The sequence below is a fragment of the Dreissena polymorpha genome, chromosome 2, assembly GCF_020536995.1.
Source record: "Dreissena polymorpha isolate Duluth1 chromosome 2, UMN_Dpol_1.0, whole genome shotgun sequence".
NCBI classification, from domain to species: Eukaryota; Metazoa; Mollusca; class Bivalvia; order Myida; family Dreissenidae; genus Dreissena; species Dreissena polymorpha.
The window spans coordinates 116,294,701-116,421,316 of NC_068356.1; the positions used below are offsets into that span (position 1 = coordinate 116,294,701).

The 126,616-nt window shown below is 35.9% G+C and overlaps 7 protein-coding genes across 11 annotated transcripts; 6 read left to right on the plus strand and 1 right to left on the minus strand.

Annotated features, from left to right (window-relative positions):
• The first annotated feature begins 3,614 nt into the window (after positions 1-3,614).
• Positions 3,615-4,461, plus strand: LOC127870010 (uncharacterized). Its single transcript, XM_052412673.1, has 2 exons — positions 3,615-3,984; positions 4,163-4,461. Exons 1-2 carry the CDS (start codon positions 3,789-3,791, stop codon positions 4,459-4,461), a joined length of 495 nt encoding a protein of 164 aa, XP_052268633.1. The 5' UTR covers positions 3,615-3,788.
• A 3,599-nt stretch (positions 4,462-8,060) lies between these two features.
• LOC127868626 (autocrine proliferation repressor protein A-like) lies at positions 8,061-15,947 on the plus strand. Its single transcript, XM_052410533.1, has 14 exons — positions 8,061-8,374; positions 8,886-8,997; positions 9,331-9,442; positions 9,827-9,943; positions 10,774-10,866; positions 11,253-11,342; positions 13,042-13,171; positions 13,563-13,683; positions 13,970-14,057; positions 14,269-14,307; positions 14,556-14,644; positions 14,820-14,913; positions 15,283-15,348; positions 15,556-15,947. Exons 1-14 carry the CDS (start codon positions 8,101-8,103, stop codon positions 15,673-15,675), a joined length of 1,545 nt encoding a protein of 514 aa, XP_052266493.1. The 5' UTR covers positions 8,061-8,100; the 3' UTR covers positions 15,676-15,947.
• Positions 15,948-19,503: 3,556 nt separating this feature from the next.
• Positions 19,504-26,967, plus strand: LOC127868630 (autocrine proliferation repressor protein A-like). The gene is made up of 14 exons (XM_052410536.1): positions 19,504-19,795; positions 20,285-20,396; positions 20,692-20,803; positions 21,006-21,120; positions 21,442-21,536; positions 21,716-21,805; positions 22,337-22,466; positions 23,435-23,555; positions 23,790-23,877; positions 24,285-24,323; positions 24,660-24,748; positions 26,336-26,429; positions 26,585-26,650; positions 26,751-26,967. Exons 1-14 carry the CDS (start codon positions 19,609-19,611, stop codon positions 26,868-26,870), a joined length of 1,458 nt encoding a protein of 485 aa, XP_052266496.1. The 5' UTR covers positions 19,504-19,608; the 3' UTR covers positions 26,871-26,967.
• Positions 26,968-30,635: 3,668 nt separating this feature from the next.
• On the plus strand, positions 30,636-39,371 carry LOC127868631 (autocrine proliferation repressor protein A-like). 5 transcript variants are annotated; one of them, XR_008044208.1, is made up of 14 exons: positions 30,637-31,014; positions 31,612-31,723; positions 31,949-32,060; positions 32,964-33,080; positions 33,239-33,331; positions 33,705-33,794; positions 33,944-34,073; positions 34,502-34,622; positions 34,900-34,987; positions 37,094-37,132; positions 37,300-37,388; positions 38,101-38,184; positions 38,760-38,825; positions 39,120-39,201. XR_008044208.1 is itself a non-coding variant. In XM_052410537.1 (14 exons), exons 1-14 carry the CDS (start codon positions 30,822-30,824, stop codon positions 39,237-39,239), a joined length of 1,458 nt encoding a protein of 485 aa, XP_052266497.1. In that variant the 5' UTR covers positions 30,645-30,821; the 3' UTR covers positions 39,240-39,371. The 5 variants fall into 5 exon arrangements, 3 of the variants coding, with proteins under 3 accessions (XP_052266498.1, XP_052266499.1, XP_052266497.1); XM_052410537.1 differs by having other exon boundaries at positions 30,645-31,014; positions 38,097-38,184; positions 39,120-39,371; XR_008044209.1 differs by lacking the exon at positions 38,760-38,825 and having other exon boundaries at positions 30,636-31,014; positions 39,120-39,371.
• A 2,499-nt stretch (positions 39,372-41,870) lies between these two features.
• Positions 41,871-49,017, plus strand: LOC127868628 (autocrine proliferation repressor protein A-like). Its single transcript, XM_052410534.1, has 14 exons — positions 41,871-42,170; positions 42,462-42,573; positions 43,019-43,130; positions 43,511-43,627; positions 43,957-44,049; positions 44,265-44,354; positions 44,930-45,059; positions 45,539-45,659; positions 45,946-46,033; positions 46,372-46,410; positions 47,701-47,789; positions 48,319-48,406; positions 48,586-48,651; positions 48,766-49,017. The coding sequence occupies exons 1-14, from the start codon at positions 41,924-41,926 to the stop codon at positions 48,883-48,885; spliced, it is 1,512 nt and encodes a 503-aa protein (XP_052266494.1). The 5' UTR covers positions 41,871-41,923; the 3' UTR covers positions 48,886-49,017.
• Positions 49,018-49,156: 139 nt separating this feature from the next.
• LOC127868629 (autocrine proliferation repressor protein A-like) lies at positions 49,157-69,300 on the plus strand. The gene is made up of 14 exons (XM_052410535.1): positions 49,157-49,828; positions 50,130-50,241; positions 51,009-51,120; positions 51,492-51,608; positions 53,053-53,145; positions 53,464-53,553; positions 65,563-65,692; positions 66,461-66,581; positions 66,842-66,929; positions 67,259-67,297; positions 67,677-67,765; positions 68,345-68,432; positions 68,565-68,630; positions 69,016-69,300. The coding sequence occupies exons 1-14, from the start codon at positions 49,627-49,629 to the stop codon at positions 69,133-69,135; spliced, it is 1,467 nt and encodes a 488-aa protein (XP_052266495.1). The 5' UTR covers positions 49,157-49,626; the 3' UTR covers positions 69,136-69,300.
• Positions 69,301-75,155: 5,855 nt separating this feature from the next.
• LOC127870011 (uncharacterized) lies at positions 75,156-105,356 on the minus strand. The gene is made up of 9 exons (XM_052412674.1): positions 105,338-105,356; positions 103,197-103,362; positions 91,694-91,794; positions 79,393-79,515; positions 78,695-78,871; positions 78,168-78,286; positions 77,781-77,895; positions 75,861-75,940; positions 75,156-75,655 (listed from the first exon to the last, which is right to left on the minus strand). Exons 1-9 carry the CDS (start codon positions 105,354-105,356, stop codon positions 75,572-75,574), a joined length of 984 nt encoding a protein of 327 aa, XP_052268634.1. The 3' UTR covers positions 75,156-75,571.
• Positions 105,357-126,616: the final 21,260 nt, after the last annotated feature.

A 126,616-nucleotide genomic window follows, 5' to 3' on the forward strand; every position in this document is an offset into this window, starting at 1 on the left:
TTAGACTCCATGATCACAAGTATAGGTCCCTGCTGTGGCGTATGACACCATAGTGTTATTTAGTATTGGTCGGCACAGTATCTGATCATAACGAGACAATTGGTTTGTGCTGAACACAGGGGCAATAAAACCACAGATCTATCAATAAACAAGATTATTGAGATATCTTTTATTGAACACCGCGATAAAAATGTTCAAACCACGGACTCTAGATTACACGGATAAGAAACATGGCAACATTCTCATAATCATCACTGCTATATGTGTAATCACCTAACAATTCGTCTAAAAATAATTTATATATTTGAGTTGAAGACGATGTACTGTTCTATAAGTCTGAATAAACTATCTGTCTGCCTGTCTAAATCTAAGCCGTCATCGTCCCAGTGAAAAAATCTGATTTTGAATAGTTGGACATGATGCCCTGATGTCAAAATACGAAATGACCCGCGTAACACCGACCGTGATTTTCAAGAATCTTTAATAAATTGATAATTTAAGGTAAATAACATTTCATATAATTATACATAATTCCCTCGTTGATAATTAACAGCAAACGATGAATGTTTTTGACACCCATTTTATTTCAAGTATGCATGCAAAGCCGAATAAAATCGAGAGGGTCCGCTATATACGCTGTTTCATCATAAATTTAACACCCTTTCTGTGTTATAAACAAGAGCTGAAATCGTTAATTTATTAAGATTTATTTATAATAAGCTTTATTGATATGTTTCGTGAACAAAATACTACAATATATTCCATAAAAAATATAATAATCATGGCAAAGGAAATTCAATGGCCGGTTTCTAAACAAAAGCATAATCGCCAAGACCGTAGCATCAGTTCAGTGCGTTAGGAACGCGCGCTACTTTCTTCCGCCTTCATTCCTTAATTACTTTCGTTTTTAAACAATTTTTTTTCTATCGTATACAGAATTCTATTCTTCTAAGCAAGATGTAATTTTTAAAACTGAACTCCAAATATAAACGCTACAAATTGGTATTAAGTACGAACATGTCAACCGTAAATCTAGATTCTAAAACTCCAAAACGGTATGATATTTGCAAAAGTTAAAGTTATAACTCGCCGGGCTGTCGAAATCAGAAGAACGCTACAAATTGGTATTAAGTACGAACATGTCAACCGTAAATCTAGATTCTAAAACTCCAAAACGGTATATTTGCAAAAGTTAAAGTTATAACTCGCCGGGCTGTCGAAATCAGAAGAAAAACTTAATATATATTTATATATCTGTTTACTACGTAACGTAAGCTTTCTAATGATATATAATTTGTCAAAATCGGCTGAGAAATGAAACTATAATTCAACAAAAGACGTGAGTGGGTACATCAAAATGTATAACCTCGGCGCTTCGCTGTAAGCTAATTGTACAAACATGTACAAGATCGATAGCCACAATACGGTAAAACGCGCGTTGGTAAAACATAAAATGTGTATTTCTTGAGTTTATCTCGCTATAAATCCATTAATAACAACGGGAATATACTAAAACGTATATTTTTTGAAAGAGGAATTAATAAGCAACAAGATAACGTATAAACCAATAAAATCGGATGAATAGTTTTTGCATAAGATTGAATTTACTACAGTAAGGGTCAAATACTCGATTCATCTCCTAACAATATACACTCCGTGATACAACTGGTAGTTTTAACACACACATATAGGTTCCATTTAATTAAAGAGTACAGAAAGCTAAAAAGTGATGTGGTTTGTTGTACAACAACAATTGGTTATGTGTAACCTATTCAAAAAATAATTTCGTTCAAGATAATTCAATGTAATTCTATAAACGACAAACACATTTCGTGTGTTGTGTATGTTTATTTTTAAAAATGTACATAAGTGGTTTAAAAGCACAATTTTTACACATTTAAGAGGTAATCGCACACATTTATCTCTAATTAATGATAATTTTATGCATTAGCAAAGATTTAACGAGAAAAACTGAAGTTTAAAGTGAACTCAATTTGCTATAGGAAAACGACGGTAGCCGTTTAGACGTAAGCGGGGTAGCTTACGTCTAATTATTTGGACTACGTGGTTCCTCATCACTGCACAACGTGGTCACCACAGATTAATTAAAAATATGTCGAAGCATCACTTTTTCTAACCATATGGTTAGACTTGTACATCATTTCACATACATGTTTAGTAAGTGGTCCTGTGCCAACATTTTTAAAAGGTCCCGCCTTTACACAAAATATATGCTTTGAGTGGTTTATGGACGTTTCGTGCCACTACCAGTTCGTGCCACTGATATTTGTGTTGAAAAGGGGTAGACGTTTCGTCCCACTGATAACATATACGCGGATAGGTGTGAATAATGCCGTTTAGGTGTGAATGATATTGGGATGTATATAAATGTAGAAAATTACAACTATGTTGACATTTATAATTATTAATAACAAACAAATAAAATGATTTATCGTTAGTATACTAATATTTGTAAATAGTGTATTATATGCGATGAATATAAAGCATAGAGTGTTGTTATGTTTTATGAATCATGTTTATGTGCTTGTAATAATAAAATAAAATGATTTATTGTTAGTATAAAAACATGTGTGCATAGTTCATTGTGTTTAATAATTATAAAACATGAAAATTCTGTTATTTTCTATGCTTCAATTGTATGTATTATATACATAAATTTTAATATATAACATGAATGAACAATAATACAATTTAAAATAAAGTTGGTCTTTTTCTTTAAAGAGTTAGCTTATGCTTTACCATCGACTTACAAACTTTCAATTAGCCGTATGTGTCTACGTAATTAGCAAACAAGTAATTACCGGCCTTTAATTTACCGACACGGGCCTTTAATGGCCAATTAGTTACCAATTAGTAAACAACTCACCTCTTTAATTATCATACAAACTGTGTAATTCACCGAAAGAGTAAATAAAGTCAGTTGAACACACAGTATATAATACGTAAGTTGTTCGTTGAATTCACAAAACCAGTAATGGCTTGCGAATGTCCTTGTGTGTACTGTGCACGGAATGTTGGGGAAGAAGATTAAGCCATCTCATGCGATGAATGTGAAAGATGGCAGCATCTGTCGTGTGAGACTGGTGTCAGTCTCCGACAGTATCGAAAAATGATGAAAGGGAATGTCGTCGTTACGTGGAAATGCTGCGAATGTAGCCGACTAGTGGAAGTTCCACCAGAGGTACCGGCGATAGTGGATTTCCCGATAGATGTAACGCCAGAGGTACCGGAGATAGTGGAGATCCCTATGGATGTTCCGCCAGAAGTACCAGAGGCTACAAATGGCATTTCTGTATTGTCAGACCTATCGATGGACTCCCGTTCAGATGAAGTAGAAGATAGGTACTTCAACGTAACCAATCGGGAGATCAATCAACCGAACGTCCCGCTCGACGTTTCACTAAGGGAACGTCCTCTGGATACTGTCATACCAGAGGACGGACCCGTAACGTATGAAGTTGTGACTGTTGGCACCAAAAGAGGAGCAGGTAATTTGATTAATATTATATGATAACTTTAATTATTTGAAATCACGACACTATTAAGCCCATCGATTTTAATTGATTTTAAACTTATCAAGTGATGTATGACCTATACTATTTGTATGTTTTTCAGCGGCGTGGCAGGCGTTACGGCAAGTCTATCCAAGGGCCACTCTGAAAGGGTGTGTCTTCCATTGGAATCAGCGCGTGTACCGGAAGGTGGAAGGTGGCCTCGCCACGGCATATGCGGTAAAGGGCGACAAGATCCTCTTCTTGAGGAAACTTATGTCCTTGCCGTATTTGCCGTGTGAGCACATCGTTCCCGCCTTCGAACAGCTGAAGCTGCAGGCTGAAGAGGTCGGAGGTCCTATACTGAATGTGGTGATGTACATGCAACGGACGTGGATCCGAGGTTCAATGTGGACACCAGACAATTGGAGCGTGTATCGCCAGACGGTACGAACGAACAACGACGTAGAAGGTATTTTTTTACATATATAGAATAATAAAGCAATATATTATTTTCAATTGATAGTTATAAATTAAATATGCTATTATAAAAACTAATATATCATATTTTCATTGGATAGTTATGATTTAAATATTATTATATACAAACCAATAAACATCATAGTTCACAACATATTTATTTTTTCCAGGATGGCATCGCAGAATCAACGGTCGAGCAGGGCGTCCCGACTTAGGGTTTTACGTGCTAGTCCCCCTGTTGCGCCGTGAGGCAGAAACAGCGGATCTGACAATCCGACTTGTGTCGGAGCACGCCCTGACTCGGGTACACCGGAAAATCTTCAAAGAAGTGCACGGGCGACACTTCGAGATCTGGGAGAAGTACGAAGACGATGACATGACAACAACTCAACTGCTGAGAGCGTGCAGCCATATCATCGGGCTGGGACCGAGCACAACCCAGGATGACATCCACGATGAGGACTTCTGAAATGCAATACATTGTATATATGCTTTGTGTATGTATATGATAGGATAGTTGCTGTTGTATTAGTGTTTCTATATTTGTGCACTGTATATGTGTATTAAAACCATGTTTGAATATTTATGTAATCAATCTAGATATTAAAATGTATGCATGCTTTATTTTCTGATATTGTTAATTTTTTTGTTTAAAATGTATGTATCCATTCACTTCTGATGTTGTTGATGTCAATTTATTGCAAATGTTTGAATATATTTATGTAATAAATCTAGATATTGTTAAAATGTATGTATGCATTCACATTTGATATGGTTAATGTCAATTAATTGAAAATGTTTTATTATATTTATGTAATGTATTGTTAATGTATTATATGAAGCATTTAAATTGACTCTTAAACAATCTTGAAATAAAATGTAAAAAATGTTATTTTCCCATTGAACAGATGTTACAATCAAAGGTGCGAAAGTTTCCTGTTATGATTTCACACCTATACGGTATTATTCACACCTACCCGCCTATATATTATCAGTGGGACGAAACGTCCAATGCTCGGGCAATGGTTTTTAACCGAAGTCCCGAGGGTAAATAACCCCATTAGACGTCCAATGCCCTCCTACACAAATATCAGTGGCACGAACTGGTAGTGGCACGAAACGTCCAGCACCCCTTTGAGTGGCCACTTAAATAAAATGATTTACGTTCAATAGTCATGTTCACGTTTAACAGTAATTTACTATTTAATGAACTTAAATAAAGATTATCTTCTGCCTTGCATTTATATATTTTTCGCAATAAATGGTAACACGTAAAGTGCAGAAATCTCTGTATGCACTATTAAACATGCAAATACCAGTACAATATATGCCAATGTGAATGAAGCACGATCATGTCAACAACACATGCGGATGTCTCAGCTCAAAATGTAGACACCCACTGACATGCAAGAGCGGTAAAATGATCGATTTTATTTTGAATTTTAGCCAAGAAATGCTCGATTGGTCATTGTGGGCTCGGGTACTCCGGGTACGGAAAATATACTGAAACGTACGGGGAATTCTAACGCTTGATTTGTCGTTGTCGACTTTTTCTTCAAATGAATTATACTAATACTAGTATTTATGTCAATATTCTGTAAAATGGCCTCTAAATTATCGAAACAACTACACAAAAGCATGTTGATGAATGTTTTGTTAAAAGGGAATTTTGTTTTGTATTCCTTAGCGCGTTCTACGACATCGGACTTTTGGCGGGAATAAAACTCGGGGACAGTCTTATCGGCCATGTGCGTGTTAGTATATTTTCAGTACCCGGGGTACATTTAAGTATACTTAAGAAAACAAGGAGTACATTTAAGTAGTACCCGAGCCGACCAATCGAACCTAAGCAAGCACATGCTGAAGAAAACAGTTTAATTGTAAACTTACAAGTATTGACAATAGGCACCTCCCTATGATATTCAAACAGAATGGTTGAGACGACGGGATGTACGGATATCAGTATATGGCGTATTTGTTCAAAACTTCTAAACCATGTATACAATACTTAATCTATGACGCACGTTCGTGATATTAGATTTTTTAAATACATGTAACGCATCGAAGTAATACAAATATGTTAATTTGAGTAAATAACTCGGATATACCGTAAGCTCAACAACTTATTGGCTTTATCTCCCCTGAATCAATAAGATTTTGAGATCTATAAATATACATAGCTGGTATTTCACAATAGCGAGTGTCCATATTTATCGATATATGTGAATCATTCGCATAACGGCTGGCTTAGTCGAGAGGGTACTTCGTTTATACTTACCTAGATTATAACGCACGCCGGTGGAAGGATCGATTCCCGAGTACGTATCCATGAGGCCTGGTAGCCCTTACCCTCTGACGCCATCCAGTCAATCTTTTTCTATATTAATACCTTTTTTCTATATGAATACTTTTACAATTCCACACTCGTCCGTTCTTTTAGAAAACACACGTGGTCTTATGGTAAAAAAGGTGACATTTATGCTTATGAAATATTGTGTACCTGTATTCATGTGCACACTCTTTCTAATAGAAGGTGAAATCCCAATCTTAAACACTAATGGCTAATATTGTATCAGTGCACCGGGTCTTATTTGTCAATCAATATAATATTTCAATAAGATACAATATTTCGTAATTGATAAAGGTCGCAATAGTATGGTTGATAAGGTGTCCGCCAAGCGGAGTTCGATCCTCATTGCGGGAGCGTTTTATGGATCTACACAGAAAACGGACTGGATAGCGTCTCAATAAGCCATAGCCGTTCGATGCAAAAAAGAATGGTTTAATTGATTTAAAATGTATTTGCTCTCACAATTTGAGCTGAAATGTGTTTGAACTAAATAAAAAATGATTTCCCATCAAAGGCTATGTGCATTTTTGCACCATCACTCTATGAATAGAATATAACATATACCCTTTACTATCAAAGTATAAAAAAGGGAAAACACCAACATTTAGAGTGTAACATTATTCGATGGATGACAATGCATACACAAGTCCGATGAAGTGTTCATTTAGTTTTTATTCTGCTAATTAACACGTCCTCAAAATTTTCTAATAATTAAGATACATTCACTAACTTTCGAGATCGTAAAATATTGAAGTCCAATAATTAAAAATACCGCGGGCGGCCAGACCCTTACGGACCTGCCCCGCGATTCACAATTAAAATGAATCCGATGTTTATGCTAGCCACATCTCCTTAATACAAAATTTGACTATCTTTTTATACTAAATGGTTGCTCTTAGATCGGGTATCTACGACAATCATGTTCATCATGGAAATGACCTACAATATCGTAACATTGTGTTATGAAATGGGTCGACTTTTGTTTGGTTTTTTGCTTTATTTGATTTTCTTTATTAGATCTAGTACTTTGACCGCTGTTATGTGTGATCTTTTAGAAACCGACAATGGAGTATAATTTCATTATGCGAAATTTTCTTACATTTGAAGTCTGTTATACAAAAATGTTTAAGGCTTAATTTCGTAATGCAAAACTGTCTTTACATTGAAGTATGTGATACAAAAGTGTTTTACATTCGATATATTCGTCGCAGATGTCGACCCATTTTAATGCATGTGTTACGTTACAAGAGCATACCATGTTGTAAGCGTATCTCTGTTGAATTTTTATAAGGAAATCTACTCGAGTTGTAATCCATTGACTAGCTTAGCCGTGTTGGTACTTTGCGTTACTTACCTACTTACTGTTGGAACGCGGAAGAGCATTTTGAAATGAAAATAGACGCAGTAAAGTACCAACTTACATTCATATCAGTATCAATATATTTTGTGGATACTGTTCCCATATTTATAACCTGCATCCTATATTCGCTTCCGGTTTCAGTTCTTTACCCCGAATTTATTTAATTTATATAAATAATTCTTTTTGTAATACGGCATAAACGGGCGTAAAGTATTTGTGGAGAATTGACAACACAAGTGGTTTGTATAAAACATGCGTGTGACAAATTGACATCTATAGCTATAGGCATATCAAACACGGCCAAATAAACGGATAATTTTAAGTAACGCCTATCACTTCTTTTATCTATGTCTTGTGATACATTATATCGCGGTGTTCACGTGGCGACATCGCTTGAGATGCTTCAGTCAACATTTATTAATGATACATCGGGATCAGTGCAGTTGTTGACTTGCATGACTATGTCCTGTAGACAACCAATTAGCATCATGTTCGGATACATTTTGGCATCTTTGTTCTTGTCGTGCATGGTGCCCGGGGGTTGGGCCACACCCCTGGACGACTACGTGAACCGGCCCGACCCCACGTACTCGTATGAGATCATTGAGACGCTCCAGGGGGAGGGGTACACGCTTTACAACATCAACATGACTTCACAGACTTGGAAACCAGGTATGGCGTTCTGTTAACAGACTTCTTGTTACAATAACTGAATATCCGGTATTACGATATGAAGTAAAATTCGTTATGTTAAATGATATACATTTGATGATGAACTTAAAATTATCAATTTTATTTGATCACCTTTGCTTTGATATGTCGAGGATGATTGTCCAACACAAATGTAAATGGTGTTCTTTTTTGTGTAAATAACTATATAACATTGAGGACTGCATTGATGAATGCAATTTGTGCATTTTCACATCATGTAGACTATATAACCAGTTAAAATTGTGTTACATATTCTTAAAATTCTGTACAGCTAGTCCAAGATACGAACTCAAGACGTCTCTACATTTATATATACGCACGTGTTATCCGAGTAAGCATATAACATGGTCGGGGGCTATGATCGGGGCTTTATTTCTGAAGTAAACAATTAGTGGCAGTACATAGATATACGAACATGTAGTGCGATAACGTATTCTCATGCATGTATAAAACAACACAACATTTTTCCCAGATCTTCAGAGCCAGCCGGTGTGGTGGCACTACCTGTCCGTCACTGTCCCGGATAAGATCCTCATCAAAGGGGCTGGATTCATGCTTATTGACGGAGGATCCAACCACGACGGGTAAGATAGGGGTGCTTACACATTATAACAAATAAATAAGTCTCGCTTTGGGATAACTGGGCTTATGTGCGTAAAGTGTAGTCCCATGTTAGTGCGTGCAGTCCGCACAGGCTAATCAGGGACGACACTTGCCGCGTATATTATATTTTTCGTTTAAATGAAGTCTCTTCTTGCAAAAATTCATTTTAGGACTTCACAGGTTAATCTGGTATGACACTTTACACACATGCGTTAAGCCAAGTTTTCCCAAGCGAGGCTTTAAATACTGTCATGCCATGCCAAATGTATATATAGTTGTTTAAAATCTTACATTAACAATGGCTTGTTTCATAGCCCTCCCAAGCCGACGGAAAATTTCGTTCGACTGACCTCAGTCGTCGCAGCCACAACCGGAACCATCGGGGCGTGTCTGAAGCAGGTCCCTAACGAGCCGATCACTTTCCATGTATGGTTTGTTCTGGTCGTATTGCTATGACGATTCGTGAAAAATACCAGGCATTTTGTAAATAAGTTTACTAGTGTTGTTCACAAAGCGATGTATTAAAATCACCGTTTTGCGTATTTAACATACAAACAATATGTGTAAAATATTGTGTTATCAGATGAAAGCAACTGAGCATCCGCCTACTGGAGGGCCACAATACTTCTTCTCCTGATAATTTTACTGCAGCTTCATATCCCCCATATATTCAGCTTATTATAAATACTATATTCAGCTGTAAATTAAATTCATAATAATTAAGTTGTATTGCAATACAGTAAACACTGATCAAAATGATTTTGCTGCAAATGGTCTGTATCATATTGTTAATGTATACTTCCCGGGAAGGCCGACCCCCAAAAGAAGAATCGCAACGAGGACGCCATCATCGCCTGGACTTGGAAGACATTCGTGGATCAGAATGGGTCGGATCCGGAAATACTTCTGCGAATGCCCATGACAAAGGTAACCATCTGTCATTCGATGTATATTTAAAATTGGCAATTATGTTTACAACGTTTACAACAGTTCTGTTAACAATGCGATAATATGCAGAGTATGGGGATTGTGATATCTTATAGATTCGTCGGAACGATTTATGTTTTATTTACATGCATATGAAGACTTCGATAAATTATGGACATTTACGGAACTGTAGGGACATGATGATTGGAATTAATTTTAAAAAAAAGTCAGCGTTAAAAGAAATCTTTTTAATAATAAGATTCATTAATTTGTATTACCTTGCTCATAACTATTTTGTTTTAAATGACAATATTTTCCATTTAGATTGCTAAAACTACATATCGCAGTTTTGAATGTATAAAATATATTTGCCGTATTACAGTTGCATGCCATTGAAGGAAAACAATCAAATGTAACACCTGAACCATATCATAAACGAATCAATATGCTTATTGAAAGATCTTTGACCAAACTTACCCGGCGTAGCAAACAGATATACGTCAGACGAAAACTTCTGCCACCAAGTATTTCAAAACTAACAGAAGTTTAATGCAAGCATCATCCGTCTGTAGCTCATAATTCATGGTCATCATACGAGTATCGTGTGAACACTGGGCTTAATGCATACGCGTAAAATGTCGTCCCAGATTAGCTTGTGCAGTCCAAGAGACCTCATTTAAACGGAATATTCCATAAAAGCGGAAAATGTCGTCCCTGATTAGCCTGTGCGGACTGCACAGGCACATCTGGGACTACAATTTTCGCACATGCAGTAGGCCCGGTTTTCCGCGAACGAGGTTAATAGATGTTTGTTGCGTGACGTATTTCAGGCAGGTGTCCGAGGCATGGACACTGTCAATGATATAACACAGAAAAAACTTGGTGTGACCACAGATCGCTTCCTTGTCGCCGGAGCGTCAAAAGTAAGCTTGGATACAAGAACTGGGATTTGTAAGGACAGACTTTCTTGAAAAACAAAATTCAGAACGGATGATACGCTAAGTGATTTTATCACACCTACTTAAGACGAAGATGACAAAGATAACAGTACTCTTCGTTAATAGTAAACAAGGCAAGATCGCCAAGCCATTGCTTCCTGATTTACTAAACAAACTGTTATAACTTTCGTTGAACAATTGATTATGTATCTGTGTTTCCTCTATTTGAAAGGTACATTTTGTTGAAGACGGTCTGTTCAGTCCTGTCATTTCAATATGCCTTATAGGTAGCGATGTCTTTTTTCTACAGAAGAACCACATATACAATAATTAAAACGTACCATACGTGTACATGTAATTGTGTTTCGTAGCGAGGCTGGACGACGTGGACGGTTGGAGCCGTTGACAAGAGAGTAATTGCCATAGCACCCATGGTCATGGACCTTCTTGATATGCAGAATGTAAGTAGGACGAAGTTCATATATAATATACATGTAATCTTAAACCTTTAAACTGCATGTCAACACACGGAAAGATATACTACATAATACAATTATAAGGACCAAAATAATGGAAATTACGGAAAGATAAACTACATAATACAATTATAAAGACCGAAATAATGGAAAATATATCTTTATCCATTAATATATTGTTGCTTCGCTATATCTATACATACAAAGGCATGCAACGCGATTGATAAGTGAACGAATTCAAATTTTCACTGATTATAAATCGGAAACCCTTCATACAGACAAAGGCCTTGTACGGCTTTGAGCACTAAATGATGAAATTTTGTTCATTGCGTGTTCTTGGAGTCCTTATTATATTTTTGCCGTATTGTTGGCCGCTTTTAGGCATTCCATATTTTAAGATTGATGCTTAGTTACTTTTTATTTTATTATTCGGCTTAGATATAAGACACAGTCATTGACATAAGCACACTGACATGCATGTGCAAGGAATTATTTATAATCATTAAGCAATTAAATTAAATTAAAAAACAATGCACATTCACAGACATTACATTACTATTTAATGAACTAACCATGTACAATATATATTTAGTTCCGATTCCATTTCGCCTGAATGGTATAAGCGTATCTGAGCCGGCTGCGACTGAAAGGGGAAGGGCCAGCTCTAAATTATTAAGCTTTTATTTAGATAATTGTTCAGCATTAAGAAGATCCGTTCAGTCACTGCGATTTCTCGCGTTCTTCTTTTAAAGCAATTCTCTTAATAAACTATAACTTAAACATAGAAAACTTCACAATTCTCTGCATACAGCGTGTGTACTCTTCACAATTCTCTGCATACAGCGTGTGTACTCTTCACAATTATCTGCATACAGCGTGTGTACTCTTTACAATTCTCTGCATGTGTACTCTTCACAATTCTCTGCATACAGCGTGTGTACTCTTCACAATTCTCTGCATACAGCGTGTGTACTCTTCACAATTCTCTGCATACAGCGTGTGTACTCTTCACAATTCTCTGCATACAGCGTGTGTACTCTTCACAATTCTCTGCATACAGCGTGTGTACTCTTCACAATTATCTGCATACAGCGTGTGTACTCTTCACAATTCTCTGCATACAGCGTGTGTACTCCTCACAATTCTCTGCATACAGCGTGTGTACTCTTCACAATTCTCTGCATACAGCGTGTGTACTCTTCACAATTCTCTGCATACAGCGTGTGTACTCTTCACAATTCTCTGCATACAGCGTGTGTACTCTTCACAATTCTCTGCATACAGCGTGTGTACTCTTCACAATTCTCTGCATACAGCGTGTGTACTCTTCACAATTCTCTGCATACAGCGTGTGTACTCTTCACAATTCTCTGCATACAGCGTGTGTACTCTTCACAATTCTCTGCATACAGCGTGTGTACTCTTCACAATTCTCTGCATACAGCGTGTGTACTCTTCACAATTCTCTGCATACAACGTGTGTACTCTTCACAATTCTCTGCATACAGCGTGTGTACTCTTCACAATTCTCTGCATACAGCGTGTGTACTCTTCACAATTCTCTGCATACAGCGTGTGTACTCTTCACAATTCTCTGCATACAGCGTGTGTACTCTTCACAATTCTCTGCATACAGCGTGTGTACTCTTCACAATTCTCTGCATACAGCGTGTGTACTCTTCAGAACCTGCACCACTACTATCGCTCTCTGGGCGGCTGGACGTTCGCGTTCGATGATTACTACGCACTCAACTTCACCAAGGAGCTCGACAGCCCCTACATCAAGGCCATGGCTGCCATCATCGACCCTCTTTGTACGTTTTCATATACATTGTTAGGCTATTTCAGCATGTTTTGAATGAATGTTGGTCAAAAGTTTGTCTTGATTTGTGACTGACATCAATATCGTTTATCATATCGCGTCCTTGGTGCAAAAAGGTACCATGTGACATTGAAATTAGAAGGCACATGGTACCTTTTTGCACCAATGGGGCGATATGAATCTGGTCGTGCGGAAATGGGTATTACCGGTATGCCATGTTCGGCCAGCGTAGCTCCGGGCCAGCCTCTACATAAGCGCAGTCTGTTCAGGAGCTAACCTGTCCGTTAGAAAGTCTGAAGCAACACTCAAACTGAGTTTCGCAATATAGAAACACTCAGGAATACTTAAGTATAAAAAACGATTTGCATAATAATGTGTTTCAGCGTACAACGACCGTTACGCCAACAAGCCAAAGTACATCACCAGTACGGGAGGAGACGAGTTCTTTATGGTTGATGACTCCAAGTACTATTATAATATCATCAAAGGAGACACATACCTCAGGTTTGACCTTACGGTTGATTGCATACTGTTTATCGAAAGAACTCGAATGACCAAATACAACTATAATGTTGCTAAATGCATATTTTTTTTATATCGTTTGGTGTCAGAACTTGCGATTAAATTTGTATAAAATGTAACATGGTCCATATAAAACTTGCTTCATATTTGCCTATCTTGATATTAAAGCTTCTACAGAAATTAAATACGTACGTACTGTGCAAAACGCTACTGACAATGAACATTGAAAGCTTGCATATGAAGTAATGTGTTTTATTTGCCATTTCAGGATGGTACCGAATGCAGAGCACAGTCTGGCCGGTCATGAGACAAGTGTGATGTTTGCGATTCGAGCGTTCTACCTTCAAGTTATTAATGTATGTCAAATCAAATGTTTATATGTGATTCTGTGTCCAACTTTCTTACCAAGTATCTTATTTAGCTTTAACTCGTTGAACGTTTTGTCATGTTTGCTTTTAAATGGTACTTCTATTTATAAAAACATATGTAACTCATATATCTTGAGACTAGTCAATTATATATACAAAATATATACAATCCTATAGCAACTTATGGTTGATTTTACAGAATAAGCCACTTCCGAAAATGAACTGGGTGCTGAACACGGTAAATAAAATAAATATGCAGCCTTAAGTGGAACATGATCAAAGAAGAAGCGAATGACTGATGCTTTTTAAATATAGATACGTGTGTATGTTGTTATTTATTCAATGCTTCTTTTTCATGTATAGTAAAGCTTTTTTAATTAAACATCATTCAACTCAATAATTTAACTAAACATACACATATAAGAATGTTCTGTGATTGAGTTTGATTGTGAAACGTATTATTATTATTGTATTACATGTATTCAGACATCTACCGGAGGCAAGATAAGCCTGACCACGGACGTACAGCCACTAACCGTGGACGTTTACCATGCCACCACCCTGGATGGCAAGCGGTACTAATAACGTGCAATATATATCGACATTTTCAAATATTTCCTAAAAGTGTTCTGTTTCAAACAACCAATCCATACATAATATGGTATTTCTATTGATTACGTGTGTGTATCTTAATACGAAGAATGTAAACGTTTGGAATGGTTTGTCCAGGTACACCCTTGATCATTTCAGAAAAGACTTCCGATTACTGCGTGGCACACCTGGCGATCCCAGCAAGCCACAGCCTCATCCGGTGCTATGGAAACGAACGTACGCCACACCCTCTGTGAGTGACGCCTTAAACTTGTTTCAGCGTGAATGTGCTGACTGTATTATGTCGCAAATTTAAAGTTATTCATAATAAACATACAAACGTGAGCCGTAATTGCATTAGCTAACCTTTATCAACAGTGACTTTTATTGTCTTCATTAACTCTTTATTGAGAATACCACAAAAGTACATTCAATAAAAATGATCCATAAAAACGCTTAGGTGAACTGTTGTTTATAACATAATGATGAAACATGTTCGATAATGTGCTATTTTCTTGGAGTGTAAAACTATTATTTACATTACTTATATAAGAAATACTAAAACATATGTTTCCTGAAACATTTAATTCTAGGCTCTACCAAAATAGTTCTCATGTTTCAGAGCGCCTTGAGCTGGGAGGTGGAGTTTACAAACCCACCGACCGGATGGACAGCATTCTTTATACAGGTAACGTGACAGCGATCTAGTTGAGTTATGTTTCGTTTAACTGCATTATTTATTGTTGCTGCACCTGATTTTGTTTGTTAAAAATCTTGAGGTTTTATAACATTATTAATTTTGTATTGCATACGTTTCGAGTTGAAAATGATACGCTTTGCATTGTGTTTCACCCAGTGTAGTGGACTGCGTATGGTGTGCCATCTTACTTTACAGGCCACATTTCAAGGCATCGATGGAGCAGTGCTCGAGATGACGACCCAGACGCTAGTAATTCCGGACACTTACCCGTTCCCAGACTGTCATGGTGATGATTGTCGAGGGACGCTCGTATAGAGGCGTACATTCACTTCCGCTTTCAACAACATTCCATGAATTCAATCATGTATATTCGATGACTCATGTTTATTATGAAGTTTTTACATTGTGCAATACGCTTAATGAATGTGTTAGAACATATGCGTAAAATGTTTCACTTTTTATGATATTATACCTGCGTTATTCTAGTCGCTAAATGTGTAAGTGTATGTGACATATAACTTTTACTTTTGATTGTTTGGAATGATGATATTAATATGTGTAACAGAAAAAACGACTTGAATAAATCACATGCGTTTCTTTCATTCATCCTACAATAATGCGCCTTTTCGACTTTTTGGTTGGCACTTACTAATCATCCGCTGCGGAATTGTCAACTACATAAAATAACAAAGTAACCACTTGTTGTACCAGTTATTTCATATGCGTTTTCGTAAAAGTTAAATGTTTCGTTACAAAAACCATCCCTTATTTTGAGCGGTTGCTGATTTAACTTAACCCCTTAACGACTTTTGACAATGGTATTGTTCAGACAAAATACAATGCAGTTGTGTATATTTTAGTAAAGAATTTCAATAAGCAACCCTATGGTCAAAGCGAAAGTCTTTGTGCGCGAAAAAAAATAATTCTACAAAATATGCGTATACCTACGGAATACTGTTAGTGCCATCGTGGTTACACATTAAAATCCAGAGGGCGAAAATGCGAGAACGCGATAGTACGATGACGAGAATGCGACATTACGATGACGACAGTGCGGCAATACGATGGCGACAATTCGAGACTTCGATGGCGAGAATGCGAGAACGCGATATTACGATGACGACAATGCAATCTCGCTCTCTGGATTTTAATTTGTAACCAAGATGGCCTAACGGTATTCCGTATGTACCAAGTAAAACTGAACGTAACAATGCGATTTTCAATAAGTTACAATTGTAGGGGTTGGGGTGGGTAAAACAAGAATTGTGTTTATCAACAGGTCTGTTTTATGCTTTATCATTTTATTCATTCTGAATGACTGAAGCGAATCACTGTCGTTGTCAGTATAAATGGGCTGATTATTTTATATTTTCAAACGTTTTTTCGTTTGTTGGTGTCAGTGTTTATTATGATGGCTATTCGCAAACTCTTCAACGAAGTGTTATCACACTATATGATAGCTGTCAAGCGAAGCTAAATAATGCTTTATTAATTAAGCAAAGGTGAATATTATTCGAAAATCCATGGAACTTCTCTCATTTTTTATTTTAAGCATATTTTTGACTAAACGCCTTACACAAATAACGGAACAAAATGACCGTGAACCATCAACGCTGCAATAATAATAGTGTAAATTGGCCTTAGCTGATCGATCGATTAGATCCATACTTAATTATACCGTTAAAAGACAACAGTGAGCAATGGTACCATACAGAACAGGCATGTTCTTATTATTTAAAGGAATACCGGGTTAATTGTCTAGATATATATGCACAATGCAGATACACAGACTGACAAGCTCCACTGGTAGAGCGCTTGTCTTTAAACAAGAGCAAAGATTTTCTTTGATATAATTTTCATCCTTTGATCCGGACAGGTACTAAATCGTCAAAAAGCAATGCTTTGAACTTAATTTTAGTTCTCAAGAACTGTCGCAGACGCCTTGTTCAGGAGGTCTGCAAACTAAAGCTCTTTCCCAATAACTATTGTACCTTCTCCTGTGTGAAAATTGATCATAACCCAAGGTTAGGTAAACTAAAACTTATCAGTGCCAAGGTCAGTACTTGTTCTCAAAACCTTATGACATGACATAGATTAGGGACGTGTTTGTTTGTATAGGTCCCTGCATAGATTTAATCCGTCGCATCTCGTGATACGGCGATAATTTTTACTTCACACACTGATAACATCTTATGGTACCCTCAAATAAACAAACAGGCCACAAATATATAGTATATATGCACTTGTTTTAATGTTTATATATTCACATTTATATGCACACTCTAAAAGGGTTAATTATAACGACGGAATGGTATTTAATTCGAAAATGAAATGTATTAGATCATTAGGTGTATTTTAGGTCAAATATTATAATGCCCATAACTGTAACATTATTTATAAAAAAATCGCTAAATCATATACTGAATATGTTAAATATGTATTTTATATTTTCATTTTAAATAAATACCATTGCGTGCTCTATTATAAAATCCACATATACTTAGTTTACAAGTATGCATAATTTCGAAGACTTTGCTTGTTCTTTTGTTACATATTCATTATATTAAACAGGGGCGTATGTAACATTTGAATATTGGGACAGCGAACATTTTACTCGCTGATAAGGACACACGTTGACGCGATGATTCTGCTTTTTTATTTTATTAAATTTATTGCTGGTGTTTAACCATAGTAATTAATAGAAACTGAAATAAACATTATTGCACTTGATACACCCTGTAGTCAGTAAAAAGTGAATAAAAATAAAAAGCAAAAAAAAACAACACACAATCATAGCGCTATTATTGAAAAGTTTACCGTATTTTATACAAAACCAACACAACAAACACATATCAACAGTTTACCTATTTGTTATTTTCTAAGGGTTACTAAGTTGAGGGAACGACTTAGCGTATTTATGGTAGCGACATACCTTACTCGTGGGAACGACTAGTTAACGCACGATTTGTCATTGTCGGATCGGGTACTACTTACATGTACCCCGGGTACTCTTTAGTATACGTACATGTACCCCGGATACGGTAAATATACTAAAACACCCGGTAATTTTAACGCTAAATCGGTCGTTGTCTGTTGTTTTTTTTTAATTAATTATCTTCACATTAATGTCAATTTTCTGTTAAATGGCCTCTACATTATCGAAACTTTTACTCAAAAAGCATGTTGATGCAGTTTTTTTAAAAAGAGAAGTCTGTTTAATATAAACAATATCGTTTTACGGTAATCGGTAGCGCGTTTTACGACATCGAATTTTGCGCGGGAATACAACTTGGGTACAGTCTAATATCGACCGGGTACGTTAAGATATATTTATCGTACCCGAGGTACATGTAAATATACTTAAGAGTACCCGGGGTACATGTAAGTAGTACCCGAGCCGACAATGACCAATCGAGCTTAAGTAACGCTCGATTGGTCATTGTCGGCTCGGGTACTACTTTTCTTAAAACAAAGTAACTATCTCATGGCAATCAACCAATCACAATACACACATTTTGAAAAGCATTTAAAACAGGAAATTATACGATTTATATAAATACGATTTTGTTTGCCTCATTTTTGTCAGTCGTTTTTGATCTTTCGCTTAACAATATATATTTTTTTGATTGATTATGTTGTTCTCTCGAGTTACTAACTCGTTCCTTGGAAGTATCGAACCGTTGCAAAGAGTAAGTTATCTCTCCCCAATGTCCTACTTAGTTGTGTGAATGACATAAATGAAAACCATGGACTTCTCACAACTATGTGACCGTAACTGAAAGATATGTTGCTGTTGCAGATAACGTCGCGCTGTAAAGCGTATACCCCTCATTGTAAAATAAAATTTATTGAATGTATGTGGCTTCATTACTATATTTTTGCACTACTTTATTATAACGCACATACATTACACCCCGTTTTCCCATAAATAGGCTAAAATATCACGATTCATATTAACAACAACTCCGACAATAGAAGAAACGCTGCAGGTTCAAAGCAAATGTGATTCAGCAGACGGTTATTTCAATAAAATGTTAATACGGGTACATATCAATAAAACTATCGAGTCAATACAAACAGAACAATCTTCACTTTGATATCCGACTTTTTGTCAGCTGATAACATTTATCTATACCATATGTCAATGACGATAGATGAAATCTGAATGAACTGGTTTCTTCTGACAATGGATACACTAACCCCATTTACCCAATCTAACATCTTGCTGCTTACCGTGAAAGAATCACCATGATGGTTGTATATATTCTTGCATCGTTGCTCATGTCGTGCATGCTCCACGGAGTTTGGGCCACGCCCCTAGACGATTACGTGAACAATCTCGACCCAACGTACTCGTATGAGACGCTGGAGACGTTCCAGGGGGAGGGGTACACTCTATACAACATCAACATGACGTCACAATCATGGATACCTGGTACGGTTTAAAATATTATTTGTAAATTGTGGACGCTACATGTACTCATATTGTTGTTGTGTTTCGTTCTTCTGTTCCAGCGGAAGTTTACATTTGTAAATAATCAAAGACGTCGTATACATAATATATTTTCACATGTTCAGTTGGAATACAATTATAATACCGTGTTTATTTGTGCGACTGTTATTTATGGACTTAGTTGAGTTTTACAAACTAAAAAGCGATATGAACGGTTAATCAATTCGAAAAAAATGCCGCTTATTCGAAACGAAATTCATATTCGAATTCCAAAATAATGCTTAAGTGCAAAGTAGCGTTTTTTATTTGGTGCGAACGTTTTTTGTGTATCTGTCATGGTTTGGATAAGAGCTGCCATCCAATAAAGAGTTGATAATTGGTACATAGGAGGGGTCATGTCTTCAGTGGTTATATATGTCTGTTATATGATACCATAAAAGTGTGGGGCTACAAAGCATACCTGCGTTTCAGATCTTCAGAGTCAACCGGTATGGTGGCACTACCTTTCTGTCATAGTCCCGGATAAGATCCTCATCAAAGGGGCCTGCTTTTTGTTAATCGATGGCGGAACTAACCGCGATAGGTACGGTTTAACAAGGAGGAAGGGTTATCTTGTTATCGCGGTCTTTTGCACTCACTTGTTTTCATTCTCCGCTTTTATGTTTCTATTACTGTATGTCCTTTAAAAATGATTATTCTATCCATAAATAATACAATCTATCCATTTAACTTGTCTAGTAGACCAAGCCGACAGATAATTGTGTTCGACTGACCACTGTCGTTGCGGCCACAACCGGGACCTATGTTTCTATTATGTTCTTTTTACAATCATTATTCTATACAAACAAGATAAAATTGATCCATTTAAACGTGTATAGTCCACCCAAGCCGACAGACAATTTTGTTCGACTGACCACTGTCATTGCGGCCACAACTGGAGCCATTGGGGCGTGTCTTAAACAGATCCCTAACGAGCCAATCACGTTCAAGGTTTGTATTTTAAAACAAATGATTATGATACTAGTTTTTTTTCAACGAACAGCACTCAATTATCGTTGAAAATATTTTCATAGAATCAAAGCTAAATATACCGTGTCATAGTTTTAGTTCAGTTGCAAATTTACTTGACAAACCATTTTAGAATTGATTTTAGTGTTTTGTTTACAATCATGCCATTTACTTCCGGTTCCAGGAGGACCCAGACCGGAAACAGCGTACGGAGGAAGAAATCATCGCATGGGGCTGGAAGACCTTCTTGGAAAATCAGGGGGCGGATCCAGAAATACTTGTAGAACTACCGATGACCAAGATAGGTTTTTTTCATAGCATGCTAAGTATATCGTTATGAAACATGATCGCTGTGATTGAACGAGTGAAATGTGTAGCGGTATTAACATCCATTTTACAATTCAGAGTGGCATTGGTTTGGCACCATGTTTGAGGCTTGTCTCATTTATCAATCCAATGCGGTGACACAGTTTTTTGTGTGCATTTCCGTTCGGTTTGGCCTGTTTAGTTAGAGTTAATGATTAAGCAATCGGTCGGTGATAAATAAATGCTAATGTCAGTTTCCTCCCTGGTGACGATAGTCTATCAAGCAATAAGCAGCGTTGCACTACATCGTTTGCAGGCGGGTGTTCGGGCAATGGATACTATCGATGACTTCACGAAGAAACAACACGGGTTCGTCACAGATCGGTTTCTGGTGGCCGGAGCTTCAAAAGTAATAATATCTCTTTGCGCATTCTTGTACATATTTGATTCCATTGAAGTAACCGTGTGGCATCTGATACAGTTAATTTGTGTCATACTTAAAAAAATATAAAAAGTCATAAATGGCAGTTCGTGCTTCACGTGTTTGCTTCATGTAATGGTAACACGAACTAATTTACCGCAAAATAGCGAGGCTGGACAACGTGGTTAGTTGGTGCAGTCGACAAGCGGGTTGTTGCCATAGCACCAATCGTTATGGACCTTCTGAACATGCAGGAGGTAAGTGGAAGCATATCACGTGCATATAGGCATCGCTCTTGGAAAACAGGGTTAAAACTTAAATGCACATATGTTAAGTGTCGTCCTAGATGACTAGTAGCTTGTGCATTACGCACAGGCTGATTAGCGAAGAAACTTTCTGCCTAAATTCGCTTTTATGAGACTTTCTTGAAACGAACGAAACCATTAAAGCCCAAAGTGTCGTCCCTGATTAGCCAGTGTGGACTTCACAGAATAATCTGGGACGATACTTTAAGCGCATGCATTAAACCCTGCTTCCCCAGAGCGAGGCTCATATATATGTGTATATATGTTCTGACAATTCATATATGGGGATTTCATTAAAAAATATTTCATTTAAGTATATTAATATATATATATATATATTTATTAGAGTATACCGTATCGCTTGCATATATGAGGAATCTTGCTTACGAATAGACGTTATGTGCACAATAACAACATAATAACAGTGCATTTTTAACCATAGCCACCAAATAGCTAATTGACTTTGACAAGTTTTTTTTACAGAACATGCACCACTTTTATCGATCCTTAGGTGGTTGGACCTTCGCCTTTCACGACTTTTATGATGTCAACTTTACGGCAAATGTCGACAGTCCATATGTCAAAGATCTGACCGGAATCATTGATCCACTGTGTACGTTAAGTTTGAAGTGTCTATCCGACAGTCAGTTGCATTAAAAACATTAGCCGTGTTGAAGTGAAGCTAATGTTTTAGTGCCAACCAAAACGTCCATTAAAACACATTTGAATATAAAGTTATCAAGCTTAGATATGATTCATGCTTGTCTCTTTTTGCAATTATTGTCAGCAGTCCACAAGTCTGCAGTATTCATATATACGGAATACCGTTAAGGCAATCGTGGTTATACATTAAAATCGAGAGGGCGACAATACGATAGTACGATGACGACAGTGCGACAATACGATGGCGACATTGCGATAGTACGATGGCGACAATGCGATAATACGATGACGACAGTACGATAACGCGATAGTACGATGGCGACAATGCGATAATACGGTGATGACAGTGCGACAATACGATGGCGACACTGCAATAGAACGATGGCGACAATGCAACAATGCGATAGTGCGATAATACGATGACGACAGTGCGACAATACGATGGCGACAGTGCGACAGTACGATGGCGACAATGCGATAGTACGATGGCGACCGACAATGCGATGATATGATGACGACAGTGCGACAATACGATGTCCTCAGTGCCATAGCACGATGCGACAATGCGGTAATACGATGACGACAGTAAGAATACGCGATAGTACGATGGCGACAATGCGATGATACGATGGCGACAGTACGATATGAATATCGCATTGTCGCCATCGTACTATCGCACTGTCGCCATCGCATTGTTGCATTGTCGTCATCGTACTATCGCGTTGTCGCATTGTCGCCATCGTACTATCGCATTGTCGCCATCGTACTATCGCATTGTCGTTATTGTACTATCGCATTGTCGCCATCGTACTATCGCACTATCGCATTGTCGCCCTCAACTTTTAATGTGTAACCGCGATGGATCTAACGGTATTCCGTACATAAAGCTTCAACGAAAGTGTGTCCTTATATTTCCAGCGTACAACGAGCGTTATGCGAATATGCCAAAGTACATAACAAGCACGGGAGGAGACGAGTTCTTCATGGTGGATGACTCCAAGTTTTACTTTGATGTGCTCAAGGGAGAGAAATATCTCAGGTTTAACTGCGTTGCATCACTCCTATGAGCCCATGCATGGCATTGAAGCCATCTTTAAGAGTGCTTATTTATATTTAGCTGTTTTTGACTATCGCCTTTATAATTTCCTTTAATGTTCTTCTTTTTAAATAACTGTTAATTACATTTTATTTAAATTTTGTAATTGAATTTTTATGTTGGAATCGGTCCGAAAACAGATTTATACGGTTTTGATGTTCAGTGGTATTTATGCAGAATGATACCGAATGCAGAACACGGTCTTGTGGGTCATGAAACCAGTGTGATGTTTGGGATTCGGGCCTTCTTCCTATCTGTCATGAACGTGAGTTCTGGTAATTAAACGTTAAAAACTTAAAATAAGCCTCGTTTAGGGAAAATACGCCTCATACTTGTGCGAAAAGTATCGTTCCAGATTAGCCTATGCAGTCCGCCAAAAATTATCAGGGAAGATACTTTCCACCTAAATTACATTTTCACTGTACAGATACGTTTTTTAAACGAAAGACTCCATTAAAACGGAAAGCGTCGTCCCTGATTAGCGTGTGCGAACCGCACAGTGTTATCTGGGACGATACTTTTTGCACATGCATTAAGCCATGTTTTATCAGAGCGCGCCCCAAATGGAAGTTTTACACATTAAAAAATTGTACTTCTTTCAATTGTGTTTTTGTGTTTTTTCCTCATTATCATATTTTTAATCATGTATATTAATATGTGTGCTTGTTTCAGAATAAACCATTACCAAAAGTAGACTGGATATTGAATACCGTAAGTAACCCGATCGTGTATTAAATAATTGGACACTTCTACGACTAGAAATAAAATTGCATTGATGCCAAGAACATTAAGGACATACATTCGTTCAATCAAGCGCATCAGTAAGTGAAGTTAAGAATTTTAAATATATTAAACATCCTATCCGACCAGTGGTAATAACATAGAAAACAACACATAATGTTCTTACTGCTATATCTTACCACCAGTAATAGTTAGTTCCTTCCAAGTTTCAGTCCTTGAAATACTAATTGATATCCCTAACCATCCCAAAGTGTTATACATGGACCGGTTGTATAACAGAATTGTGCGACATTCCCCTTCTTTTAGACAGCCATTGGCGGCAAGATCAGCGTGACCACGGATGTTCAGCCTCTATCTGTGGAGTGTTACCACGCGACCACCTTGGATGACACACGGTAACCATTATGTAGGCTGCGTCGTGCGAGCATGGGTATTATGCCATAGCGTAGCTCCAGACCAGCATGCGCATTCTACATTCTCGCGGCTTTTCAACGTACATGTTTGTACTTCGACGTACACATTTTCTGAACAGCCAATCAAAACACTCGTCTCTTGTGCCGCTTTTCCTTCAGATTTATTCATTATAAATGTTTAAAATCTCTTTTTTAATTGAGGACCGAATAAATAAAAAAATGAAGATTGAAAAAAAGAAGTTTGAAGAATTTAATGCATTGAAATAGATTATATACCAATTTGAAGAAGATTCAATGTTACCTTTTTTAAAATTAAAATTATAAAGCATATTGTGAGTATTTATTGACCATGCGGGGCGGAGTATCACGGTCCAGCGCATTACTGTTTAGGGAATTCCCAACGGTAACCAAACAGTTACCAAACGATCACGGGATTAAAAATGCATAATAAGCTCCCTGGTTTGGTCGTATTTTGTGATAACCATTATTTGAATAAGTCAGAAGTTAATTCCGCCACGCCAGGTCAATAAATACGTACAATATCTATGAGTTAGCGGTCGAAAGTCGCATAATTTGGTATATATAATAATAATAATGTTCAATAAATACGCACAATATCTATAAGTTAGCGGTCGATAGTCGCATAATTTGGTATAAATAATAATAATAATGTTCAATGTCAAATATCTCTAAAAGCAACAGATGTAATGCGTCTTCTTATTGGCTAACACTCAAGGGTCGGTAAAAACTGTACGTCGAAGTACAATTTTGAACGTCGAAGAACAAAAAATGTACATCGACGTACATATTGTACGTCGACGTACATTTCTCTTTTTACCTAGTAGTACTTGTTGACTTTCGACCCAAATGGTACGCCATACTTTTTTTCACTTTCTATTTAAGCACCGCTTCGTGCTTTCAATAGCAGAATAGGTCGGGCTACAAAGACCTCGTGAAGAGGCCAGTAGGACCTGTAAATAAACTCTGATACAAACACACACTTCAATAGCAGACGAGAATACGGATGCAGAGACATATGTAGCTACACTGTTCAGAAATGTCCAAATGCCCATTTTTACTCGAAGTGGCTCAACTACAACGATGTTTTGCAACGAAGAGGATTTGTTATAAGTGGCCAAAGTGTTAACTTAAAAAATGAGGGTGAATGCGTTTGTTCTTATCATAAAATACGTCATTAATAGTTCGTAAACAAATGGTGAACGCATAGATGTATTATTAGAGGAATTAAAAATATCTCGTGTGTTAATACAGGTAGTACTTCTTAATGAAAAGAAAAACAACAATAATTAAACAATAAAAATGCATTTGATTAACGTTTGTGTTTAAACAGGGACTTCTTAACTGTCGTATAACTATAAGACCTTAATTATGCTTCCGTCTGTATTAAATGAAAAAGCTTGATGTTGCAGGAATTCCACTCCTATAAAAGTATGTCCTACCTTTCCAGTTCCAAAATATGTGAAGTTTTGAAGAAAGCATAAATATACGCATGCCGGTCGTTGTGACGTATATAATACAATAGCTTATTAAAAGTGTTTTTTTTTTCAGAAAAGATTTCCGGTTACTTCGAGGGACCCCGGGTGACCCGACTAAGCCCAAGCTTCACCCTGTACTGTGGCACAAGTCATATGCAACACCCACCGTGAGTTGAACAAGGGTTTACCATGGTTTCATACGTATTTATTGTACGGTTGTATGATACTAATACAAACTGAACGACAGAACACGATTGGTAACCCGCAGCACACTTCTTAGGAGTATTCGTGTTTAAAATTAGTACAAACTTTCTTATTATAGAGCGCTCTGAGCTGGGAGGTGGAGTTTCTAAACCCCAAGGTTGGATGGACTGCATTCTTTATACAGGTAATGTCGACAGAAACACATTTTATGATTATTTGAAATACTAGAAAAACAATTGTGAATGTGTCATTCATATTGATAAACATTGTTTCCACGTGCGCAGGTGACGTTTGCTGGCCTCGCCGACTCGGTGCTCGAGTTCACCACTCAGACTCTCATCATACCGGACACGTACCCCTTCCCGGACTGTCATGGCGCCGAGTGCAGGGGGACGCTCGTGTAGACTCAAGCTTTCCGTCCAAGGATTAAAACAATAACCATGTTTGATTTGTGACATACATGTATACATATGCAATTGAAATACAATCGTTATTGTATAATTAAGTGTACGTTTATTTGAATATACACGGTACAAACTACTTTAATAATGTTGAGAGTTCGCTCAGTACCAACACATGTCAAGCCAACACAACGTACAAGTCGTGATAACCCATATCTACAATACAGAGCAGGCCCGTAGCCAGGGTTTGGAAAAGGGGGGTGCGAGTTTTCCCATCAACGATTATTAAGCAACGAAGTGGCGAAGGGGGTAGGTGTCCCACTCCTACAATTGAGGTCCTCCCACTAGAAAATTTTGAAAATGAAACGTAAAATCCTGCGTTCTGGTGATTTTTTTAAATCTGTATTTAGAGACTGAAGTTATAGAGCACTTTTATATGAAATTTCACTTTCATTGACCATACTCTGTGACTGATCGATATGAATATAATATAACATACGTGTATTCCCCACTAACGTTTTTCAATAACCACCTTTTTCGATAAGTCATGGAAATACATTATTTTATACGGTGTTTAATCCGACACTAGTATGCGCGCATACACTTTGTTTTCATATGCAACAACATATTTATAGAATTAAAATCAACAATAAGAATGGTATAAATTATCATAATCTTGATAAAATTTGTGTAATGTACCATTCCAAAATTCTACCAGTCATAAAGCAAGCAAATTAAAAGGAAATATTTGACTTTTTTTCAAAACAATTGCTTGTCTGCTACTATAGATAGTACCAGAGGCCTAGTATTGCTCTCAACGTGCTAAAAGTGTATAGTACAACAAACACTGATTAACAAAACGTGGTCTTCTCTAATGTGCATCAATACTTAACAGAAATCAAGATGGAATAACTGGTTATTTATATTTTTTTAAACTATTTTTAACAAATTAGTTATCTTTTTCTAAACGAATTTCAGAAACATGTAACAATAAAGGCTTCATAAAGACCCTACAACCACAAACTACTTGCCCTATGGTCTCAAAGTCCTTTTCCATGTATACCAGAACGTAGCAGAAAAAACTTATTTGCCCATTATGCTCAGATCCGTCACAATTAATGAACATTAAACGTTAATGTCCACCTGATCATATGCTATAACGTTTTAAATTCATTATAACAACTGTTTAAGAGTAGGACATATTTCCTAGTGTCAAGCTTGACATAATTAAAACATTGTGGAAGGTTCTGTATGTGGAGCAGAACAGATGCCATTAAGTGTTGGTAAACTACAAAAAAGCTGCATTGCTTTGTAGAAATGATTTGTTTTCTTGCCATATAACACAACAATTATCCTGCCTGGAGTATAGCTGATATATTTTGCTAGAAACCCTTTTAGGTGATCCAAAAATGGTTGTACGGGGATTTTAACAAAAAGACAACTCAGTTTGTCGAAAATGCTGTGCACAATGTGTTGTTAGAAATCGTGATATAATGCAAAATTATTAACCAGTGACTCATTAGTCTTCGGCAATAGTCGACAGGGTGCCATATGATTTCAGTCATTTTCGGAAGCTGGCATAACGGTCAGTTAATAATCATCTAAAATGTACTTTCCTTTTATAAGATTATTTATTTAAGTTAATCAAATTGGTTTTCCAGCCATTTAGATTATTGTCGAAAAAGGTTATTGTACTGGGAATTCAACCATCATTACGTCATTATATCTATTAGAGTTACAGCTTACAACGAGTATTACGATATGCTTACTCCACGCTCTAGTAAATAAAAATATTACATGCTTAATGTATTTTCGATGTGAGTACCGATGTGATGAAGCTTTGCGTTAATTGTTGTTACATGTACCTTATCCTCTTGCCTGGTGTTCGTCACATGATGGCTACGTGCATAGGGAGGATCCTGCCTACAATTAATTATTGGTTATTCACCAGGAACAAGTAGCGGGAGGTCATATCGGTTTGACGCAGCAATAACGGTCCGAGAGCTTGATCAGTTACTGATTAATAAAGACCCTTACAGCGGGTATATACGATTTTTATATGTGCTGAATTGTAAAATATTGATACAAATATGTTATAATAACACACAATATGCAAGAAAAATGATACATTTAAGACGAATTTCATAAAATACAGCAAATACAAATTAGCACCCCGAGCCGATTGTGACGAAGATAATTCGTAATTATTTTCCTACAATAACCGATGCATTCGTCTTTTTAGTAAGTGTTCGTGTGTCGTATCGATATCGCTGCAGGAATTACAAATGAACCGTTAAACTAAATTTAGATTCACATCGTACATGCATGATATACATGCTGGCGAATTCGGCTGTACAGCCTTTTTCGATTTCAGAATTAAATATCTGGCTTATTTAGCATTTTTCGACACATGTTCTTCTTAACTTTTATTTTAGTTTATATTGAAATATATGTATAATAAGTTTTTACACATTTTATATTAATAAATAAATATTTGACAAGATCGTATATACCCACATAGGTAGTTTTATTTCAAAATCTGTAGTAGATATACATATATTGAATAGTTGCACACAGTGTTAACCAGAATTAGTACAAATGGGGGGGGGGGGGGGGGTTGTATTCTAATAAATTTCAGGTCAGATTGATAAAACTTAGTCAGTAGCCTCACACAATAGCCTAAACTACATGTATGAAGTTTCAATTTAATACCTGTAGTGTACCCAGTTATATGGGAATGTTAACGTTTACCTTAACCCATTTATGCCGAGCGACTAGAAAAAGGCCTTGGCAAACAGCGTATACCCAAATGAGACGCCCCATGATGCGGCGTCTCATCAGGGTCTGCGCTGTTTGCCTAAAGAAATTTCTGTAAGAAATATTCTAAATATAGAAATAAATATACTAGACATCCCTAATTTTGGAAATTAATTGATCCAATTTACAAGGATGGGAGAGTCTACTAGGCATAAATGGGTTAACCAAATCGTTACGCAGACGCCGATAAATTATCACGCCATTATTCCACATAAGGCAATGTCACGCTGCTCAAACCGTTAAAAGAAACTCGATAATCACTTCATTTTCTAAATGTATGATGAACAAAATGTGGGCATGCAAAATAGTCAAAAGGAAACTGAAACTAATGCAGCCGAACATAAAACACTGTCACTGAAATCTTTTCATTTTATTAAATTAGCAACAAAGGGCAGAATAAATGCACTGAATAAGAACATAAAGTGCATGAATCACATTTTGAAGGTTTCCGGTTTCACTTGTGTGTGACTTATCACTTTTAGGACGGTTAACCTTGTGGCTGGTTTGACTAGATATCAATTATTGGGATTTCCGAACCTACAGTTGTAGTCGCGTTCTGAATAAACTGGGCATAATGCTTGTGCGTCAAGTGAAGTCCAACATTAGCTTGTGCAGTCCGCACAGGCTAATCAGGGAAGAAACACTTTCCGCACATGCATTTTGCCCAGTTTTCTCAGAACGCGGCTCATTTATTCATAGCAACATCTACAGAAAAGATAAAATCCGGCTAACAAAAAGTTTCGTATATGAGTTTGATATTTACAATATAATATTGTAATAAATTCCACGCAATTTTAGCAACATCTGTTTGTTATCGGTGTGCCGGTTAGATAACTAATTTACTACCGCATTTCAACGGAAGATAGACGATTAGCTATATTTTTCCAGTAGTTTAATCAAAATGCCGTTTACACAAATACTTTACTTTCGCATTTCAACGGTAGATAATAAATTGAAAGTAGATTGTTTTTATTCATTATATTTCCTGTTTTTCATATTTTTTGCAACATATAAAATCCATCAACAAAACACGTTATTGTTAACGGCGAGCGGATGCTCGGTCTAAATGCCACTTGCTGATGTATGGGTAACACTGGAAGATTTTACTGAAATTCACTTCGCCTTTACCCGACAACAATGCTTCATGCATTGTGGAACATCTTCATTATACGTGTTGTGGCATTTCTTGCGTCTGAGATTTTGGCCACGCCCCTTGACGACTACGTGTATAGGAAAGACCCAGCTTACAAATATGACGTCATAAAAATGTACCAAATGGAGGGTTACACGCTCTACATTCTAAACTTGACGTCACAGAAATGGAAACCAGGTAGGAATCCACTGATATATCGATATAACAACAAAACAAAATATGCAAGCAATAATACCAATAATAATAATAATAATAATAATAATAATAATAATAATAATTATAATAATTATAATAATAATAATTTACCATACCTATTGTCAAACGGAAATTGTATAAACTTAGCTCTATTTAAAATTTTATTATTGTAGCAAAAACGCGAAATGAGATGATAATGTATTGTTTATTTTGATTTTTATGTTTATTTTAAGTGTTATGCAATATTTAATGTATTCGATTTTGTTAGTCATTTAAATAAAAACACAAAGGCTCAATTTCGTTGCCCCACTACTACTACTACTGCTGCTACTACTACTACTACTATTAGTACTACTACTTCTACTTCTACTAATGCTACTACTACTTAAAAATAAATAAATAAATAATAAAAATGAATAAATAAATAATAATAATAATAATAAGGAGAAGAAGAAGAAGAATGAGGCTAGCAATACTTATATTAGTAGTATTTTAATTATATTTAAAGTTCCCTGATTCTCGCATATGGCCTATAAATGATGGACGCGCTTCAAAACTGTCTGTATTCTCAAATAACAGACTTTCAGAGCCAGCCAGTGTGGTGGCACTACCTCTCTGTCACAGTCCCGGATAAGATCCTCATCAAAGGGGCAGGATTTCTCTACATCACCGGGGGATCTAATAATGATAAGTTGTAGTTTCTGTAAATTTTACATTTTTCGCATAACAGTATTATCGTTAACACATACCAGGAATAGTTTTCTTCACGCGCATAAACACATTTTTTTTGCAAACACTCTTCAATTTCGTTATTAATCACAATTATAGAAATCCCAAATTGATTTACTTTAATACTTCCTGTAAAACATATGATCCGATGAACTGAGTCAGTACATGTAGAATTCAAACCCTTCAGTCCCCCGTCGCTCACAGACCCGTGTGTCCAAGGTACAACGCACATGGCAACTGCAACTGGTTCAATCGGCGCATGTCTAACACTAGTGCCAAACACACCGATCGTCTTTAAAGTAAGGTTATTGTCGACAACATTAACATATTTGGACCATTGATGCTTAAAAGTTTCTTTAAAAATGAAAAGCATAAACCTTTAAATGTAATCATTTCATTTTTACTAAATAATAAAAGTACAATACAAATAATTGTTATACGGGTTTCCTTCACTTATTTAATACATTAAATTTACAATACAATGCATTGAAGTAATCGCTCATGTTAACATTTCCCTGTGGATACCTCTGTATCATTCGGTCACGCAGACACTTCGCAAAATTTTGGCTTGAATCTTCTAGTATGAATTCAAACTTATGAAGTATGAAGGTGAAAGTGTGAATAATCAAATTAAGTGCGAATGTTGAAGCGGATGTATGAAGAATGAATAATGAAGTATGAGGTCACCACAATCCCGATAGTTTTTATTTGTATTTTGTACCTCTTCTCTTGTATAACGGTTATAAGATCTACCCAAGTGCCATACATACACAGATTTCTAACGGATTCCATAACTGTTCAAATGATATTGGTTTTCGAAATAGATAATATTATAAGAACAATTCGTCATTATTAAAGGAGTATTGGATGTTATAATAGTCGGTATAGGTTCTAAAAACGCATGCACATCATTATCCTTATTAGATTCATGTTTAAATGTTTCACAATTAATGCATACCGGTACTTATAAACCTCTCTTACCTGCTTTTTCTGTACATGTACACTTTGTAGGATGACATATTGTGTACACATTGGCATGACACACTGTCTTTGATTGTAATGTATTTAATCTTAAAAATGACACTTCATACAGATACGTCGAGATAAATCTACGTTACAAATCGTTTCGCATGATCATTTAATGAGTGCTAAGCAATTACTTTTAGAAATGGATGACAACCGTTTCGTGAAACACTTTGTAGAATGATCCAGCACAAAAGGAGCGATGGGGAGATGCCATTGTTGCGTGGACCTGGAAGACATTCGTGGAACAGAAAGGAGTCGACCCGGAAATACTTCTGACCATGCCAATGACTAAGGTTACACGTAATAAAATACTCTACGTATACTGTTATTGTGTGATTAGACTCGCTGCCTTTTTTTGTATTTCATTACTGTTTTAAGAATACAACATGCAATATTAGACGTGCAGTATGATTGAATAATTGGTATTTTGGTTTCATTGAATCATTTGAAGGCCAGTGTTCGAGCCCTGGACACTATTAGTGATCTCACAAAATCGAAGATTGGAGAAAAAACTGATCGTTTCGTAGTGGCTGGAAAATCAAAGGTTTTACTTATAGGCATTGTCAAAAAGCTTTTGATTGATAAAACCTGATTATTTTACATCAAGCTTCCACTAAAAGTCAAATAATCCTTTTTGCTTATGTTAAATAGTTAAATTGAACCACGTATAGCATCAACAGAATTAAGAAAATACCATTTTTACGTGTGTTTAATATTTATATTTAATGTAAATGTGATGTATTGTATGGTAGTCCGAGAGTCGAATGAAAATCTCTACTAAACGCGTTAACGGAGGAAACATATTTTTAAAATGAAATGTTACCATAAAATAAGCCAAACATGGGTATATCAGTTTTTAGCAAAATCTGTGACAGTGTTACATGTTAAAATTTAAGATTGGGTCACTTATGTTTCAGCGAGGAGGGATATCGTGGATGGTTGGAGCTGTTGACAAGAGAGTTGTTGCCATAGTTCCCATTGTTATGGACCTTCTTAACATGCAAGAGGTATAAACACTTTATGTCTTTCAATGAAGTCTGGTCAGACATGCATCGTCGGCCTATTTCAGCAATTTATCAGTTACATCCTGTATATTGGAATAAACTGAAATTTGAAAGTAAATATCTGATAAATGTTTGTATCACATCCGTCGTAGAATTTGCGCCACTACTATCGCTCACTAGGCGGCTGGTCTTTTGCGTTCAACGATTATTACGAGGTCAATTTCACACAATACCTCGACAGCCCGTACCTGAAGCAAATGGCAACGATTGTGGATCCACTATGTGAGTATTGGCAGGAATTTCGTATGTGCTTTTATGCATTTTTACAAAAAAATTATGTGTTATAACATATGTTGTTTAAATACAGTATTTGTTTAAATACAGTATTTAACAACATATTGATATATATACCATCAAACTGTTTAAATTCATATATGCCGCGTTTAATGAAACTGGGCTAATGCATGTGCGTAAAGTATCGTCCCAGATAAACCGATGAAATTCGCAGAAGCTAATCAGGGACGACACTTTCCGTTCTATATAGTTTTTTCGTTAAGTCTCTTCTAAACGAATTTAGTCTATACGGAAAGTGTCGTGTCTGATTAGCCTGTGCGGACCTCACAGGCCTATCTTGGACGAAACTTTATACCAAGTTTTCCCAGAGAGCGTCTCCTATTTATGACCGTTGTGCTTTTCAATGCGTATAACAGCATATACACATCGCTATGGGGACAAGCCTAAGTACATTATATTGGCTGGGAATGATGAGTTGTTCATGCCAGATGATTCCAGATTCTACTTCGATGATCTGAAAGGGGAGATATACTTTAGGTAAAATACTTCAGTAGTTATTAAAACATGCGGTATAATAAGATATCTTACTGATAAGTAAGTATTTTATTGTTGCATCTTGTTTAACCATGGAAACTTAAATAAAATACAAAATCAGGGCGGAAAAAGAAACAATTATCGAGCGTCTTAAAGCAATACTTAAGATCGATACCTTACCAAATGCATTAGGTTATCTGTGTATATTTTGCATATATAATCCATGTGTGTTTTGTGTGGTTCAAGTGCTGAACCATATGTTCGATTTTACTGATATCAGGATGGCACCCAATATGGACCACACTCTGAACCCGTTTGAGAACAACACGGCGTTGGGAATCAGATCTTTCTACATTTCCATTATGAAGGTAGCTTTCATATTGCATGATTGATTTTGTTGTACCGAAGGAAATTCAACACTTTCGATATTACACTCTGCATTAAAACATGTCAAGAATAAGAAATCAAAACCCAGACAATTTGTGAAATCTTTACCTCTTGTTTTATGTTTACATTGTTCAGTTTAGTATCCATTTGATGAGTGTTTCATAAGTCTCTCTTCAACATGATCGTTTCGCTTGTATTACTTTGTTAGGAAATTACTGTCTCTTATTTATGAATGTTATCACTGTTCATATCAAATCATAATCATAATATGCTGAAAGTTGATAAAGAGCAATACTATATGGTGAACATTTGCATGTTTGAAAGGGCGTATTGGCCAAATAGTTTTTCAGAAAGTAAGTGCAGTTTGATAATTCATGTGCTATTTTTCTATCGTATTTCCCGTTTTCGCGCGAAATGTTTGGAACTAATGATTTTTTGTTCGTTAAGCTCCGTTGATTTTCCAGTGTGCCCTTTGAATAATAATAATAACGCAATTGATCACGAACTCGAATGATCCGTATCTTATGACACATAAAGGGCAGAATCCGAATTGGGTGGATATGCATGCAATGTCAGGTTGTTCAGTTCGAATAGATGATCATGGATAATGATAAAGCTCTTTGATTGTTAATTTGATGTTTCTGTTCTTAATCAAAGGAACCGAATTGGATGAAATTATCTAGAGTGGACTTTAGGGTTGACATGCGGATAAAGCCATTGGGACTGAGGCGTTGATATTCTTAACGTATGCTTTACCCACAGCATTTGCGCCAAGGATCGCCCTTCTTTTTCTAGGGTCATATTTTGATCCCTGTTTCTTTGGTCATTGAAGAATTTCGTAAGTCTCGCAGTCATGTGGTGTTTCTGTCCATGTTCAATTTTGAGGTATTGTCTCTCAAGCTCTGTCTTGTACTTTCCAGGTCTTGGCTGTGCATGGCCTCAGCCCCATGGCTGTGGTCAAGTTGTCGTGATCATTCTGTAGAATTCGGACTGGTCGGTGGGTTCATTGACTCATATCAGGCATTTCTCGTCTTGCCACGCTCTCGTCTTGTCAATGGTGTAATATCACCAACTCTGGGACTGGCTATTGAAGTCAGCAGCGATGAAAAAGCCACTGTCTGGGACCATGCTGGTGTGTAGTGATTGCATTTTGCCGTTAGGGCAGTAGCAGTTAACAAGCTCTAGTATGTTATCCTTGTTAGAGATTTCGAAAATTACACTACCTCCCAAATGGAGTTCTTTGTTCGGGGCCTTTCAGGTTGTTTCTTACGAGAGTCATCACTCCTCCCTTCTTACTCACTTGAAGATCGCTTCAAGACACATTTTACCCTCTGATTTTGAAGGGCTTTTCGGATGCAGCTGTTTTTTTTATATGTAAGCAGCAGACATGTTGAGGCTGTTTACATGCAATACTTGTTTTACTCGGAATTTTTTGTTCCAAGTGCATGATGTTGATAGTTTTGTTTGGTTGTGTCGAGTTTTCAGCTATAAACAACTCTCTCTTGTCCCCTGGCTCCCCAAAACGAGTTCCAAGACCACCAATAGCTGAGGGTATACTCCGTTAATTCACGTGGCCCAGATCTTCACCTGCCTGGTGGGATTTGGTAGGGCGTGAATCATTCTTGTTGTCTTCAAATCCAAGTACTTTGTTTGACAATGTATGTTGACACCATGATTTGTAAGAGTCCACTATGCAATCTGATATCTTGGTGTTTACGCTACGGCATATATTTCAGGGTTACCTAACCCTTACCTAATTGTCAAAGACCTTCTCTGTAAGCACATGTATCGTTTTGTTCCATTAATCCATACCGGGGCTTATAGATTGTAGCGTATGATGTTTCTTTCGTTGTGCGTCAGGAGTATTACACTGGAAAAGATATTACCAGCTTTTATGTCCACACATTGGGGTAGGAATAGCACCAGTTGTTCCGCAACTGTTTATTTGTCTCACCTAGCTCCTGTGTCTACAGGCCGCCAAGTAGTGCTCCGCTGGGTCGGGGAGGGTCACCCCATTACCTTATTTAGGGATGAGGATCTTATTGTTAATCTCGAAAATTCATAAACAGGTTATCGGATTATTTCAGAACATCCCGCTTCCCAAAATGAACTGGAAACTGCAGATGGTGAGTGATAAGCTTATGATTTTTGTTTCATTAATATCGACCCTGAATGTTAATGATTTTAATATTTTATCTTTGTTACAGTATAGTTCCGTTTTCCGTTATATATAATTCAACATCGATATCGTTTATGTATCATGCAACTTATGAGAAAGTCCATTGATTTTCAGACGTCCACAGGCGGAAAAATCAGCCTTATAACCGAAAAGCGGCCTGCCGCCGTGGTTTGTTACCATGCCACCACCACAGACGGAAAACGGTATAAACATGGTCCGACTTAGACATATAAACACTTCATTTTACTCTATCTTGGCCATCATATTTTCATGCACACGACGTTACGCAGACAACGGAAATCGATTATATTTCAGTATTTGCATGAAATATTTAGGTTGACAGAGACATGCATCCCTTTATTTAACAGAATAGCAACTTAAAACAGTTCATGCACACACTATCATACTATGTAATGGCTGAGTACAGAGGATTGTACCTATGAAGTTAAACACTTACTTATTTTGTTATTACACGTTTTTTTAAACAATATATTCCTTTGGGAATGATAACGTAAAATACTTCAATATGCAACCGCGTCTTCAAAACATAAATATCAATTAAACAGTAGTTTATACTATTCTTCGTAAGTGAACATCATCAAACTTTATATTGGGTTAAAAAGATTCCATGCGCTAGCACCATCCGTCTTAACCCATAAGAGTTGATATGTTTAATAAGGTATATACATTTCGAATGTAAAAGCATGTTCGTATATGACAATAGTATGTTCATTAATGTGAATGGTATATTAGTTAAAAGAAACATAACCGTGAAAACGACATAGGCAGTGTATCTATATAATTCCACACATTTATGAATTCTTAAAATGTATTTACTATAGTTTTGTTTCCTGAATAGTTTCTTCTTAGTGTGATAAATGATATCGAATGTTTACATGGCAATGTTTCAGAAAGGATTTTCGTCTATTTCGTCTAAATAACGACAATGTACCGGCTTTAAATCAAGTAATATGGCACAAAGCGGACGTCAATCAAACCGTAAGATCTGCTTTATATGATGATTAGATTGTGAAACTTGGTAGTCTTAAGTCACTTACAAATCTTCTTCTTTGTTCTCTGAGCTTAAGTGTGGTGTGGAGCGAACTTAAACATTGTGGTATTATATAATAGATGACATTTAAGTTTGCATTGGATGTTGTGTGATATACACACGTTACTAGTATTCATGCCACTAATTTTCTGTCAAGAATTATCAGTCTGATTTTTAAGAACTTATTAAATATACTTTATTGGTAATTTATAAACTATAACAGTTATTAAGTAAATATGTAGTGTAAATGCAACTTTTTGTATTTTGTTCTAAATATCAGAAGTGAATTAAGAAAGTTTATCCTGGTTTTACATATTGGGTAAGTAGATGTGTTTTGAATTGAGTGCCGTGTCATTATGCTATCCGGGGCGTATGAATACACTATTAAACTAATAACCAATGCCACTTTCTGTTGACTGCAGATTAAAAAAAATCAAGTAATTCCTTTATTATGATTTATTATTATTATTTATTATGATTTTTTTATATAAAATTATATTTATATATTTATTGCTTATCACAGAGTGCTCTGAGCTGGGAGGTGGAGCTACTCAATCCTCCTGTCGGCTGGACTGCATTCTTTATACAGGTACCGTACCTCTTCATGACCATGTTAAACCTTCATATAATAACGGGGTAATGTACATACTGTATCAAAATACAATGTTCGTAATGTTTTTTTCAAACAGTATGCTAGTTTTGTTACATGCATTTTGATTTTACATAACCTTTTATAAAATGTTTCTTTTATAATCGAACAAATTCAACTTTCATGTTTTAATGCTTGCTTTTTAATGAATGCTCAAAGTATCAAATAAATTGTGAATTATGTCATGTTTATCACTAACAAAAGTGTATGTGTACGAACTGTTTTATACTCAAGGTGACATTCGCTGGTCTCGCCGACTCGGTGCTCGAATTCACCACCCAGACTCTCATCATACCGGACACGTATCCCTTCCCGGACTGTCATGGCGCCGAGTGCAGGGGGACGCTCGTGTAGAACCGAGGCGGTGTTACTTGTATATCTCACAACACGCTTCAACATGAGTTTATAGTATCGCTCACAATAAAACTTACACTTGTATAGAATATATCTCTAAAATGTGAACGAATGCGATTGGCAACAGTTTCATTATGTGTACTTGTTTTGTCAGTAAGAACATGTTTTAGGAGAAGCCGCACTGTCCTAAAATGAAAAGAATATATATGAATGCCACACTCAATACTTATTACATAAAGTAACGCACACGCAATAACATGCGAGCATTCTACAGCATTGAAAACAAGAAATATCTTTAAAAAAGATATACGGCGTTGTTTGGGGTTGTTGTTGATGAAAAATAAAGAGTTATATCAATGAGAAAGCAAATGCCTTTTTCTGAACAGTTCTTAGCAGAATCACATGCAAATCCATTACGTTGCGCCAGATTTCGTGGTTTATTTCGCATTATTAGATATTATTAACCATATATCTATAGATATAGAACAAAAATACACAAGAAGAATGGAAATAAAATGAAAATATACGAGTCAATGCCCACAAACGCATCAACCGTACATATTTGAAATATTAATAAGCGCGCTCTTCGAACAGACATGTTGTAGTGGCTTTTCGGACATACCGGTAGTTATTTTATTTCGATTGTTTATAGTATCGTGAATAATCGCGCTCATGCTTAATAAATTGGTCGCTATGGTGGAGTAATTCTTAATAATCAAAACTAGTACTCGTCATTGAAATATTGGAAACAAGAAATATATTTTTAAAAAGATATACTGCGTTGATTGTGGTTGGAGTTGGTGAAAAGTAAAGAGTTCAATGAATGAGATCAAAGATATCGAATGTCTTTTTCTGTGCAGTTCTTAGCTGCATCACACGCAGTACGGGATGTTAAGCGGGGTTTTCGTGGCTTATTTTACATTATTACATATTGCTGGTCATAAACTTAAAGATACAAAACAGAAAACCAAAAGAAGAATGGAAGTGAAATTAAAACATTAGTCAACCTGCCACACGCGAAGTATCCGTACATATTTTTAACATTTATACGCGCGTTCTTCGAACAAACCTGTTTTAGTGGTTTGTCGGGCATTGCTATTTGATTCGATTGTTAACAGTATCGAGAATCATCGAACTCATAATGCTTAAAACATTAGTCAATATGATGGAATAATTCTTGTTAAATTAATCAAAAATAATATTTATCATGGTATTGTTGAAAATACATTAAGAATCTATTAATAACATACCATAATTATATCGCTGAATATCTCTAGCCGCAAACTGACCCTGATACCTTGCTGGTTGGAATGGAATGTATTAAAGCGAGGCCACGCTTCCACTGCTGGAACGTCGGCTTGTTTAAAACTTAATACTTTTACATGTTAAATGTTCAATTTCGAAAACAATTTAAAATTGTTTGGCCAAAACCAATATCAGGATAGGGGAAAACGATATTTTTTTAAAACTAAAATATACTAGTACACATACAGGCATATGGAAGTAATTACCAAATATGAGAACGTAGCCTTTAAGAAGAAACGCTCTGGCGCTGGCAATCCTCTGAAAATAAAAGGTGCACGCACAAACTGTATTAATGTCAAGAGTTGAGTGTAAAACTGTTTTATCTTTAAAGCCTTTTCATTATAGATAAAATTGTTTCATGCTGAAAACGCAGTATAACAGTGTTACAAAGACGCGTTCATGTTTCCAATGTTCTGGTGGTATGCTACAATCAGCCAATGGAATAAATGAAGTGTATTTATTCGTGGTTAGCCGCTGAAATGTCAGGTAAGGTCAAAAGTGACGTTAAACAGCTATGCCGAAAAAAAACCGCAAAGTCCTAAGTCTGGTAGTTTCTGGTTTGAACGTATTGCTTGACCTTGTGAACTGAGAACAATTAAATTATTTCTTCTTCTTTTATAATAATGGCTATGTTCAATACTGATACATTATGGCCATGCGTGGGGGTTAAAAAGAAATAGATTGATAGGTTTCGCGAGTTACTCGATCCACTCAGGAAAATCCTATCAACAGTGATACAAAAAAGGTGCAAAACCTAACACCTTAAGCCCTTAAGACTTAAATATATACATATACAACTGTGCATGTGGTGAGAATATTAGTCGAGTTAAATAAAATTTATTTATTTCAAAGCATTACACTTAACTAATAAAAAGACCGTTTGAAGACAGGTACTGTTAGATAAATTCGGAATTATATTAAGAAGGATACAAATGTATACACAAATGATGTACTCAGAAATTCATTTAAACAAGCTCGTGTCAAGTTCACTTAGACAACCGAGATAGCCTGCATACCAATCAGTGTATTTAGAACGAGTTGATACACTCACACAATTGCGTTGTCACGCTGGACTTACCAATTGCTATTTAACCCATTTATGCCTAGCGTCCTGAAAAAGGACATTGAAAACAGCGTAGACCCAGATGAGACGCCGCATAATGCGGCGTCTCATCTGGGTCTGCGCAGTTTGCTTAAAGGGATTTCTGTAAGAAATATTCTAAATATATGAAATAAGTATACTAGACATCCCTAATTTTAGAAATAAATTGATCCAATTTAGAAGAATAGGAGAGTCCACTAGGCATAAATGGGTTAAGTGGAGGATATCCGTCTTATCAACGCAGAATGCACCAAACAAACAGTACGCCTATCAGTATATGTTTCTTTATAATAGATGCAGTCCAATGTCTTTAAACCGAACTACGTTTTTAATCGCGTTATCCATGCGGTGTATACTTGCGTATATTTGTGTGGCTTTACTCTTGCCCGGGGGCTGGACCACGCCCCTTGATGACTACGTGTATAGGGAAGACCCGACATACAAATATGACGTCATACAAACTTACCCCGGGGAGGGTTACACGATGTACATTGTCAATTTGACGTCACAGACGTGGAAACCTGGTGAGTTCTCAATGCCTATCATTAAATAATTTTAATTAAAAATATTCAATAGGCATATTCAACACAGCTTTGAAAAGTAAGTAGAATGCTGATGCGGTTTCTGTAAAAGGTCTACACATTCACATGATATGTTTTACATATTCAAGTAGCTTGTTCTGTTGACAATTAAAAACCGCTATTTCTTATCCAGTTTGTTCATCGTTGATTCACATTTTAATTGCATTCGCAAGTCACTGTTATATGTATCTCGGCCCTTTCCTTTCCTCTCACTTTCTCTATATGTCGTTCCAGATCTTCAAAGCCAGCCGGTATGGTGGCACTACATGGTTGTAACAGTCCCGGATAAGATACTCATCAAGGGAGCTGGGTTTCTTTTCATTGGCGGAGGATCGAATGAAAATGAGTGAGGTTGATTTTAAACATTCATTGCAGAATGGGTTTCGTAATCTCATTATATAACTTCATTATATACAATATTTATATATAATATGTGTTAAGTCAACTTTAGGGTTATCGCATTGGCAATAGGCATGTGTACAAGCTGCTTAATGTTATTCGAGTAATACCTATATCATATGTAATTATATGTGTCGGTGTTCTATTGATATCCTGAAAAATATGTTTAAAGATTACCTTTCTGAAATCGTGTATACAACGTTTTTGATATTTTAAGAGTATTTTTAATGTATTATAGGTATATTTTAAAACACGTTTTGAATATCCCTAGGCTTATTTTCCACGCATTTCTTATCCTACAATATTTGTTTTTGATTATGTAAAATTGATGCTCTGGTCATTGGAATTACCGAATCACTGCACTGATACCTTGAACTTAGTCTAAATTGCAGCCCTCCGTTACCCACAGACGAGGACGTTAAGCATACCACAATCATAGCAGCCACCACTGGCACCGTAGCAGCGTGTCTGAAGATGATACCCAACCAACCCATCGTGTTTAGAGTATGAGATAATTAAATCGTGTAATGTGTTTAAAATTTCGTCAACTTATCGCTACTGTGGTCGATTTAGGATTGCGACATTTCACCACAGCGTGATCACATTGCAAAAATATACTATTCTTAGTTATTGTATTATATTAAAACTTGTAAAGGTATTTAGTTTGGTCACGTGAACACCTTGCGCGCATCATGTGTACATGTTTGTAACCTGAGATGACTACACTTTATTTGACCTTTTTACTTTTAACAGTTAAATACGACACCACACATATTTAGGTCGCCATAAATATACGTAAGAAGTAGCTCCCTATGACCATTCAAGGCCTGATAATCAATTATTGTTAGTCACGTTTGACAAATGTTATATGAAATACATTTTAGGATGACCCAGCGCAGAAGAAGCGGGCGGAAGACGCCATTATTGCTTGGACATGGAAGATATTCGTGGACCAAAAAGGAGCCGACCCGGAAATACTTCTGCGAATGCCCATGACTAAGGTTATATTTCTTTGAAATGTGATTAAACATAACAAAAACAGAATATTTTATGCACAAGATTTAATTCAGTAAAACAAAATACTAGAAACAATCTACCGATGTATGTGAATGTGTCTTTATTGGAGTCACTGAGTATGCCAATACTGCAATATAAAGACAAGTCCTCCCAATATAGTTTGAAGATCGATCGATGAGTTGATAACAGTATTGAAATAGTAACACTGTAATCCTATAGTTATTTATTAAACCGTTCTAGATAATAGTAAAATGTTGTAATATTATTTGTGTATTTAAAAATATAAAAGGATATTAACTTCCTATATTCGCAGGCCAGTATACGAGCACTTGACACTATCAATAATCTCACACAGTCCATGATCGGGGAAACGACTGATCGATTTATGGTTGCTGGGGGATCAAAGGTCAGAAACATAGCGAATGCCTTTATATGGTGATATGTGTTAACTGTATATTAAAGATGAAAAAGTAACGATAAGCCACTCACAATGAACAGTATTATAATATAAAATTTAGCTCAATTTGCGTCAAAATTGTCATCTTATGTAATGAATGCTTCTTAAAACACAAAAGGTCGCAAACTTGTATACGTGGGATAAGAAATCCTGGCCTGTTTCAGCGAGGTTGGACCACGTGGACGGTTGGGGCTGTTGACAAGAGAGTTGTTGCCATAGCTCCTATTGTTATGGACCTTTTGAATCTCCAAGAGGTAAGTATAGATATAATGTAAGGATTTACGAATTGCTATATTTATAGTATCAATTTTAACGTCATGGTTTAACTGTCAAGAAAGATGCATACGGGGAATATAAATATTTACTAGCCAGATACAAAACAAGGTTATGCCCGTATTTTAAATTAGAAAAACAAAGCAACCACAACATATAGACACGGATGTATTTTGAAGTATCATGTCATTGCATCATATAACTTAAATTAACGTGTCTCTCAATTTAACAACAACACTTTACTCAAATTTTCTATTTACCTCAGTATGCATAATTTCGCATGTCAATAACACAAGCAATATTATTGATATGCATTTCATGTAAAGCATGTTTATACATCTATGACATTTCGCCAAAAGGTTTCCTATCATTGAAACTGTCTCTACACTGAAATAAACAGTGCGCTAATTTCGGCACGTATTACACATCTGCGAATATGCGTGTAAACATGATGCATTTGAGACAAAGGTTAACATGTTAATTAAAATTTTAATGAACAAAAATGTAATCTTGGTAATCTTTAGTTCATTGTAATTGTGTATTCAATCTATCGTAGAACCTGCACCACTACTATCGCTCCCTGGGCGGCTGGACGTATGCATTCGATGATTATTATGAGAACAATTTCACTCTAAATCTAGACAGCCCTTACATCAAGGACATGGCGGCCATTGTGGATCCGATATGTTAGCTAATTTTAAAATATGTGGTATTTGTCACATATTATTGTAAAATTGTAATAATATGTATAGTATAATATCTTGTTTTTTCCGTGTTGAAGTAAACGTTTTTTAATTCGTGAAGATGTGCTGCACATGCCTAAAACGAGTAATTTCGCATTGCAAAATAAAACAAAACAATATCTATAATTAATGAAACCATTCCTTGCTAGGGACAAACATTTTGTTACAATCTTTTATTAGTTCTATCCTAATTAGTTTCCTAACAGTCGTTTTGTTTATATTGTTGTTAATTGTATTTGTAATTGTTCATTTGCCTCCAAAAAAATACTATCGTTAACAATCAGTGCTGGTTATGTTTCTGGAGATTCTTTTCTTCCTCTATATTTTGTTCATACTTGAAATCAAGGTCATCAGCAAATGCCACGGATATAACATAAACCGTCATTGTTTTAATATTCGCTTTGCCTGTGATGTGTTTTAAGCCTACACAGACCGCTACGTAGACAAGCCCAAGTACATTATCTCTGCCGGTGGTGACCAATTCTTCATGCCAGACGATTCAAGATTCTACTTTGATAAGCTAAAAGGAGAAAAGTATTTCAGGTGTGATGCAAATATAATTGTATTTCTATAAACAAGAAAAAACGCTGCGTTGGTTTTAATAATAAATATGTATAGTACAAAAGCTGTCAGCATGTGTGAGAAATTGAAGGTAGTTTAAAAAATATACTACTATTGAACTCCTTTCTCTTTTTCGAATACCTGTGCACACATGAAACAACGGTTAGTAGTTTCTTTGTATTGCCGTGTTATTCTTTTAGTAAGTTGGGTCATCAAATGTTCACATTGTATCTATGGGCTTTGTATCATGCTATTGTTCCTGCTTTAGGATGGTGCCTAATACAGGTCACGGTCTGGATCCTTTTGAACTCAGCGTCATTTTTGGAATCAGGGCATTTTACCTGTCCGTCATGAACGTATGTAAAGCATCGGGCGAGTATATGCATTTACTGGTATTACATGCATTTCTCAATAATTAATATTGCTTTCGCATTTGGTTCTTTGCCAGTTAAATAAGTCATTTGTACATACATTTGCGTAAACTATTTGCCATGAAACTTAATTCAACTGTAAATTATGTTATTACAATAATGTGTTAATATGTGTTGTACATATACACATACTTGACTAACAGATGTAATTACAAAACCTAAAATTAAAGCTTCCGCATTGCATGTTCTCATGAACTCATAAACTATACATTCTTTGTTTGTTTTGTGTGTTTTTAAAACTGGTTATTTACAATTCTTTACAGAACAACACACTTCCAAAAATGAAATGGCACCTTGAAACGGTGAGTTGCTCAAACGTTTGTAAAACCTCGGTGTGAATGGGCTTGTACTGACAAGAATATATGAAGTACCATGTTAAAGCTCATATAATTTGTAACATTCAAAAATATAACATTACGTACGTCTATAATATGTCATGTTTTGTATTGTTAACTTACTTATTATAGCTCATTATGGTCGTGATTTATTTAACGTTTATTAAAAATACAAAAACTCAAATATATACGGAATATTACGCTAGTCAATTGATTTGTTCCAAGAGTTTGTATCACTCGAGTGGCTTGTGTGATGACGTATCACACGAGAGGCGGAGCCATGAGTGTGGTGCGAAATAGCACAAGCCACGAGAGTGATACATACTCTTGGAACAATTGTCTAGCGTAATATTCCTTTTATTATATACAACAATTAACGAAAACAGTTAACCTTTTTTTTTACTTTAACAAAACTGACAAAACAAAGACTTAAAGTTAAACGGTACGCCATAGTTTATTGAAGACGCGTATGAATACAGTTTATGTAAATTACGTGTAAACATTCGAACCGGGAAAACACAGGTTTTCGACACGCTTACCTGAATGCCATCGTTAATCCAATGTTTATAACAATGTGTATAACAATTAAGTTGACAACTTTAAATTTTAATCCGATGTTTATAACAAAAACGTTGAAACGATATGCACTTCCACTTCTATCTTCCATGTCTTTATAGAAACTTAGTTTAAACCACACTAGATTTTATTGTAGTCTATTCCTATCGAAATATATATTATGCATGATAAACAAACACTCCAAAATACGTTTTGAATTCGTTCTATGTTTTAACAAATAGTTTACTGTTAAAAAAGACCACGTCCGACATGTCCTTAAATTCCAGAGAGTTTAGATAAAACCAGTGTGTTTCGTCACAGAAATGACACACGATGTACTACGTAATATATTTCGTAATATAAAATATTTCTATTTTCGGTGCGCGTAATGTGACGTCATTCAATGGGTCGAAGTAGTCCGGCTAGTATGGTAATACGGAATTGGAAACAGCGAGTAGCGTAATACGGGATTTTTTTTATTTCAACGATTGATACAACCTGTATTTTGTAAAAAGCATTAAACAGGTATAAAATAAACTTGCATACTTCGCCTCTGTGTCCTACATGTTTGGACTGCTTTAGAGTTTATTAACTGATAATGATAACGCGGGTACATGAAGTGTTCAAGCGTGTATGCGTTATTGACAAAGACTTATAATGAACGTTAAATTTTAGTCAATAGAAATCGTCCTTAACTTTCAGACGTCCGCAGGCGGAAAGATTAGCCTCGTGACCGAAATTCAACCTGCCACCGTTGTTTGTTACCATGCAACCACCTCGGACGGAAAACGGTACGAGTACAAACAAACAGCTCGTTGTGAACATCGCAATGCTGATTGTTATTTATTCATGACGTGTGTTCAAATTAATGTCCATACCTTCTTTAGTATATTGTTGGACTAACATATATAGCGACAATCAACAGGATACAATCTTTATAGAACACGTCCATCGGCGATGTTAATATGATACTCACTAAACTTACTGAAAAAAAGAGAATAGCATTACTGTTGTAAACCTTTCATTACTTAAAAGCACAAATATAACCGACTTTGAGAACCGCTAAAAAATAAAGTTTCCATAATAATTGCACACATATTTTTAAATCATAATACAATTATTATTTTGGAGTTTTTTAAAAGCAATTTTTGCAAATTAGCACGCAAATTATTTCCGTTAAAAGAATACTTATTCAATACGCTGAAAAAATAAATTACGAACACACATGGTCATATTTGAAAACATATTTAAAGATAACTTAACGCGGCACATGGTATTGAACAAGTGATTTGTTTGATATATAATATGTTTACATTTCAGCAAGGACTTTCGCATTACCCGTTTGGACAACTCGAGCCAACCAGTGGCAAACCCTGTACCATGGTACACAGCGGACGTCAAGCAAACCGTGTGTAGTTCCGTTGTATTAAGCAAATGTGCACGTGAATGAACGCGAGCGTGTGTTTATTCCGTATATAGCTAGGTTAAGTCGAAAGTGGATTTGTTAACAGTGTATCCATAAGTTGTTTTTTTAAACCGACGTGTAATTAAAAAAAAATGTTTTGATCAATATTTATTTTTCCCCAGAGTGCTCTGAGCTGGGAGGTGGAGCTACCAAATCCTCCTGTCGGCTGGACTGCATTCTTTATACAGGTACCCTAAGTTTTCCGTTTGTCAATAGGTACATGCCTAGTTTTTTAATACTATATTTTGACTAAAGAAATAAGCCTTTCGATGCAATCTTGCTTCAATTTTTTTACACTTAAGGTGACGTTCGCTGGTCTCGACGACTCGGTGCTCGAGTTTACCACCCAGACTCTCATCATTCCGAACACGTACCCCTTCCCGGACTGTCATGGCGCCGAGTGCAGGGGGACGCTCGTGTAGACCCGAGGCGTTGTTACTTGCATTTCTAATAACACACACATCAACATGAGTTTATAATATCGCTCACAATCAAACTTACACTAGCATAAGATTTTTCTATAACATGTAAATAAATGTGTTTAGAAACAGTAATATTTGTTTTGTCAATTACAACATGTATTAGAAGAACCCTCAATGTCCCATAATACAAAAAATATCTAATGCCACATTAAAAAATCCTAGCAAATTTAGTAAACCATACGCACTAACATGCAATCATTTAATAGCATTGAAAAAAATAATACAAATTTTGGTAGATTCAGTATTGAAGGAATTGTTTGACCTTGTGGACTGAGTTACTCGTTGAAATGATATATGTGTTTATTTTTAAGCACTATAAACCACCAAATTAAATACTATTCGAATACCGGTGCTGTCAGATAAAATCGAAATTAGCTGAGTACGAAGACAATCTAAACAAAAATGCTGTACCCTGAAATATTGTTTGACAAGATCGTGCCAAGTTCACTAAGACACCCGAGATAGCTGCATTCCAGACCAGTGCGTTTAGAATGAGTTATTAAACTCACAAAATTGCGTTGCCACGCTGGATTTACAAATTGCATATTTCAGTATAAAGTAGGGTAGTATTCTTATCAAACGTGTTTATTAGCTGAATGCACAATACAAACAGTCCGCGTATCAGTGGATAAATGGTCCTATATAATAGGTATATGCAGTCCAGTGTCTTTTAACCGAAAAATGTTTGCAATGGCGTACTACATTTGGTGTATATTTGTGTTTATTTGTGTGGCTTTACTCTTGCCCGGGGGCTGGACTACGCCCCTTGATGACTACGTGTATAGGGACGACCCGACATACAAATATGACGTCATACAAACTTACCCAGGGGAGGGTTACACAATGTACATTGTCAATATGACGTCACAGACGTGGAAACCAGGTGAGTACCCATTATCTGTCATTAAAAATTACGAAGAAAAATGTATGTTGGACATAATAAATGCAACTTGGAAAACAACAATGCGCCCGAGAGTAGATTGCCGTTTTATCCCTCATTTAGCTTTTATATAAGGTCAACACATTCATATGATAATATACTTTGAGTAGCGTGTTCTTTTGACATTTGAACGCCGCCTTTTCGAACACAGTTTATTTATCGTTTAATCACATATATGTTACAACCGAAAAAAAACACTATTACTTTCTCGCTTTGAATTTCTTATCTCTTAGTCTTGTTTCAGATCTTCAGAGCCAGCCGGTGTGGTGGCACTACCTTGCAGTTACAGTCCCTGATAAGATCCTTATCAAGGGAGCTGGGTTCCTTTACATAAGCCTAGGGTCAAATACAAATGAGTGAGACTTTAACACGTCTATTACAGCATGCTTTTCGTTGTCTTATTATATGCATTGATAAAATAAAATATTTGATACATTATATGTTTTTCGTCAAAGTAAGTGATATGTATTATATTGGTTGTCGCAGTAAGACTGTTTACAATGTGTACAGGCTGTTAAATGTTTTTCGAGTATTTCATATGACATGTGTAATTTAATTTTAGGCTTTCATTTCATGCCAATATCTACGAAACATCTGCGTTTTCTTCTGATTTCATTCATAAAAATGTGTACCTCACCTATCTGACTTCGCTAATATCACGCTTTTGTTAATTTAATAGTATTGTATATGTATTACGGGTACATTTTGTTGCTCGTTTTTATTTTTTCCGTCGTCTAACTTTCCACACATTTCATATCATACAATTTATGTTGCTGTTTTTGAAAAAAAAAATGATGCCCTATTAATGGGAATAACAGAGTAACTGCAGTTGAAATTAGAACTAAATGTGTCTTGTTCTGAGAAAACTGGGCATAATGCATGTGCGTAAAGTGTCGTCCCAGATTAGCCTGTGCAGTCCGCACAGGCTTATCAGGGACGACACGTTTCGCTGTTATGGTATTTTTCGTTTAAAGGAAGTCCATTCTTACCGTAAATATTGTTTAGGCGGAAAGTGTCGCCCCTTATTAGCCTGTGCGGACTGCACAGGCTAATCTGGGACGACACTTTACACACATGCATTATGCCCAGTTTTCTCAGAACAAGACACAAGTTTACATTGCAGGCCTCCGTTACCTACGGACGAGCACACTGAGTGGACCACAATCATTGCAGCAACCACGGGCACCGTAGCAGCATGTCTGAAGATGATACCCAACCAACCCATCGTCTTTAAAGTATTATATACAAGATAACCATGTAGTGTGTGTTTATTCGATTCAACGTATTGTTACTGTGGTCGATTAAGTATTGCGACAATTTACTTAAGTGTTATTAAATTGAAAAACATAATATTCCCACTTGTGGTTTAATATTTATAATGTTAAAGGCATTTAGTTTGGTCACGTGAACACGTTGAAACCAACCTTTGTTCATCTTGACATGACGCATTTTCTTTGACCTTTTTACAGTAATAGTTAAATACGACACCACACACAGACAGGTCGCCATAAATGTACGCAATAAATCGTTTCCCATAACCATACAATGCCTGATAAACAATTAATGTTCGAAATGGTTGACGACCGTTTCATGAAACACCTTGTAGGATGACCCAGCTCAGAAGAAACGGACAGAAGATGCCATCATTGCGTGGACATGGAAGACATTCGTGGACCAGAAAGGAGCCGACCCGGAAATACTTCTGCGCATGCCAATGACAAAGGTTAAATTTTGTTTAAAATGTGAATATAAATAACAAAAACAGCACTGATTATGAACAAGATTAACTGCAGTTAAAATAACAGAAAAAAACAATAAACGTGTAAGTGAATAAGTCTTTAGTGAAATTACTTAGCATGCAAATACTGCAATTAACATCTCGCCTGGACAATGATCGCTCCGTCAACGTAGTCACGTGGCTTAGCTGTTAGAAAACCTAGACAAGCTAACACCAAAGTGGCTTCTTTGACTATAGATTGCCTAGACATTACGCGGTATTGCGGTTGGTTTTTATGGGCTTTTTTCATCACCTATAACACTGGTAAAAGTGGTTTGTGTCATATACCGGTATAGTTATTATGCAACTGCAAAAACATTAGTTTATACAGAAGATTAGCTATGTATAACGGGTATTTCGGTACTTTAAACCCGCATCCAAACGCTTGCGTGCTTTCCGAAATTTAACCTGCAACTACCTTTACCTCTTCACTTAACCCATGTTATTTACGAAAATACTCACGAAACATTTTTTTCCACATGTATTTGACACGAATAGCTATATGTAACTGAGATTTCGCTTAAGTTTTACATGCTTTCTGACGCAGAGCGGGAACCGAAATCCCTGATGTTTTTACGTTTAAAAGTGCTATTAATAATATTGAACATTTGCTTATGGGACAATTATCGATCATTATAATTGAAAGTGCAGAATATCAAAACGGTGGTATTTATCGATACGTTTTTATGAATAAATAGTTACATAAAATACATTTCTTTTTGTTCTGACATAAAACGCGATTTAAAACGTTGATTTCGTTACGTTACGCAAATACCAATATTCCCTAGAAGTTTACATATACACGTGCTATAATTCATACAAAATAATATTTATATGACATTTTAAGTTTCTGAAAAAAATTAATTTTCTATAAGGGGAATTTTGGTAATGCTACACATTGAAGCTTCCACTCGCACTTGTCAAGACCACAATTCCGCTGGTATTAATTACATTCCTCTAACTTATATATCTGGATACCGAATGTCCGAGTTACATAACCATATTTACAACGTTTCACTATATTTCATTTCCTACTATTTCGAACAAAATAAACGAAACTCGTTGAATAAATGAGAACTATGCATTCAGCTTGTCTGGAAAATGGCGGATAGGTCGTCAGCAACCGGCGCCCACGATCTATCTATCGCTGATTGGTCGATCGATATATAGATATGAACCTGATTGACAGTTTGCGAGATGTCAATTAAAACACAAGTTAAGTCTACCCAATATAGTATAACGATGAATTGATGAGTTTGTAAAAGTATTGACAAAATTATATTGTATTCCTAAAGTAATTTTTATAAACCGTTCTAGATAATTGGCTGATTATGTATTATTGTTGTGATATTTTAATATATACATCGTTATAAAAATCAAATATTCGCAGGCCAGTGTTCGAGCACTTGACACCATCAGTGACCTCACACAATCCAAAATCGGGGAAAGGATTGATCGATTTATGGTGGCTGGAGAATCAAAGGTCAGAAACCTTATGCATGCCTGAATAGGCCTTCATATGCGGACTGAATAATGACGGAGACAAAGGAACGATAAGCCTTTCAAAAACAACAGTATAATCAAGCCTAAGTACATAATATACAGCTCAATTTCACAAAGATCATTCACTTAAAGTTGTCATTTTATATGATATATGCTCAGTGAAATAGCAAAGGTTTCAAACTTCTCAAAACCCAATAAGTTGCCATTCTCATTCAGCGTCTTTAACATTAAAAGATGTCATTAAAATGCTTATAATTCAAGTTGCATACATTGGATATGAAAACCTGGTATATTTCAGCGAGGTTGGACCACATGGACGGTTGGAGCTGTTGATAAGAGAGTGGTTGCCATAGCTCCCATGGTCATGGACCTTTTGAATCTCCAAGAGGTAAGAATACATACAGTTTAAAAGATAAGCGAACTGCTACGCTCGTAGTACCAACTCAAATTTTAGTGTGAAAACTGCAAAGAAAGATACATACGAGGAATAGAAATATTTACTAGCGGATAATATTTGTTCAAATCGGATAAGCAAAAATTATACGCCCCTATTGAAATCAACCACAACATCAAAAGGCTTATGCATCACATGACATAACATACATCAAAGTGACGCTCAAGTCATCTATTCCATTCAAAACACACATTCTTTTTGTCCCCCAGTATGAACATTTAACATATCCATAATAAGAGTAAAAGTATTACTGTGAATTTAAAGTTATGCATAGATATGCATATACGCTCTGTCGACAAATACGGTTACATGACATTAAGACTGGCTCTTAACTGTAAAAATGTCGTGCATATTGTAGGACGAACATACATATTTGACGTGAGACATTTATGTAAAAGATTAAAATACTGTTGTTGTATTTTTATGTTTTTTTAGCAATAGTTTATTTTCACCATATAGTAATAAATATGTGCTTGCTTTATACATAGCAGTTCATTACGGAATCCGGATAGGGCCAGGATGATTGTCGTGTGTCGACCTTGGAGGTCGACGCACGACATTCTCGCGACATTCTCTCGACGCTCAAAACGACGCGCGACAATCATGCGACAAGCAATATTTGAGTGGCGCATATCGCGCTGGGTTTTAGAAAAACAAATCGCAGAAAATCTTGACTGTCGACTGATTTGTCGCGCGTCGTATTGAGAGTCGAGAGAATGTCGCGAGAATGTCGCGAGAATGTCGTGTGTCGATCTTCGAGCGCGACACTCGACATTCTCGCGACGCTCAATACGACGCGCGAAAATCATATGATATATCGCGAGAATGTCGCCTGTCGACCTAAAAATCACACGACATTCTCTCAGCGCACGACATTCTCTCGACGCTCAATACGATATATCGAGCCAATATCGCGCAATTGTCGCTTGTCGACCTAAAAACCCCTAGGTCGACACACGACATTCTCTCGACGCTCAATACGACGCGCGACAATCATGCGAAAATCAATATTTGAGTGTCGCATATCGCGCTGGGTTTTAGAAAAAAAAATTCGCCGAAAATCTTGACTGACGACTGATTTGTTGCGCGTCGTATTGAGCGTCGAGAGAATGTCGCTTGAATGTCGCGAGAATGTCGTGTGTCGACCTTCGAGCGCGACACTCGACATTCTCTCGGCATTCTCTCGACGCATGACACATCAGTCGACAGTCAATATGATATATCGCGAGAATGTCGCCTGTCGACCTAATAGTCACACGTCATTCTCTCGACGCACGACATTCTATCGACGCTCAATACGATATATCGAGCCAATATCGCGCAATTGTCGCTTGTCGACGTAAAAACCCCTAGGTCGACACACGAAATTCTCTCGACGCTCAATACGATATATCGAGCCAATATCGCGCAATTATCGCTTGTCGACCGGTGTGGGAGTAATTTTTTCATCTGCAAGCAAGGTGTTATAGTAACTTTTTCAGCTTAAGTAACAATAGCGGCATCTAGTAGCAGCAATAACAGCAGCAGCAACAGTAGCAAAGGCAGTAGCAGTTGCAGCAGCAGCAGCAGTAGCAGCAGCAGCAGTAGCAGAGGTAGCAGCAACAGCAGTAGCAGCAGTAGCAACAGTAGTAGCAGTAGCAGCAGTAGCAGCAGTAGCAGGAGTAACAGCAGTAGAAGGAGTAGCAGAAAGTAACAGTAGTAGCAAAAGTAGCTGCAGTAGTAAAAGTAGTAGTAGCTGCAGTAGTAGTAATAGCAGTAGTAGAAGTAGTAGTAGTAGTAGAAGTAGTAGTAGTAGTAGTAGTAGTAGTTGCAGCACCACCAACAGTAGCAGTAGTTGTAGTTGTTGTAATAGTAAAAGTAGCTGCAGTAGAAGCAGTAGCAGCAGCAGTAGTAGCAGTAGCAGCAGTAGCGGCAGCAGGAGTAGCAGCAGCAGCAGCAGCAGTAGCAGCAGCAGCAGAAGCAGCAGCAGCAGTAGCAGCTGTTGCAGAAGTAGCAGCAGCAGTAGCAGCAGCAGCAGCAATAGCAGCAGTAGTAGCAGTAGTAGTAGTAGTAGTAGTAGTAGTAGTAGTAGTAGTAGTAGTAGAAGTAGTAGTAGTAGTAGTAGTAGTAGTAGTAGCAGCAGCAGCAGTAGTAGTAGTAGTAGTTGTAGTAGTAGTAGAAGTAGTAGTAGTAGTAGTAGTAGTAGTAGTAGTAGTAGTAGTAGTAGTAGAAGTAGAAGTAGTGTTAGTGATACTGGTAGTAGTGGTAGTGGTAGTGGGACTGGTGGTAGTGGTAGTAGTAGTTGTAGTAGTAGCAGAATCAGGAGTAGTAATAGTAGCAGTAGCAGTGTAGTAGCAGTTGCAGCACCACCAACAGTAGTAGCAGTAGTAGTAGTTGTTGTAGTAGTAGTAGAAGCTGCAGTAGAAACAGAAGCAGCAGTAGCAGCAGCATCAGTAGCAGCAGCAGCGGCAGCAGCAGAAGCAGTAGTAGTAGTTGTTGTAGTAGTAGTAGTAGTAGCTGCAGTACAAGCAGTAGCAGTAGCAGCAGTAGCGGCAGTAGCAGCAGCAGTAGCAGTATTAGTAGTAGTAGTAGTAGTAGTAGTAGCTGCAGTAGAAGCAGAAGCAGCAGTAGCAGCAGCATCAGTAGCAGCAGCATCAGTAGCAGCAGTAGCGGCAGCAGCAGTAGCAGTAGTAGTAGTTGTAGTAGTAGTCGTAGTAGTTGCAGTACAAACAGTAGCAGTAGCAGCAGTAGCGGCAGTAGCAGCAGCAGTAGCAGCATTAGTAGTTGTAGTAGTGGTAGTAGCAGCAGCAGCAGCAGCAGTAGTAGTAGTAGTAGTAGTAGTAGAAGTAGTAGTAGTAGTAGTAGTAGAAGTAGAAGTAGTGTTAGTGATACTGGTAGTAGTGGTAGTGGTAGTGGGACTGGTGGTAGTGGTAGTAGTAGTTGTAGTAGTAGCAGAATCAGGAGTAGTAATAGTAGCAGTAGCAGTGTAGTAGCAGTTGCAGCACCACCAACAGTAGTAGCAGTAGTAGTAGTTGTTGTAAAAGTAGTAGAAGCTGCAGTAGAAACAGAAGCAGCAGTAGCAGCAGCATCAGTAGCAGCAGCAGCGGCAGCAGCAGAAGCAGTAGTAGTAGTTGTTGTAGTAGTAGTAGTAGTAGCTGCAGTACAAGCAGTAGCAGTAGCAGCAGTAGCGGCAGTAGCAGCAGCAGTAGCAGTATTAGTAGTAGTAGTAGTAGTAGTAGTAGCTGCAGTAGAAGCAGAAGCAGCAGTAGCAGCAGCATCAGTAGCAGCAGCATCTGTAGCAGCAGTAGCGGCAGCAGCAGTAGCAGTAGTAGAAGTTGTTGTAGTAGTAGAAGTAGCTGCAGTACAAGCAGTAGCAGTATCAGCAGTAGCGGCAGTAGCAGCAGCAGTAGCAGAATTTGTAGTTGTTGTAGTAGTAGTAGTAGAAGCTGCAGTAGAAGCAGAAGCAGCTGTAGCAGCAGCATCAGTAGCAGCAGCATCAGGAGCAGCAGCAGCAGTAGCAGTAGTAGTAGTTGTAGTAGAAGTAGTAGTAGCTGCAGTAGAAGCAGTAGCAGCATTAGCAGCAGCATCAGTATCAGCAGCAGCAGCATCAGTAGAAGCAGCAGAAGTAGCAGCAGTAGCAGCAGTATCAGCAGTAGCAGTAGTAACAGTATTAGCAGTTGTAGTAGTAGTAGTAGTAGTAGTAGCTGCAGTAGAAGCAGTAACAGCAGCATCAGTAGCAGCAGTAGCAGTAGCAGTATCAGCAGTAGCGGCAGTAGCAGCAGTAGTAGCAGCAGTAGTAGTAGTAGTAGTAGTAGTAGTAGTAGTAGTAGTAGTAGTAGTAGTAGTAGTAGTAGTACTAGTAGTAGAAGTAGTAGTAGTAGTTGTAGTTGTAGTAGTAGTAGTAGTAGTAGTAGTAGTAGTAGTAGTAGTAGTAGTAGTAGTAGTAGTAGTAGTAGCAGCAGTAGCAGCAGTAGCAGCAGTAGCAACAGCAGCAGCAGTTGCAGCAGCAGCAGTAGCAGCTGTAACAGCAGCAGCAGCAGTAGCAGCTGTAGCAGCACTAGCCACAGAAGCAGCAATAAGAGCAGTAGCAGGAGCAGCAGCAGTAGCAGTAGTAGCAGTAGTAGCAGCAGTAGCAGCATTCGCAGCAGTACCAGCAGTAGCAGCAGTAACAGCAGTAGCAGTAGAAGCAGTAGTAGCAGCAGTAGTAGGAGTAGCTGCAGTAGCAGTAGTAGCAGTAGTAGCAGCAGTAGTAGTAGTAGTAGTAGTAGTAGTAGTAAGAGTTGTAGTAGTAGTAGTAGCAGCAGCAGTAGCAGCAATAGCAAATAACTGCATAAACATTTCATGCTATGCATTTTCCAGATTTTTCATCAAGAGTCAATAACATGAACTGGAATTGTTATCTCTTTTAGGTATTATCTGCCTATGGCAATGTTGAGTTCGAGCTGCACATCATAATTATGATATTGGTTGTTATTCCATGAACAATGAAATCAAAGCACAATGCTCTATAATCTGTAGATTATGTAAATTGTTTAATTGTTTATCAGTCTATTAACAGCCATTCATTGTAATAGCCTTACATATTGATGATGCAAGTGTTGTTTATTCATAGATAAATAATTTGATCTGGAACATTTTTGAAAATTGGGAACCTTGATTCTGAATTTTGTCAAACATAGTTTTGTTCCGTGAATATAGGGCCCAATAGGGTATCATGTTTTGCGTTCATTCTGTTATGGATTTTGTTGTTCTTCTGGTATAAATATATAAATAAATCACATGAAGAAAAGAGAAGCTAGTTGTTAAAATTTTATTTATTATTATATAATTATTTAACACAGCAAAACATAACTGCAAGAATGTTGAGTGGACACATTATTAAAATAAAAGTATCGTTCAACCCAGTACAATAAAATACGCATCATTTAAAATGGACAAATCATAAAATATTACATGTAACTGTGTCATGAATCAAAAGTAAAGAGCATTTAGACGGCTATAATCTAACTAATGCATGCGCCTAAATTGTTTTACCAGATTGCATGTTCAGTCCACACTAATCAGGGAAACACTTTCCGCTTTTGTCGTATTTTTCTATGAGCGAAAATCCAGTTATGGCAGAAAGTATCGCACCTGATAAACCTGTGCGGATTACACAGCCTAATCTGGGACAACACTATGTACATGCATTAAAATCTCTTTTTACAGAGCGAGCCTCAAGTATTTATTAAATGATTAATTAAGTCTTCTTACATGATTTTTTAGAGAAACACTCAGAAATCTCTCAGTAAAACATGATTTATTTGATAGCAGGCGCAGGAAAATTAATTGAACTTGAAGTAAAATTATTCAGGAAATGTACATGAAGTTCCAAGCTTAACTAAACAGCACTGTCATTTCAAGCAATATATCGAATAAATGTCTTGTTACTCGATAGTGTGCACGAAAATCGTCGATATTTTCTGGTATTCCCATGTAATTTGGTACTGTATGATGTTCTTGTTTTGAGAGAGTATACTCAAAATAGTTAGTATACTGTATAACCCATCCAAACTAAAGCGCATTCCATCACTTACCCTACCAAACATGCGTATCACAACTTCCGTTTCCAGACTAAAGTGAGCGATCGAAGTCGACCCTAGTTTACAGTAAAGATGGTATAGTTTTACGGCAAACGAAGTTAAACTCCTTGTCTCTATTATAGATAATAGCATATAAAAAATAGAAAATAACAAAAATATGGGCTTCCATCCTATGCTTAGAACCAGAAGAAAACATCCGTTTATTGCATGTAATTTCAGCCGAATAAACATCTTAATGTGACTTGAACACTAACACGTGGGTGTAAAATAGCGTGAACCCAAACGACCATACTCGCAACAATCACGCACCAATGACTGAATTTTGACTACTACTCTAGTAGTGCTATTATTACCGCTGCAGCTACTACTACTACTACTACAACAACAACTACTTCTACTGCCAATGCTGGTGGTGCTGTTGCTGCTACTGCAATGCTACTGCTACTATTACTTATACTACTTCTACTACTACAAATATTACTACCACTACTACCAGTCCCAATACCACTACCACTATAACAAGTCTCACTACCACTACCACTACCGCTACTACCATCACTACTACTACTACTACCACTGCTACTACTACTACTACTACTACTACTACTACTACTACTACTACTACTACTACTACTACTACTACTACTACTACTACTACTACTACTACTACTACTACCACTGCTACTACTACTACTACTGCTACTACTACTACTACTGCTGCTACTTCTGCAACTACTGCTACTACTGCTACTACTGCTGTTACTCCTGCGACTGCTGCTACTGCTGTTACTCCTGCTACTGTTGCTACTGCTACTACTTCTGCTGCTACTGCTGCTGCTCCTACTGCTGCTGCTGCTGCTGCTACTATTACTACTACAACTACTAATGCTGCTACTGCTGCTGCTACTGCCGCTACTGCTGCTACTGCTACTGTTTGTACTGCAACTACTACGACTACTACTACAACTACTACTACTGCTACTGCTGCTGCCGCTACTGATGCTGCTGATGCTGCTGCTACTGCTGCTTCTGCTTCTACTGAAGCTTGTACTACTACTACTACAACTACTAATACTGCTACTGCTGCTGCTACTGCCGCTACTGCTTCTACTGCTTCTGCTTGTACTGCAGCTACTACTACTACTACAACAACTACTACTACTGCTACTGCTGCTGCCGCTACTGCTGCTACTGATGCTGCTGCTACTGATGCTGCTGCTTCTGCTTCTACTGCAGCTACTACTACTACTACTACTACAACTACTAATACTGCTACTGCCGCTGCTACTGCCGCTTCTGCTGCTACTGCTACTGCTTGTACTGCAGCTACTACTACTACTACTACTACAACTACTACAACTGCTACTGCTGCTGCCGCTACTGCTGCTACTGATGCTGCTGCTACTGCTGCTTCTGCTTCTACTGCAGCTACTACTACTACTACTACTACAACTACTAATACTGCTTCTGCTGCTGCTACTGCCGCTTCTGCTGATACTGCTACTGCTGTTGCTGCTGCTGCTACTGCTTCTACTGCAGTTACTACTACTTCTACAACAACTGCTACTACCGCTTCTGCTGGTGGTGCTGGTACTGCTACTACACTGCTACTGCTTCATTACTACTCCTTATTCTGCTACTACAACAACTACTACTACCACTACCACCAGTCCCACTACCACTACCACTACTACTACTACTACTACTGCTGCTGCTACTGCTTCTACTGCAGCTACTTTTACTATTACAAAAACTACAACTACTGCTACTGTTGGTGGTGCTGCAACTACTTCTACTACTACTTCTACTACTTCTACTACTACTACTACTTCTACTACTGCTATTACTACTACTGCTACTACTACTACTTTTACTACTGCAGCTACTTCTGCTACTACTTCTACTGCTGCTACTCCTTCTACTGCTGTTACTGCTGTTACTCCTGCTACTGCTGCTACTGCTACTACTGTTGCTATTGCTGCTACTGCTGTTGCTGCTACCTTTGCTGCTGCTACTGCTGTTGCTGCTACTGATGCTGCTGCTACTGCTTCTACTGCAGCTACTACTACTATTGCAACAACTACTAATACTGTTACTACTGCTACTGCTGCTACTGCTACTACTGCTGCAGCTGCTGCTACTGCTGCTACTGCTGCTGCTGCTGCTACTGCTGCTGCGACTGTTGCTGCTGCTGCTGTTATTGCTGCTACTAGATGCTGCTATTTTTACTTAAGCTGAAAAAGTTACTATAACACCTTGCTTGCATATGAGAAAATTACTCCCACACCGGTCGACAAGCGACAATTGCGCGATATTGGTTTGATATATCGTATTGAGCGTCGAGAGAATGTCGTGTGTCGACCTAGGGGTATTTAAGTCGACAAGCGACAATTGCGCGATATTGGCTCGATATATCGTATTGAGCGTCGAGAGAATGTGCGTCGAGAGAATGTCGTGTGTCGACCTAGTGATTTTTAGGTCGACAGGCGACATTTTCGCGATATATCATATTGACTGTCGACTGATTTGTCGTGCGTCGAGAGAATGTCAATAGAATGTCGAGTGTCGCGCTCGAAGGTCGACACACGACATTCTCGCGACATTCAAGCCACATTCTCTCGACGCTCAATAAGACGCGCGACAAATCAGTCGACAGTCAAGATTTTCGGCGATTTTTTTCTTCTAAAACCCAGCGCGATATGCGACACTCAAATATTGATTGTCGCATGATTGTCGCGCGTCGTATTGAGCGTCGAGAGAATGTCGTGTGTCGACCTAGGGGTTTTTAGGTCGACAAGCGACAATTGCGCGATATTGGCTCGATATATCGTATTGAGCGTCGAGAGAATGTCGTGCGTCGAGAGAATGTCGTGTAATTTTTAGGTCGACAGGCGACATCCTCGCGATATATCATATTGAATGTCGCGCGTCGTATCGTGCGTCGAGAGAATGCCGAGAGAATGTCGAGTGTCGCGCTCGAAGGTCGACACACGACATTCTCGCGACATTCAAGCGACATTCTCTCGACGCTCAATACGACGCGCAACAATTCAGTCGACAGTAAAGATTTTCTGCGATTTTTTTTTCTAAAACCCAGCGCGATATGCGACACTCAAATATTGATTGTCGCATGATTGTCGCGCGTCGTATTGAGTGTCGAGAGAATGTCGCTTGAATGTCGTGTGTCGACCTCGAAGGTCGACACGCGACACTCAACTTGGCCCTATCCGGATTCCGTACTTATGGTCCCAATTTTTGGTGACAGCTTTTCTAAGTATCATAATGACGTTTCAAATGTGAACATGCATATCTTCTTTCTATAAATAATATGCACACAAAGTTGGATTAATTGCTGAATTCCATTAAGAATGTATAATAATTATAATGCAGACTTAACAAAATACAGATTTGACAAACAATATAAATATTAAGAGTTATGATTAATAATATAGCTGTTAGAGATGTCTGTATTTTTTGACAAGCGACCTGTGTTTCAATTATTCTTCTGTTTTGCTTGTAGTTTTGTGCATTTAAATCGTTTAATTATTGCTGTTTACAAGTAAAAAATGTAAAGGACTTCTTTTGACAATCAAAGATAAACCGTTTATTTCAAGAGATATGATTTGTATATCAGTTATTTTTTAATTTACAGATTATCATCACTTTTTATTATTGGCAGTTTTTGAATACACAATATATAGTTTTTCAAGAAATCGAACCGATTTTTTAAGTCTTAAACATATTTTCGAGGCATACAATTTACAAGTGTTAACATTGTTCACAAGTATATTATCGATTTATTAAGTTGATAACAATTTCCGTCGCCCGACACTTATATTTAAGCCATTTTAGTTTCATGTGTTTTCCACTAGACTATATTAGAACTTATAATAATTACAGTCGCTTTCAATTTGCTTGGTCCTAGCCAAATGAAGTCATAAAATAGTTGATTAATATGTTTCATGGTGTACATTCTTGGTGTTGGTAGAGCTATAAAGTGTAAGTACAGGTAAAAGCAATGGTTATCTTTACCAGTGATGTAATATTTATACGATTCCGATTGGCTTATTTAACTTTTTATACGTCCCATGCTGTCTCAAATTGTTTTATTACCATGTTTATTACCGTGTTTTAAAAGTTAATATAAAAATAATAAGATCTTTTGAAAGTACTAGCTCCCCATGTCGGTGTTTATTAAGTTTGTATTCATCTAGTACTAAACTTCATAGAACCTATCCAAATTAAATTTGTTTTGTCATAGTTAATTGTAAATACAGATTATCTTGAACATTCGTGAAGCATTTTTAACTTACAATTAAGGGATGATTCTGATCCCTCAAGGAGTTGAGATGTATAGTAGGACAATTGAGACATATGTCTTTTATTGTTATTAATTTTATTTATTTGCTGTCCCTTATTTTTATAGCAAGAATGATAAACATATAAGGGCAAATTGAGCCTCTTTGGTGACACTTTTCCTATACAGAATATGTTTGACAATAATCAATATATACTTATTGAGGTCATAGCATTATGCAAGAACATGGATAATTGGATATCCATTTAAAAAGATTGGTCCGAAGTTTGAAAAAAAAACAACAACAACAAACGATTGTTTCCATGAAATTGAAAGAAAATGTATCGAATGCTTTTTCGAAATCTAATCCAGGTAAATTATTATCTTTAGCGTATTTCAAGATTTCGTAAGCATTCTGTGTCTTTTCACCTATAATCGGCCTTAAACGAAACTGGTTTCATCTTTCAAGATTAAAATACGAAGTTCTGTTTTGTAATCTATTTGCAATTGATCTGGATATTATTTGCAAACTATATCGAATAATGTAAATGGGCTTAAAATTTAAGATGACTCCTCGATTTGTTTATTGTTGGAATGAAAGTTATAATTCTATGTTTTGTGTTATGGACAATGTAAAGGCCCAGTGTCACTATGATGCCGGCGGAGCCCCGTTGCGTGATCCGGAATCTACCGGGGCTCTACCGGGATGAACCGGGGCCCCACCGGGATGAACCGGGGACGACCGGGGACAACCGGGGCTCCACCGAGAAAGTATTAAAATGTTTAATACCTCCGGGATGAACCGGGAGTCACCGGAAAGGACCGGCAACGACCGACGTGGCACCGGGAACAACCGGGACGGCACCGGGAACAACCGGGACGGCACCGGGAACTACCGGGACGGAACCGTAGCTCCACCGGGGCCCATACAGACCCCGGGAGAGCTACGGCAACGCCCCGGTGGAGCCCCGGTGAATGCTGGCAGAGTCCCTATATAGCTACAGTACATAAGTAAACCGACGCTCTGCCGGGACGCCACCTGCATTCACCGGGGCTCCACCGGGGCAGTACCGGCGACGACCGGGGTTAAACCGGGGTGTTGCCGTAGCTCTGCAAGGGTCTGATGCCAGTATAGCCTCGGTTAGTGCCGGCGGAGTTACGGTATACCGGGGCTCTGCCGGGACGCTGCCGGCTTTCACCGGGGCTCAACCGGGGCATTACCGGCGACAACCGGGGCTCTGCCGGGGCTTCACCGGGATTAACCGTAGCCAGTCCGGGGTTGACCGGGACTCTGCCTGATTGTTGACCGGCTTCAACCTAGGCGGCACCGGGAAATAGTGTGACCGCGTTAAAAAATTTCTACGAATCATCCCGGTTCTCGCCGGTCGACCGGCGTTAGCAAACCGGGATGAACCGGGGCTCTACCGGCAATAGTGAGACTTGGGCTTTACTAAAGCATAATTTATACTTCTTACAACGAAGTGACTTAACTTCTCACAAAATACTTAAAACTTATTAATCAGTGAATCCGTAAGAGAATGGACTTTTGTCATGTTTTTATAGTTTTAGCGCTTTTAATACTTCTTTTATATAAACCATTCATCTTTTGAGTCAAATTTAACTTTATCAGTGTTGGTATTTTGACATAAGATCAAACAGTGTTTATGTCATATTCAATTGCGTTGTCGCTCATTTCGTAAATTGCTTTATAGAATAGTACAGCTTCCTTTACCCTATCATTTTGATGCGACAATTTAGCACCGTTTTCAATTCCATAAAATGTATCGATTGTTTACATAACGATTTGATTCGAGCAAGTAAAATTATGAGTCCGAACGATACCCTCTACGTTTATTTACTTTTTCTTCATCATTTTGTAGGTCAAGGAGTTGATCTGATTTACTTTCTTTTTATGATTTTTGAAGTGTATTATTTTCCTTAATTAAATTAGATTCATGGTTTTTGTTCAATTTATCTTCCAATGATGAATTCCATGAGTAATGTTAAAAGGTTAAAATGTCCATTAGGATAAAAATTAACATGTATGCTTGGTAACAATTTTTCCATATATGTTTTTTTTTATAGAACCTGCACCACTACTATCGCTCACTGGGCGGCTGGACATTTGCTTTCGATGATTATTACGCGGAAAATTTCACACAAGATCTCGACAGCCCTTACGTTAAGGGCATAGCGGCCATTGTAGACCCGATATGTAAGCGCATCTCATAATATAGATCTTAGTTCACTAAAAAATCATAAGAAAATAAAAAAAAATACCTTGTAAATCCTGTGTTGTGGTTACAGTTTTAAATATGTAGAGGTGGACTTCATCAAACGAGTCAGTTCGCATTGCAAAAAGAAAGAAAATATCAATAATTAATGAAACCTTCATTTTGTTACAAGCCTTAGCTACCTCTCTTAACTGTATTATTTTCCTAAATTGTCGGTTCTTATTGTTAAAATAAAGGGATATAACTTATCTTGTACTCATTTCATTTAATCGTGCCTCAAAAAGTTTTAACAATGTTGATCATGTGTTTCTCTATTGCAATCAAATCGATTTATTGTTTTTTTATTGCATTTTAATTTGAGTTACGATGCTAAGAGGTTGATGTTTATTTTAACTTTAGTGTTATATGACTAATTCCGGACTAAATGTGAAGTAAGGCGAGCAATCAACCGCTTTCAACCCCGCGTTTTTTTTGGGGATTGATCTTTCCAATGCAATGATCCCAGCTTTTATAATTCGTTTTTTATGTTAAGTATTGTATTGTGTGTTTTATCTTGTATGTTATATGTCATTGGTTATTTGTCTTAAACAAAAGACTAGCTGAAATGAATTCCGCCTCTGATAATGTTTCGGGAATTACATTTTCCCTGAATATTATACTATTTCATTGAGATACGATATATACAGCAAATGCCAGAGTGATGTACAATCAGTCATTGTTTAAAAGTCGATTTGCCTGCGATGTTTTAGCCTACACGGATCGCTATGAGGACAAGCCCAAGTACATTATCTCTGCTGGCGGTGACGAGTTTTTCATGCCAGACAATTCAAGATTCTACTTTGATGCGCTGAAAGGAGAGAAGTACTTCAGGTTATAGAAAATGTCACTGTATTTATGTTATTCACAAGACAACATTTAATGGTTGTAATTTTGAACGCCTTCAAACTTGTTACATATTGTAGTAAGTCTCAAACAATATACTTAATTCGTTACGTCTTTTTCGAATACATGTATAGCCACGAAACAAAGATATTTGTTGCATTGCATTTAGTGTTCTGTTAGTTAAGAGAATCACTCATGCGCACATTTGTTGTATTAAATTGTGACCCCTGATATTATTCATGCGACAGGATGATGCCTAATACAGATCACAGCCTGGAGCCTTATGGACTCAGTATCATCTTTGGAATCAGAGCTTTCTACCTGTCTGTCATGAATGTAAGTATAGCATCTGACGTTTATATGCATGCACCGGTATTACATGCATTTCCCAATCATTAATTTTGCCTTTGAATGTGGTCAAGGCGATATAAACTATTTTTACAATTGTTTCTCTTAAACATGATTAAAAAACTGAATTTTGAAAATTGTATATTGTTATATGGCAAGAAATTACTATAAAAATGTATTTGTCACAACATATTGAGCTAACTTACAAAAGTCTAAAAATAACCTTGAAATGCTAGTTCCCGATTTCTTTTTTTCATAAACTATACCATCTAGTGTGACTTTTATGATAGTTTTTTATGGTCATATTTTTTTTACAGAACAACCCTCTTCCAAAAATGAACTGGCAACTGGAAACGGTGAGTTTCTCAAACGTTTTTCACATCGGACAGCGTTGCCATAACGCTTGCCTGGCGTTTAAAAAACTGTCAGATTGTCGTAGATATTTTGTAACATTCAAAGATAAAAGACGGCATCCTTTCCATTTTTTTTATAACCTACGATAAGTCTTTATAACCGTGAATTATTTGAAGTTTATTTACCAAACAAATATAGAGAGACATTATGAAAAATCCGATATATCATTGCATACCTCGCCATGTTTTTTCTGTGTTAGATTTTATTAACTGCGTTATGATAATACGGGTACAGCACGTGTTCAAACGTATATGCTGAGAAAAACGTGTACTGTACGTTATGTATTTATCAATGCTACTAGAAGTTGTCCTTAACTTCCAGACTTCCTCAGGCGGAAAAATCAGCCTGGTGACCGAAGTTCATCCTGCCACCGTTGTTTGTTACCATGCAACCACCTCGGACGGAAAACGGTACGATCACAAACAAACAGCTCGTTGTGAACATGGTTTATAGGATAAAATAAATTGCTCATGTAAGTTTGTGTATGACTTGTAAAAAGCGAAAACAATAATGTTCATTCCTCCTTTACAACTTTAGCATATGGTTCGATTAACATATATAGCGACAAACAGGCCCGAATAAAATTATTATAGCAAACGTTCATCACCAATTTTAAAATGATTCACACCAAACCTACTGTCAACAAAGAATAGCGTTATCGTTTTAAACCTTGCATTAAGAATCGCCAAAAAACAAGTCCCGAAATTTAGGACAGCTCAAAAATATAGTTACAATTGTAATAGCAGACACATTTATCAAATCATAATGAAATTATTTATTTGGATTATCCATATTGATTTTTTTGCGACTAAGCATTGGAATTATTTCCTTGAAAAGAATGTTTTTGAACACATTGACAAAAAATTAAACTACGAATACACGTGGATATTTTTGTTAACAATCATAAAATGTTTAAAGTTGTACATTTCCGCATCTGACATTGGACTTTTTATATTTTTTATATTTGATATGATATGTTTACGTTTCAGCAAAGACTTTCGAATTTTCCGTTTGGACAACTCGAGTCAACCGGTGCCGAACCCTGTACCTTGGTTAACGGCAGACGTCAAACAAACCGTGTGTAGTTCTGTAGTTAAGTTTAGTCCGCATTGAATTTATACATTGTAACGGTAAGCTTTATTTTATACAAAAATACCGTTTTTTTTGTGTTTGCTGATTTATTAAGATCTATATTTCATTTTTTGGCAGAGTTCGCTGAGCTGGGAGGTGGAGCTACCCAATCCTCCTGTCGGTTGGACTGCATTCTTTATACAGGTACCCAAAGTTGTCAGGTTGTCAATAGGTACATGCCTTCTTTGAGAACATTTGATCAAACTGTAATATATACTTTTGCAATAACCTCTTTCTGATGACGTATTATTTAAGTTAGTGCGAGCTATGTTTGGTATATTATCGTCTTGCTTTCTGTCGATATTAATTATTGGATCTGGAACGAATAAAATCAGTAGATCTATAGACACGTCCAATTAACTCATCGATGCATGTATATTAAAGTCATGTCTATTTGAACGCATTATATATACACGTGCACTTGTAAAAGATTAAATGTACTTTATGGCATTATTAGATTTTTGATTGATCTTTATTAAAGCCATAGACTTTCTATGCAACCTTGCTTCAATATATTTATATACCCAAGGTGACGTTCGCTGGTCTCGCCGACTCGGTGCTCGAGTTTACCACCCAGACACTCATCATACCGGACACGTACCCCTTCCAGGACTGTCATGGCGCCGAGTGCAGGGGGACGCTAGTGTAGATCAGATCTGCTGTTGCCTTGACCATTCCCAGCTTATTGATTAATGTATCTGCAAGGCATTGCTGGTTTGCACGAATAAACTACGAAGTATGAAGAAACGCCTAGTCGACGTTTTATTAACAATTTTTTAAATGTAAAAGAATTAAAAGTTTGTCAGAATGTTTATTCAAAGATTCTCGAATTGTTATATTGAATGCCTTTCCTGATTAACTGACTCACTGGCAGCCTTATGTTGTTCATATTTAACGGCTATCGTTTCTGTACTAGTGCGAAAATGTTCAGATATACATGTCCTGATTAAAAATAAAATAAACACATAAGAATATTAATATTTTAATAGAATGTCACGCATAACACAAGTACTTTCAGTAACAACAGGGAAATCAAAAGTCCACACTAGCATCACTTTCATTCAACAAAAAAATTCAACATAATTTTTTAAATGCACGATCTTTTAAATAGTTATACACAATGCACATTATGTGTTATTCATTTATGATATTGCTTTAAAAAATCAATATATTTATATCATTTAATTAAGAAAATACACCAATTCCAACTATATCGAAAAGAATTTAAAGAATACCACCCTCAATTGTTTAAAGTTCACAATCCGGATTTGTACAATGGCGCTATATCTGCGAAACTCTTCGATTGCTACAATAATGTCTTAATTATCTTGAAGGGCCTTTTAACGTTCTGGTAAATTGGCAAAATAAAAAAAAAGTGTTTCAGATTCGCAAATTTTCGGTGTAGTTATGATATTTTAGAGGAAACAATAATACTCAACATTTACCATGCTCTTAAATATCCCTTTTATGCATCTTTTGACGATTTAAAAACCTGAAAATTATAAAACGTTGCAACGCAAAACGATTGAAAAATTTTGAGATTTCTGTTGGTGTCGTTTTGTTCTGTGATACTAAGAGGATTGCTTTTATAAAGTATAAAATACATCTCTCATTGCACGAGCACGGATGGCCGAATTGTCAAAACGATAGACTTTAACTCCAGAGGCCAGTGGTTCGAGCCCTGTTGAGAGTTACTTTTTTCTGTCTTTAATTGTATTATTGTTTTTTACTCGAGCTTTTTAGATCCAATGCTTACATTTCTCAATATAAAGCATTTGACAAAATTTAAAGCATGTCAAAATCTGTGAAAAGGTTCCTTAAATAAGAAAAATAAGGTCTTATTTTCTTCACAGACTTTCAAAAAGAATTCGACTCACTCGAGCATTCCGTTATTTTCTCGTGATAAGAAAATGTCAAGTTTGGAGAAAATCTAATTCAATTGGTGAAACTTTTTTATACCGACCAAAGTAGTATTGTTATAAACAATGGCATCTTTTTATTGTTTTCGTATCGAAAATGGTGTAGGACGGGATACCCAGTCTCAACGTCAGTACTTATTATCTGTATGGAATGATCATCACAATAAATGTATATACAATCGTATCCAAATATGAATGGTTACGTTATTAAACCAGGTGCAAAATCTAACAGTAATTATTCACCGATGACTCAACATTATTTAGCAATAATAATTATAGCTCCTTTAACAACTTGATAGAATCATTTATACACTGTAGAAATATTTCAGATATGAAACTTAACAAATTCAAAGGCACTGTGCTTAAAGAAGGTAATTATAGAAAAAACCAACATTCATCTTAAACAATAAATAATAAATTATATTGGACATAAAATGAATAGTCAACGTTATGCATAACATTCAAGATCAATGAAAAAATACAATCTCGAATAAAACACATTATCCAATTTACACGAATTTAAAAACTGCCTTAAAGCATGGCAAAACTAACCTTAATCGGAAAACCATTGCATTAAAACGTTTTCACTACGAAATTAATAAACGTTTCAACCGGTCTACAAAACCCAGATAATAAATCCAGTGATGACATAAAAGGCTATGTTGGACTTCTTATCGTATAACCTGACAAAGTAAAACTAATTTAATGAATACAATCATTAAAGCCTTTGCATATCCAACCGACTGACTTACATTCTTTCATAATTAAATTTAATGCAGCTGGGTAAAATTTATGTTAGATACCACAAATCACAATAAACGGTCAGTGTTTTGTCGGAAAAGACCTCACAAATATGGTTGCTCTTTTATTTTAGAATGTAACATTAATGATTTCAATGTAAATTTAGTAATTCTTTTATACTTGATATAGCAAACAAAATAAGTTTATATTTTATAAACTTTCAGCAAGGAGCCAAGTCACACATAGTTTATTAGAAAACAACAATAGTAAAACAATTATATTAAATAATAAACACATAACCACAAATATTATCTTTTTTTATAATTGTTTAATTAAGTATGTCATTCAACCGTTTGATCACCGATAAACAATGTGTACTCTTTCGATAACATATGCTTCTTGTATGAAATACAAGCAATACACCTCCTGATGCTTTACAAATTACAGGACTACATCACATATAAAATTTAAATATAAACACAAAAAACACAACAACCATTAAAACCGAACATCTCAAAAACTCACAACAAAACCAAAACCAATCACAATATTATTCAGAACAAATTAAAAATAATATATCGAATCGTCCTAATCCAAATAAAATGGAAAAAAATATTCCAAGAGCATAAGCTAAATTGGTAAGACATAGTTATCATGTCTTAAAAAAAATGAAATCGACATCACTCTTTGGAACTTCGATTGCAACTAAATACAATACAGTCAATTATTATGACCAATAACAACTTCATACAACACAATTAACTAGTGCTTTGTCACAGACGGTACGTATACCCCCACATGCTGCAGCGACACAGAATATTTTGCATGCTGTCTTCACAAAACAAGAGAAGTAAATTTATGGCAATTTTTAAGAATTATTATGCCATTATCATTTATGGCCATTTTGACATTTGAACTCTTGAATTCTTTCGCATGACACGCCGTCCAATGACTGTGAACAAAATTAATGTACAGAGTCATTTTAAAATCTCACAATGAATGACATACTTATGGCCCGGACAAGCTCATGTATGGCCATTTTTGACTTTTGAACTCCAAGTGTGACTTACACCTTGGAGATATCGACGTAATTCTTTCGCATGACACACCGTCCAATGATTGTGAACAAATGTACCGAGTAATTTTAAAATCTCACAATGAAAGACATAGTTATGGCCCGGACAAGATCATTTATGGCCAGTTGTGACCTTTGAACTCAAATTGTGACCTTGACGTTGCAGATATCAACGTAATTCTTTCGCATGGCACACCGTCCAATGATGGTGAACAAATGTGATAAATTATTTAAAAATCTCACAATGAACGACATAGCCATGGCCAGGACAAGCTCATTTATGGCCATTTTTGACCTTTGAACTCAAAGTGTGACCTTGACCTTGGAGATATCATCGTACTTCTTTCGCATGACACACCGTCCAATGATGGTGAACAAATGTGCCAAATGATTTTAAAATCTCACAATAAACGACATAGTAATGGCCCGGACAAGCTCATTTATGGCCATTTTTGACCTTTGAACTCAAATTGTGACCCTGACACTGGAGATATCGACGTAATTCTTTCGCATGACATACCGTCCACTTATGATGGTGAACAAATGCGCCAAATGATTTTAAAATCTAAAATGAACGACATTGTTATGGCCTGGACAAGCTCATTTATGGCCATTTTTGACCTTTAAACTCAAAGTGTGTCCTTGACCTTGGAGATATCAACTTAATTCTTTCGCATGACACACCGTCCAATAATGGTGAACAAATGTGCCAAATGATTTTTAAGTCTCACAATAAATGACAAAGTTATGGCCCGGACAAGCTCATTTATGGGCAACTCCAAGTGTGACCTTAACCTTAGAGATATCGACGTACTTCTTTCGCATGACACACTGTCCCGTGATGGTGAACAAATGTACCAAGTCATTTTAAAATCTAACGATAAATGACATAGTTATGGTCCGGACAAACTTTCGGTTTTAAACGCACTAAGTGACCCCGTGACATAGTTTTTGACCCGGCATGACCCATATTCTAACTTGACCTAGACATCATCTAGATACAACTTCTGACCAAGTTTGGTGAAGATCGAATGAAATTTTCGGAACAGACAGACCGACCGACCGACATATAGCTCCCATTACCAATGATAATGTGGTATAATAATAACGTGCACACGTGCAACTACATACAATACAGTTAGTTATTAAGTGTAACTACATACCATTCAGTTAATTATCACGGCCAATAACAACTACATACAAAACAGTAAATTACCATGGCCAATAACAACTACATACAATACAGTAAAGTATCACGTGCAACTGCATAGTTTATTTGATCATACAGTACGCAATAAGCCCATGAGTATACATGAAAAATCACATACAATATACATACAACAAAGTCACTGGTCATCCAAATTATAAACATTAAAAAACGGTACATTGTAAAACAACGTATTGGGTATTTTAGAGAAGGCAATATACAGCGAGGGGCTACCTACCCTTATCGTAATATGTAGTATAAGTAATTCTTATTTCCCATGCTTTATAAATAAACATAGCTAAGTTTTTAACAAAAATTAAATATATAAACTTTAACGTATTTGGTATTTTGTAATAACATGGTTTTAAATAAGCGTTTATTACATCAGTATGTTATGTACAATCCATAACAAAATGGTATTTATCTTCTAAAACATTGCATAAAGGACATTTTCTTTCTTCATAAGGAATAGCCAGTGGTTTTTGCCATCTACCCGTTTCAAATTTAAGCCTATGTGCAGAGACTCTTAATCTAGGGAGGGCCATTTTGTACTTTGGAATGTTTACATCACTTATATAGGATTTAAATTTAAAATCGGATATAAATATGTATGTTTTTGCTGAAGTTGATTCACTCAATTCGCTTTTTCAATTTAGTACATACATATATGTAGCTCTTACTCTAATAAAAATCAAAATGTGTCTACATCCCCTACCCCTTGATTCAGCCACACATCGTTTAAACCACAATTACCTAATAGACTTTTTATCATGTAGACCCAAGATCTGTTATTGGGGTATGTTTCTAATTCTCGGAACATATTCATAAACAAGTTTTACATATTTAAAATCATGTGTGTTTACTATCTTTAACCAATATCTAATTACATGCAATACAGAAAATTAACACATGCAACTACATACAATACAGTTAATTATCACGGCTAATAAAAACTACATACAATACAGTAAATTATCACGTGCAACTACATGCAATACAGTTCATTATCACGTGCAACTACATATAATACAATTAATTATCACGGCCAATAACACCTACATGCAATACAGTAAATTATCACGTGCAAGTACATACAATACAGTTAATTATCACTGCCAAAAAACGACTACATACAATACAGTTAATTATCACGACCAAAAAATATATTGTAAATGCATATGATCGTACTGAAACTGATGTAAAATCTGCGGTGAAATTTTCGAAACAATAAAAATATATTTTGGGATAGAAAACACATCCAACTTATCTTTAATTCGTTGACATCCTTTCTTGACAACAACAATTTCACATTGAACTATCACTATCCAATGTTAATTTTGGAATTAACTAATTAAAGTCATAAGACGGTATTAATGTTATGAATTGTATTATTATATTAATTAAATATTTTATCTTATACATGTACCTGAAATACAGGATACATTTTTTTAAAATCTAATTGTATTATACATAGTCTGAAACTAACAGTTCAGATTGAGAAAGAAAAAGTACGCAATAATGATTTATTGCATATTTTTTAACAAAAAAACGGAATCGCATAAATAGTTTTATACTGCTGATTCTTTTATATATTATTCGCGATTTTTCATCTTATAAAATTATTGATTCTATATAGCAAAACACATACTGTTGTCATTGATATTAATGTTACAAATAAAGTTCTACAAATATTCCAAGAAACTTTTTGTATATTTTGGTAGTTCAATTGTTTTCAAATAAAATGATTGTATAATACAATATATGCTTTCAAATGAATGCAAAAACTTAATTAACGACATCTCTAGTTGTACACACTCGTTATCCATGACTGCTTCCTTAATGAATAATAGTACAAATTCGAAAGGTTCAAACTAAAACCCTAAACTTTACTTATGATGCCAAATGTACTCCATCAACGTTCAAGTCAGGATCAAGATAATAACCTAGAAATATATTATTTGATTTATTGTTTGTTATCGATTAATAAACAACAATATGAATTTGATGTGCTGTATTCAACCATAGCATTCGTATATTTGCCTAATAAGATCTGTGAAAGGTGTGCAGAGTATACATTCGCTATTCTCGCTATGTCTAAAACTATCAACCATCCATACAATAAACACGCATTGTCTGTGCAGTCCTATTGCAGTATCCACACACAGCCTCCGAGTAGCACGGACACAAAGACATGAGCATGACCCGCCTTCAGACTGGAGGCTGTGCTCTGAAAATATATAACAGCGTTGCAAAATCGACAAGAAAGTCTCAAATCGTACTCCCAACTTGAGCAATCTATCAATTGTTGAAATGATCAACGTTCTAAAAAACTGGTTCGCTAGAAAATATCAGTACAAATGAAAGATACTTGTTTTTAGTCAGATAATAATAACATCAAATTGTTATCAACATTTCTGCGTTAATATACGCACCGGCCAAGTGGTCGTTGTAGTAGCTGCTGTTGTTGTCGTGACGGCGGCGGTGGTGGTGGTGGTGGGGACCACACAGTTCGCTGAAAAAATATTATCGAAGAACGGTGATGGTATGGCGAACCTGTATTTAATATATTTACTTTAGAATATTATTTTAAATTCACCGAATCTGCTCCCAATAAGAATGAAAAAATAATTCGATTGTATTACTATACATGTATTTAGAATTTTGGAATTCAATTTGATTTTTGCAAGTTTTTTCAATTAAGTAAACACACAAATGTTTCTCAGTTAAGCGAAATTTATTAGTCGTGTATAGTGACTCGTATTCATACGGTGGCATAGAGGTGACATTCACTCCTCTTTTTTTTAAAATTGCACTCCTCTTTTTTCTAGCTCGTGACCACGACTTAGTAACTCGTAGCCACGAGATAGAAAACGGAGGGGTGCAAAACTAAATAAAAGAGGAGTGCAATTAAAAAAAGAGCGGTGCAGTTAATAGAGGAAGGGTGCATTAGACAAAAGAGGAGAGAATTTCGGGATCTCGAGATCCCGACTTATATAACTCGTGGCCACGAGTTAGTCAGCCAATCAAATACTATTTTGTTCCTTCAAATTAATCAGCCAATGAAAACGTCCCAAAAGCAAGGCTCTGATATAACATAACATACTACTATAAGTACATCTATTACTACTATTACTACTACTGCTGCAATTGTTGTTGTTGTTGTTGCTGCTGCCGCCGCCGCGATAGCCGCCGCCACCACCAGCACCACCAGCAGCAGCACCACCACCACCACCACCACCACCACCACCACCACCACCACCACCACCACCACCACCACCACCACCACTACTACTTTTACTACTACTTTTACTACTACTACTACAACTACTACGACTACCTTTTCGACGACAACGGACGAACGACGACCGGACGATGGACGAAGACCGACGGACGACCGAGGGACGACTGATGGACGACCAACGGACGACCGATGTTTGGACGAGGGACGACCGACTGACGACCGACGGACCACGACCGGAGGACGGACGACCGTCGTAGTAGTAGGAGTAGTAGTAGTAGGAGGAGTAGTAGTTATAGTAGTAGTAGTAGTAGTAGTAGTAGTAGTTGTAGTAGTAGTCGTGGTGGTGGTGGTGGTGGTGGTGGTGGTGGTGGTAGTGGTAGTGGTGGTGTTGGTAGTAGTGGTGGTAGTAGTAGTAGTAGTAGTAGTAGCAATAGTAGTAGTAGTAGTAGTAGTAGTAGAAGTAGTAGTAGTAGTAGTAGTAGTAGTAGTAGTAGTAGTAGTAGTAGTAGTAGTAGTAGTAGTAGTAGTAGAAATAGTAGTAGTAGTAGTAGTAGTTGTAGTAGTAGTAGTAGCAATAGTAGTACTAATAGTAGTATGTTATGTTATATCAGAGCCTTGCTTTTGGGACGTTTTCATTGGCTGATTCATTTGAGGGAACAAGATAGTATTTGAGTGGCTGACAAACTCGTGGCCACGAGTTAGCTAAGTCGGGATCTCGAATTCTCGAAATTCTCTGCTCTTTTGTTTAATGCACCCTTTCTTTATTTACTGCACCGCTTTTTTTTTTTTAGTTTTGCACTCCTCTTTTTTCTATCTCGTGGTCACGAGTTAGCTAACTCGTGGCCACGAGTTACTTAGTCGTGGCCACGAGATAGAAAAAAGAGGAGTGCAATTAAAAAAAAGAGGAGTGAATGTCACCTCTATGCCACCGTATATTCATATATACAATAGATAAGTGTATTTTTGTGCTATACATGTGTATGTATTTTATGAAACTAGTGCGGAGTTAATTTCCAAGTGAAGTTCATCATTTAACAATACATTTTTCTACATAGCTACAATTGCTAAATAAAAATGAAAGAGATATCATAGACACTGAAGAGTATGCTACCGAAAGGCTGAAGAATAATTGTGGTGCCGGAAGTGGTACTGTTCGGTTTCTGGTTGGTATCGCACTTTTGTGGTGTTTGCGAAACTTGTATCCTCCCATCGGCCTCCTCCATCACCTGGGTGACAAGAATACAATTTAGGTTTAGGAGTCTAGTTTATATCTGGTGCATGGCGAAATTGTATCTTATGTTTGTGTTTGGTACGTATGAGTCATACTAAACAAAACAACACGTGTTAACCACATTCCTTCAATATGAGACACAACATCGACGTTGAATACTGTATTAAAAAATTGTGTGTAGTTCGCTTGTCATCGTTTGGAAAAAAATATGGTAACAACAATCTTAAAATTGAGCCTTACAACACATTCAGCTCAGTCGTAACTTACCATACACGTGACTCGATATGTGGTGGACTCGTCTGTGGTGGCGTCCAGGTTGACCACCAACACGTACGTGTAATTGCCCTCCTCAACGTACGTGTACACGCATTGGAACACTCCGTTGGCTAGTCCGCGATAGAAAAACGGAATGTCAGCATGCGACATGAATTACAACGAATAATAATTAAGAGTGCTTTGTTTAAACTTCCACTTTTTAAAACACAGCATTAGCATGCATTTACTGGATACATGTGCATTGACGGAATCATATTGATTATTTAATTTTATTTGAAATACTTCCTAACGTATAAACGTTGAGAATATCGTGTATTTGATTTTTATTATAAGTTAATCATACCCTTTACACATAAAAATAATTATTGTCTCGTGCCTCACAGTTTTAAGTAACCGGTATGTTTTAAGTGAAAGGTAAAGGCGTTGGTTTATAGTCTGATTATGATACTAGACTCATCCTCAACCGACTTTGACATTCCCCCCCCCCCCCCCGATCATAAGGGTATGGCGCTACTTACCCGAAAAGGCCACGTCGCCGTCACACAGGGTTGTGTTCACGGAAGGCGTGTCGCGGTCGCTGCAGCCGTCCCAGGAGGAGTTTGCGCCACAGGAGCTTACACCCCCATCCGTCACCGTGTAGTTAAACTCGCCATGCAGCATCTTAGGACAGTCCACTGCGGCAGCCGGCATTGAGTCTGTACCAGACGTTATGCTTTAAGATATCGTCTCTGTCAAACTTAATCGCTTTCATGTTCAATTCCAAGTTAAACCATGTAATCTACTTACTTTGGGACGTTAACATATGTGCTGTGCAGTGGGTCATGGCGATATTTGAGAGAAACATACTGTACATACCATTCTGCAACTACATGAACAACAGTCGAGAATAAACACCCATTCTATAAAATGATGTCATAACTGCTAACTTATGAAACTACCCAAGTTGACGGGCCTAACTCGTGGTCACCATTTATCACATAAAGGGAAGGTTTACACATTGATTGAGAAACTTTCTAACAGTTTTATTCGATCTAACTGAAGTAACAATAACATTTAGTCAGACCCTATATCAACAGACATCTCAAAGAGGCTTTCATATGTTCTCAAAGACTATATAATGAATTGAAACACACGTGTAAGACTATACGTTACGCTGATACCAAAAAACGGCTTCAAACACATGCCGTAAACACATCCATTAGTCGTGTCGCCCTACCTTTCTTCACGAGTAATTCCCAGGACGTCGTTGTTGGGGTGTCATCACAGACATCATTTTCCGTCATGATGACGCTCGTAGGAGAAAGTTTAAAGGTTTCGTTGTTGGCCAGGTCATCCTTGCCTGCGAATTAAACTTGGTTAAAATTTACGTTAAAAAAGCGTACATGTACACATTTATTTTAACCCGATCGTGTCAAAACATTGAAAGTAATTGTTTCACGTTTGAGTCTATTTTCCGAATTTCCAGTGTGCCGGTACAGAATTAGCATAAATCAACAAGGGAGGCAACTCGTAATGTCACAAATTGGCAGTGAACAAAAAAATCGTACTTTATTATCTCGCTTAACATGGGTCTAAATTACGGTTGAAAGCTATTTTGGATGAAACAGTCCGAAATCATCCAATAAATAAAGTCGAGTTATTTATCTTGCGGAACATTCAATGCCATGCCGCATGCAAGCTATTTAGAAAGTAAAAATCGTAAATCAAAAAGTTTGTGATGTTTTTTTCGCGGTCATAGACAGTGTTCCTGGCTGAAAACAATGCAATATTACTTTTAAATCATTCATGTATTAGTATTTAGCAAGAAAGAGGTAGAATATTTGTGTAAAACATAAGAATTTTGATATAAACTTGTGTCTGCTACAATTTAACGAGTGGTTACGGAAATTACCGATTGTACAGATGTATCGACAGACATATGCAAAACGACAGAATAACTTGCATATTTCAAGTTTATCAGCTTTGAAATCACCAATTAATCAAATGAGAATCGAAATCATTAAAATATAAACCAGTAATGGTCAGTAACACCAAAATTTTTCGGCACAACCATCGCATTTTTCGGAAACCGCGCCATATTGTTTTTCGGAAACCGACGATCGGTAATTTCCGTAACCATATGGAAAATTTCAGCACTGACAAGTTTCGTTTCTAATGAGTTGCTCAAATATTCTACCACAAAATTATTGTATACCATTACACACAGGAATAACAAGTTATAATTTCTTGATTTTGGGGAGGGACACTGTCTGTAAATGCTTATAAATGCGCATTTAGTCTAAACTTAAGTGCATAAAATATTGAAAAATAAATCATAATTCAATTGTTCGTTCCATCCGATAGTTTCATTAAATCCCATAGCTCAGTCACTCAATTATATTGGAAATTATTACGAATATCTGATAAAACATGTATTATTTATTTTTATCTTTGAACTTCCATTTCATAAATGTTTTTTTCTGTTTTTATGAAAGTCGTCAATTGTATATAGATTTCACTGTAGTTTGAAAAAAAAATAGGCAAATATTACGCATGTAAGATAAAATGCAAATAATTAATAAAAGATTCCCTTGTAATCAGTATGTTGGTTCATCGGTCAATAACAATATCACTTTGAACATTGATTTGTTTAAAAGTAATGACAAACATTAAATGTTTTCTGAACAAATGATTGATGACACATATAAAAGATTGATAGGAAGATATGAACAAATCAAGGTTGCTAGGTTGTCCGCATAGAATGGTCATGTTAGTATGGAAGTACTTGATATCCTTTGGGTGTTGTAAAGACATGAAATGGTAATGAAATGTCTCAAAGTGTAGAATTAATTTTCATTTAGTAAAAGAAAGGCAACATATAACCCTTAAATGGCTGAGAAGAACTTGTGGCGGAATACAAATAAAAAGAGGCCATATGCTTATTGAAAAAGTGTAAACATCATTACATATGAACTTTCTGATCAAAAGTGGTATTTTTAGTGAATAGGGAAAATACATTTTCAAGAATAAACAATATAATTATAAATGTTTTGGTGAAGTGCATCATAGTATTATCATAGTACCAGTTTTGGTCTAAAAATCCAATAACATTTTTTTAAAGTTCATAACCCCTTGTTGCAAAAACAAATTCATGAAAAATAGAATTTTCAGAGTAACCTATTAAAATAAAATAAAAAGAATGCTTAATTAGACCCTAGTTATTATCTTTGCACGCAATTACATATGTTTGCAAAAATCATTGTTTCATGCTACTGATGGTACCAGTTTTTTTGTCAGAAAATTAATTACATTATTTTAAAATGCATTACCCCTTGTTGCCAAAAAAGTAATACAAAATATAATTTTCAAAGAAATCCTTTAAAACGAAAAGAAAATGCCTTCTGAAACCGTAAGTATTATTCCTGCAAGCATTTTACATCAATTATTTATGTTTGAAAAAAAAATCATTGGTTCATGCTAACAGAATATCATTCGAAGTCACAATCTTCCAATGAAAGTAAGAAACTCGCGGCCATCTTTTGAGGTGGTTCAGGTTGTGAGGAGCGAGTGAGGAGCGAGGAGCGAGTCAAATCGATCGATAGAAGAATCTTGCGGCCATTTTGTTAGGAGCCTTTTAGGAGCGTTCCAAGTCGATCGATAGTCCAGGTGCAAGGGTGTGCGTTTTTGGTTTTCACCTGGTGCTGTTATGTGTGTTTTCGCTTAAGGGTATGGTTATAAATCGGCGTTTATTGTTTTCGGTGTAATGAGCGAGTAATCCACCTGTCGGTTGTGGGTGACTCTTGGTATTAGATTGATAAGTGGTTACACAATATCAACGCGCAATCGATTTAAACTATTGAACTGTTGGCGCTTTTTTTTCGCCGAACCCGATATATTTTTGAATGTATTTGAAAAGCGAGCGGTATTGAACCACAATTTAGGCGCGCAAACGATTTAAATGATTGGCGCTTTTTTCGCACGAACCCGATATATTTTTTAATGTATTTGAAGAGCGATCATTCCCAATGCAATTTGCATTCTATTGTAATCTTTAGTAGCCGAGTTACGATACTCTCACTTATGTTATATATCAATTGGAATGTTCGAGTAAACTGTCAATAAACTGTACTGTAGAAAGTTTTACAAATACAATCCAAAACTTTAGGGACCCGTTGTTTTCAAAAGAATCGTTCAATGTTTACAGTTAGATAAAACACGTTGATTGGTACGATAATGAGTGTATAATTGATCGAAATCAATATCTTCACTCTAAACAGTGTTTTAATTTGAGTACGGTAAGCCTGATTTCAATGACGTTTTGTCGACATGATGAGCAACAAATAAAAAGAAAGACACATTAAATTTCAACGAAAAATTACGGAACGTTGAAAAGTAAAAAGTAGACATGAATTTCGGAAATATTTTAATTTAGAAACAAAAATGGCAATAACATTGTATAATTCAATCAATGATTATTTTGAAAGCTTGAGTAACGCTACTGCTTTTTTTAACGCTGAAGCTGAAGAAATCGGTTCCTATAATAATTTTAACATCATCATCATCATCATCATCATCATCATCATCATCATCATCATCATCATCATCATCATCATCATCATCATCATCATCATCATCATCATCATCATCATCATCATTTATTGGCGAATCGGCATATTTGCCTTTGGCCATTCACAATCTATTTGAGTTTAATTATGACCAAGACATACAACAATACAACATTTAAGCGTACAATACAATACAATAATAACAATCATAGCATTGGATTAATACAGAGCAAATGAAATCAGTTGTAGAGCAGTTTTGCCAGATAAAAGGGAAAAACAGAGTAATTGTAATAGGAAGCAGCATACACAATCGAAAGAATAGGTACTTCCTAGAAGTCAATGCATATCATATTCCCTAATGGGTTATGTTTCATCTGGAATTAGCGCCTTATGCGAAAACAAAAATTAGGAGCTAACAAACGACAACGATGAAACTTTTACATCGAACTAGATCAACCGATAACGGCAGATGAAGTTATGGATGCAGTGAAAAGTTTAAAACAACGTAATAAAGCGATAGGCAGTGATTTTTCACATGAATATTTCATTGAAAGTAATCCTAATTTACTCGTTGATTTGCTGCCTGTTATAGTATTTTAGGTTTTGAGATTTAGATAAACATGTTCAAGTGTTGATTCTTTTTATATATTGATGTCCATTATGCTGCATTATTTAAATTAAAACACGCGTTTGCATGATATTTTTGTTATTGTGCTTACATGTTTTTATATAAGGCGTATATGTCGTAGAGAATTATAGCTTAGCATGAAAAATTTGGTATGCAAATTAAATTATTTAGAATAATTAAGAATATGCATAATAATTGTTAATCATGTGTTTAGTCATGTCCATCCTATTTGAATACGAAATTTATGATATTGATCTCAAAAGAGGATGGTAATGTCCTTGATTACATTTCTCGCAGTTTATACACAATTTTGAATTGTGTGTACAAGAAAGTACACTTTCTTGAATAAATAGAGATTCCATAATAATAATTTTTTGATATTTTCGAATGTCAAGGCGATGATGGTAAATTGAACTGTATAAAATAAGCTGTTTTGGCTGATTTAAACACCTCTTGATGCTTTCTTGAAAAGTTAACAGCTCATGAAAAAGGTTGGAATTTTGAAATAATTAAACTCTAAATTATTTTTAACACCAGCATCAAGACATTTTGGCATTATATTCTAAATTATTCTTATTAGTTAGATTATTTTTATTTGCCATTTTCTAAATTAGAAAGACTCTATTCTATTTTTAATAACTTTAGTAAATTTTTCTTATTTTTACATTTGATTCAGTGAAGTTTCCTAATCTCCATAAATATTGTTCTTTAGATTAAATTAGACCTATTTTGTAAACTAGATTTTTGAAGCACTTTCTAGTCTAACAGTAACTTATACTTATATCATTTTTTTGACAGTTTAAACCTATTTATTTTAGCTCGATTGCGTCGAAAGCCTTAGGCTTATATAAACGCTCTCGAGTCCGTTTCCTGGGCCTACAACCAGTACTTGGTGTCTTTGGGGGAGATCTAAAGAACGCTCCCACGGTGGGGATCGAACCCGTGACCTCCCGGTCGCAAGGCGGACACCATATCCATTACACCACGGCGACCTTTTGACAGATTTTGAACTTCTGTTTAGATTCATTAAGGTATTTGCTGTATGTTGTTCATTTTTGTAACGATACTTTAGACATGGCTTGTACCTGTTCTTAATTGTCTGTCATTGTTCTTCATTTTCCGAGTTCTTGGAATAAAAATTAGTTATGTGTGTTAAAGCTGCCTTGGTTTTCACTTATAAATAAATTCTTTGAGTGTATTTAGGCGTTCCTGACTGAACGCCTTTAGTTAATTGAATTACAATCAGTCAGTATAGTCATCCTGACCGGAAATAAGATTTCGTCAAATAAATATTTCCGCATTACATAAGTGCTCACAAAGTTACATAACTTGTAACCGTCAAGTGACCGGTTGATTTGCGAAAGCGAAGGAGACCGAACTACCACACTTGGATAGGGCAGTTGAGATCGATAATGGTTTGGATCGGTAAAAAAACAAGGCTGCCAGGGGGGTGTGGGGGGGGGTCTTTTTCCTTATATTTATATAGTAAAAAAGCTTGTGAACACTCTAGAAGTCACATGTTTTGCCTAAGCATCATGAAATTGTGTCAAAACATTAGTTATGTGGATGTCTCGGACGAGTTTGAAAATGGTCATGATCAGTGAAAAAACATGGCCGCCAGGGAGTGGGGCAGTTTTCTTTATATGTATATAAATGTAGTAACAACATGTGAACAGTCTAGAAGACACATTTTTTCCCAATCTTCATGAAATTTTGACATATCTTTGAAGAGTTAAAAAATGGTTCACGTCTGTTGAAAAAACATGGCCGCCAAGGGGCCATTTGTTGTTCATTCTTCATATTACTTGGTAAGAACATTTGTTCCATTGATATCTTGGGCTGCAAATAACAGGTCATTTCTTTTTATCACAGGTGAGCGACTTTGGGACTTTCAAGCCCCCCTTTTTTATTTATTTATTTTTAATTATTTTTTTTCTTCTCTATTATTTTCCCGTAACGTTATTTCTTCTATTGTCCTTTGTTAGCTCCTAATTTTCGTTTTCGCATTAGGCGCTTATTCCAGAGGAAACATAACTCATTAGGTAATATTGTATGCATTGACTTCTAGGAAGTACCTACTCTTTCGATTTTGTATGTGGGCACACCCATTAAAGGAGGCACACCCATTAAAATAACTTTACATGCAACACTTTTTATAGTAAATTATAATGTTTTAAAAGATTGAATCCTAGACTTTCGACAATGAACAGTTTAATTATATTCTATAATATATAACTTGTTAAAATATGTATATAAGTGATACACAAATGTGGTCACATTGTGTAGCGGATATTGTCCCGTCGACTGAGTAAAACACCTCGTAAAGTGGATGTAAGGCTGCTTCTTATTACAATTACTTTGTTTTTCCCTTTTTTCTGGCGAATATGCTCTACAACTGATTACACTTGGTATGTATAAACCCAACGCTATGATTGTGATTATTGTATTGTATTGTAAGCTTGAAAGTTGTATTGTTGTATGTCTTAGCCATAATACAATTCAAATAACATAACATAAAAATTGCAATGGGACCTGTAAACAATTAAAACTGGGGCAATCAATGGCAGAGTGGTCAGTTTTCCCTCAGAACAGTGCATTTATCAATGATCAATATCTTCCCAAAATCCAGAGCAGAACTAAAAATAGATTACTGAACCAGGTTAAACAAGGGAGATAAATACTGCATAAATACTGCAAAATCATGTACATGTTGTCGTTCTTTCAATTATCTCTTAGATGAAAGGCTTATCATAAGTGTAAATGACTAAACAGTTATGTTAACTATGCAAATTCTGTGTTATGAAAAATTATATAATACTGTTAATGTCACATACTATTGACATAATAAAACCAAACTTTACTACACAGGAAACAAATTTCATGAAGATTGAGCAAACTAGAAAGTTAATAAGATTTTACTATAGCCATATATAGCCATATAAGGAAAAATGCCCCGCCCCTTGGCAGCCATGTTTTTCAAGCCAAGATTACCATTTTTGAACTCATCCAAGATATCATTGGGACAAATCATCTGATCAAGTTTCATGAAAATCGGAAAATAAATGTGGCCTCTAGAGTGTTAACAAGGTTTTACTATAGCCATATAAGGAAAAATGCCCCGCACCCTGGCGGCCATGTTTTTCAACCAACCGACATCATTTTCGAACTCGTCCAAGATATCATTTGGATGAATCTTCTGACCAAATTTCATGAAGATTGGACAATAAATGTGGCCCCTAGAGAGTGAACAAGGCAAATGTTGACGTCCCACTACGGACAACGCACGATGGACAACGGACAACGGACGACGGACAAAAGGCGATCAAAAAAGCTCACCATGAGCACGTTGTGCTCAGGTGAGCTAAAATAATAAATGGAACGTATTCAATGTACAAAAAACAAATGAACAATTTTACGTATTGAGTAAATACAGCATAGATATAACTTCTTGGGAGCAACGAGGACAGGGTTTCTATACATCTATAGCAACTATGTTGACAAATTATTCGTAGCTAACAGTTTTGTTTTAAAGAAACAAAATAATATATAAATAAAGTAAAAAAAGAGAAAAAAACAAGGAACGCATACAATGTACACTTGATTATACACAGTTCCACACATACAATAAGTTAAGAAGATGAGGACAAAATACCACTAGGGTTCTCATTTGTTTTTTCTAAGTTTCATAGAATTGTATATGAATTTTGCTGTATTTCGTACTTTTCTTTCTCTATTTTCAGACATAATGTATTTTAATTTTGTAATATTTGGCCAGTTCGATGAAATGTTATACTCTTTTCTCAGATCTGAATAGGCAGTACATCATAATAAAAAGTGGTACTCCGATTCAACAACATTTTGCGTACAAAGTTTACATATTCTGTTTAACCTTTCTATATTGTTATATCTACCAGTTTCAATCTCAAGGGAATGCGACGAAAGTCTGAAACGGGTTAGTTCCTTACGATGTTTTTCATTTTTTATATTTACTAGATACTTTTCATACTCGAAATCTTCTTTAAATTTACATTAGTATTCCATTTTATGTTGTACTGATAGTGTTTCGTGCCATGACTGAATTTAAGTTAGTAAAAGTGTATATTCTCCAAACTTCAGCTCCATATAACAAAATAGGGACTACAAGTGCATCAAAAAGTGAAAGTTTTGTTTTAATATCTAAGGAAACTCTACTAAAAATCGACAGCAAGTGGTTGTACGCCTTCAAGGCCTGATCATTTTACAAGAGAACTGTGAGCACATTATGTATTAGCAAAACATTTAGGAATTGAAAAGCACACCATCACGATTAAACAGCAAATGGAACAAACACGCGTGAGATCATTATTTGATAAACAATTATCACATAATTAATTTCTAAACAATTAACGGCTGGTTTTGATGATTTATATCAAATGAAGATGAAACTATTTTAGATCATTGAAGAAAATAATTACACAAAATATGTACAAGAGAAAAGTGTATTTGAAAATACCTGAATGAAAAGTTGTTATTAAAATGTTCAACATTTTTTAATATAACTCATTTAAGCAAAATGATTGAATGAAAATAATTGTACTGATGAGAATAATTAAAAGACTTGGAAAAGTAAAAAAGCTGAAAGGCACATATTTTTAAGGTAAATCTTTAACGAGAAAGTTTTGGAAACTAAGTTTAAAATTTTTATTTACGAGTGAATATTTTTAGAAAAGCAATGCTTTAGGAGAAAGTTTTTGAAAATAAGTTAAAGAACTTTTTTAAGAATAAAGTTTTATGAAAATGTTATTGAACAATCTTCGTATTAGCAAAACATTTAGGAATCAATAAACACACCAGCTCGATTAAATAGCAAATTGAACAAACAAGTGTGAGATAAATATTTGATCAACAAAAGTCACATGAAGATGAAACTATTTTAGAACATTGAAAAATGATAAAAGCAAAAAGGTTTAATTAAAATGTTCAAAATTTTTAGTATAACTCATTAAAGCAAAATGGTTTTATGAAAATAATTTAACATATGAAAATAATTTTATGAATTTGAAAAGTTATATACATGTTTTTTAAATATAAGAGACTGTTTTTTGAAAATAAGTTTTAGAAATAATGTAAGAATTAAAAGTTATTCAAACAATTTTTTTTGAAAATTATATTAAGGAATAAATCTAAAATGAAAACACTATGCAAAATATTTTTGGTATGAGAAAATGTTTTTGAAAATTTATTTTTGAAAAGTAAAAAAGAAAAAAAAAAGTTGAAAGGAAAATATTTTTTAAGGTGAATGGTTTAGAAGAATGTTTTTGAAAATAAGTTTAAGAAATTTATATATGAATGATTTTTTTTACAAAAGCAATGTTTCAGAAGAAAGTTTTTGAAAATAAGTTAAAGAACTTTTTAAAGAATGAAGTTTTATAAAAATGTTATGACTAAGAAATAGTTAAAAAAAAATATTTTTGAAGCAGTAGTTTAAAAAAGAAAGTTGCAGAAAATTATTAACAAAATATTTAAACAAAGAAAAACTAAAAAGAAAATAGATCAACAATAATCACATGAAGATGAAACTATTTTAGACCATTGAAGACAATAATTACAAGACAAAAGTGTATTTGAAAAAAAAAATGAATGAAATCTGTTAAAGCAAAAAGTTTGAATTAAAATCATTTTTTGTATAACTCATTAAAGCAGAATGGTCTTTAATTTTTTTAGTATAACTCATTAAAGCAAAAAGTTTATTTTTAAAATAAAAAATGTACATATTAAAATAATTTTATGAATTTGAAAAGTTATACACATGTGTTTTTTTTTAATAAAAGAACTCTTTTTGAAAAAAAGTTTAAGAAATAATTTTAAAAATGAAAAGTTATTCAAACTAAATATTTTTGATATAAGAACATGTTTTTGAAAATTTAATTTTGAAAAGTAAAAAAGAAAAAAAGTTGAAAGGAAAATATTTTTTAAAGTGAATGTTTTAGAAGAATGTTTTTGAAACTAAGATTAAGAAATTTATCTACGAGTATTTTTTTTAGAAAAGCAATGTTTTAGGATATGTTATTGAAAATAAGTTAAAAAACTTTTTTAAGAAAATAAGCTTTATAAAAATGTTATGACTAAGAAATAGTTTGAAGAAAAAATATTTTTGAAGCAGTTGTTTAAAAAAAGAAGAAAATTATTTAGAAAATATTTACACAAACAAAAGTTTAAAAGAACATAGATCAACAATAATCACATGCAGATGAAACTATTTTAGAACATTGAAGAAAATAATTGCAAGACAAAAGTGTATTTGAAAATACCTGAATGAAAAATGTTAAAGCAAAAAGTTTTAATAAAAATCTTCAAATTTTTTAATTTTAACTCATTAAAGCAAAATGGTTTTAGGAAATAAAATGGAAATAATTTTAAGAAGTTGAAAAGTAAAAAAAAGTTGAAAGGAAAATATTTTTAAGGTGAATGTTTTTGAAAATAAGTTTAAGAAATTTATTTACGAGTGAAGTTTGTTTTTAGAAAAGCAATGTTTTGGGAGAAAGTTTTTGAAAATAAGTTAAAGAACTTTTTTAAGAATGAAGTTTTATTAAAAAAAATATGACAAAAAAATTAGTTTTAATGAAAAATATTTTTGAAGCAGTAGTTTAACCCTTTCCCCGACAGCCATTTGACTTAAAAATGCCTCTCTAGATACCAAACAAACCTAGCTGCCTGCTTACCAGTGGCTGATAGCCATCTGATCAATATCAGTAACCTACAGGCATTATTGGTAAAACGCTGTTTTACGACCCTCATTGCTTTTGAACCTGATATCGATAATTAAATAAAATTAAAAATATATCGGGTTCGTGCGAAAAAAAGCGCCAATCATTAAAATCGTTTGCGCGCCTAAAATGTGGTTCAAAACCGCTTGCTTTTCAAATACAATCAAAATATATCGGGTTCGGCGAAAAAAAAGCGCCAACAGTTCAATAGTTTAAATCGATTGCGCGTTGATATTGTGGAACCACTTATCAATCTAATACCAAGAAGTCACCCACAACCGACAGGTGAATTACTCGCTCATTACACCGAAAACAATAAACGCCGATTTATAACCGATTTAAGCGAATACACACTTAACAGCACCAGGTGAAAACCAAAAACTCACACCCTTGCACCGGGACTATCGATCGACTTGGAACGCTCGTAAAATGCTCCTAACAAAATGGCCGCCAGATTTTTCTATCGATCAAGTTGACTCGCTCCTCGCTCCTCGCTCCTCACTCGCTCCTCACAACCTCAACCACCTCAACCACCTCAAAAGATGGCCGAGAGTTTCTTACTTTCACCCTACTCACACAAAGCCCATTTAAAATATGTAAAAACAGTATATCATCATTTTAAAAGTATTGCTATAATATTTCTTACATACGATACATGTATAAAACTTTGTACAATACAATTAACAATCTATTCAAAACGACTTATGTATATGAGAGCACACTCTATGGACCATTAATTATACAATATTGAAAACGCTTGTCGTTCGGGTAATATTTTCATGCGCTGTCAACTATTGCTGAACTAATTTGGCTGAGTTACTTTGTTTGTTTGCTAGTTGTTGCTGTGTTTGTGTTTCTTTTTAAGAGTAAATACTTGTTCATGGAAGAACAAGCAATGTGTTTGTGAAACACTATGTCCCCATATATTTGACCTTTGACCTTGAAGAATGACATTGACCTTGACCTTTCACTACTCAAAATGTGCAGCTCCATGAGATACACATGCATGCCAAATATCAAGTTGCTATCTTCAATATTGCAAAAGTGTACATTAAATGATCGATTTTGACACATATATTTGACCTTTGATATTGAAGGATGACCTTGACCCTGACTTTTCACCACTCAAAATGTGCAGCTCCATGAGATACACATGCATGCCAAATATGAAGTTGCTATCTTCATATTGCAAAAGTAATGGCAAATGTTAAAGTTGGAGCAAACAAACACACAAACCAACCAACCAACAGACAGGGCAAAAACAATATGGTCCCCACTATAGTGGTGGGGGACATAAAAACAAAATCAAATTAAACCACCGAGACTGAGATACGCTCACTGATAACTCTGTAACCGCACTTTCTTTTCACAATACGTGCGTATCAAATAACCATCAGGAGAATTAACGCACATAACCACATCAATGGGCACAAATGCTGCAAACATTATCTTCGTGGAAGGATACATTTTTTACATAAAAATATAAATTTCAAATAAAATGTGTCGCCGAGCCAGAACCTTCCGAACTTTAACATTCAAAATCTTGACATAAAAAAAAGCAAATTTAAGACAATGCTAACATATAAGTTGTGTACTTACGTGTTCTATGGTAGTACAGGATCGATGCAGACGACAATGGTGTCATTTCAAGACAGAAGTAGGCAAAAAAGTTAATACCATACAATTTGAACTGCTCAGATCTGGAAAATGCCGAAAAATGTAGTGTATTTATACGCAACTAACACTCACAGGTGGTTAGCGTGTGGCTATGATATTAATTAGTGAAAACATCATTTTGAATGATAAATAATCCTATTATAAAGAAAAATTAACTTTTCTGAAGAAAAAAATTCACTATCAAATATATACATAACAAGGTATGCAACTCAAAATCACCCGAAAACGGGGTGCATCGCTTTGAACAGCCATATCTTCATCAATTGTGCAGCGATTTTCACGATCTCGGTCTTATTCAAAGCAGAAATGAATTATTTTTCTGGAAATGTATATGTCTTGCAACATTTTTACAAATACTGGGTCAATTTTTAATATGGCTGTTCAAAGCGATGCACCCCGTTTTGGGGTGATTTCGAGTTGCATACCTTTTTATATATCTATTTGATAGTGAATTTTTTTTTTAAGTTAATTTTTCTTTATAATTTTTTTTTTGTTTTTTTTTTTATAATATGATTTTCTTTATAATATGATTATTTATCATTCAAAATGATGTTTTCACTAATTAATATCATAGCCACACGCTAACCACCTTTGCTTACACTGCATATAATAATACAATTACACAATCTATTTTGGGCGATATAGTTGTGGTCATTTGAGTTTCAACTATCATCATACCACGATGTTAAATACAATGATTACTGTGTACATGTATTACGATATTATACAATATATGCTGTTTTAATGCTTCAACAAATCACAATCATATTAAATTATTGTTACACACTAGTCACCAATCGCAAATATCCAACATTTTTTAAGTAAGTCTCTTTTTCATACACCAAAGCTACCGTGTAGTTTTGTTATTTTCCAAATCGCATCTTTTAATGGTTGTGAGAAACCATGATTTTGCAGCAGAGAATCAAATTTTACTTATTTGTATAGGGAGTTATTTTATGTCGATGATTGCATACGTATTCGGAAGAAGACACAACATGAAAACGCAAGTATACGACTGTTGTTGCTCATGCACGTTTAAAGGGGATCTATGCAGAGATGTTGACATGTATTGAAGTTTGTCATTAAATGCGTTATATTGATACATGTAAACATTGGGTCTAAAAAGTCTACTAAAAAACAAGAATACAAGTAAAGAAAGTAACTCCATCTGACCCCTGGATTAAAGGTCTATCGCTTAGACCACTCGGCAATCCGTGCTTATAAAATGAGTGAATGAAATTAATCTCGGTTTGATAAATACGGTATAGTATGGTTTTATACATGTTATTTAGAGAAGAGAGATTATGGTCATGGTTTAGCACGAAAATTGCACGGGTTTTGTGTTAAAGATTTAGCGCGGAAGCGCACGAGTTTTTCGTTGTGGGATATATATTATTTGCAAATCTATTGAGTCGCAATTCGAGGGTATATTTGACAGGCAAAAGTAATGGAAAAGGAAAACGAAGGGGTGATAACCCCGCCCGCCCGCCCTTAATGGACATATGTATGTATAAAATAATTATAATAGTGTAAGTATTATATTATTTACGTTACATTATTTTTTACATTATTTTTACGTTTATAATTTTGCAATAATAAAGTCGATATTAAGTTTATTTTCAGTTCGGTTTTTTAGTCCATGTGAGATGGGATCTAAACACGAACCGATTCCTTTACCGAAAAAGTCGATGGGTGTATTTACATTTAAGTCTGAAGCAGTTTTCTTGATTATTTTGTTTCATCTTTTACTTCATATTGTGTTTTTAATGTGATTTTTTATGTTATATGTTTCATATTTGAGACTCTCACTTTCTGGAGATAGTACTTCCTGAATATTAATTGAAATCTGGGTATGTTTAAATGTCAGTGTGATTTTATGTTTTCTTACGTAATGAACGTTTACAATTAAAAGGTATTCTTATTTTTACGATTTTTTTCGTTTTGATGTGACTGGTTAGGTGATGACGTCGGTTTAGTACAGCTGTTGAAAAATTTCATCATATGCATATATATATAATTATATATTTCTCGGAATACTTATGATTTATCTACATTCTTTTTAAGTATTATTTTATGGATTTATGGTTTTCGTGATTTGTATGTTTCTTGTTGATGTCCGGGGTGTATACGGGTTGTTTTTGATGTTTGTTATGTTAATTTGCGCAATGAGATTGATATTGTTTTATTTACATGTTTTGCTAAAGAATACTTATTTTTTACAGTATAATAAAAGCTGCTTATTTGTAGATTTCTCTTAAATTAGAGGTTTCGTACGGTGGCATAGAGGTGACACGCACTTCTCTTTTTTTTTTAAATTGCTCTCCTCTTTTTTCTATCTCGTGGCCACGAGTTAGCTATGTCGTGGCCACGAGATAGAAAAAAAGAGGAGTGCAAAACTAAATAAAAGCGGCGTAAAATTAACCAGAAATATCTTTAAAAAAGATATACGGCGTTGATAGTTCAATGAATGAGATCAATGATAGCGAATGTCTTTTTCTGTGCAGTTCTTAGCTGCATCACACGCAGTACGGGATGTTACGCGGGGTTTTCGCGGCTTATTTTACATTATTACATATTTCTGGTCATAAACCTACAGATACAAAACAGAAAACCAAAAGAAGAATGGAAGTGAAATCAAAACATATGAGTCAACCGACCACACGCGAAGTATCCGTATTTATAAGCGCGTTCTTCGAACAAACATGTTTAAGTGGTTTGTCCGGCGTTGCTATTTGATTCGATTATTAACAGTATCGAGAATCATCGCGCTCATGCTTAATACATTACAATATGGTGGAATAATTATTGTTAAATTAATCAAAAATAATATTTATCATTGTATTGTTGAAAACACATTACGAATCTATTATTGACATACAATAATTATATTGCTGAATATCTTCATTTAACATATTTCTTGTCTAAAGAAAATTCCTGGTCACCTAGTTCACGGATATCGTCTTTATTATATAACGATTATTTTACTGGCCGCGAACTCCGGTGATGACCTGTATATAAACTCTGACATCCAGACACACTAACCGCGAATTGACCCGATATCTCACGGGTTGAAATGCAATTCATTAAAGTGAGGCCTCGCTGCCACTGCTCTTTATACGTTTACATGTTAACATGTTGACCGGAATATGGAAGTAAGTACTAAATATGAGAACATAGCCTTTAAGTATAAAAGCTTTTGCCATGGCAATCCTCTGAAAATAAAAGGTGCACGCACAAACTGTATTGATGTCGCGAATTGAGTGTAAAACTGTTCTATCTATTAAGCCTTTTCATTTGAGATAAAATTGTTTCATGCAGTAAAACAGTGTTACAAAGACGCGTATATGTTTCCAATGTTCTGGTGGTATACTCAATTCAGCAAATGGAATAAATGAAGTGTATTCATTCGTACCTAGCCGCGGGAAATTTCATTTGAATTTTATTGGACACTTACAAAGGTCAGGTAAGGTGAAAAGCTGGCTTAATACAGCACGCCGAAAAAAAGATCGGTGCAGTAAATAAAGGCAGAGTGCATTAAACAAAAGAGGAGAGAATTTTCGCTATCTCGAGATCCCGAGTTAGTCAGCCAATCAAATTTTGCGTAACATGTGTAAATATTCTGTACTCATATATATAGCTGGTAAAAGCAGGCAAGGCTCTGATATAACATAACATATTACTATTAGTACTACTATTACTACTACTACTACGACAACAACTACTACTACTACTTCTACTTCTATTAGTACTACTATTACTGCTACTACTACTGCTACTGTTGTTGTTGTACTACTACTACTACTACTACTACCACTACTACTACCACTACTACTACTACTACTAAAACTACTACTACTACTAATACTACTACTACGACGACGACGACAACTACTACTACTACTTCTTCTACTACTACAACTACTTCTACTACAACTACTTTTACTACTACTACTACAACTACTAAGACTACCACTTCGACGACGACGACGACGGACGACTAACGGACGACAGACCGATGGACGACGACCGACGGACGACCGCGGGACGACTGATGGACGACCAACGGACGAACGATGTTTGGACGAGGGACGACCGACAGACGACGCCGGATGGATGACCGACGAACTACCGGAGGACGGACTATGGACGACCGACGGACGACGCCGGATGGACGACTGACGGACCACGACCGGAGGATGGACGATGGACGACCGACGGACGACCGACGGACGACCGACGGACGTCGACTACGACTTCTACGACTACTATTACTACTACTACTACTACTACTACTACTACTACTACTACTACTACTACTACTACTACTACTTCTACTACTACTACTACTACTACTACTACTACTACTACTACTACTACTACTACTACTACTACTACTAGCAACAGTAGCAGTAGCAGTAGTAATAGTAGGAGGGGGAGAAGGAGGAGGAGCAGTAACAGCAGTAGCGATAGTAGTAATAGTAGTAGTAGTAGTGGTAGTAGTAGTAGTAGTAGTAGTAGTAGTAGTAGAAGAAGTAGTAGTAGTAGAAGTAGAAGTAGTTGTAGTAGTAGTAGTAGTAGTAGTAGTAGTAGTAGTAGTAGTAGTAGTAGTAGTAGTAGTAGTAGTAGTAGTAGTGGTAGTAGTAGTAGTAGTAGAAGTAGTAGTAGTAGTAGTAGTAGAAGTAGTAGTAGTAGTAGTAGTAGTAGTAGTAGTAGTAGTAGTAGTAGTAGTAGTAGTAGTAGTGACAGCAGCAACAACAACAACAACAGCAGCAGCAGCAGTTGTAGTAGTAATAGTAGTACTAATAGTAGTATGTTATGTTATATCATAGTCTTGCCTGCTTTGACCAGCTATATATATGCGTACAGAATATTTACACATGTTACGCAAAATTTGATTGGCTGACTAACTCGGGATCTCGAGATAGCGAAAATTCTCTCCTCTTTTGTTATATGCACTCTGCCTCTTTTTACTGCAGCGCTCTTTTTTTTAATTGCACTCCGCTTTTATTTAGTTTTGCACTCCTCTTTTTTGTATCTCGTGGCCACGACATAGCTAACTCGTGGCCACGAGATAGAAAAAAGAGGAGAGCAAATTAAAAAAAGAGCGCCACGAGATAGAAAAAAGAGGAGAGCAAATTAAAAAAAGAGAAGTGAATGCCACCTCTATGCCACCGTATCTATGCCACCGTACAAATTAATGCTTCACATTTGTAATTTATCATATTTAAGCAACTTAACGTGATTGATGGGCGTTGGGGGCGTCCTTTGTGCACTTTGGGCATCGGCGGGGATCAGTTTATTCAAACCGTAGCTCTTGATTTTAGGTATATACTTGCCGTCATGCCACACACGTGCATGTTAAGCATTCATAATGACATGCCCTACATAATTTAAAAAGTATCGTTTCAGTTCAACTTCAACTTCAATGGGATACTCTTCAACGCCACGGTGGACATCTACTGAAGAGGGTTAAAATCTGTACATGGTAGAGTGCGTGAATGCATCAAGCACGGATAAAATGGCTCTAAAGCCAACTTGTATAATACACTGTACAAAAAGATGTCTCATGTTCTAGGCGCTGTGTTGGATACACTGGACTGCTGACTTGAACGCGTCCAGGCTAGGGGCTGTAACGACTGAGGTAGGTAGAAGGTTCCAGGATGGTATTGTTCTTGGGAAAAAGGAGTGCTGGTAGACGTTCACTCTGCAATGTGGTTGTAGAAGCTTCAGGCTGTTGCGTTGTCTGGTAGGTCTAATAAATGCTGGGGTTGGGATGTATGTGACAGGAACAGCGATAAGACCATTAATGACTCTGAAGAGGAGGACTAAATCAAAGTACTGCCGGCGTTGTTGGAGAGACGGCCACTGGAGAGGTGAAAGAATGGATGTGACACTGTCTGACTGGTGTGGATTAAAAGGTTTATTGGCGACAAATCTTGCAGCGTTGCGTTGTATTTGTTCAATCTGTTTAATCTGTGTTTGTTGTTGTGGATTCTATATTGGTGCCGAGTATTCTAATTTAGGTCGAACAAGAGTCACATATGCCCTTTCTTTTACTGGTTGTGGACATTTATTCAAGTTGCGTTTGATGAATCCCAGAGTTTGTGAAGCTTTCTTGGTCATAATATCGATATGAGTGTTGAATTTCAGATTATCACAAAGTTCGCCTCCTAAGTAAGGGTGATGTTAAACAGTTTCGAGGGTTTCGTCATTCATAGTATAGCTATAAGGTCTTTTCTTAGTGGAGTTGGAGATATTCCTTATGGCGCATTTTTTAACATTAAACTCCGTCTGCCAAGATTTGCTCCAATGTATGAGAGTGTCGAGGTCCTGTTGTAGAAGTTGCTGATCAGAGTTAGAGTTAATCGGGCGATAAAGAACGCAATCATCCGCGAAGAGACGTATGGTTGAAGAGATGTTGTCAGAGATGTCATTGGTGTACAGAAGAAATAGGCAAGGCCCGAGGACAGTTCTTTACACATCTGACCAAGGGTGTTACACCGTTTACAGTCGTCTCGAGACTCATCAACTGAGCGATGCCCTTGAGGTCGATTTCCGTTGCACATGGAGCACATACGGGCGTCAGAAGAATAGTTTTTTGCATTTATATGTCGAAAGTCCTGTCAAATACAAGCACTCACTCCTATTTGTCTTTGGGTTATTGTTTGTATGATAATGATGTTGAAAGGATGATGATTTGGTTGATTATGATGATGAGTATTTAATAGTATTTAATAGTATTTTGAGAATAGAGAATAATAAATTTACTCATAACAATGAGTAATGTATTTTTCGCTTAATATAAGCAACTCTCGTAGAGTCACAAAATATAACAACAGAACTTTCCAAATTATACAATCGTTTCAAAATGCAACGCTTTATAATTTTAAGGTTTTTAAATCGTCAAAAGATGCCTATAATGGGATTTTTGAGCATGGTAAATGTTCAGCGATCGTAATAGAAATCTACGCGTTGTGTAGGTTCGTACCTTTATCTGACTTTTCAAAAACTAACGTACAATAACAAGTATATAAATATGACGTCAAATAAAACGTTAACGATTGCGGCGACGTAGTGTGTGCGACGACGCGCCAAAATCCTAACAGTTCAGTTTTACTATTTCCTCACAAATATCATAACTACAGCGAAAATTTGCGAATCTGAAACATTTTTGTCAGTTAACCAAAACGTAAAAAGGTCCCTGTAAAGGACTGTTTCGAGAAACTAAACTCTATAAAATATTTACCCCCGGAAACCCGATATGCTGTGAGAAGTTCGATGTGCTAGGAAAAGTTGCCGATATATTTCGATGGATTTCGGTAGGGTAAGTAAATCCAGTTCAATAATTGTTTAAAGGCCTTTTTGAATTAAAATATATTTTGGTGTATGCAAAGGAGGTAAAATAATGGGGTGATTTTAGCAGTATCGCTTTAAAACATGACTTAAAAAGGCAAAGACATTATGCTGATTAAGAAAGAATGTAATTCTTACGCGTAGTATATCTGAGTTTATGATGATGGATAAGTGTGCGTACGCATGCCGATGGCAATAATGTAGTGACGTCACGGGATGTATACTACGTTTATATGGCGAATATCAGGTTACTGCCCTATGTTTGTGTATCAGATGAGGCTTAGAATCAGAGTGGTGAGGTTTGCAAGCCGATTTTTTAGGGGGCAAGCCTGGTATGTTACACATAGGGCAGTAATCTGGTTTTCTGTTAACCATACATCTACCTCCCCATTTTTAAGAAATCATGAAAAAAAAACGCTTCTACGCTGGCTTTTTTAGCGGTGATGAACAGGGGATAGATCGTTCGCAAGTAAACTGATGGGGCGTTAGTGATACAAATATAAACTGGTGTTCAAAACGGCATGCTACGTCTGATTGTTCTATGTTTTCGTCCGAAATGTTGAAAGGTTTGACATTTACCATATATATTAGACTTTATCCTTACGCGCAGGATGATAACTGATGTATATATTGAACCTCGGTATAAATTCTGAAGATGCATTATCAATAATATAAAGGTTATTGATGACTTTATTCGCAAGTGCAAAATTGTTTACGATTAACACGGACCCGCATACACTGACCCATTCTTAGACTCAAGAATAAAGAATAGAATTAGAACCAAGAACAATACACCCAGCCTTTAAATATATACAGGCTACCACTAGTGATTATGTCATTAACAAAATGTTCTGAATGTTGAATGATGAAGATAGGGGAGGTTAATGTCAAGTTTGAATCAATCTAAAGGAATTCTTGAATTTTCCAATTTAAAGAATATCCTTTTTTCTTCGACGTAAGTCTAAGAATTGCTTGGTGAATACGGGCCACGGTTTGTTGTATGTGTATTTTAAGGTCATAAATAAAGTTCCAGTCCCATATAGATGCCGGATCAACGCGGATCAAATCCGGCACGATCCAGAACTGGAACCATGTAGCCGCCGTGTTGGTCCTTGTTGGTCCTTGAACGTCCGGGAATATCATTCAGGCTCCGGCGTCCGGGAGGCCGTTTTGGGAAGTTCAAATCTGCCGTGTTGATTCGTTACGATGGCAGCATCCGGCATGATCCGGAATGGTCCGTGCAACTGCCGTATAGAGTAGACAGTCATTTTTGTGCCATTGTTGTCCGTGTGCGTCATTTACAGTCCGAAAACAAATTTCAGTGAAACACGTTTGTAATTATATAGTATTACTTATATAGAGAATAGGTAGTTAGTGTGCTGTAAAGGAATAATGTTTACCGTGTACGGCGTTGGAATTTATCCGGTAATCCGAGTTCGATTAACAATTCCCAATAACAACACTAACCATCTATTATGTTTATATTGATACTTCCATTCCATTCCATGTGATTTTATGCTTTATTTCAAGCTTTTCATGTCAGTGATAAAACTTATAACTTATAACTTCTATTAAACTATAAAGCAAGCGTCATCAGTTAGTTCCGGCATGAGACCTTTATAATACACAACTGACGTGTCAACTAACCATATATCACTTAGTTTACACCACACCCATTTTACAAATCACATCAGTAATATAAATTTATGCTCACACTTCATACGTATGTGCCAATCCATCACGCTATGAGACCCCGAAATCACAAGGTTCTGCAGTAGGAAGTTCAGCCATGTATTTTGTTTCCAAGCCTCTCTTCTTGTCTAACAGTCCTGACACTCTCGTACCAGGTCTTCAACATAGACCCGGGCTCCAGATTAACCTGTGCTGCTTTTGTATTCCAGAGGCCCGTTTTGTTCTTGCTCTTCGTGCACAACATACGGTTTTCCTTGAGCCAAACGGTAATGTCGAACTCCTTTTAATTTGAAAAGACAAGGACATCTTCTTTTTCTTTTAGCGTCAGTTTTCGTGGGTGGTGCTGATGCTTGTAGATCTAATTGTGAAGCTGATGGTTATCTTGATCGGGACCTCGAGTTTGTTTCTTTTTGTTTCTTCAGTTCTTTATCGGTAGCGGATGATGCTCGGAACTATCGTTTTGGAACAGACCCACTTTACAGCACGTTACGTAATCTTATTGAAAATTGATGAAATCGTCGTGTTTGTCCGGGTCAACGAAAATTAACCTTTTATATTTTATTTTTTTTTGGTCCTGGGAAAATATCTTGTTTGGTCCGTATCGCTTCCGTGATTATCCGTGATTATTCGTGTCGTTTTCGTGGAGGTTTGGTTAATGTAGAAAACGTGTTGGCCTGTGTTTATCCGGAGCTATCCGTATTTCTGCCGTGTTGGTCCGGGACGGTCCGTGTTGGCGCCGTCTTGTGTGCGTGTTGCTGTCGGGACTGTCCGTGTGGGTCCGTATGGAGGTCATGTTGTCACCGGGGGGGGGGGGGGGTTCTTGGGAAGACCGTCAATCCTCAAAAAGGCTCAAAACTCCACGGACCGTCCCGGTTCATGATCCGGGCCTGCCGTGTTCATCCGGGCTTACTCAGTATATGGAACTGGAGATTAAGATTTTCTGAACAGTTTTCATGGAAAGGTGTACTAAAGAACCATCATAGTTTACCTTGCATGAACGCCCGGATGCTTCCAACAGGCAATCGCCATATAGACTTGTTAAGTGTTTTCATATGTTTAAAAAATCCTGATTTTTAGCTCGGCTGTTTTCGGAGAAAACCCGATGTATTGTCATAGCCAGCTCGTCGACCGCCGTCCGCCGTCCGCGTCGTGCTAAAACCTTAACATTTTGTTAAGGTTTTGAACATTGTAGCTCAAATCAAAGAGCTTCAACCTACAACTTTGAAACTTCATATTCGTCGCTGTCGTTCACAAACTTCGTAGCTCCAAAATGTTCAAAATATTTGTTTCGTCTTTTCCGAATATATGAAGTCTGGCGCGTGTTTTGTGCTATATCTCGTAGCTCTACGCCAATCAGAGCCCTTGAAAAAGCCACGTGACGAAATGTTGTAGAGTGATTGTTGGCTTTTTTCCCGGCGAAAAGTCGTAGCGACGCCATTTCACCTATAGGTACGTCGTTTCGTTTGGACAAATTTGACAAAAACGTTTTTATAAAAATTTTTTATTTGCAACTACGAGGTTTCCTATAAAAAAATGAGACGGTTTTTTCTTTCTCCTGAAAAGTTGGCATTTTGAAGCTACGAGGTTTGAGAACGACAGCGACGATATGTAGCTGCACCTTGATGAGTTCTACACGCCACACCCATTTTTGGGTCACTAGGTCAAAGGTCAAGGGCACTGTGACATCTAAACAAAAAACTGACAAGCTTTCGTTTATTCACAACTGCAACCGCAGCCGAGCGGTGCTCTTGTTTAACTTTGTTACATTTGCGTATCCGCACGAGCGTTTGTCGTTTCTGTTATATATAATACCTTTACGAGGGTTATTTTGTCAAACTCTGTATTTTTGTCAATATTCGTTGTTGAAAAGTCAAACCATACACAATAGGTGTACATTTAACAATCTGAAACCCCTGGGGTAAGCTCGGGGGGGGGGGTCTCGGGGGGGGGGGGGGTCTCGGGGGGGGGGGGGGTCTCGGGGGGGGGGGGGGCAAATTTATGATACTGCTGCCTGTGCCTTGAATCAAGTGAGATTTATATCGTTCAAATAAAATATGTCACCTTTAATCTGATTTAGTATGTCATGCAAACTTGCCGATGAACTAACTTTAACGAATGGAAATTCATTCGTTAGCCATTAAATTAAAGTAGCGGAACATTTTTGTTGCAAAATTCGTAAAATTGTTAATTCTGGTTTTATGAAACTAACATCTATTCCATGGAAAAGAGACTCATCCATCGTTGGTGCATATTTATCTCGTAGTTACGTCCTGTTTTTTTGGAATGTCTTTTAATTGTACGTGGTATTGGGAAATAGAAGAACGCGAAAAGAGCCAGACCAAGTATACACGTGTATATATACATGTTTAAGGCGACTTACTTGATGACGAGGACGTTGCCATTAGTGATGAAGCACTCGTACTTGACACTTTTGGTTTGGGTGGTGTAGATAGGTCCCAGGTGGGTGGAGTTGATCACCAGCTCGCCGCGTCTACTGCTGTACCACGTGCCCGTCCACGCGTCCGGAAACGAACAGATGGATATACCTGGAATGTCATGACTCACATTTTAATTTTAACCTAAAAAAGAAAGCTTTAATGTGTCGCTTGGACCCCTTCCACCAGCAGTATTGCGCTACTGAGCTAATGCAGACACAAACATAGTCTCTATAAAACATTCTTTTTGGTGGCTAATTTTAGGAAATTTAAAAATAATGTGGCGAATTATCAAATGTAGCAAAAATTAACGCAAACGTTTAAGTTATTTTATTGACTTAAGCAAAAACTGAGCGAAAACTCAACATGGAAAACGTTAAAAAACAACACACAAACAAATAAGAGTCTGCGCAATAAGTTAGGGTCGTTCGGGCTGGCTACAGGACATTAACAACTTTTCGCGCCTCATTCTGCGCTTTCCGTTCGCCTTTGATTTTATCGAAATCGGAATCAACATCGTTTTGTTTCGCTCGCACACCCAACGCTATTACCGGTTTGTCGAACAACTAATTAATTTGCTTGAATAATTATTGGTGTTCAGAGACATGTCGTGAGACATTTTAAATGATAGGTATTCAGAAGTCATTAATAAAAATAATTGACGTAAAGAGCCGGGTTTTAAATATTTATTGTTCATTATATGAGTATGCCGTAAGCCTTATCCATTTTTATTGGTGACACCTTAAAACAAGTCCAGTATTATTGGGATTTACGTATCGGTGAATCCCCGGAGGAATCGGCTTAATTAGAAAACATTTTTCAAAAAAATCCTAATTTACTATTCATAGCAAGTATATATTTAATTGCCCGTCGAAGTCGATTGCTATGTTTCAACCAGACTTGTTTAGTTGACAATTTAATCGCGATAGAAACTAATGCGCTTCGCTGCATAGAACTACGAAATAAGGATCGTTAAAGCAAATCTTTTAACGGGCAGCGTTATTGTTCATGTATTTAAAAAAATGGATTTTCTATAATATCTTAGGGAATTATCTCTCATTATGACTTTTGGTATCAAACGTTGTGGTGTGTCATATTTTGAAATAAATAAATATATATATGTTGAAAGAACAAACAATCGTACTTTTAACCTCAACATACTGACATAATGACAGAAGAACTGATTCTAAAACTGTATATTCTGTGCATATTTTGTCTTCCATATGATAGAGTAGAAACAACGCACTGGCACAAGTTAATGGTAGGTTTTCTAAGACATTATTATGCGCTTTAATATATTTGATTATTTCGAAACTGAGCAGAAATATCTTTAATGTTATCTCGCTCATGTTTGGGGCCAAAATCCGTTGAAAAACTGATCAATTTGTTGCGATCTAACATACTTATACGTCAACACGCTTAGTCAATGCACTCGAATACATTAATTGTCTAAATGAGTTGGCAATTCATTATAACTCCATAAACGCCTTGTGTAATTATGTTTACATGTCCTCGCGTGCCTTGATAATTCCTGAAAATATTATAGCTTTTGCACAAACACATGAATGTCGCCTTTCGCCATGACATGTTAAGCGTTCGCGACGTTCACTTGTGTACGCAAACTATTTTCATATATATGTATATATTTATGTATTGCATACAAAGTTATTTGTATCGCCATTGGGTAAATAAGTTAAGTGTTCAAGGAAAGCACGATTTGTCATAGTAATCTTAGAAAGTTTGTTAGGATTAATATTAGGATTAATATGTAATACTATTTTATTATTTTACACGTATTCAATATATAGTTGATGTAATTTTTTGTTGCATGTACATTTATTGTTCGCCATTAAAACAATAATGGAAATTCCATGTAACATATCAGTGTATGTAACCTATGCTTAATAATTCCTATTCGGTCCTTGAATCCTCTTCCGAAGCAACTTTATTCTGGTCATAGATGACAACCGTCTGTGAAAATTCCACTTCGCTTGAAAGCGGCACCGTGCAGTAACATGTGTTCATTTTGTTAAAGAGTATGTGCGAATTACTAGCACGTTATAAATTATCTGCACATATGCAATACCAATGCAGCGACATGTCATATTGGTTGACACAAACAGTATTGTTTAACCACGAATGCATATTTTGATTTAGGAATGGAACGCTTCGGTATTCTAAAGTATGAAGGATAGGCGAGTTGATAATTCAACAGTATATATTTTTTCATTAATTCCTATTTTTAATTCATTATACACAATAAAAAAACTATTCCTCTAATAAAATACAACAACATATGTACAATACAGCCTTCAATTTTGTTACAATATACATGACCATTGAATATGTTATCAATATATTTAAACGACCAAGTCCGTCAAATGATAATCGACCGACCTTAGATACTTCAAGACTCGAATGATAATTGACTAAACTATCCATGGTTAAATCGCGGAATAAAGAGCAACACTAGTTCAAAAGTAAAAACATACCCAGTTGTTTACCAGTATATTTTACTGCGGATTTGCAAAATGTTTTCAAAAAAAGGAGAATTATCTATAACAACGTTGATGCTTGCAGCAAGATTTTTTTAAAATAAAAATCCTAGAAAATAATAACTTGTTGTTAATTCAGCTCGATGGTGTTGACAAAATTGATGTTTAACATCAGCCCAATTACCCACACTGTTGTCGACGTGCTAAATTTGCGCTGGTATGATTTATTTTAAATATAAGCAAATTATAAAAAAGCTAAAATACCGTGTTACCTTCGCGAAATAAAATCCACTGAACAATCAAAACGGAGATTGTGTACCTAAAATAATCCATGGATAAATATTAAAAATAAAACGTCAAAATGAAATATGATTTAAAGACACATTTCTTATATACGCAATTACTCCCGTAGCTTGTGCGATCCGAATGAGAAAAGCATATCTCGCGGGAAAAGTGCTTTGTCGGTCGACATGGACACGGTGCGTCAGACTCGCGATATACAGGCTACATGAATCAGCAATTAACCGGTGGTCTGCGTCTGTCATTGTTGTGTATTGCACTTCTTTGGTAAGACTTTGGATAACACACGTATCGGAAGAAACAGTCAAACATAACGACACGCTTTAATAAACTGCACTTCGCTATAGAGATCGGTGTTGTTAACGTTCATGAATATTAGCCTATTTATGAAAATATAAGCCTTGTTTTTTAATGTGTGGGTTTTTGCAAATTATAACATATGTTTATTACATTGCAATGTCCAGTTAGTCCATATTCGTACATGCAAATCATAAAATTTAATGAGTTTAACGTAACAAGTTATATGCATCATTTTTGCAACTAACGAAAGAAGTCATCCAGAACAAAAAAATAATGACTTCATTGGCTGCTTATGAAAAATGCTTAACTGTATTAACCTATTTACAACCGGACCTTTGGCATAGCGGTGCTATAAATTTAGAACACGAGAAGAAGTGAATAATAAAAAAGTCATCGTTCGGCTGTTTAGCAGAATGCTAGATGTTGACAAACCATAGCGTACCGAAATATACCGGTTTATGTTAGACCTATATTATTGTTGCCCAGGAAATATATTCTTGACAGTGTACGTCGCAAGTATTCTGCTACGTGGTTGAATGGGGAAATATAAGTACAGTGACTTCATGCTCCATAAATCGAAATACCATATTAAAAATTATATCTATTTCTGTTCTCTGTACGTTACAGAAGAATATACTTTAAATTCATCAATTTAGAAATAAAAATAAAACCCCGAATCTAGTTCAGATACATGGATTTATCTACATCTGCCGGTACATCTACACAGTATAACGCTGCTGCAGTCAAACTTTTCTATTAAACGGCGGGTAGTGAGAGAATATGATAAAGAGTAAAAACAATATTAAAGTGAGGCGAGTTTGCTAGTAAAAATAACAACAGAAGGACAGTAGAGAAGAGTCCACAGGTACGTTTCGTCCCTCTTTCGTCCCATAACTCGGCTACGGTGATCGCAAAGAGGTTTGAACATCGACCGGTCTCGTCATGAGGGGTTCTTTGGATTTTTTGTAGCTGGCGAAGACGAATGTGAGAAACGTATCGTTGCAAGTTTCCGCTTGAAGAATACCAAGTTAGGGGATTCAGCAACGGAGTCTAGTAAAAAAATCCAGGTATTAATAATTCTTCCGAAGAAGCTGTGTCTGTGTGTACGATGTTGATGCAGATATCGGCTATATCTGGATATTGTTTTGTTGCAATGATGTTTATGAGGTCATGTGTTATCTGATAGATCATTGTCAGCTGGGCTTTGGTATCCCGAGAGGCGCCCCCGGAGAGGTGCCCCCGAATTTTAAAGGGGCGGAGAAGTGCCCTCCCATCAAATCTGAAGTGCCCCCCCCCCCTGTCAGAATTAAGTAGGCGGATATCTTCCCCCCTCACAATAATTCAAGGGGCGGATAAGTGACCCCCGTACAAAAATACATGAGCACTAACACTTTAATTATTGAGTACTTGTTACATTTGAAGAAAGCCGCAGATGGGTTTATAATATTGAACCGCCGAGATCCGTAATTGGTAAAAACAAACAAATCAGTTATTATTTTGTTTCCAGCTTGCATAAGATTGTATTTAATTGCATGCTAATTCACGGGCTTCTACGGGGAAAATATGAAATAGTTCAGCCGCGAAAACTTTTTAAATAAGCAAAAATAGGGATTTTTTCTTCGGTCATGAAAAAATGATCCCCTGAATAGACAAAGCCTGCAGGATCAATCTGCTCAGGGTGTTGTTTAAGGAGAAGACAATATTTAGGCACCTCTCCGGGGGAGGGGGGGGGGCGCTTAGGTGTCCAACCGTGAGTAGTCAGGCATGGATGACACGCTGCTAATGTTGTGATAGCGGCTCGTCACATACTAGTACCTGGCTGCTCTTCTCTGAATCATGAATCTGGTTCTTCTGACAGTGCTGCAATATTCCATATTCGGGCGAACAAGGGAGAAACATGCTGCACTTTTCATATCCCAGTTGCCTATCCTTCCTGGTTCCTGAGGAGAAATCCAAGTGTACTATTGACTTTCTTTATTACTTTCTGGTTGTACCGGGCCTTTATTACTTTCTGGTTGTACCGGGCCCTTCTCCATATTTCTCGACGTAAGGTTGGGAAAATAGTAACGGCTTCGACATCTTTGTATCATACATTGTGTAATTATATTATCTTAAAAACGTAAAGTTTATATACGGTGCATTTCATTTGACAACATTTACTAAGTCCTAACATATCACGTTTGTTTGTGATTAACGAATGCACAACTACACAAATAAGTAATTGTCGGCTTTTGACGACTAGTACCTGGCTGCTCTTCTCTGAATCATGAATCTGGTTCTTCTGACAGTGCTGCAATATTCCATATTCGGGCGAACAAGGGAGAAACATGCTGCACTTTTCATATCCCAGTTGCCTATCCTTCCTGGTTCCTGAGGAGAAATCCAAGTGTACTATTGACTTTCTTTATTACTTTCTGGTTGTACCGGGCCTTTATTACTTTCTGGTTGTACCGGGCCCTTCTCCATATTTCTCGACGTAAGGTTGGGAAAATAGTAACGGCTTCGACATCTTTGTATCATACATTGTGTAATTATATTATCTTAAAAACGTAAAGTTTATATACGGTGCATTTCATTTGACAACATTTACTAAGTCCTAACATATCACGTTTGTTTGTGATTAACGAATGCACAACTACACAAATAAGTAATTGTCGGCTTTTGACGACTTTAAAAAAATTACACTCAACGCGCAGACAACAAACGTGCGAAATTACGCTCAATAAGCAGCTGGTTTTAATTGGTGTATGCAGTTTTGACTTCGGATTAATGTTTGATAATTAGTTGCGAATTATAGTAGTATATCTTTATTTAAGTCTCATCAATATACATTCATGGTAATAATATTACAATTATTTACACATTGTCAAATGTGTATTGCCATTCCATATTGGAATTATAAGAGACTATCACAATTAAGAATTCCACTTAATATTTACAAATTACATACATTACGACTTTTATCAATTCAACATTTTGCGCAAATAAATGAAATAAAAAAAATTAAAAGTTAAAAGGTTTAAAACTGGAGAAACTTTGCTAATCAAATTAATTACGATCTGCCTTAAAACAATGGTAATATATTGAAAGATAGAAAAAAAGCACTATCGCGCATTAGTTAAACAAGGGTGTAAGAAATCATATATCACGTTGATCAGATCACCGTGAACCGGATTAGCAAAGTTGCTTCAGACGCAATAAAACGGGGGAAAACTAAAGCAATGATCACATTATATACATAAATAAAATAGATTACTTACAAATTAAAAATACCCGCCTCTGTAGCATGAGATAGCAGGATCTGGCACAGGCTCGTATGATATTAGAATTGAAAAACAGATAGTTAAATTTGTCAACATCATTTAGTGTTAAGAACAACACATTTGTTTCGGAAGCACGTTTAAACAAAGTTTCTCTGATATCACAGTACACTGGGCAGTGGAACAATACATGGTACTCATCTTCAACATTATTACAAAATGGACAATTTTTTTCCTGAATCGGTAAACCTTCATACCTGCCGGTTCCGATTCTGATGGGAGATACCCCACACCGGAACTTACAAAACGCAGATCTATGTCTAGGTGGCATAATTAATTTACAGTATTGTTCAGTGACATATTCAGATTTAACACACTTATACAGACGCAATTTATTACCTCCTCTTCTAGAAGGACCAGTGTTACTATTTATTCTGTCATACCACTGGTAGATATAATTATTTTTAACAATATCTATGACTTCATCGACAAAAAATGACGACATCGGTTGCAAAATACTGCTAGACATATTCAAGTTATTAACATCTAGAAACTGTTTTATAGCAAATACCCAATTTTTACATAAACGATAAGACTTAGATGCTACCCAGAGTGCTATTCGCTTATTTACCCTCGTTGCGTTCATATATGATAAACGTGACCAATAAAGCGTGATAGATTTCCACTGCCGTACTTGTGGTGGAATCCAACCCATGTCACCCGATATGACATCATTTGGTGAATATTTTCCGACTCCTAGAAAAAAGCGTTGCGCCCTGTTATGCGAGGCCTTAATGCATGAATAAGTCCGAGCGCCCCATAAAGGAGCGCTATAGTTAATTACAGGCCAAACGACAGAATCGTATAATTTGGAATAAACATTATATGGAACGCCACCCAAGCTTTTACATTTTGCGATTAAGAGACCCAAAGCACGACTAGCACTCTGAGCAACAGCTTTAACGGTAATATCATAATCAAGATGCTCATGTAAAATAACACCTAAGTAAGTATATCTATCTACTAGTTGTAATACATTTTCACCACATTTAAAAACTATATTCGTACGTTGAAAAGCATTTGGGCGAAAGTGAATAATATTTCTCTTGGACGGATTAACAGTCATATCATTCAGAGAACACCAATCATTTAAAGCAATTTACAATATTTGTAGCTCATCAGCAGTGTCGGTTAAAATTACAATGTCATCAGCGTATAACAAGATACATAGCTTTTCGTTATCAATATTAATACCTAAGCCAAAGGATTTAAGGTATATAGTTAAATCATTGATGAACAAATTAAAAAGCAGGGGAGATAATATATACCCTTGACGTAAACCACACTTGACGTCAAACCACTCTGTTTTAAAAGAATTAACTCTAACACATGACATAACAGATGAGTATAAAGATTTAACAGCAGATAACATCTTGCCACATACACCAACATCATACAATCTTTTCCAAAGTAAATGTCTATTAATAGAATCGTATGCTTTCTTAAAATCGATAAATGCACAGTATATTGACAATCTATTTTTCTTTCTTGTATCAATACTAGTATTAAGTGACAGAATATGATCTGTGGTACTACGACCTTTTTGAAAACCATTTTATTCATCAGACAACTTGTCATTTGATTCTGTCCATAGTGTTGGGACCGACAGAATCACCTCGAATTAACGATTTCTTCGGTTTAACGAATTGTGGTTAACCATGAAATTTTACATTAAACAAACAAGACACAAAATCGGGTCCCAAAAAATTCTTCGATTTAAAGGGATCTTTTCACGTTTTGGTAAATTGACAAAATTGAAAAAAGTTGTTTCAGATTCGCAAATTTTCGTTTTAGTTATGCTATTTGTGAGGAAACAGTATTTCTGAACATTTACCATGGTCTAATATAGCCATTTTATCCATCTTTTGACGATTTTAAAACCTAAAAATTATAAAGCGTTGCAACGCGAAACGATTGAATAATTTGGGGAGTTCTGTTGTTGTCGTTAAATTTTGTGACACTACGAAGATTGCTTTTATTAGGTAAAAAATACGTCAGCGATATATGCTCGGCAGAATAGCCGAGAGGATAAAAGCGTTTTTACTTCAGGACCTCGCCAGGACGTCAGGGTTCACTGGTTCGAAACCTGCTCCAGGCAAAGTTTTTTTCCTTTTTTTAAATTTTATTTTTTATTTTTTACTGCAGCTTTAAAGATCAAATGTTTACATTTATCAATAGAAAGCATTTAATGAATAACTTCTGAACATGCCAAAATCTGTGAAAAGGCCCCTTTAACGGTGTTTTTGGATTATCGGTGTTCGAAATAACAGAACAGAACAGAACAGAACAGGGAGTTTATTCATATAACTTGAACATTTCCAGTTCATCAAGTTTAAGTTTCTGCCAGAGGGTTTCCTTAAGGCAGACTTAACCGAGGACGGGCAAAGAAATCTCGTCTTTGGCAAGGACGAGGCCATCAACTATATGGCCGATGTTACAACATGGTACGTCGATGGAACATTTAAGGTAAGTTTTTCTCAATACCATTTTTTCTTTAAAATGCTGTTTTGATGACCATCAAACAATTGACATAAGCCTATATGTAAATTCACTCTTTGATGTTAATTGAGAAAAAGAAATGTGGCGTGTATTGAAATCAATAAATATGATATCAACAAAAAGACTGAAAGTTTACTTTATGAATCACGACACAATAAACATCTAAATGATTTTCACAATGCTATCTTTATTTTTGCCCGCATAAAAAAATCACTGGCGAAATTAAACTCTCACTGGCATTTTTTCAATTGAATATTCATTTAGAACAAATCTTTGTAATTTGGGCACAAGCAGACAATTACTAGTAGAACAAAAAAAATGCGATATAGCCTATAGCCTGACCAATTTTTGACCAAAAAAAAAGAGTAGAGAAGGTTGAGCTAAGAGATGCATTGCTTAATCATCTCTGGAGCAGACATATTTTATCATGCTTTCTTATTTAAAAAACAACCCGCCGATTTTCAATACAAAACTGATGCTGTTGCAAAAGTGATAAAATTCCGGTAGTTCCATCCGTTTTCTAACTTCTTTGTTTTCCGATGGTACAAACGAGCCACCGTACACTCCATTTTCCCGGATGTTCATACCGGAAGATGCAGACGAATTTTTTCCAAGAAACGAGGAAAGACAAAGTCAAGGTGCCTGTACCACGTGACTTTTTCGGCTATGTGTGTGACAATCGGATGTCAACAAACCATCGCTTCAGGTAACGTTTTTGATAATTTCTTCATTAATTCAAAACCATTAAAAAACAAAGACGAGAGCCCGGTCATTGTCAAAATACACAACTGTGTTAAGTTTGCGCAAAATTAATTTAGTATTTTTTTCCAAAAAGTGCAACCGCGATTTTGAAAAGACACGAATCGAAATGCTATGTGTGGTATATTGTTTATTCAATCAACAAAAACGTTCATTATAATATTGTCGAATGTTTAAAAAATAGGGCGGACATTGTAATTCTTCATAGAGAAGCTACATACATTGTATGTTTGCACAAATACTTCTGATTCGGAGTGTGTGCTTAAAAATGCAATAATGCTATGTGTGGGACACGTTTTTGAAATGCTATGTGTGGTAAACAAACTAAACTAGAGAATCGAAAGATTGACATAAACATCAATAATATTTTTTAAGTCTGTCTAAATAACAAAAGTTGGTCAATAAAAAATTGTTGGTACTGTTTTTCGTGCTTAACATATGATAATCACGACGTTCATGTTACTCAAAATTATCATGATTGTCGATAATTTATATTAATATTTTTTACTTGTAGAATGCCATTTGTTTGGGAACAGTGTGGTAGAGAGGTCAAACACAGTCGGGAATCTCCAAACACAAAACCACCCACGCACGGGAAGGAAAATATTTCTGTTGCGGCAAACCTTTTCTTGTGAGTTTCTATAAAATTGATTGTTACAAAATGTTAAATTTTCAGTGAATTGTTACTTCCAACTAAGGCACTTGTTTCATACACAAAATCGTAAGGATTGTTTGAGCAAGGTGTCATGTGAATATAATTGAAACAAAATAACAAAAATTGTTATTGAACTTATGGTTGTGTGCTTTTTATCAGGAATGTGTAAACATATTAGACCGTAACGAGAGTTATTAAATAAGCATAAAGAGATAATACAGCATTATTTAAACAAATAGATAAAAGGATCAATAACTTATTTTTCTGTAAAATCATGTATTCGTATCTAAATCCTGAGCTATCTTATATATCACGCATGACAATTTTTTTTTTAAGTTTAACAGTTTATTTTATGTGTATTTTGTTATTTTCAGGGAGATTAAAGTATTTTTGGAAGCACCATCAAGAGACGTATTGATATCTTGATCAATGAAAAGTTGTCATATATAGTGAATGTTCAAAAGTTTAACTGAGACTGTTTGCTTTGTTACCAGAGTAACATTAAATACACATTTGACAATTCAACAAATTGAACAACATGTATTGTTTATTACTTGGTGCGGTGGTAACAAGATCTTGCAACCCCTTTCATGACCGGGTCGAATGAGTATTTTCATTACCGGTCAACATCGTACACTATTTTCAGTTATTCAGATTTCATTTGAAATTGAGTTCATGAAGAATTAATACAATTAGATATGTTTGTTGGTATAATAAACCCCCAAAGCCAAGACTTTTTTTGCGATGATCATTTGTTATGTGTTAATTAGATCATGTATATGTTTGTATAGCAAGATTTGATACTTTGCGCATACTGATGTACTTCTTTATGTACTTGGTGCTTTAATTTCTATTGTAACATGTGCATGCTGGTTATAAAGCGATGTTATTATTAATGAAGTGTTTTTTTTGGGATATACTTAAGATATTCATATTGAGATGATATTGGAAACTAAATGAACTTAATAGACCACAAACAATCTTCATTGGATTTATATAGTTATTTGTTATGAAACAATTGTTTTATTAACATATATACTCAGATGTTATATTCATCTAATCAATTTCATTAATAACATATATATAAAACACATAAATATGCACAAATATCAGTACATACACTTTGTTTTGATTATGCCAAAATACATATTAAATGGTATGTTTGCATAGTTAGTTGAAATAGCTTTCCGTAAACATCACAGAATGAAGCTGGGTCCGTCTCTGTCACTGTGGTTTTGATAATTTACTTGCCGCCTAACACCTTCCGTGTGGTTTGATGGTGTTCATCTAGTTTTAACACAGCTTCGCGCCTTAAAGCGTTACAAATCATTCGACTAATCCTTGTCAAGTCTGAAAAACAACAGAAATAAAACCCATTATAAAGCAAGTGCTTTTACTTTCTTTGTCATTCATTTATAAAAAAGGGACCGAATTTAATAATCAGGCAGAAATATCAATCATGGTATTTATTTAAAGACAATAAGTAAAAAAAAAGACAATATTATAGTTCAACAAAACGTGTTTGTTAAAAAAGACCATTGGTTGGATAACAATTACGCAGTGTATTTTATTTAAAATTTATGTTCAATTAAACATAAATTGTTTAAACATTACACAATTACTTCAGAATTACATCATGTAACATTTGGTTAATTTGATATATTTTCAGTACAGACTGAAGTACATGTTTTAGATTCTTACAAAACTGTGTTCAGATTAAATGCAGAACTGACGGGAAAATTCTTGCATACTTCACATAGCATTTCAAAAATATTTCCCACACATAGCATTATTGCATTTTTATACACAGACTCCGAATCAGATGTATATGCGCAAACATACAATATATGTAGCTTCTCTATGAAGAATTAAAATGTCCGCCCTTTTTTTAAAAACTTCAACAATATTATAATGAACGTTTGTGTTGATTGAATAACAAATATACCACACATAGCATTTCACTTAGTGTGTTTTCAAACACGCGGTTGCACTTTTTGGTAAAAAAACTTAATTAATTTTGCGCAAACTTAACACAGTTGTGTATTTTGACAATGACCGGGCTCTCGTCTTTGTTTTGTTTTTTGAAAATGGTTTTTGAATTAATGAAGAAATTATCAGAAACGTACCTGAAGCGATGGTTTGTTGACATCCGATTGTCCCACACATAGCCGAAAAAGTCACGCGGTACAGGCACCTTGAAAGTGAGTACAGTGATAACCATCGCTATGTTGCAATAATAAAAATACACGAAAAATGCTATATGCCCTTCGTTCGCATATTTAGGGAAATGAATAGTCCAAGAAACCCCTACTTATAGTTGAACCTGAGACATGCAATATTGTACCGTAACTAGGACGGCAATGCTTGTGCAGATGTTGATTTCTGCCTGACGTTCAATTGAAGGTATGAGACTGATCATCGTGTATCAAACTCCTTTGACCCTGTATCTTCAAATTTAAATCAAAGTACTGACAGTACTGGTGTGACGATGCTTTTGAGAGGATGGATATAAAAGCATCAAGTTAAGTTTATCTACATCACCACAATCACCACAATTGTGTATGTTGGTACGAAAAAAAATTTGGTACAAAAATTTTGCGAAAAAAAATTGGGTATGAAAACAAATTTGGGTACGAAAAAATATTTGGGAACAAAAAAATTGGGACCGAAAAAAATTTGGGTACGAACAAAAATTGGGGATGAAAAAAAAATTGGGTACGAAAAATTTTAGGTACGGAAAAAAAATTGGGGGAACGGGAAAGTAGTACCTGTGGGAAACTTGACCCACACTCGCACATTTTCTGCCCTTTCCGTCAAACATCATTTAAGTTCCTCGAAGGCAATAGTATGAATACACATTTCGGAAGCGGTAATGCGGTCCTACCTACGCGCGTCAAAATGTAAGCAAAATATGTACACAAGTCTGTCAGGAATGATTGAATTAACAAAGAAAATCGTGTATTTATGTAAGTTTTTTTAAGAAATGTGCAGAAAATATATTGAACAAGAGCTGTGTTTGTGAAACACAATGCCCCCTGCTGCGCAGCTTTGAAGCCATATATTTTACCTTTGACCTTGAAGGATGACCTTGACCTTTCACCACTCAAAATGTGCAGCTCCATGACATACACATGCATGCCGAATATGGAGTTGCTATCTTCAATATTGCAAAATTTGACCTTGACCTTGAAGGATGACATTGACCTTTCACCAATCAATATGTGCAGCTCTATGAGATACGCATGCACGCCAATATTGAAAAAGTTATGGCCAATGTTAAAGTTTTCTGACAGACAGACAGACGCTTTATATTTGACATTTGACCTTGAAGGATGACCTTCACCTTCACCTTTCACAACTGAAACTGTGCAGCTCCATGAGATGCACATGTATGCCAAATATCAAGTTGCTATGTTCAATATTAAAAAAGTTATGGCCATTAAAGTTTTCGGACGGACGGACGGACTGACACACTGACTGACTGACTGACTGACAGTTCAACTGATATAGGCCACCCTACCGGGGGCATAAAAAGCAATGGCGATATTTTTCTCAGCCACATAATTGTTAATAGTTTGATATCACAAAATGAAAGTGAAAGTAGAACTGTCAAAAATGACAACCTGTCAACGTGTTGTTTTTGCTGGCACGAGAGGGCGATTACACTCAATGTGTTCACATTTTGACCATAGGCTTTGTCAATGACCTTTATAGTATGGGTAGCTTTGATATTATTTATTGCTATCATGTAACTGCATGATTGTGTATATGTTTACAATACACAAAGCATAAATAATGATATAAATATACTGATTGAGCTTATAATAATCTGAGAACTATAACCAGGTCAATTAAGACTTAAAATACAATTTTGTGTCCTGATTTCATGAAGAAATGACCATGCATGTCCTAGATTTCAAATTCAAGGCCCTGGTGTGACACATTGGTAGCATTACAGTTAAACTGTTACCAGGCTTATGAAATTAGTTTTTATTGAACTATCTAAGGAAATCTAAATCAGGCACTGATTTTTCTTGTTTTAATATAGTCATAGATCAGTTGTGGCCTCTGGGTAATGACCAATTTTTGCTTACTTGTCACACCCTTAAAACTTTCCACATGTCTATAATAGCAAATCTGGATTTAGGTGATCTTCAATGGTACATTTAAAGTTGAGCTCTGTTACAAGAGTACTGGTAAAGTCCAGTCACATATTTAAATCTAGGCTATGTCAAAATCAAAGTGTCAAAGACAAATGAAAGATGCGTTCATTAATTATTGTCCAGTTGTTTACTACTGCTGTAAGTTTGTATCCCTCGAGAGCAACAAAACCAAAAATTAAGTCAAATATTACCGACTCGGTTTTTTGAGTCGGTTCATGAGGGATAATGGAGCTTGATTGGTCATTGTCGGCTCTGGTACTACTTACATGTACCCCGGGTACTCTTAAGTATACTTACATGTACCCTGGGTACTCTAAGTATACTTACATGTACCCCAGGTACGGTAAATAAACGTAATTGTACTCGGTCCATATTAGACTGTACCCGAGTTGTATTCGCGCCCAAAATCCGATGTCGTAAAACGCGCAACCGATTATCTTAAACACACTTCTCTTCAAAAAACACTGCATCAACATGCTTTTTGAGTATGTGTTGCGATAATATAGAGGCCATTCTACAGAAAATTGACATAAATGTGTATATATAATTATTACAGAAAATGGTCGACAACGACTGATTTAGGGTTAAATTTCCCGGGTACATTTTAGTATATTTACCGTACCCGGGATACATGTTAGTATACTTAAGAGTACCCGGGGTACATGTACGTAGTACCCGAGCCGACAATGAACAATCGAGCGATACTGGAAGGTGCAACATCTCTCACGCCCCTAGCATTGCCTTTAGCAGTATTCAATTCTCAACAGGAAAGTGCTGGAGTCATTGATCCCGAGGGACAAGAAAAACAATTGATTAATGTTCGAAATAAATAATTTGATTAATGACAATTCTATTATTTGAGCCAGGTCACAGGAAAAGCGCAGTCAAATCAGTATCCAATTAAATTATTTGTTATTGTCAGAAAAACGCTTTTAAGCAAACAGCTTTCAAGCGACTGCAGGCTGATCTAGATCCAAACTGGCCATAATCGCCTTAATGTCTCTTTTACTGTGACACAGTTCATTTAACTTTAAAATGATAAAAAGTACTAACACTAAGAAAAAGTACCAACCAGTAAAGAGTTTGAAATCAATGTTGAATTTCAGGACAGCTTGGTGATCTGCAAATCCCCGATGAAATGTTGATATCGGGTATCATAGTCATTCAATAAGTCGCAAAAAGCTCGAATACAATTTATAAATCACAATGTGACTTATATTGATAACTAAAAATACCAGTATGCCAGTTTTGCCGTGTCAAGCTGTTACGATCCAGAAAGTCCTTCATTCACATCGAGTATATATCCTTCGAATTCCAACTATTGTTGTCATAAGCGGAGATTTAGTGAATAAATAATTCATATATCCTAAATGACAGCTTCTAAATAGCGAAACAAGCCAATTTATGCAGTAAGAAAGTTTTGAATCGAGACTCTCATGGGGGCGGCCATTGTTGAATGTTGAAACACGAACGACAACTCTGCTAGGAGAATGCTATCAATGACGAGCAATCTCCTACGCAGTGGCGAATGCAAAAGGGAAGTAATTGAAAAATCGAGTTATCTCAATCGGACTGGCTCGGTCTTTTACATAGGTCGCCATTGTGATTTTTTTTGTTGGTTATCATACTTTGGACGATGCTGTTCCAGCATCGTCAAAAAACGACAATAGGGCTATATCATGGTGTCCCTCTGCACAAAAAAAACACAACAAAACTACGGAAGCCCATTCGTGAAATACCTATCTTTTTATAAATCCAATCAGATAATTTCTACTAAGCATTAATCTTATGCTATACTGCAAATAATGAATCCCAACATTGGCAGGTATTACCACAGAAGGTGCCAACCTTAGTTGGCCAACCGATATTTGGCCTACGTTGGCCCAACGTTAGCATGCCAACGCCAACAGCATGCCCAGTTAAAGGGACATTTACACATAGAAAAATGTTAGAAATTTAAAACAAAGCAATTGAACCATAAACTTTATTAAAATAAACTTGAACACCAAACCGTACATAAAATAACAACGGGGTCACCTAGAAATATCCGATTTTCATAATATTTGGATAATCATTGACACACTGATATTTCAATGTCAGGTACGTTATATTCATTTTAACACATCAATACATTGAAATAAACTCGCACAGTTTCAATTATTATTTATCATTAAATGTGGTAATGTGGGCTAAACAGATTCCCGACTGTTATTTTATTTTTTTGATAATCATTAGAATTATTTGGCATCGTTTTTCTAAAATTACCTAACACAATCACCAATAGTTTTAAAATAGTGTGTTCGTTAAATCCTGCTGATCATTAAAAGGATTATATAAATGTACAACGTTGGTTTAAAAATCAAATTCAAACATACATTTTTACGAAAACATCATTTCTTACAATGAAAACAAATATCTCAGCCAAATTCAAGTATGTTAACAACCTTGGTATTTTTAACGTACCTGACCATCAAACTAACATACGTATAATTCAAAGAATCTGTATAAGCATGCCTAATTAGTTTCATTGATACACATGTTTTATGCAAAAATGATAAAAATCTTAAGCTGACCTTGAAAAATCTTTACAAACACGAAAAAACATAGATTTAAAGATTTTTTAACGTACTTTACAAGTCTATTTTGTTCCTATAGACAACGTGCAATTACAACTAAGTCAAATACGTTTACATTTTATGATAACAAACATTATGATGAAAACGTTCACATTTAATAAACACATCCATTTATGAGTTCTACAGTAGTTTATATACGTACTTCTTAGAACTATTTTCGAGTCCACGTACCTGACACTTTTTGTCAAAACAATAAATTAACACAAAACAAACTAAACTGGTGTCAAAAAACGTGCAATCGGCATTTTCAAGTTTAAACTGCCTTTTGCTTTTGCTGCAAGCAGTTGGCTCTTGGAATTCATTCTGACGTCGTCTCGCTCCATGAAATTGATCACCTTTCTTCATATTACATTCGCATCTTATCGCTCACAAAATGCTGTGATCATTCTGTTTTAATTTTTGAAACTCAAATTGGCTTAATATAAAAATGTTTTTTCCCTTTCAGTTCGACGACAAGTGGGTCATGTGTGTTCCACGAATCCGCATCTCTTCTTATTCGATAACAGCATGTTTTGTTGTTTGCATTTTAGCGTCTGTAGCCGAATTATTATCGTTTGATGTCCATTATACATTTAAAAATTTGGGTATAGTAAATGCAAATTAAATTTATTTTGAACGAAATGTAAGTTGAATATTTTATATAATCAGTATATTTATTTAATAGCGAAGTAACTAAGTATTGTGATCTCAAATACTGATAGTTACACGTATGTTTGTACCATAGCGCGCACAGTTTAGGCAATTACACAAATACTAAATTTAACATTTTGTATTGTTTTATTATTCTTAATTGATGTTTAATTATTTAATTAGTTAATAATTTGCTTCCTTAAATAAAACTTGCTTCGGACGGTAATGGTGGCCTCGTTGGACGTAAATTACATTAATGATTTTAATTTCTGATAAACAATTTTACGACGTTAACTCGACAAGATTTTAACTACGAATGCATTTCTTGATAAAATTGTTACTTATAAACACGGTATTTTCGCGAGCAATCAGTGTTGGATATTGGTTTAAAAAAATCAAAATAAGCCGTCCAATGTCTCAACTGATTTTTATCGCGAGTTCGATAAATGTGTCAATAGACCCTTTTCACAATAGGCCAAATTGAAGAGCGCAAAGTCACGTGACTCGTAGAACTCCAGAACGAGGCTGAAGTGTAACCATTTACAATAGTCCCACGCAACGCCGCATCTGATTTCAACCTTTCACTCTTTTGAACATTCGGCGATGTAACAATTTAGAAAACACAATATGACATTGTCGGAATAAGTAATAAATATGTATTTTACAGTTTAGGTGTCAATACATTAAAAAAATCTTGATTAAAATACTTGTTATTCTTCATTTTTTGCACACATTTGCCACTATTTGAAAAAGTTTTTTTATCGCGCTGTTTGAATAAAGATCTCTCTTTTTTATTTATAATCTGTGGTTTAATACTAATAGCCCCTGTGTTAAGCACAAACCCATTATCTCGTTATGATCAGATACTGTGTCGACGAATACTTAAACAGCATGGTGTCATAAACCCACCGTGGTAGATGCATGGTCATTAAACATCATTTATGATAACCAATGTCTATCGTGGTAGTAGTATTACGTAGTCATTTCTAAGACTTATGTAACGCCAAATATTCTAACTAAATGTTGTATAGATATAAGACAGTTTAATCATAATAAAACAGTGAATGCTGGACTTTCGGACATTCGTTCCTATGTTTGTGACAACCTGAACAATCGTGCCTTCGTTATTTTGACAATGCGAATAATGGTTCCAACATAATTTTGACTGCCCGTTAATTCGTTCCTTCGTTATTTTGACAGCCCGGAGATTTGTTCCTGAATAATTGCTATCCCTGACATTATTATCACATTTTTTTTACAAAATAATATGACACTCTAGGCATTTTATCCGGTATTTGAAAGTGTCGTTATTAAAATAGTTTTTTTAATATATATATATATTATGTATATAGATTGGAGAAATATGCTGTTCAAACAGTGCTAATTGCATATTTTAAACATATGCCATAGCGCTTTCGACTTTTAGTCTTCATTAGGAGCTTGTCAACACAGATATGGTTGCACGTGCAATATTGGACATGAAAGGTTAACCTTTTCCCGAAAATGTAACCGATTAACTGGTCGTTACGGTAGGTTTACCGGTTAACCTCTTGCATCCTTTTTTTCTGTACTTATCATTTTCCATATTCGGGTTTTCTCTCGAAGTTGTTGCCGTTGGTTTTCATTTAATGCTCCAATAGGCTGTTTATAACGCTTTGTTCGTTGTTGTTCTTTCTTTAAATAGTCTTTATTATTCGTTTTCTTCCTTTCCCGACACTCTTTTTGATACTCAGCCCTCGTTTTCCTCATTATTTCAACTGAAAAAGAAAATGTCAGGTACGTTAACAAATGTGTCAGGTACGTACACTGAAAGTTATAATACATTTCTGCTTTATATTTTCAAATAATCTACAGTTTCATTTTTAGTTAATTTAATTAATATTATAACTTTGATAAAATTGAAATTAATTGCAAAAAATATGTATTTAACTTACCTCGATGTAGATGGATAAAACAACAAGGTTCTATTATCAAGATTTAATATTGCTCCCGCAATGTAAACATCGCTGAACACATGCTACCTGCGGATATTATAATTACGTCGTATGCGCATGTGTAAGATTCTATCATTAGAACTTATGTAAACAGGCTTTAAAGTGTTTTAACTTGGTTTGTTACACGTTCCTGACAATTAACGTACTTGACGGCATTTAAAATAATTATATTTGAATACGGACTTATAAAGACCAATAGTATTGTTTTTAAGTTAGCTAAAACACTTATTTGGATGTTTTATGACGAAGGAAAAGATACAACTATGCGATATAAGAATCGTGTATTACAGCAGGAAAACTGTTTAACGTACCAGACAAACTCTAGCGTCTCACCTTCAAAACTAAACTACCCAATTAAAGTGTGACGATTTGCATTAAAGTAATTGGTTCTTTTTGTGTTTTTCGATGCATTTCATTATAACTGTCCATTGTATACGCTATGTTTTCATTTATTTCTTAGGAAAACGCAAACTTCAACGCGCATTAAAGTAGTTAACGTTCTTGACCGAAGTTTTTTCGACAATAGTAGACTGCACATCAGCGTGTCAATTTTAGGAAAATGTTGAAAAATGTTGAAAAATGTTGATCGCTCATAACATCCATCACAATATCCGTTAGGAAATACATTAATTGTTATGATTTGAAACTTCTGTCACTCAAAGCTTCTATGTAAAAATGGTGAACTATGCTTTGCGACAGTCTTTTTTGTGAAATTGTACGTCTATTTGTAGTATATATAAGACATTTTGGAAATGGAAAGTGTTATATTCCACTAAAATTCTTGTTTGCAAAGACACTTAGTTGTAAAATAATAATCTTTTCAACATAGTATATAATTTATTAAATGGAATGCCACTGCGAAACAAATTTATTGAAGATGTCCCTTTATCTGACATTCAGTGCAACGTCGGTCTGCTATCTGGGGTATTCATTATTTTCTTTTGCAAATCCAAGAATTACCATACACGAAACTACTTAAAGAAAGTCGAAGGATTTATTTGAGCCAATACATTTTCATGGGATATCAAAAAAAAAAAATTAAAGAGGCTATATGAGTTAAGATCTATATCATCTAGTAAAATTCGTTGCCATTACAGCGTAGGGAGCCCGGAGACAGGGGTGCTCGGTCAATCTTTAGTATATACACTTTGCCCCCCTTCCTTAACAATTGTGGCATAAATTGTCGTCCCTCTATGCAAGTTCTTAGTCAAAGTTTTTCCCTAGAAATATTGAAGCTTCCATTCATGCAAATGGTGGCATATTGTGATACTGAGGTTGACTTCATATTTCGTTTTGTTCTGGCAATTTATTAAGATTTTTTTAAATTGTTTAACCCTTTCCAAAAGATGTCAAACTGAACATACCAGATGATGTCAAGAACGGACGCTCTTGGCTTAACTAAAATTGCAGAGGAGTTCGTTGCTCGAGGAGAAAGGCGCAGCTGTGTAATTGGAAAATTTTAAAGGTGTTACAGCACTGCGACTTAGCAAATGAACAAACTATTTTCAAACTATTTTCCCTAGTTTATCGCATTTTCAAATTAAATGGAGCCTGGTGCGGCGCCGTGTAACTTAGTAATTTCGTGCACTTTGGACTCCAAAACCCCCAGATGTCACGATTTAGCCTTTATGCTTCAAAAAATGTTGCGGAGGGGGGATGGGGGGGGCTTAGTAGCTTCGCGCCCTCGGCGCTCGAAAGCCCCCGGCACAAAGACCCGGACAACTTTGAAAAGTCCGACGACGAACCTGCATATATTGGCGTTTGTTATATATATATATATATATATATATATATATATATATATATATATATATATATATATATATATATATATATATATATATATATATATATATATATATATATATATATATATATATATATATACATAATATATATATTTATTTATTTTTATAATTTTTTTTATATTTTTGTTTCTTCATTTTACAACATTTGATGAAAATAAATATTGTGCGTTTATATTTAATATATATGAATATTCGGGTTAAACTAAACCAAACAATTGAAAGAGACGATGTCGATATTGTGCCTCGCCTCAAGTGTTGATAGCATTGCTAATGATTGACATTTTGTGTGTGTGATGATATTACTTAACATATGTTATTGTCTTTGCCATCAATTTTTGTAAATGGCTAAAGGCATGTTTTATTGCCGATTGCCAATAAACTTTTAACTTTGCTAATGATTGACCAGGAGACAATAATATATCATCTGAAAGTCACGAAAGCCATACAGCCATATTGACTGCGAATCGCCTCGAATGTTCCCTCAAGTACAATTAAAAAATTCCCTGAACTACTTTCATAATATCAAGCCACTGTTATAGTTGATTGTTTCCACATCAGCTCAATTTGCGGTAGCATTTAAGTACATTGGGACATTTATTGATAACATATCTATGTGTACTTTCAGGCGCTCAATGCCATTCATCTTTCACTATCAAAACGATCATAATTCATTAGTAATTGAAACGTCGAGGATGAATCCTAGATGAATAGCAAGCAACATCCACTAGTCGCATTAAATTTTACCTGAAGGTGTTCATCATATTATTGGATTTCTTTGATCTTTCAAAATCAGCATGAACTTGAATTAACCCTTTTAAAGGAAGCATAATTATTCCTTTGGGAGTTTGTTGACTTGTGGTAATGGTATCCTGACGTTACCCTTGTCTCTGTTTTGTCTCTGTTTTGTCCTGCTGATCTTTCTAATCTATGGTTACTGTGCATGTTGTTTGTTTTTGTACGTAGTAATTATAGTTTACGTTTTAGATTTTATTGTTTCATTAATTGTCTTATAGCTATACACATAGGGTAGTTTTATAGTGTCTTGTTTATCTTTCAAATCTATAAGCATGTTTTTTACGTAGTACTTACTTATATAGAGAATACTAGGTTTTGCGAGGCTTAGAAAATCTGAACCACGAGCCTTGGCGAGTGGTTCAGATTTTTGTGCCGAGCAAAATAAACTTTGCTTTATTCGGCACCGACCTAGTATTCGATTTATCCCATCAATTTTCTTAGTCGTAAATTATTTCTTTAAAAATAGAATAGGAAAATCGAACAACACGGAAAATCCTAAAGTTATTTTAAGCAAACATTGTTTCATTATTTTAATCGTGCCGAGCCTAATACAGTACAAAAAGATCAGTAACTAGCCTGTTTTTCTGTTTATCATACCTCGACGTCCCCTATTTTTAAGAAACAATGAAAAAAAAACCCACTTAACAACTGCAGCTTTAGCGTGAAAGAACCTGCATTATGTCGTTTGACATGTGTTAATAATGACGTCACGAGTACGCGCACTTAATATTTGTGAATAATGTTTTTTTGCTTTTTGAGTTGCATTATGTGTTAACAATATATTACATCTTGGTATCAAATTGTTTGTTTTGTTGAATCTGATTCGATTTTACTAAAAATTATTACTTTATAATTGATTCCGCGTAATATGACCATTCTCCGCCGCGCGTGACACCTATATTTCAGCACTGCCGAAATAGAGGAAAATTTATTTCACAGTGGTTTAATTCGACAATGCACGTCTGATGATGGGATAACAAATAGTCTTATTATACTGCACTCAGTACACAG

Excerpts from the sequence above, each read along its gene's own strand:
- LOC127870010 (XM_052412673.1), top strand. The coding sequence starts at position 3,789 with ATGTCCTTGCCGTATTTGCCGTGTGAGCACATCGTTCCCGCCTTCGAA. Across the intron at positions 3,985-4,162 it reads AACGAACAACGACGTAGAAG|GATGGCATCGCAGAATCAAC; the intron begins GTATTTTTTTAC and ends TATTTTTTCCAG.
- LOC127868626 (XM_052410533.1), top strand. The coding sequence starts at position 8,101 with ATGCTTCAGTCAACATTTATTAATGATACATCGGGATCAGTGCAGTTG. Across the intron at positions 8,998-9,330 it reads GGAGGATCCAACCACGACGG|CCCTCCCAAGCCGACGGAAA; the intron begins GTAAGATAGGGG and ends CTTGTTTCATAG. Across the intron at positions 9,443-9,826 it reads ACGAGCCGATCACTTTCCAT|GCCGACCCCCAAAAGAAGAA; the intron begins GTATGGTTTGTT and ends CTTCCCGGGAAG.
- LOC127868630 (XM_052410536.1), top strand. The coding sequence starts at position 19,609 with ATGATGGTTGTATATATTCTTGCATCGTTGCTCATGTCGTGCATGCTC. Across the intron at positions 23,556-23,789 it reads AAGGGAGAGAAATATCTCAG|AATGATACCGAATGCAGAAC; the intron begins GTTTAACTGCGT and ends GTATTTATGCAG. Across the intron at positions 23,878-24,284 it reads TCTTCCTATCTGTCATGAAC|AATAAACCATTACCAAAAGT; the intron begins GTGAGTTCTGGT and ends TGCTTGTTTCAG.
- LOC127868631 (XM_052410537.1), top strand. The coding sequence starts at position 30,822 with ATGCTTCATGCATTGTGGAACATCTTCATTATACGTGTTGTGGCATTT. Across the intron at positions 33,081-33,238 it reads TGACCATGCCAATGACTAAG|GCCAGTGTTCGAGCCCTGGA; the intron begins GTTACACGTAAT and ends AATCATTTGAAG. Across the intron at positions 33,332-33,704 it reads TAGTGGCTGGAAAATCAAAG|CGAGGAGGGATATCGTGGAT; the intron begins GTTTTACTTATA and ends CTTATGTTTCAG.
- LOC127868628 (XM_052410534.1), top strand. The coding sequence starts at position 41,924 with ATGTTTCTTTATAATAGATGCAGTCCAATGTCTTTAAACCGAACTACG. Across the intron at positions 45,060-45,538 it reads GGCCATTGTGGATCCGATAT|CCTACACAGACCGCTACGTA; the intron begins GTTAGCTAATTT and ends ATGTGTTTTAAG. Across the intron at positions 47,790-48,318 it reads ACCACCTCGGACGGAAAACG|CAAGGACTTTCGCATTACCC; the intron begins GTACGAGTACAA and ends TTTACATTTCAG.
- LOC127868629 (XM_052410535.1), top strand. The coding sequence starts at position 49,627 with ATGTTTGCAATGGCGTACTACATTTGGTGTATATTTGTGTTTATTTGT. Across the intron at positions 65,693-66,460 it reads GGCCATTGTAGACCCGATAT|CCTACACGGATCGCTATGAG; the intron begins GTAAGCGCATCT and ends GCGATGTTTTAG. Across the intron at positions 67,298-67,676 it reads TGAACTGGCAACTGGAAACG|ACTTCCTCAGGCGGAAAAAT; the intron begins GTGAGTTTCTCA and ends CTTAACTTCCAG.
- LOC127870011 (XM_052412674.1), bottom strand. Across the intron at positions 91,795-103,196 it reads GGCAACGTCCTCGTCATCAA|ATCTGAGCAGTTCAAATTGT; the intron begins GTAAGTCGCCTT and ends GGCATTTTCCAG. Across the intron at positions 77,896-78,167 it reads CATATCGAGTCACGTGTATG|GTGATGGAGGAGGCCGATGG; the intron begins GTAAGTTACGAC and ends CTTGTCACCCAG.